Source organism: Cetorhinus maximus, chromosome 23 (genome assembly GCF_964194155.1).
Source record: "Cetorhinus maximus chromosome 23, sCetMax3.hap1.1, whole genome shotgun sequence".
In the NCBI taxonomy this organism is placed as follows: Eukaryota; Metazoa; Chordata; class Chondrichthyes; order Lamniformes; family Cetorhinidae; genus Cetorhinus; species Cetorhinus maximus.
The window spans coordinates 41,589,388-41,711,283 of record NC_135901.1 but is presented as its reverse complement, the minus strand read 5'-3'; the positions used below and the strand labels follow the sequence as shown (position 1 = coordinate 41,711,283).

The following is a 121,896-nucleotide window of genomic DNA, read 5'->3' as shown; positions in this document are numbered from 1 at the left end:
ACTTAAAACAGTATCTTCAGTCTTCTCAGTGTTTAATTGGAGTTAATTAATCATCAGGAAGAGAAGCAGGAACCAGAATGGGCCATGAGACTGATCCCAGGTTTAACTCAGTTAGAGAGGGAGAGAAGGAAGGAAGGAAACTCTGGGACATTGGGAGAAACCACCTTCATAATCGCTCATTAAATCTCCACACAGTAAGTTTTGGACACAAGGTTAACATCTGCTATTCTGTATGGTCAGTCAGGGGGTTTCAGATTAATGTTTTGTCACGAGTAATCACTGAAGTGAATGATCAGACATATTGTCAACTCCAATTATAGAAATTTGTTAAAAAGATACAGAAAGAGTTGTCCAAAACTCTTTGGATTTCAGCACAGGGAGGAGGGAGAGTGTGTGGGATGGGGATTTGCAGATTTGGGGGAACAAGAGAGGAAAAAATGTTCCATAGAAACTAGAATTGTCTGCTCTGAATTTATATCCTGTTCTTACAGTGATAACTTTTGTAAACTCCTTTTACAGATAATTAGAAGGGGAGGATTTTCAGGCAGGAAACCCAAACCAAACATCACATCAAGATCTGACAGTCACTCGATTCATCAGGACCTGAATATCATCACCTTTGAATGTGGGCTGAGAAATGTTTGTCTGTTCTGTCTGTAGGGAAAGATTTCAAACATCAGTGTGACTGGAAAAGCACCGAGACACACATACACCCGAGTGAGGGTGTCCCGCTGCACTGACTGGAAAGAGCTTTAACCAGTTACACAGCCTGAAATAACATCACACCATTCACAGCGGGGAGAAACTGTACACGTGTTCTCTGTGTGGACGAGGCTTCAACTGATCATCAAACTTAGAGAGACACAGGGACACCTGGACCATGGAGAAACCGTGGAAATGTAAGGACTGTGAGAAAGGATTCAATCGTCCATCCGAACTGGAAACCCATCGACGCAGTCACACTGGGGAGAGGCCGTTCACCTGCTCCGAGTGTGGGAAGGGATTCAAGCGGTTATCCCACCTGCTGACACACCAGCGAGTTCACACTGGGGAGAGACCGTTCACCTGCTCCCAGTGTGGGAAGGAATTCACTCAGTCATCAAACCTGCGCACACACCAGCGAATTCACACAGGGGAAAGACCATTCACCTGCTCCGTGTGTGGGAAGGGATTCACTCGGTCATCAAGCCTGCTGACACACCAGCGAGTTAACACTGGAGAGAGACCATTCAACTGCACGGTATGTGGGAAAGGATTCACTGGGTCCTCTAACCTGCTGAAGCACCAGCGAATTCACACTGAGCAGAGGCCATTCAGTTGTACTTCCTGTGGAAAGAGATTCAGGACTTCATCGAGCCTCAAAGTACACCAGCGAGTTCACACTGGAGAGAGGCCTTTCACCTGCTCCGAGTGTGGGAAGGGATTCACTCAGTCATCCCACCTATTGACACACCAGCGAGTTCACACTGGAGAGAGACCATTCACCTGCTCTGAGTGTGGGAAGAAATTCACTCACTCATCCCACCTGCTGAGACACCAGCGAGTTCACACTGGAGAGAGACCATTCACCTGCTCCCAGTGTGGGAAGGGATTCACTCGGTCACCATACCTGCTGACTCACCAGCTAGTTCACACTGGAGAGAGACCATTCACCTGCACGGTATGTGGGAAAGGATTCACTGAGTCCTCTCACCTACTGAAGCACCAGCGAATTCACACTGAGGAGAGGCCATTCAGTTGTACTTCCTGTGGAAAGAGATTCAGGACTTCATGGAACCTCAAAGTACACCAGCGAATTCACACTGGAGAAAGGCCTTTCACCTGCTCCGAGTATGGGAAGCGATTCACTCGGTCATCCCACCTGCTGACACACCAGCGAAGTCACACTGGAGATAGGCCATTCACCTGCTTTGAGTGTGGGAAGAAATTCACTCTGTTATCCCACCTGCTGACACACCAGCGAGTTCACACTGAGGAGAGGCCATTGAGTTGAACTTCCTGTGAAAAGAGATTCAGGACTTCATGGAACCTCAATGTACACCAGCGAATTCACACTGGAGAGAGGCCTTTCACCTGCTCCGAGTGTGGGAAGGGATTCACTCAGTCATCCCACCTGCTGACACACCAGCGAATTCACACTGCAGAGAGACCATTCACCTGCTCCCAGTGTGGGAAGGGATTCACTCAGTCATCCACCCTGCTGAAACACCAGCGAATTCACACAAGGAGAGGCCATTCCGCTGCACTTCCTGAGTAAAGAGATTCAGCCTTCATTCCACCTCGGTGTACGCCAGTGAATTCACATTGGAGAGAGAGCGTTCACCTGCTCCGAGTGTGGAAAGGGATTCACTCATTTATCCAACCTGTTGAGGCACTAGCGAGTTCACACTGGGGAGATGCTGTTCACCTTCTCCGAATGTGGGAAGGGATTCACTTGGTCATCCCACCTGCTCAGACAGCAGTGTGTTCACAAGTGTCTGCAGAGGTTGGATTCTGCTGTTATTGCTGCTGTTAATCACATCCAGAACTGAACTGTGTTCATTCTGATAGTTGTGGTTTGTTTCTATTGATGTTAATAATCCCTGTAACTGGGCTGAAGTTTAACATCTTGATATCTGTTCAATAAATCAGTTTTGTTTCAAACTCTCAGAATGTCAAGTCCTTGATTTCTCCAGGATAAGAGGAGACTGATTGATGTCCTGTTCCCAACTGCTCCATTTTTGGATATTTTCTCCTCTCTCAACTCTAGATTCTTTCAGTTCTCAGACCTTTGGTTACTCTCATGGATACGTCCCAGCTTCCCACACCTCCCAGAGAGCCATGGGATCCAGGGAAATATCAGTGTTAAAAACAGAAAATGCTGGAAATAACCAATACTTTTCCAAGTGCCAATTGATTTTGTCCTGGATTATTGTCTCCAGCCTTTCCCCACAACTGATATGAAGCTGATTGTCCTAGAATTGCTGTGTTTTTGAACAGGGGTGTAATATTTACAATCTATCAGTTCTTAGACACCACTACTATATAAGGATGATTGGAAGATTGTGACCAGAGCCTCCACAAGTTCCATGTGATGGATGCTGTCTCTGACAGTGCAGCAGTCCCTCAATGTCATCCTGGAGTGTCAGCCTAGATAATGCGCTCAGGTTTATTAATATTTCCTCTTGTTATTGATGTGGGTCATTAAGAAACAATGGACTCTTATGATGTCATCCAGTCCCAGTGCGATGATGTCATCCAGTCCCAGTGCGATGATGTCATGAAGACTATTAAATACCAGCGGAGCCTTAGTGGTGAAAACAGTTTTGTTCGAGATGGCAGCAAGTCCATTACTGATAGATCAGCAAATGGAATTAATGGGAAAGAAAGTGAGGCAGCTCATGAACATCAGGAATAATGTTGTAAATTATGAGGATGGAAACATGTACAGTATATGCCCCATCTTCCGACACTCTGCCACATCTCCCGACACTCTGCCCCCATCTCCCGACACTCTGCCCCATCTCCCGACACTCTGCCCCCGTCTCCCGACACTCTGCCCCAGCTCCCGACACTCTGCCCCCATCTTCCGAGCAGCCTGTCTCTACCTCTGCTGAACCCACACAGGATACACCATGTTGAAGCCAGAGGAAAGGACTGGGCGAGAAATTGTAATTCACCAAGGGTGTGCACATGGGGGTTTAACAAAATATTAAGTTTCCTGTTTTTAACAATGAAGCTTAAAACGCATTGATTGGAACCACTTCCAGCTCTTGTCCATTCTGACATCCCGTGGGCCAGCTCACCCTCTCACTGGGTTCATGCTGAATGTCAATCCAGGCTGGGAGCCATTGGGTGGATGTGCAATGGGTGGGTGAGTGGGTGAAGGAATGTTCAGTTCACAGGGAGGGGGATGGGGGAGGGGGGTTGGTGCTGGTGGTGGGAAGTGTTCATTCTGAAGGAGTCCCACCTGAAACAGTGACCACTAACTTATCACTTTCCAATGGTGATTGACCTGCTGTGTATATCCCCAGGTTTGTTCTGTTCAGTTTTTCAGTATTTATATATTTTTATTTTTGCTAAAACATGTTCTTGTTCTGACACTGAAATCCAGAGGATTTTATCTCTGTTAAAGTCAATCTCCATCGAGTACACAGGAGGACTCAACTGGTCCAAACTTCTTATGGTATCGATAAACCAAGATCCTACAAGATGTTTATTTGGGGAATTGTTTTTCTCTGAAACCCGGGATGGTTAAACTATGACCCAAAGTTCAGATTTGGGCTTTGAGCCTGGGCTATGGGGCCCACATACATGGAGCACCATTACCGGTTGTCCTTCATCCCCAGTTTTAATCACTACCATTGGTGGCCGGGCCTTCAACTGCCTGGGCCCTAAGCTGTGGAATTTCCACCCTAAACCTCTCCACCTTTCTAATTCACTTTCCCCCTTTCAGACACTCCTTATAACCGACCTCTTTGACCAAGCATTTGGTCATCTGACCTAATATGTCCTTATGCCTCTGTGAAACTTCTAGGGACAATGTATTACGTTAGAAAATCGATATAAATGTAAGTTGTTGCATTTGTTATTGTAATTCAGTCAGACCTGATCACTTATTGAGTCTGTATGAATGTAACTCAGATAGACACAGCTTGTGTCATAGTTCAGTGAGATCTGATCACTTACTGAGTGAGCGAGTCTGTATCAATGTAACTCAGTTAGACACAGCTTGTTGGAACAGACCTGGGGAGAAAGAGGCTCTGAATTAATCTCTGGACTTTCTGTTCTCCACAGTTGGGAAAATGTTGATTCTTTCCAAACATCCAAATGACGAATCAAGTCATTAAAGATGATTTGTTGTTTTGAGTTGAATTATTTGGTAGAATTAGAGTGAAGGAATGGGATTGACCCACAGCCTGAGCCACCACTTTAAGGACAGGAAGAGAGAGAATCTGGAGAGGAGAAAAGAATTAGTAGGAGACCAGGCACTGAATCTGGAACAATGAGCAGAGAGGGGGAGGAGTGTGTGGGACAGGGATTTATAGATTTGGGGGAATGAAAGGAGAAAGAATAACCCATAGAAACTAGAATAGTCTGTTCTGAATTTCTATCCTGTACTGACATTGATGGCTTTTGTCAACCCTGTTTACAGGGGATTAGAGGGAGAGGATTTTCAGATGGGAAACTCAAACCAAAAATCTTGCAAGATCTTATAGAATCACTGAATTCATAAATAATCAGCCTCTGATTATGGAAGGAAAAATGTTTGTCTGTTCTGTCTGTGGGGAAATATTTAAATCATCAGTGTGACTGGAAAATCAGCGGGACACACACACACACACGAGTTGGAATTGCATCTCGGGGTCAAACCTGACATCACGTGTGCAAAAAGTTTGGTTTCGATTCAGACGGTTGTGAGGAAGAGGAATGGAGTTGGTAGCTCGGGAATGAAAACAATGGCTTCAGTCTTCCCAATACTTAATTGGAGGAAATTTCTGCACATTCACCACTGGATATCAGACAAACAGTCTGATAATTTAATAAAAGTGGAGAAGTGGAGAGAGCTGGTGCTGAGGTAGAGCTGGGCACTGTCAGTGTATATGTGATAACTGACACTGTGTTTTCAGATAATGTCATTTTGGGGAACATGTTGATGAGAAATAAGAGGCCAAGGCTGGATCCTCTGGGGGACACCAGAGGTAACTGTGGGAGTGGGAAGGGAAGACATTCCAAGTAATTCTCTGGCTATGATTAGATAGAGAAGAATGGAACCAGGAGAGAGCAGCCCCACCCAGCTGGACGACAGTGGAGAGGTGTTGGAGCAGAATGGTGTGGTCAACATTGTCAAAGACTGCAGATAGGTTGAAGCTTGAGTAAATCAGTCTAAATTTGAGAGATCTACATATACAGTTTTAAAAAAAGCATTTTTTCAGGATTATGAAAAGTTTCATGAGCCATAAAATGTTTGTAGAGGAGAAAACACCTTTCTGGCTGTTTATCACATCAATAGATTCTGTTGTCGATAACTGAAACCCTATTGTAGTGACTAATAAATCTGCTTGAGTGTGTAATTAGCAGTCATTTATATGAAATATCCTGTACACGCAGAAATGGAATTTCAAGATTTTATTTAGTGAAGAATTATAGAGAGTTATAAAGAGAATTAAGAGTTAATTATACATGAGTCTAATTTACAATGTAGACTTTACATTATATTAAATTTCCATTGAGCTTAGAGCAAGTATTTAGCTGCTTGAAGTGCTGTCTGCACAATAATGATTGTCCAAACTGTCTGTCTGAAGCCTCCTTCCCCCCGCCCTGCTCAACATCTCCTGTAACCCCCAGATTTTCACTCTAAGGTCACACCAAGTCTGAGTCATTAAAATGAGGCCTCACTGGGAAAGGTTTGGGAAATGCTGTATTAATAGACTCAGCACTTTGTGTTTAACACAAAGCTGTTTTATTTGAATTTTATCCACAACATTAACCCTTATATCTATCTGGAGTTTATTAACATCAGCAGAAACATACAGTAATGAACATAGTTCAGTCCTGGATGTGATTAACAGCAAAATCCACTTACTGTCGTTACTCATGAATTCGCTGGTGCATCAGCAGGTTGGGTGCCTGAGTGAATTTCTTTCCACGCTCGAAGCAGGTGAACGGTCTCCCCCTCAGTGTGAACTCGCTGGTGTCTGTGCAGTGTGGATGACTGAATGAATCCCTTCCCACACTTGGAACAGGTGAATGGTCTCTCCCCAGTGTGAACTCGCTGGTGTCTGCGCAGTGTGGCTGACAGACTGAATTTGTTCCCACAGATGGAGCAGGTGAATGGTCTCTCCCCAGTGTGAACTTGCTGGTGTCTCTGTAGTGTGGATAACTGAGTGAATCTCTTCCCACACTCAGAGCAGGTGAATGGCCTCACCTTAGTGTGAACTCGCTGGTGTGTTAGCAGTGTGGTTGACTGAGTGAATCCCTTTCCACACTTGGAACAGGTGAATGGTCTCTCCAGTGTGAGTGCGCTTGTGTATAGTGAGTTGATAAGATTGCCTGAACCCAGCCCCACAGTGAGAGCACCTAAACGGTCTCTCATCAGTGTGAACACGTTGATCCGACATCAGTTCCTGGGAACTTTTATAGCACTCCCCACAGTCTGGGCATTTAAAAGATCTCTCGTCAGTGTGAACTCGCTGATGTGTCATTAGGTTCGCTGAATTAATGAATCCCTTCCCACACTTTGAGCAGGTGAATGGTCTCTCCGCAGTGTGAACTCGCTTGTGTGTCAACAGGGCAGATAACTGAGTGAATCCCTTCCTGCACATGGGGCAAGTGAATGGTCTCTCCCCAGAGTGAGTGCATCGATGAGTTTCCAGCTCTGATGGGGATTTGAATTGTTTCCCACAGTCCTCACATTTCCAAGGTTTCTCCCGGTTGTGACTGCGCTTGTGTCTCGACAGGCCAGATGATCGGCTGAAGCCTCGTCCACACACAGAACACGTGTATGGTTTCTCCCCACTGTGAACGGTGCTTTTTCCTTCCATGTTCAAAATCCGATGATATTCAGGTTACAATAAATTGGGCGACTCCGTCAGATCCTGATGTGATGTTTGGTTTGAGTTTCCTGACTGTAAATCCTTCCCTTCTAATACCCTGTGAAATTGATTTAAAACAGAAAAAAGGGAGTGAGAGAGAACCCACAAAAACACAAAGGCAGGTTGTGAAATTGAACTGAATGAATCTGGGAATTTGTGGGGCCAGCACTAGGAAAAAGTGACCATGAAAACTGCTGGATTGTCATAAAAACCCAACTGGTTCACTAATGTCCCTCAGGGAAGGAAACCTGCCACCCAGTTTGGGCCTATAGATGACTGTGCCCTCCACAGGAGGAGAGAGAGACAGACAGGGGTTGGCGTTGGGGGTGGGAGGGAGAGGAGAGAGAGACAGACAGGGGTTGGCGTTGGGGTGGGAGGGAGAGGAGAGAGAGACAGACAGGGGTTGGCGTTGGGGGTGGGAGGGAGAGGAGAGAGAGACAGACAGGGGTTGGCGTTGGGGGTGGGAGGGAGAGGAGAGAGAGACAGAGATGAGTGAGACAGCATGAAAAGGAGAGGGATAAAAACAAAAAGTGTTGGAAAATCTCTGCAGATCTGGCAGCATCTGTTGAGAGACAAACAGAGTTAACATTTCGAATCCGTATGACACTTTTTTGGATTTGGTGAAGTAGAGGGGATTTACATTTCTACAACTCGACCAGACCTTTCATAGAATGTCCCAAACCCTCAACCTCCACCACCTACAAGGACCAAACTTCATCACCTCCAAGTTGACTTGTCTGACATTCAGTACTGGATGAACAACATTTCCTACATTTAAACACTGGGAAGAGTGAAGCCGTTATCTTCCGTCCCCGCTACAAACTCCACTCTAGATCCACTGGCTCCCTGCAACTGTCTGAGGCTGAGCCAGTCTGTTGAAAAATCAGTGTCATATTTGACCCCGACATGAGCTTCCAACCACATATCCACTTTAGCACCAAGACTGCCTATTTCCACCTCAGTAACATCGCCCGACTCCACCCCAGTCTCAGCTCATCTGCTGCTGAAACTCTCATCCATTCCCTTGTTCCCTCTAGACTTAACTATCCTAACGCACTTGTGGCCGGCCTCCCACATTCAGCCTCCCTGTAATCTTGAGGCCATCCAAAACTCTGCTACCCGTGTGCTTACTCGCACCAAGTCTTGTTCACCCATCACCCCTGTGCTCACTGACCACCAAAGACTCAGGGTTAAGAAACACCAAAATGTTAAATTCCTCTTCCATATTTTCAAATCCCTATCTATGGAATCTCCTCCAGTCTCACACCCCTCCGAGATATCTGCGCTCTTCTAATTCCAGCCTCCTGGGCATTCCTGATTTTAATTGTCCCACCTTCAGTGCCCGCACCTTCAGCTGCCAAGGCCATAAGCTCTGGAATTTCCCCCTAAACCTCTCAATACCTTTTTCCTCGTTTAGGATACTCCTTAAAACCTTTTGATTAAACATTCGCTCACCTGCGCTCATGTCTTGTTATGTGGCTCAGTGTCGAATGTTTCTTTATAACATTCCTATCAATCATTTTGGAGCTTCCTATTACACAAAATGTGCAATGTAAATACAGAGTGTTGTTGTTGATTTGGACATATATCACTGCCCCTTCATCATCACTGGGTGAATAACCTGTAACTCCTTACCTAACAGCATTGTGGGAGCAGCTTCACCACACGGACTGCAGCGGTTCAAGGTCAAACATCATCTTCTCCACAGGCAACTGGGGATTGGCCATATTTGCTGGTCTTGCTAGTGAAAGGACAGGGGAGGGACTAACTGATTTGCTCTTGCAGAGAGCCAGCATGGGCACAATGGGCTGAATGGCTTCCATCTGTATTGTAATCATTCAGTGATTCAGTGACTGGTTGAGAAAGGACCTACACTGGAGGCCAGGGACCAACTTCTGTAACCAACAGCCACCCTGATACAAACCAGCTCTTAATCGGTCCGTCTGTGTTTCTAGACTCGGTTCTGTGAACAACACCTGCAATAAAATAATAGCAAAATACTGCAGCTGCTGGAAATCGGATATAAAAAGAGCAAATGCTGGAAATACTCAGCAGGTCAGGCAGTATCTGTGGAGTTAACATTTCAGGGTGTGCAGAATGAATTAGGGGGAATAAAAATGGTGCAGAATTTGATGGTCAAAATAAGCTCAGAAGTGGAAGTGAAATGGACTGTAGCACAGGAAAAACTATTCCTGACTGTGAAAGATACTGTGGGAAGATAAAGCTGGGAAGACAGCAGCACATGGTCTGGAGATGGGCAGCAGTGGAAACTTCATTTAGACACGGTCAGCAGGAGTAACAGTAAAATACTAAACATAATTAAAATACACCCAGTATTAGAGACAGAGGAACAGAGGACGTTAGACAATGGCAGAGAGGTGATCAGGGAGGGCAGAGGTGAAAAAAAAAGAGCAATGGATGGACATGGATTCAGATCCACAGTAAAGGAGCCACAGAGATGAGAATAGAACTAAAAGCTCTAAATTGTAGATGAATGGTGAAAAATACTCAACTCTGAAACTATCTCACTGTTTTCAATCTGAAAATCTCCCAAAATCACAGGGTGTCCAGGGGAGACTGAGGGGGTCCAGGGTGAGACCGAGGTGGTCCAGGGGGAGAAGGAAGGGGTGCGGGGGGAGACTGAGGGAGTCCAGGGGGAGATGTAGGAGGTCCAGGGGTAGTCTGATGGGGTCCAGGGAGAGACCAAGGGAGTCCGGGGGAGACTATGGGGGTCCAGGGGGAGACTGAGGGGGTCCGGGAGGGACTGAGGGAGTCCGAGGGGAGAATAAGGGGGACCAGGGTGAGACTGAAGGTGTTCGAGGGGGAGACTGAGGGTGTCCAGGGGGAGACTGAGGGTGTCCAGGGGGGAGACAGAGGGGGTCCAGGGGGAGACTGAGGGTGTTCGAGGGGGAGAATGAGGGTGTCCAGGGGGAGACTGAGGGGGTCCGGGGGGAGAATGAGGTGGTCCAGGGGAAGACTGACGGTGTTCAGGGAGAGACCGAGGGGGTCCAGGGGGAGACAGAGGGGGTCCAGGGGGAGACTGAGGGTGTCCAGGGCGAGACTGAGGGGGTCCAGGGGGAGACTGAGGGGGTCCAGGGGGAGACTGAGGTTGTCCAGGGGGAGACTGAGGGTGACCAGGGGGAGACTGAGGTTGTCCAGGGGGAGACTAAGGGTGTCCAGGGGGAGACGGAGGGTGACCAGGGGGAGACTGAGGGTGTCCAGGGGGAGACTCAGGGTGTCCAGGGGGAGACTGAGGTGGTCCAGGGGGAGAATGAGGGTGACCAGGGGGAGACTAAGGGTGTCCAGGGGGAGACTAAGGGTGTCCAGGGTAAGACTGAGGTGTCCGAGGGGGAGACCGAGGATGTCCGAGGGAGAGACCGAGGGGGTCCAGAGGGAGACCGAGGGTGTCTGAGGGGGAGACTGAGGGGGTCCGAGGAGAGACTGAGGGGGTCCAGGGGGAGACCAAGGGGGTCCAGGGGAGACCGAGGGTGTCCAGGGGGAGACTGAGGGTGACCAGGGGGAGACCGAGGGGGTCCAGGGGGAGACTGAGGGGTCCCAGGGGGAGACTGAGGGGGTCCAGGGGGAGACCGAGGGCGTCCCGGGGGAGACTGAGGGGGTCCCAGGGGATATTGAGGGTGTCCGGGGGGAGACCAAGGGTGTCCGGGGGGAGACCGAGGGGGTCTGGGGGGAGACCGAGGGGGTCCGGGGGGAGACCGAGGGGGTCCCGGGGTAGACTGGGGTTATCCAGGGGGAGACCGAGGGGGTCCAGGGGGAGACTGCGGGTGTCCGAGGGGAGACTGAGAGTGTCCAGGGAGAGATGGAGGGGGACGGGGGGAGACTGATGGGGTCCAGGGAGAGACCGAGGGGGTCCGGGGGTGAGACTGAGGGGGTCCGTGGGAGACGGAGGGAGTCCGAGAGTAGACTAAGGGGGACCAGGAGGAGACTGAGGGGTTCCAGGGGGTGACTGAGGGGGTCCAGGGGGAGACTGAGGGTGTCCGAGGGGAGACTGAGAGTGTCCAGGGGGAGACTGAGGTTGTTCGAGGGGGAGAATGAGGGGGTCCAGGGGGAGATGGAGGGGGATGGGAGGAGACTGATGGGGTAAAGGGAGAGAGTGAAGGGGTCCAGTGGGTACCGGAGGGGGTCCGGGCGGAGACTGAGGGGGTCCGTGGAGAGACTGAGGTTGTCCAGGGGGAGACTGAGGGTGTTCGAGGGGGAGAATGAGGTTGTCCGGGGGAGACTGAGGGTGTTCGAGGGGGAGAATGAGGGTTTCCGAGGGAGAGTCTGAGGGGGTCAGTGGGGAGACCGAGGGTGTTAGAGGGTGACCGTGAGCGACCAGGAGGAGAATGAAGGGGTCCAGGGGGAGTCCGAGGGTGTCCACGGGGAGAACCAGGGGATCCGGGGGGAGACCGAGAGGGTCCGGGGGGAGACCGAGGGGGTCCGGGGGGAGACGGAGGGGGTCCGGGGGGAGACGGAGGGAGTCCGAGGGGAGACCAAGGGGTTCCGTGGGGAGACCGAGGGGTTCCGTGGGGAGACCAAGGCGGTCCGAGTGGGAGACTTAGTGGATCCGAGGGGAGACTGAGGGGGACCAGCGGGAGACTGAGGGTGTTCGAGGGGGAGAATGAGGGGGTCCAGGGGGAGACTGAGGGTTTCCAAGGGGAGACTGAGAGGGTCCAGGTGGAGACTGAGGGGGTCTATGGGGAGTCTGAGGGTGTCCAGGCTGCGACTGAGGGGGTCCAGGGGGAGACTGAGGCTGTTCGAGGGGGAGAATGAGGGTGTCCAGGGGGAGACTGAGGGTGTCCATTTGGAGACTAAGGGTGTCCAGGGGGTGACTGAAGGTGTCCACGGGAGAACCAGGGGATCCGGGGGGAGACCGAGGGGGTCCGGGGGGAGACCGAGGGAGTCCGTTGGGTGACCGAGGGTGTCCGAGGGGAGTCCGAGGGGGTCCGTGGGGAAACCAAGGGGGTCCAGGGGGAGACCAAGGGTGTCCACGGGATACTGAGGGGGACCAGGGGGAGACGGAGGGGGGTACAGTGGGAAGACAGAGGGGATCCGGAGTGAGACGGAGGGGGTTCGGGGGGAGACTGAGGAAGTCCGGGGGGAGACTGAGTGAGTCTGGGAGGAGACCGAGGGGGTCAGTGGGGACACAGAGGGGGTCAGTGGGGAGACCGAAGGGGTCCGGTGGGAGACTCAGGGGATCCGAGGGGAGACTGAGGTGCTCCGGGGGGAGACTGAGGGTGTCCAGGGGAAGACAGAGGGGGTCCTGGGGTAGAGTGAGGGTGTTCGAGGTGGAGAATGATGGGGTCCAGGAGGAGACTCAGGGGGTCCGGGGGGAGACCGAGGGAGTCCGTGGGGAGACCGAGGGTGTCCGTGTGGAGACCGTGGTGGTCCGAGGGGGTCCAGGGGGAGACCGAGGTTGTCCAGGGGGAGACCGAGGGGGTCCAGGGGTAGACCGAAGGGGTCCGGGAGGATACTCAGGGGGTCCGAGGGGAGACTGAGGGGGTCCGGGTGGAGGCTGAAGGTGTCCAGGGGAAGACAGAGGGGATCCGGGGTGTGACGGAGGGGAGACTGAGGGTGTCCAGGAGGAGACTGAGGGGGTTCCAGGGAGAGACTGAAGGGGTCCAGTGGGAGTCTGAGGGTCTCCAGGGGGAGACCGAGGAGGGTCCAGGCGCAGACTGAGGTGATCCTGGTGGAGACTGAGGGGTACCAGCGGGAGACTGAGGGTGTTCGAGGGGGAGAGTGAGGGGGTCCAGGGGGAGACTGAAGGGGCCAGGGAGAGACCCAGGGGGTCCGGGGTGAGACCGAGGGGGTCCCGGGGGAGACCGAGGGAGTCTGTTGGGAGACCGAGGGTGTCCGAGGGGAGAGCAAGGGTGTCCGTGGGGAGACCAAGGGGGTCCAGGGAGAGCCAAGGGTGTCCACGGGATACTGAGGGGGACCAGGGGGAGACGGAGGGGGGTACAGTGGGAAGACAGAGGGGATCCGGAGTGAGACGGAGGGGGTTCGGGGGGAGACTGAGGAATTCCGGGGGGAGACTGAGTGAGTCTGGGAGGAGACCGAGGGGGTCAGTGGGGACACAGCGGGGGTCAGTGGGGAGACCGAAGGGGTCCGGTGGGAGACTCAGGGGATCCGAGGGGAGACTGAGGTGCTCCAGGGGAAGACTAAGGGTGTCCAGGGGAAGACAGAGGGGGTCCGGTGGGAGACTGAGGGTGTCCAGGAGAAGACTGAGGGGGTTCCAGGGAGAGACTGAGGGGGTCCAGTGGGAGACTGAGGGTCTCCAGGGGGAGACCGAGGGGGGTCCAGGCGCAGACTGAGGTGGTCCCGGGAGAGACTGAGGGTGTTCGAGGGGGAGAATGAGGGGGTCCAGGAGGAGACTGAGGGTGTCCGGGGGGAGACCGAGGGGGTTCGGGGGGAGACCGAGGTGTCTAAAAATAGGACATTTCAGGAACTGATATCGAGTTTGACAGATACGACAAACTAAATTTACCTTAAAAACCAGTAGGTGGCGCGTCTGCCCAATTCTGTTTTTTTCCTGCAAATGGAGGAAAGGACAAATAGTGAACGTCAGAAGAACAAATGAGGTATTGGTCCAAAGTGCAACCAAACATTTCTGTCTGTCTCAAACAAAAAAAAAACACAAAATGTAAAGTAGATTAAATGCGAAAGGAACTAAGAAATAAATATTAATCTAAACGAGTAGAGGACGAGAAATAATTCAGGATTCAGATGCTGAACGTGGGGAACAAGCTGCTGATTGCCTTAAAGAGCTAAATAATCCGAGGTTGCAAACAGGGATGCGGAATGTAGAACACAAAAAGACAAGGATAAAGCTGCACTTATCATTGCTGAGAACGCAGTTCAAACACTTGGGCCAGTTTTAGAACTCTTCTTTCGCTTGCTGTTAACCTGAAAATCAGAGTGTATGACTGACTGAGAAAGATAAAGCAAGGCGAGGGATGATAATACAAATACTTGAGCTACTGGCGATCTTTTCACCAAGAGAGGGAATATTAAGAACTGGTTTGACAGACTTATGTCCAAATCAGGAAGTTTTTAAAAGGTTAGAAAGAAATAGCGTTAATTCGGCTTTTCGCTCAGTGGGTAACTGGATGCCGTCATTTCAGGTTATCGAGGGGTCCGGGGGGAGACCCAGGGGTTCCGGGGGGAGACCGAGGGAGTCCGTGGGGAGACCGAGGGGGTCCGTGGGGAGACCGAGGCGGTCCGAGGGGGTCCAGGGTGAGACCGAGGGTGTCCAAGGGGGAGACCGGGGGGGTCCAGGGGTAGACTGAAGGGTTCCGGGAGGACACTCAGGGGGTCCGAGGGGAGACTGAGGGGGTCCAGGTGGAGGCTGAGGGTGTCCAGGGGAAGACAGAGGGGATTCGGGGTGTGACGGAGGGGAGACTGAGGGTGTCCAGGAGGAGACTGAGGGGGTTCCAGGTAGAGACTGAGGGGGTCCAGTGGGAGACTGAGTGTCTCCAGGGGGAGACGGAGGGGGGTCCAGGCGCAGACTGAGGTGACCCTGGGGGAGACTGAGGGGGACCAGCGGGAGACTGAGGGTGTTCGAGGGGGAGAGTGAGGGGGTCCAGGGGGAGACTGAAGGGGCCAGGGGGAGACCCAGGGGGTCCGGGGGGAGACCGAGGGAGTCCGAGGCGGTCCGAGGTGGTCCAGAGGGAGACCGAGGCTGTCCAGGGGGAAACAGAAGGGTTCCAGGGGGAGACCGAAGGGGTCCAGGAGGATACTCAGGGGGTCCGAGGGGAGACTGAGGGGGTCCGGGTGGAGGCTGAGGGTGTCCAGGGGAAGACAGAGGGGATCCGGTGTGTGACGGAGGGGAGACTGAGGGTGTCCAGGAGGAGACTCAGGGCCTTCCAGGGAGAGACTGAGGGGGTCCAGTGGGAGACTGAGGGTCTCCAGGGGGAGACTGAAGGGGCCAGGGGAGACTGAAGGGGTCCAGGGGGAGACTGAGGGTGTCCAGGCGGAGACTGAGGGTGTGCGAGTGGGAGAATGATGGGGTCCAGGGGTGACTGAGTAGATCCAGGGGGAGACTGAAGGGGTCCAGGTGGAGACTGAGGGTGTCCAGGGGGAGACTGAGTGGGTCCGAGGGGAGACTGAGGGTGTCCAGGGGGAGACTGAGGTGTTCCAGGGGGAGACTGAGGGGGGACCAGGGAGATATAGAGGGGGTCCAGGGGCAGACTGAGGGTGTCCAGGGGAATACACAGGGGGTCTGGGAGGAGACTGAGGGGGGTCCAGGGAGAGACTGAGGGTGTTCAGGGTAAGACTGAGGGTGTCCACGGGGAGACTGAGGGGGTCCGGGGGGAAACTGAGCGGGTGCGGGCGGCGACTGAGGGTGTCCAGGGGGAGACCGAGGTTGTCCGAGGGGATACTGAGGGCGTCCGTCGGGAGAACGAGGGGGTCCAGGGGTGGACTGAGTGGGTCTATGGGGAGATTGAGGGTGCCCATGGGGAGAACCAGGGGATCCGTGGGGAGACCGAGGGGGTCCGAGGGGAGACCAAGGGGGTCCAGGAGGAGACTGAGGGTGTCCGAGGGGAGACCAAGGGGGTCCAGGGGGAGACCGAGGGTGTACAAGGGGACACCGAGGGTGTCGGGGGGAGACTGAGGGTGTCCGGGGGGAGAACCAGGGGATCCGTGGGGAGACCGAGGGCGTCCAGGGGGAGACTGAGGGTGTCCAGGGGGAGATGGAGGGGGACGGGGGGAGACTGATGGGGTCCAGGGAGAGACCGAGGGGGTCCGGGGGTGAGACTGAGGTGGTCCGCGGGAGACGGAGGGAGTCCGAGGGTAGACTAAGGGGGACCAGGAGGAGACTGAGGGGTTCCTGGGGGTGACTGAGGGGGTCCAGGGGGAGACTGAGGGTGTCCGAGGGGAGACTGAGAGTGTCCAGGGGGAGACTGAGGTTGTTGGAGGGGGAGAATGAGGGGGTCCAGGGGGAGACTGAGGGGGCCAGGGGGAGACTGATGGGGTCCAGGGAGAGACCGAGGGGGTCCGGGGGTGAGACTGAGGGGGTCTGCGGGAGACGGAGGGAGTCCGAGGGTAGACTAAGGGGGACCAGGAGGAGACTGAGGGGTTCCAGGGGGTGACTGAGGGGGTCCAGGGGGAGACTGAGGGTGTCCGAGGGAGACTGAGAGTGTCCAGTGGGAGACTGAGGTTGTTCGAGGGGGAGAATGAGGGGGTCCAGGGGGAGATGGAGGGGGATGGGAGGAGACTGATGGGGTAAAGGGAGAGAGTGAAGGGGTCCAGGGGGTACCGGAGGGGGTCCGGGCGGAGACTGAGGGGGTCCGCGGAGAGACTGAGGGTGTCCAGGGGGAGACTGAGGGTGTTCGAGGGGGAGCATGAGGTTGTCCGGGGGAGACTGAGGGTGTTCGAGGGGGAGAATGAGGGTTTCCGAGGGAGAGTCCGAGGGGGCCAGTGGGGAGACCGAGGGTGTCCAGAGGGTGACCGTGAGCGACCAGGGGGCGAATGAGGGGGTCCAGGGGGAGTCCGAGGGTGTCCACGGGGAGAACCAGGAGATCCGGGGGGAGACCGAGGGAGTCCGGGGGGAGACCGAGGGGGTCCGGGGGGAGTCGGAGGGGGTCCGGGGGGAGACGGAGGAAGTCCGAGGGGAGACCGAGGTGGTCCAGAGGGTGACCGAGGGATGCCGTGGGGAGACCGAGGGTGTCCGTGGGGAGACGGAGGCGGTCCGAGCGGGAGACTTAGTGGATCCGAGGGGAGACTGAGGGGGACCAGCGGGAGACTGAGGGTGTTCGAGGGGGAGAATGAGGGGGTCTGAGGGGAGCCTGAGGGTTTCCAAGGGGAGACTGAGAGGGTCCAGGTGGAGACTGAGGGGGTCTATGGGGAGTCTGAGGGTGTCCAGGCTGCGACTGAGGGGGTCCAGGGGTAGAATGAAGGGTCCAGGTGGAGACAGAGGGGGTCCAGGGGGAGACTGAGGCTGTTCGAGGGGGAGAATGAGGGTGTCCAAGGGGAGATTGAGGGTGACCATTTGGAGACTAAGGCTGTCCAGGGGGTGACTGAAGGTGTCCAGGGGAGAACAAGGGGATCCGGGGGGAGACCGAGGGGGTCCGGGGGGAGACCGAGGGAGTCCGTTGGGTGACCGAGGGTGTCCGAGGGGAGACCGAGGGGGTCCGTGGGGAAACCAAGGGGGTCCAGGGGGAGACCAAGGGTGTCCACGGGATACTGAGGGGGACCAGGGGGAGACGGAGGGGTGTACAGTGGGAAGACAGAGGGGATCTGGAGTGAGACGGAGGGTGTTCGGGGGGAGAATGAGGAAGTCCGGGGGGAGACTGAGTGAGTCTGGGAGGAGACCGAGGGGGTCAGTGGGGACACAGAGGGGATCAGTGGGGAGACCGAAGGGGTCCGGTGGGAGACTCAGGGGATCCGAGGGGAGACTGAGTTGCTCCGGGGGGAAACTGAGGGTGTCCAGGGGAAGACAGAGGGGGTCCTGGGGGAGACTGAGGGTGTTCGAGGTGGAGAATGATGGGGTCCAGGAGGAGACTCAGGGTGTCCGGGGAGCGACCCAGGTGGTCCGGGGGGAGACCGAGGGAGTCCGTGGGGAGACCGAGGGTGTCCAGGGGGAGACCGGGGGTGTCCAGGGGTAGACCGAAGGGGTCCGGAAGGATACTCAGGGTGTCCGAGGGTAGACTGCGGGGGTCCGGGTGGAGGCTGAGGGGGTTCCAGGGAGAGACTTAGGGGGTCCAGTGGGAGACTGAGGGTCTCCAGGGGGAGACCGAGGGGGGTCCAGGCGCAGACTGAGGTGATCCTGGGGGAGACTGAGGGGGACCAGCGGGAGACTGAGGGTGTTCGAGGGGGAGAGTGAGGTGGTCCAGGGGGAGACTGAAGGGGCCAGGGAGAGACCCAGGGGGTCCGGGGGGAGACCGAGGGAGTCCGAAGTGGTCCGAGGTGGTCCAGGGGGAGACCAAGGGTGTCCACGGGATACTGAGGGGGACCAGGGGGAGACGGAGGGGGGTACAGTGGGAAGACAGAGGGGATCCGGAGTGAGATGGAGGTGGTTCGGGGGGAGACTGAGGAATTCCGGGGGGAGACTGAGTGAGTCTGGGAGGAGACCGAGGGGGTCAGTGGGGACACAGAGGGGGTCAGTGGGGAGACCGAAGGGGTCCGGTGGGAGACTCAGGGGATCCGAGGGGAGACTGAGGTGCTCCGGGGGGAGACTAAGGGTGTCCAGGGGAAGACAGAGGGGGTCCGGGGGGAGACTGAGGGTGTCCAGGAGAAGACTGAGGGGGTTCCAGGGAGAGACTGAGGGGGTCCAGTGGGAGACTGAGGGTCTCCAGGGAGAGACTGAGGGGGGTCCAGGCGCAGACTGAGGTGGTCCCGGGGGAGACTGAGGGTGTTCGAGGGGGAGAATGAGGGGGTCCAGGAGGAGACTGAGGGTGTCTGGGGGGAGACCGAGGGGGTTCGGGGGGAGACCAAGGGGGTCCGGGGGGAGACCCAGGGGTTCCGGGGGGAGACCGAGGGAGTCCGTGGGGAGACCGAAGGGGTCCGTGGGGAGACCGAGGCGGTCCGAGGGGGTCCAGGGGGAGACCGAGGGTGTCCAAGGGGGAGACTGAGGGGGTCCAGGGGTAGACCGAAGGGGTCCGGGAGGACACTCAGGGGGTCCGAGGGGAGACTGAGGGGGTCCGGGTGGAGGCTGAGGGTGTCCAGGGGAAGACAGAGGGGATCCAGGGTGTGACGGAGGAGAGACTGAGGGTGTCCAGGAGGAGACTGAGGGTCTCCAGGGGGAGACCGAGGGGGGTCCAGGCGCAGACTGAGGTGACCCTGGGGGAGAGTGAGGGGGACCAGCGGGAGACTGAGGGTGTTCGTGGGGGAGAGTGAGGGGGTCCAGGGGGAGACTGAAGGGGCCAGGGGGAGACCCAGGGGGTCCGGGGGCAGACCGAGGGAGTCCGAGGCGGTCCGAGGGGGTACAGGGGGAGACCGAGGCTGTCCAAGGGGGAGACTGAGGGGGTTCAGGGGTAGACCGAAGGGGTCCGGGAGGACACTCAGGGGGTCCGAGGGGAGACTGAGGGGGTCCGGGTGGAGGCTGAGGGTGTCCAGGGGAAGACAGAGGGGATCCAGGGTGTGACGGAGGAGAGACTGAGGGTGTCCAGGAGGAGACTGAGGGTCTCCAGGGGGAGACCGAGGGGGGTCCAGGCGCAGACTGAGGTGACCCTGGGGGAGACTGAGGGGGACCAGCGGGAGACTGAGGGTGTTCGTGGGGGAGAGTGAGGGGGTCCAGGGGGAGACTGAAGGGGCCAGGGGGAGACCCAGGGGGTCCGGGGGCAGACCGAGGGAGTCCGAGGCGGTCCGAGGGGGTACAGGGGGAGACCGAGGCTGTCCAGGGGGAGACAGAAGAGGTCCAGGGGGAGACCGAAGGGGTCCAGGAGGATACTCAGGGGGTCCGAGGGGAGACTGAGGGGGTCCGGGTGGAGGCTGAGGGTGTCCAGGGGAAGACAGAGGGGATCCGGTGTGTGACGGAGGGGAGACTGAGGGTGTCCAGGAGGAGACTCAGGGCCTTCCAGGGAGAGACTGAGGGGGTCCAGTGGGAGAGTGAGAGTCCCCAGGGGGAGACTGAAGGGGCCAGGGGGAGACCGTGGGTGTGGGGGGTGGAGACCGAGGGGGTCCGGGCTTAGACTCAGGGGGTCCAGAAGAAGACTGAGGGGGGTCCAGGGAGAGACTGAGGGGGTCCGGGGGAGACCGAAGGGGTCCGGGGTGAGACTCAGGGTGTCCAGGAGAAGACTGATGGGGGTCCAGGGAGAGACTGAGGGGGTCCGGTGGAGACTGAGGGTGTCCAGGGGAAGACTGAGGGTGGTCCATGGGGAGACTGAGTGGGTCCGAGGGGACACTGAGGGGTTCCAGGGGGAGACTGAGGGTGTCCAGGCGGAGACTGAGGGTGTGCGAGTGGGAGAATGATGGGGTCCAGGGGTGACTGAGTTGATCCAGGGGGAGACTGAAGGGATCCAGGTGGAGACTGAGGGTGTCCAGGGGGAGACTGAGTGGGTCCGGGGGGAGCCGGAGGGGGTCCGGGGGGAGACAGAGGGAGTCCGAGGGGAGACCGAGGTGGTCCAGAGGGTGACCGAGGGATGCCGTGGGGAGACCGAGGGTGTCCGTGGGGAGACGGAGGCGGTCCGAGCGGGAGACTTAGTGGATCCGAGGGGAGACTGAGGGGGACCAGCGGGAGACTGAGGGTGTTCGACGGGGAGAATGAGGGGGTCTGAGGGGAGCCTGAGGGTTTCCAAGGGGAGACTGAGAGGGTCCAGGTGGAGACTGAGGGGGTCTATGGGGAGTCTGAGGGTGTCCAGGCTGCGACTGAGGGGGTCCAGGGGTAGAATGAAGGGTCCAGGTGGAGACAGAGGGTGTCCAGGGGGAGACTGAGGCTGTTCGAGGGGGAGAATGAGGGTGTCCAGGGGGAGATTGAGGGTGACCATTTGGAGACTAAGGCTGTCCAGGGGGTGACTGAAGGTGTCCAGGGGAGAACAAGGGGATCCGGGGGGAGACCGAGGGGGTCCGGGGGGAGACCGAGGGAGTCCGTTGGGTGACCGAGGGTGTCCGAGGGGAGACCGAGGGGGTCCGTGGGGAAACCAAGGGGGTCCAGGGGGAGACCAAGGGTGTCCACGGGATACTGAGGGGGACCAGGGGGAGACGGAGGGGTGTACAGTGGGAAGACAGAGGGGATCTGGAGTGAGACGGAGGGTGTTCGGGGGGAGACTGAGGAAGTCCGGGGGGAGACTGAGTGAGTCTGGGAGGAGACCGAGGGGGTCAGTGGGGACACAGAGGGGATCAGTGGGGAGACCGAAGGGGTCCGGTGGGAGACTCAGGGGATCCGAGGGGAGACTGAGTTGCTCCGGGGGGAAACTGAGGGTGTCCAGGGGAAGACAGAGGGGGTCCTGGGGGAGACTGAGGGTGTTCGAGGTGGAGAATGATGGGGTCCAGGAGGAGACTCAGGGTGTCCGGGGAGCGACCCAGGTGGTCCGGGGGGAGACCGAGGGAGTCCGTGGGGAGACCGAGGGTGTCCGTGGGGAGACCGTGGTGGTCCGAGGGGGTCCAGGGGGAGACCGAGGGTGTCCAGGGGGAGACCGGGGGTGTCCAGGGGTAGACCGAAGGGGTCCGGGAGGATACTCAGGGGGTCCGAGGGTAGACTGAGGGGGTCCGGGTGGAGGCTGAGGGGGTTCCAGGGAGAGACTGAGGGGGTCCAGTGGGAGACTGAGGGTCTCCAGGGGGAGACCGAGGGGGGTCCAGGCGCAGACTGAGGTGATCCTGGGGGAGACTGAGGGGGACCAGCGGGAGACTGAGGGTGTTCGAGGGGGAGAGTGAGGTGGTCCAGGGGGAGACTGAAGGGGCCAGGGAGAGACCCAGGGGGTCCGGGGGGAGACCGAGGGAGTCCGAAGTGGTCCGAGGTGGTCCAGGGGGAGACCGAGGGTGTCCGAGTGGAGACCGAGGGGGTCCAGGGGGAGACCAAGGGTGTCTACGGGATACTGAGGGGGACCAGGGGGAGACGGAGGGGGGTACAGTGGGAAGACAGAGGGGATCCGGAGTGAGACGGAGGGGGTTCGGGGGGAGACTGAGGAATTCCGGGGGGAGACTGAGTGAGTCTGGGAGGAGACCGAGGGGGTCAGTGGGGACACAGCGGGGGTCAGTGGGGAGACCGAAGGGGTCCAGTGGGAGACTCAGGGGATCCGAGGGGAGACTGAGGTGCTCCGGGGGGAGACTAAGGGTGTCCAGGGGAAGACAGAGGGGGTCCGGGGGGAGACTGAGGGTGTCCAGGAGAAGACTGAGGGGGTTCCAGGGAGAGACTGAGGGGGTCCAGTGGGAGACTGAGGGTCTCCAGGGAGAGACTGAGGGGGGTCCAGGCGCAGACTGAGGTGGTCCCGGGGGAGACTGAGGGTGTTCGAGGGGGAGAATGAGGGGGTCCAGGAGGAGACTGAGGGTGTCTGGGGGGAGACCGAGGGGGTTCGGGGGGAGACCAAGGGGGTCCGGGGGGAGACCCAGGGGTTCCGGGGGGAGACCGAGGGAGTCCGTGGGGAGACCGAAGGGGTCCGTGGGGAGACCGAGGCGGTCCGAGGGGGTCCAGGGGGAGACCGAGGGTGTCCAAGGGGGAGACTGAGGGGGTCCAGGGGTAGACCGAAGGGGTCCGGGAGGACACTCAGGGGGTCCGAGGGGAGACTGAGGGGGTCCGGGTGGAGGCTGAGGGTGTCCAGGGGAAGACAGAGGGGATCCAGGGTGTGACGGAGGAGAGACTGAGGGTGTCCAGGAGGAGACTGAGGGTCTCCAGGGGGAGACCGAGGGGGGTCCAGGCGCAGACTGAGGTGACCCTGGGGGAGACTGAGGGGGACCAGCGGGAGACTGAGGGTGTTCGTGGGGGAGAGTGAGGGGGTCCAGGGGGAGACTGAAGGGGCCAGGGGGAGACCCAGGGGGTCCGGGGGCAGACCGAGGGAGTCCGAGGCGGTCCGAGGGGGTACAGGGGGAGACCGAGGCTGTCCAGGGGGAGACAGAAGAGGTCCAGGGGGAGACCGAAGGGGTCCAGGAGGATACTCAGGGGGTCCGAGGGGAGACTGAGGGGGTCCGGGTGGAGGCTGAGGGTGTCCAGGGGAAGACAGAGGGGATCCGGTGTGTGACGGAGGGGAGACTGAGGGTGTCCAGGAGGAGACTCAGGGCCTTCCAGGGAGAGACTGAGGGGCTCCAGTGGGAGACTGAGGGTCCCCAGGGGGAGACTGAAGGGGCCAGGGGGAGACCGTGGGTGTGGGGGGTGGAGACCGAGGGGGTCCGGGCTTAGACTCAGGGGGTCCAGAAGAAGACTGAGGGGGGTCCAGGGAGAGACTGAGGGGGTCCGGGGGAGACCGAAGGGGTCCGGGGTGAGACTCAGGGTGTCCAGGAGAAGACTGATGGGGGTCCAGGGAGAGACTGAGGGGGTCCGGTGGAGACTGAGGGTGTCCAGGGGAAGACTGAGGGTGGTCCATGGGGAGACTGAGTGGGTCCGAGGGGACACTGAGGGGTTCCAGGGGGAGACTGAGGGTGTCCAGGCGGAGACTGAGGGTGTGCGAGTGGGAGAATGATGGGGTCCAGGGGTGACTGAGTTGATCCAGGGGGAGACTGAAGGGATCCAGGTGGAGACTGAGGGTGTCCAGGGGGAGACTGAGTGGGTCCGAGGGGAGACTGAGGGTGTCCAGGGGGAGACTGAGGTGTTCCAGGCGGAGACTGAGGGGGTCCAGGGAGATATAGAGGGGGTCCAGGGGGAGACGGATGTTGTCCAGGGGAATACACAGGGGGCCTGGGAGGAGACTGAGGGGGTCCAGGGAGAGACTGAGGGTGTTCAGGGGAAGACTGACGGTGTCCACTTGGAGACTGAGGGGGTCCAGGGGGAAACTGAGCGGGTGCGGTGGGAGACTGAGGGGGGTCCAGGTGGAGACTGAGGGGGTGCGGGGGGAGAACGAGGGTGTCCAGGGGGAGACCAAGGGTGTCCGAGGGGAGACTGAGGGTGTCCGAGGGGAGACTGAGGGCATCCGTCGGGAGAACGAGGGTGTCCAGGGGTGGACTGAGTGGGTCTATGGGGAGTCTGAGGGTGTCCACGGGGAGAACCAGGGGATCCGTGGGGAGACCGAGGGGCTCCGAGGGGAGACCAAGGGGGTCCAGCGAGAGACTGAGGGTGTCCGAGGGGAGACCAAGGGGGTCCGGGGGAGACGGAGGGTGTACAAGGGGACACCGAGGGTGTCCAGGGGGAGACTGAGGGTGTCCGGTGGGAGAACCAGGGGATCTGTGGGGAGACAGAGGGCGTACGGGGGAGACTGAGGGTGTCCAGGGGGAGACCAAGGCGATCCAGGGGGAGACGGAGCGGTTTCGGGGGGTGACTCAGGGGGTCCGAGGGGAGAATGAGGGGGTCTGGGTGGATGCTGAGGGTGTCCATGGGAAGACAGAGGGGATCCGGGGGTAGATGGCGGGGGTTCGGGGGGAGACTGAGGGAGTCTGAGGGGAGACTGAGGGGGACCAGCGGGAGACTGAGGGTGTTCGAGGGGGAGAATGAGGGGGTCCAGGGGGAGACTAAGGGGGCCAGGGGGAGACTGAGGGTGTCCAGGGGGAGACTGAGGGGGTCTGAGGGGAGACTGAGGGTTTCCAAGGGGAGACTGAGGTGGTCCAGGGGTAGATTGAGGGTGTCCAGTGGGAGACTGAGGGAGACTAGTGGGAGACGGAGGGTGTTCGAGGGGGAGAATGAGGGGTCCAGGTGGAGACTGAGGGGATACGCGGGGAGACTGAGGGTGTCCGGGGGAGACTGAGGGGGACCAGGGGGAGACTGAGGGTGTCCAGGGGGAGACTGATGGGGTCCAGGTGGAGACTGAGGGGGTCAGAGGGGAGACTGTGGGTGTCCGAGGGGGACTGAGGGGGTCCGGGGGGAGAACGAGGGTCTCCAGGGAGAGACCGAGTGTGTCCAGGGGGATACAGAGAGGGTCCAGGGGGAGACTGAGTGGGTCCGTGGGGAGACTGAGTGTGTCCGAGGGGAGACTGATGGGGTCCAGTGTGATACTGAGGGGGTTCGGAGGGAGACTGAGGTGGTCCGAGGGCAGACGGAGGGGGTCCTGGGGGAGACTAAAGGGGTCCGTGGGGTGACTCAGGGGATCCGAAGGGGGACTGAGCGGGTCCGGGGTGAGACTGAGGGTGTCCAGGGGGAGACTGAGGGGGGTCCAGGGGGAGACCGAGTGGGGTCCAGGCGGAGACTGTGGATGTCCAGGGGGATACAGAGGGGGTCCAGGGGGAGACTGAGTGGGTCCGAGGGGAGACTGAGAGTGTCCGAGGGGAGACAGAGGGGGACCAGGTGGAAACTGAGGGGGTCCAGGGGGAGACTGAGGGGGGTCCAGGAGGAGACTAAATGCGTCCAGGGAGTCCCTGAGGGGTTCCGGGGGGACACTGAGTGGGTCTGGGGGAAGACTGATGGGGTCCAGGTGGAGACTGAGGGGGTCCACGGGGAGAACCAGGGGATCCCTGGGGAGACCGAGGGTGTCCAGGGGGAGACTGAGGGGGTCCAGGTGGAGATGAGGGGGTCTAGGGGGAGAATGAGGGTATCCAGGGGGAGACCGAGGGGGTCCAGGGGGAGACTGAGGGGGTCCGAGGTGAGACTGAGTGTGTCCGAGGGGAGACTGAGGGGGTCCGTGGGGAGAACGAGGGGGTCCAGGGGGCGACTGAGTAGGGGGTCCAGGGGGAGACCAAATGCTTCCAGGGGCAGACTGAGGGGGTCCGGGAAAAGACTGAGGGCGTCCAGGATGAGACCGAGCGGGTCTGGGGGGAGAGTGAGGGGGTCTGGGGGGAGACTGAGGCTGTTCGAGGAGGAGACGGAGGGTGTCCATGGGGAGAATGAGGTTGTCCAGGGGGAGACTGAGGGTGTCCAGGGGGAGACTGAGAGGGTCCGAGCGGAGTCTGAAGAGGTCGGAGGGGAGATTGAGGGTGTCCAGGGGGGGACTGAGGGTGTCCGAGGGGGAGACCGAGGGTGTCCAGTGGGAGACTGAGGGTGTCCAGGGGGAGATGGAGGAGCTCCGGGGGCAGACTGATGGGGACCATGGAGAGAATAAGGGGGAACAGGGGGAGACTGATGGGTTCCAGGGGGAGACTGAGGGGGTCCAGGGTGAGACTGAGGGTGTCCGAGGGGAGACTGAGAGGGTCCAGGGGGAGACTGAGGGGGTCCAGGGGGAGACTGAGGGGGTCCAGGGGGAGACTGTGGGTGTCCAGGGGGAGACTAAAGGTGTCCAGGGTTAGACTGAGGGTATCCAGGGGGAGACTGAGGGGGTCCAGGAGGAGACTGAGGGGGTTCCAGGGAGAGACTGAGGGGGTCCAGTGGGAGTCTGAGGGTCTCCAGGGGGAGACCGAGGGGGGTCCAGGTGCAGACTGAGGTGATCCTGGGGGAGACTGAGGGGGACCAGCGGGAGACTGAGAGTGTTCGAGGGGGAGAGTGAGGGGGTCCAGGGGGAGACTGAAGGGGCCAGGGAGAGACCCAGAGGGTCCGGGGGGAGACCGAGGGAGTCCGAGTTGGTCCGAGGTGGTCCAGGGGGAGACCGAGGCTGTCCAGGGGGAGACCGAAGGGGTCCGGGAGGATACTCAGTGGGTCCGAGGGGAGACCGAGGGGGACCCGGGGGAGACCGAGGGAGTCTGTTGGGAGACCGAGGGTGTCCGAGGGGAGACCGAGGGGGTCCGTGGGGAGACCAAGGGGGACTAGGGGGAGACCAAGGGTGTCCACGGGATACTGAGGGGGACCAGGGGGAGACGGAGTGGGGTACAGTGGGAAGACAGAGGGGATCCGGAGTGAGACGGAGGGGGTTCGGGGGGAGACTGAGGAATTCCGGGGGGAGACTGAGTGAGTCTGGGAGGAGACCGATGGGGTCAGTGGGGACACAGAGGTGGTCAGTGGGGAGACCGAAGGGGTCCGGTGGGAGACTCAGGGGATCCGAGGGGAGACTGAGGTGCTCCTGGGAGAGACTAAGGGTGTCCAGGGGAAGACAGAGGGTGTCCAGGAGAAGACTGAGGGGGTTCCAGGGAGAGACTGAGGGGGTCCAGTGGGAGACTGAGGGTCTCCAGGGGGAGACGGAGGGGGGTCCAGGCGCAGACTGAGGTGGTCCCGGGGGAGACTGAGGGTGTTCGAGGGGGAGAATGAGGGGGTCCAGGAGGAGACTGAGGGTGTCCGGGGGGAGACCGAGGGGGTTCGGGGGGAGACCAAGGGGGTCCGGGGGGAGACCCAGGGGTTCCGGGGGGAGACCGAGGGAGTCCGTGGGGAGACCGAGGGGGTCCGTGGGGAGACCGAGGCGGTCCGAGGGGGTCCGGGGGAGACCGAGGGTGTCCAAGGGGGTGACCGAGGGGGTCCAGGGGTAGACCAAAGGGGTCCGGGAGGACACTCAGGGGGTCCGAGGGGAGACTGAGGGGGTCCGGGTGGAGGCTGAGGGTGTCCAGGGGAAGACAGAGGGGATCCGGGGTGTGACGGAGGGGAGACTGAGGGTGTCCAGGAGGAGACTGAGGGGGTTCCAGGTAGAGACTGAGGGGGTCCAGTGGGAGACTGAGGGTCTCCAGGGGGAGACGGAGGGGGGTCCAGGCGCAGACTGAGGTGACCCTGGGGGAGACTGAGGGGGACCAGCGGGAGACTGAGGGTGTTCGAGGGGGAGAGTGAGGGGGTCCAGGGGGAGACTGAAGGGGCCAGGGGGAGACCCAGGGGGTCCGGGGGGAGACCGAGGGAGTCCGAGGCGGTCCGAGGTGGTCCAGGGGGAGACCGAGGCTGTCCAGGGGGAGACAGAAGGGTTCCAGGGGGAGACCGAAGGGGTCCAGGAGGATACTCAGGGGGTCCGAGGGGAGACTGAGGTGGTCCGGGTGGAGGCTGAGGGTGTCCAGGGGAAGACAGAGGGGATCCGGTGTGTGACGGAGGGGAGACTGAGGGTGTCCAGGAGGAGACTCAGGGCCTTCCAGGGAGAGACTGAGGGGGTCCAGTGGGAGACTGAGGGTCCCCAGGGGGAGACTGAAGGGGCCAGGGGGATACCGTGGGTGTGGGGGGTGGAGACCGAGGGGGTCCGGGCTTAGACTCAGGGGGTCCAGGAGAAGACTGAGGGGGGTCCAGGGAGAGACTGAGGGGGTCCGGGGGAGACCGATGGGGTCCGGGGTGAGACTCAGGGGGTCCAGGAGAAGACTGATGGGGGTCCAGGGAGAGACTGAGGGGGTCCGGTGGAGACTGAGGGTGTCCAGGGAAGACTGAGGGTGGTCCATGGGGAGACTGAGTGGGTCCGAGGGGACACTGAGGGGTTCCAGGGGGAGACTGAGGGTGTCCAGGCGGAGACTGAGGGTGTGCGAGTGGGAGAATGATGGGGTCCAGGGGTGACTGAGTAGATCCAGGGGGAGACTGAAGGGGTCCAGGTGGAGACTGAGGGTGTCCAGGGGGAGACTGAGTGGGTCCGAGGGGAGACTGAGGGTGTCCAGGGGGAGACTGAGGTGTTCCAGGCGGAGACTGAGGGGGTCCAGGGAGATATAGAGGGGGTCCAGGGGGAGACGGAGGTTGTCCAGGGGAATACACAGGGAGTCTGGGAGGAGACTGAGGGGGGTCCAGGGAGAGACTGAGGGTGTTCAGGGGAAGACTGACGGTGTCCACTTGGAGAGTGAGGGGGTCCGGGGCGAAACTGAGCGGGTGCGGGGGGAGACTGAGGGGGGTCCAGGTGGAGACTGAGGGGGTGCTGGGGGAGAACGAGGGTGTCCAGGGGGAGACCGAGGGTGTCTGAGGGGAGACTGAGGGTGTCCGAGGGGAGACTGAGGGCGTCCGTCGGGAGAACGAGGGGGTCCAGGGGGGGACTGAGTGGGTCTATGGGGAGTCTGAGGGTGTCCACGGGGAGAACCAGGGGATCCATGGGGAGACCGAGGGGGTCCGAGAGGAGACCAAGGGGGTCCAGGGGGAGACTAAGGGTGTCCGAGGGGAGACCAAGGGGGTCCAGGGGGAGACGGAGGGTGTACTAGGGGACACCGAGGGTGTCCAGGGGGAGACTGAGGGTGTCCGGGGGGAGAACCAGGGGATCCGTGGGGAGACCGAGGGCGTCCGGGGAGACTGAGGGTGTCCATGGGAAGACAGAGGGGATCCGGGGGTAGATGGAGGGGGTTTGGGGGGAGACTGAGGGAGTCTGTGGGGAGACCGTGGGTGTCCGTGGGGAGACCGAGGGGGTCAGTGGGGACACTGAGGGGGTCCGGGGGGACACTCATGTGATCCAAGGCGAGACTGAGGTGGTCCGGGGGGAGACTGAGGGGGACCAGCGGGAGACTGTGGGTGTTCGAGGGGGAGAATGAGGGGGTCCAGGGGGAGACTAAGGGGGCCAGGGGGAGACTGAGGGTGTCCAGGGGGAGACTGAGGGGGTCTGAGGGGAGACTGAGGGTTTCCAAGGGGAGACTGAGGTGGTCCAGGGGGAGATTGAGGGTGTCGAGGGGGAGACTGAGGGGGACTAGTGGGAGACGGAGGGTGTTCGAGGGGGAGAATGAGGGGGTCCAGGTGGAGACCGAGGGGATCCGCGGGGAGACTGAGGGTGTCCAGGGGGAGACTGAGGGGGACCAGGGGGAGACTGAGGGTGTCCAGGGGGAGACTGATGGGGTCCAGGTGGAGACTGAGGGGGTCAGAGGGGAGACTGTGGGTGTCCGAGGGGGACTGAGGGGGTCCGGGGGGAGAACGAGGGTGTCCAGGAGGAGACTGAGGGGGTCTATGGGGAGTCTGAGGGCGTCCAGGGGGAGAATGAGGGTGTCCAGGGTGAGACCGAGGGTGTCCAGGGAGAGACCGAGTGTGTCCAGTGGGATACAGAGAGGGTCCAGGGGGAGACTGAGTGGGTCCGTGGGGAGACTGAGGGTGTCCGAGGGGAGACTGATGGGGTCCAGTGTAATACTGAGGGGGTTCGAGGGGAGACTGAGGGGGTCCGAGGGCAGACGGAGGGGGTCCTGGGGGAGACCAAAGGGGTCCGTGGGGGTGACTCAGGGGATCCGAAGGGGGACTGAGCGGGACCAGGGTGAGACTGAGGGTGTCCAGGGGGAGACTGAGGGGTGTCCAGGGGGAGACCGAGTGGGGTCCAGGCGGAGACTGTGGATGTCCAGGGGGATACAGAGGGGGTGCAGGTGTAGACTGAATGGGTCCGAGGGGAGACTGAGAGTGTCCGAGGGGAGTCTGAGGGGGACCAGGTGGAAACTGAGGGGGTTCAGGGGGAGACTGAGGGGGGTCCAGGAGGAGATTGAGGGGGTCCGAAGGGAAACTGAGCGGGTGCAGGGGGAGACTGAGGGGGGTCCAGGCGGAGACTAAATGCGTCCAGGGGGTCACTGAGGGGTTCCGGGGGGACACTGAGCGGGTCCGGGGGAAGACTGATGGGGTCCAGGTGGAGACTGAGGGGGTCCACGGGGAGAACCAGGGGATCCCTGGGGAGACCGAGGGTGTCCAGGGGGAGACTGAGGGGGTCCAGGTGGAGACTGAGGGGGTCTAGGGGGAGAATGAGGGTGTCCAGGGGGAGACCGAGGGGGTCCAGTGGGAGACTGAGGGGGTCCAAGGTGAGACTGAGTGTGTCCGAGGGGAGACTGAGGGGGTCCGTGGGGAGAACGAGGGGGTCCAGGGGGCGACTGAGTGGGGGGTCCAGGGGGAGACCAAATGCGTCCAGGGGCAGACTGAGGGGGTCCGGGAAAAGACTGAGGGCGTCCAGGATGAGACCGAACGGGTCTGGGGGGAGAGTGAGGGGGTCCGGGGCGAGACTGAGGCTGTTCGAGGGGGAGACGGAGGGTGTCCATGGGGAGAATGAGGTTGTCCAGGGGGAGACTGAGGGTGTCCAGGGGGAGACTGAGGGTGACTAGGGGGAGACCAAGGGTGTCCGAGGGGGAGACCGAGGGGGTCCGGGGGAGACAGAGGGGGTCCGAGGAGAGACTGAGGGGGGTCCAGGGGGAGACCGAGGGGGTCCTGGGGAGACTGAGGGTGTCCGAGGAGAGACTGAGGGGGTCCAGGGGGAGACTGAGGGGGTCCAGGGGGAGACTGAGGGGGTCCGAGGAGAGACTGAGGGTGTCCAGGGGGAGACCGAGGGTGTTCGAGGTAGAGAATGAAGGGGTCCAGGGGGAGACTAAGGGTGTTCGAGGCGGAGAATGAGGGTGTCCAGGGGAGACTGAAGGGGTCCAGGAGGGGACCGAGGTGGGCCAGGGGGAGAAGGAAGAGGTCCGGGGGGGAGACTGAAGGGGTCCAGTGGGGAGATGGAGGGGCTCCGAGGGGAGACTGATGGGGTCCTCGGAGAGACCGAGGGGGTCCGGGGGAGACTGAGGTTGTCCACGGGGAGACTGAGAGGGTCCGAGCGGAGTCTGAAGAGGTCCGAGGGGAGATTGAGGGTGACCAGGGGGAGACTAAGGGTTTCCAGAGGGAGACTGATGGGGGTCCAGGGTGAGACTGAGGGGGTCCGAGGAGAGACTGAGGGTGTCCAGGTGGAGACCGAGGGGGTCCAGGGGGAGACTGAGAGGGTCCGAGCGGAGTCTGAAGAGGTCCGAGGGGAGATTGAGGGTGTCCAGGGGGGGACTGAGGGTGTCCGAGGGGGAGACCGAGGGTGTCCAGTGGGAGACTGAGGGTGTCCAGGGGGAGATGGAGGAGCTCCGGGGGCAGACTGATGGGGTCCAGGGGGAGACTGAGGGGGTCCAGGGTGAGACTGAGGGTGTCCGAGGAGAGACTGAGAGGGTCCAGGGGGAGACTGAGGGGGTCCAGGGGTAGACTGAGGGGGTCCAGGTACAGACCGAGGGGGTCCAGGGGGAGACTAAAGGTGTCCAGGGTTAGACTGAGGGTATCCAGGGGGAGACTGAGGGGGTCCAGGGGGAGACTGAGGGGGTCCAGGGGGAGATTGATTGTGTCCGGGGCGAGACTGAGGGGGTCCTGGTGGAGATTGAGGGGGTCCCAGTGGATACTGAGGGTGTCAAGTGGGAGACTGAGGGTGTCCGGGGGGAGACCGAGGGGGTGAAAGGGGATACTGAGGTGGTCCAGGGGGAGACTGAGTGTGTCTGGGGGGAGACTGTGGGGGTCCAGGGGGAGACTGAGGTGTTCCGGGGAGAAACTGAGGGTGTCTAGTGGGAGACTGAGGGTGTCCAGGGGAGACTGAGGGGGTCCGAGGAGAGACTGAGGGTGTCCAGGTGGAGACCGAGGGGGTCCAGGGGGATACTGAGGGTGTCCAGGCGGAGACTGAGGGTGTCCAGGGGGAGACTGAGGGTGTCCAGGGTGAGACTGAGGGTGTCCAGGGGGAGACTAAAGGTGTCCAGGGGGAGACTGAGGGTGTCCAGTGGGAGACTGAGGGGGTCCAGGGGGAGATTGAGTGTGTCCGGGGGGAGACTGAGGTGGTCCTGGTGGAGATTGAGGGGGTCCCAGTGGTAACTGAGGGCGTCCAGGGGGAGACTGAGGGTGTCAAGGGGGAGACTGAGGGTGTCCGAGGGGAGACCAAGGGGGTCAAAAGGGAGACTGAGGTGGTCCAGGGGGAGACTGAGTGTGTCTGGGGGGAGACTGAGGGGGTCCGGGGGGAGACTGTGGGGGTCCAGGGGGAGACTGAGGGGGTCCGAGGGGGAGACCGAGGGTGTCCGGGGGGAGACTGAGGGTGTCCAGGGGGAGACTGATGGGGTCCAGGTGGAGACTGAGGGGGTCAGAGGGGAGACTGTGGGTGTCCGAGGGGGACTGAGGGGGTCCGGGGGGAGAACGAGGGTGTCCAGGGGGAGACTGAGGGGGTCTATGGGGAGTCTGAGGGCGTCCAGGGAAGAATGAGGGTGTCCAGGGTGAGACCGAGGGTGTCCAGGGAGAGACCGAGTGTGTCCAGGGGGATACAGAGAGGGTCCAGGGGGAGACTGAGTGGGTCCGTGGGGAGACTGAGGGTGTCCGAGGGGAGACTGATGGGGTCCAGTGTAATACTGAGGGGGTTCGGGGGGAGACTGAGGGGGTGCGAGGAGAGACTGAGGGTGTCCAAGTGGAGACCGAGGGGGTCCAGGGGGAGACTGAGGTTGTCCAGGCGGAGACTGAGGGTGTACGAGGGGGAGAATGAGGGGGTCCATAGGGAGACTGAAGGGGCCCGCGGGGAGACTGAGGGTGTCCAGTGGGTGACTGAGGGTGCCCAGGGGAAGACTGAGGGTGTCCAGGGGTAGACGAAAGGTGTCCAGGGTGAGACTGAGGGTGTCCAGGGGGAGACTAAAGGTGTCCAGGGGGAGACTGAGGGTGTCCAGGGGGAGACTGAGGGGGTCCAGGGGGAGTCTGAGGGGGTCCTGGGGGAGATTGAGTGTGTCCGGGGGGAGACTGAGGGGGTCCTGGTGGAGATTGAGGGGTCCCAGTGGATACTGAGGGCGTCCAGGGGGAGACTGAGTGTGTCAAGGGGGAGACTGAGGGTGTCCGGGGGGAGACCGAGGTGGTCCAAGGGGAGACTGAGGTGGTCCAGGGGTAGACTGAGTGTGTCTGGGGGGAGACTGAGGGGGTCCAGTGGGAGACTGAGGGTGTCCAGGGCGATACTGAGGGTGTTCGAGTGGGAGAATGCGGGGTCCATAGGGAGACTGAAGGGGCCCGCGGGGAGACTGAGGGTGTCCAGGGGGAGACAGAGGGAGTCCAGGGGAAGACAGAGGGGGTCCAGGGGGAGACGGAGGGGGTGCGGGGTGAGACTGAGGAGGTCCAAGGGGAGACAGAGGGTCACCAGGGGGAGACTAATGGTGTCCAGGGGGAGACTGACGGTGTCCAGGGGAAGACTGAAAGTGTTCAAGGGGGAGAACGAGGGGGTCCATGGGGAGACTATGTGGTCCGTGGGGTGACTGAGGGGGTGCCGGGGCAGATGGATGGTGTCCGGGGGGATACAGAGGGGGTCCAGGGGGAGACTGAGTGGGTCCGAGGGGAGACTGAGAGTGTCCGAGGGGAACCTGAGGGGGTCCAGGTGGAAACTGAGGGGGTCCAGGGGGAGACTGAGGGGGTTCCAGGAGGAGATTGAGGGGGTCCGAAGGGAAATTGAGCGGGTGCAGGGGGAGACTGAGGGGGGTCCAGGCGGAGACTAAATGCGTCCAGGGGGTCACTGAGGGGTTCCAAGGGGACACTGAGTGGGTCCGGGGGAAGACTGGTGGAGTCCAGGTGGAGACTGAGGGGGTCCAGGAGGAGACTGAGAGGGTCCGAGGAGAGACTGAGTGGGTCCAGGGGGAGACCGAGGAGGTCCAGGGGGAGACTGAGGGGGTTCGAGGAGAGACTGAGGGTGTCCAGGGGGAGACCGAGGGTGTTCGAGGTGGAGAATGAGGGTGTCCAGGGGGAGACCAAGGGTGTTCGAAGGGGAGAATGGGATTGCCCGGGGGAGACTGAGGGTGTTCGAGGCGGAGAATGAGGGTGTCCAGGGGAGACTGAAGGGGTCCAGGAGGGGACCGAGGTGGGCCGGGGGAGAAGGAAGGGGTCCGGGGGGGAGACTGAAGGGGTCCAGGGGGAGATGGTGGGGCTCCGAGGGGAGACTGATGGGGTACTCGGAGAGACCGAGGGGGTCCGGGAGAGACTGAGGGAGTCCGAGGGGACACTAAGGGGGACCAGGGGGAGACTGAGGGGTTCCAGGGTGAGACTGAAGGGGTCCAGGGGGAAACTGAGGGGGTCCAGGGGAGACTGAGGTTGTCCAGTGCGGTGACCAAGGGGGTCCAGGGGGAGACTGAGGTTGTCCACGGGGAGACTGAGGGTGACCAGGGGGAGACTGAGGGTGTCCAGAGGGAGACTGAGGGTGTCCAGGGGGAGACTGAGAGGGTCCGAGCGGAGTCTGAGGAGGTCCGAGGGGAGATTGAGGGTGTCCGGGGGGGACTAAGGGTGTCTGAGGGGGAGACCGAGGGTGTCCAGTGGGAGACTGAGGGTGTCCAGTGGGAGATGGAGGGGCTCCGGGGGCAGACTGATGGGGACCATGGAGAGAATAAGGGGGAACAGGGGGAGACTGATGGGTTCCAGGGGGAGAGTGAGGGTGTCCAGGGGGAGACTGAAGGGGTCCAGGGGGAGACTGAGGGGGTCCAGGGGGAGATTGAGTGTGTCCGGGGGGAGACTGATGGGTTCCAGGGGGAGACTGAGGGGGTCCGAGGAGAGACTGAGGGTATCCAGGTGGCGACCGAGGGGGTCCAGGGGGAGACTGAGCGTGTCCAGGCGGAGACTGAGGGTGTTTGAGGGGGAGAATGAGGGGGACCATAGGGAGACTGAAGGGGCCCGCGGGGAGACTGAGGGTGTCCAGGGGGAGACCAAGGGTGTCCAGGGGGCGTCCTAGGGGGTTCAGGGGGAGACTGAGGGGCTCCAGGGGGAGACCGAGGGGGTCCAGGGGGAGACTGAGGGTGTCCAGGGGGAGACTGAGGGTGTCCAGGGTGAGACTGAGGGTGTCCAGGGGGAGACTGTGGTGTGTCCAGGGGGAGACTGAGGGTGTCCAGGGGGAGACTGAGTGTGTCCAGGGGAAGACTGACGGTGTCCAGGGGGAGACTGAGGGGGTCCGATCAGAGTCTGAGCAGGTCTGAGGGGAGACTGAGGGTGTCCAGGGGGGGACTTAGGGTGTCCGAGGGGGAGACCGAGGTTGCCCTGTGCGAGACTAAGGGTGTACACGGGGGGACTGAGGAGTTCCAGGGAGAGACTGAGGGTGACCAGCGGGAGATTGAGGGTGTCCAGGGGGAGGCTGAGTATGTCCAGGGGGAGACCGAGGGTGTTCGAGGGGGAGAATGAGGTTGTTCAGGGGAAGACTGAGCGTGTTCGAGGAGGAGAATGAGGGGGTGCAGGGGTAGACTGAAGACTTCCGGGGGGAGACCGAGGGGCTCCGGGGGGAGACTGAAGGGGTCCGAGGGGAGACTAAGGGGGACCAGGGGGAGACTGAGGCTGTTCGAGGGAGAGACTGAGGGTGTCCATGGGGAGACTGAGGGTGTTCGAGGGGGAGAATGAGGGTGTCCATGGGGAGACTGAGGGTGTCCAGGGGTAGAATAAGGGTGTCCAGGGGGGAGTCAGAGGGGGTCCATTGGGAGACTGAGGGTGTCCAGGGGGACACTGAGGGTGACCAGGGGGAGACTAATGGAGTCCGAGGGGAGATTAAGGGGGACCAGGGGGAGACTGTGGGTGATCGAGGGGGAGACAGAGGGTGTCCAGGGGGAGACTGAGGGTGTTCGAGGGGGAGAATAAGGGTGTCTATAGGGAGGCTGAGGGTGTCCAGGGTGAGACGGAGGGTCTCAGCAGGTCGGGCAGCATCGGTGGAGAAGAAAAGAGTTGACGTTTCAAGTCCACATGACCCTTCAACAGAACTGAGTGTAGTTAGGAGAGGGGTGAAATATAAGCTGGTTTAAGGTGGGGGTCGGGGGGAGAGAAGTTGAGGGTGGGGTGGTTGTAGGGACAAGCAAGCAGTGATAGGAGCAGATAATCAAAAGATGTCACAGACAAAAGGAGCAAAGAGGTGTTGAAGGTGGTGATATTATCTAAGAAAAGTGCTAATTAAGAATGGATGGCAGGACACTCAAGATACAGCGCTAGTCGGGGTAGGGTGGAAAGACTGACAAGGTATTAGCTGTAGATTTAAAAATAATGGAAATAGGTGGGAAAAGAAAAATGTATATAAATTATTGAAAAAAACAAAAGGGAGGGGGAAGAAACGGGGTTGGGATGGTGGGGGGGAGTTTAAGATCTAGAGTTGTTGAATTCAATATTCAGCCCGGAAGGCTGTAAAGTGCCTAGTCAGAAGATGAGGTGCTGTTCCTCCAGCTTGCGTTGGGCTTCACTGGAACAATGCAGCAAGCCAAGGACAGACATGTGGGCAAGAGAGCAGAGTGGAGTGTTAAAATGGCAAGCGACAGGGAGGTTTGGGTCTTTCTTACGGACAGACCGCAGGTGTTCTGCAAAGCGGTCGCCCGGTTTGCGTTTGGTCTCTCCAATGTAGAGGAGACCGCGTTGGGAGCAACGACTGCAGTAGACTAAGTTAGGGGAAATGCAAGTGAAATGCTGCTTCACTTGAAAGGAGTGTTTGGGCCCTTGGACAGTGAGGAGAGAGGAAGTGAAGGGGCAGGTGTTGCGTGGGCATGGGGAGGTGCCATAGGTGGGGGTTGAGGAGTAGGGGGTGATGGAGGAGTGGACCAGGGTGCCCCGGAGGGAACGATCCCTACGGAATGCCACCAGTGGGGTGAAGGGAAGATGTGTTTGGTGGTGGCATCATGCTGGAGTTGGTGGAAATTGCAGAGGATCATCCTTTGAATGCGGAGGCTGGTGGGGTGATAAGTGAGGACAAGGGGGACCCTATCATGTTTCTGGGAGGGAGGAGAAGGCATGAGGGCGGATGCGCGGGAGATGGGCCGGACTTGGTTGAGGGCCCTGTCAACGACCGTGGGTGGAAAACCTCGGTTAAGGAAGAAGGAGGACATGTCAGAGGAACCGGTTTTGAAGGTAGCATCATCAGAACAGATGCGACGGAGGTGAAGGAACTGAGAGAATGGGCTGGAGTCCTTACAGGAAGTGGGGTGTGAGGAGCTGTAGTCGAGGTAGCTGTGGGTGTCGGTAGGCTTGTAACGGATATTGGTGGACAGTCTATCATCAGAAATTGAGACAGAGAGGTCAAGGAAGGGAAGGGAAGTGTCAGAGATGGACCGTGTGAAAATGATGGAGGGGTGGAGATTGGAAGCAAAATTAATAAATTTTTCCAAGTTCAGACGAGAGCATGAAGCCGCACCGAAGTAATCATCGATGTACCGGAGAAAGAGTTGTGGGAGGGGGCTGGAGTAGGACTGGAACAAGGAATGTTCCACATACCCCATTAAGAGACAGGCATAGCTGGGGCCCATGCGGGCACCCATAGCCACACCTTTTATTTGGAGGAAGTGAGAGGAGTTAAAGGAGAAATTATTCAGTGTGAGAACAAGTTCAGCCAGACGGAGGAGAGTAGTGGTGGATGGGGATTGTTCGGGCCTTTGTTCAAGGAAGAAGCTAAGGGCCCTCAGACCATCCTGGTGGGGGATGGAGGTGTAGAGGGATTGGATGTCCATGGTGAAGAGGAAGCGGTTGGGGCCAGGGAACTGGAGATTATTGATGTGACGTAAGGAGTCAGAGGAATCACGGATGTAGGTGGGAAGGGACTGGACAAGGGGAGAGAGAAGGGAGTCAAGATAACGAGAACTGAGTTCCGTGGGGCAGGAACAGGCTGACACAATCGGTCTGCCGGGACAGTTCTGTTTATGGATTTTGGGTAGGAGGTAGAAGCGGGCCGTCCGAGGTTGGGCGACTATCAGGTTGGAAGCTGTGGGAGGAAGATCTCCAGAGGAGATGAGGTCAGTGACAGTCCTGGAAACAATGGCTTGATGTTCAGTGGTGGGGTCATGGTCCAGGGAGAGGTAGGAGGAAGTGTCTGCGAGTTGACGCTCAGCCTCCGTGAGATAGAGGTCAGTGCGCCAGACAACAACAGCACCACCCTCGTCAGCGGGTTTGATGACAATGTTGGGGTTGGACCTGAGAGAATGGAGTGCAGTATGTTCAGAGAGACACAGATTAGAATGGGTGAGAGAATGGGAGAGAATAAATAAAAGTTGGTCACCAGGAAATCCAATGTCTAATTCAGAAGCAACGTCTTTAACCAGAGATAAAAGCAGAAAATGATGGAAATACTCAGAAAATCTGGGAATTTCTGTAAATTGAGAACCAGAATTATATTTTCAGATCTGTGCACTGATTCAGTACAGTTCCGCTGACAAGTCATAGACCTGAAATGAAAACTATGGCTGTCCACAGACGCTACCAGACCTGTTTAGAATTCGAAAATGTTCTGTTTTTATTTCAGATTTACAGCATCGCTTTCCTTTTTTCTTCAGAAGAGAATGTAGAACCCATTGCCAGAAGCATTAGAGGTCCAAGTCTGTGCTGGACACGCCTAGGTAAAGTCACACTGTGAAAACATCATTCAGCAGCTAATTATGGAAAAAGGTTTACTCGATCATCTGATTAGTTGACACAGCAGCAGTCACATCTGATGGTGCAAATTCAGAGATTTCATGCGTGTGAAGGCATTTACTCAGTTTGGCCACCAGTGAACAATCCAGCTATAAAAGTTCAAAGGATTTGCTCCGCAATAGGCGCATTCTTACTGACAAGACGGAGTTTAAATGTTTGGTGTATGGAAGGAGAAATCACTTCTTCACCTCACCCGCGAAGAATCCAGTGAATTCACATTTAACTGTAGGGGTTTGTTCTGTTGTTAATTACACCCAGGACAGAAGTATGATAGAGGCCGATGCAATTTATTGTATCAATTAATTGTATAATTTAAATCTTGACCATAAATATGCAATTACCATCGGATCATAAAAATATATTGGATAATTAATTATATCCTCCCACCCAGCATTCAATGCGGTACAGAATATGCCCTATCCGGAGCGCCATGGTCTTACGCATGCGCACTGAGGAGTCTGATTCGCACCTGCGCATTGCGGGCTCTTGGCTGAGCGTGCGCAGTGCTGTCCTGTGACTGGAGCCGCAGAAAGTGGGTGAGGAAATGGCGACTGGAGCAGAATAACAGAGTTAGTGGGAGGGCGGGAGGAATGGAGCCTGCGGAGTGGGCAGGGAGGTTTTATAAACACTTGGTGCAGGCAGCAGAGCCTTAATAAGAAACTACAGGCCCCGCGTTTCCAGCGAACAGACCGGAAATGGCAGGGCCTCTCCCTCTGCTGGGCCCGGGGGCGCGGCTGTGCAGCAGGGCGCATGCGCGGTCATCCTGGTCCAGGTAGCAGGAGGAGACAATGTTGTGAATATCCTGGACTGACAGGGATGGATTTTGGAAACTCCTTTTACAGGGGGTTAGAAGGGGAGGATTTACACACAGCAAACTCAAACCAAGAGAAATATTTCTCAATTTCTGTCCTGGACTGACAGTGATTGATTGTTTTGTAATCTTTTCATAGGATATCACTTGGGAATGATTTGCAGACGGGAAACTCAAACCAAACATAAGATCAAGATCTGACAGACTCACTCGATTCATCAACCTTTGAGAGTAAGTAATGAGTTTCAGGTCATTATCACTCATTGTGTAAAATTTTTGCTCACACCCCTCCTGTAAATCTTGCTTCATAACTTAAATCTGTGTCCCATAACCCTTTTATGATCAGATAATGTGAACAGCTTTTCTTTAACTACCTCATGTAAACCAATCATAAACTTGTATACCTCTATCAAATTTCCCCTCAATCTACTTTGCTCCAAGGAGAACAACACCAGTTTTTCCAATCTAAAATCCTTCACCCGTTGAACCACTCTGGTAAGTCTCCTCTTAAGGACCCTCACATCCTTCATAATGTGTGGTGATCAGTGGTTTACACAAACCCAGATGTTCTGTGTCCCTGTCTGTGATGTCATCACACATCGACAATTACACTGTGACATCAGCACACATCGATAATTACACTGTGACATCAGCACACACCGACAATTGCGCGGTGACATCACCCCGCTCCCAGGGTATTTCCTCAACTGGGAGATTTTTCTCTGACTTCAGTGCTTCTGATATCTTTCCAGCTCCAGTCTCCGGCAGGAGTTTCCAAAGCTGAAAAGAGTTAAATTGTTTCACAGGTGAGTAGTTTTGACAATTCATCTACAATTTGGAGCTTTTAGTCCTCAGTTATCTGTGTGAGGTCCGACAGCTCTGCGGCTGGTGTGACTCCTTTACTGTGGATCTGATTCTGTGTCCATCCATTGCTCTGTTTCACCTCTGCCCTCCCTGATCACCTCTCTGCTGTTTTCTAACTTTGTCTCAAATAGTGGGTGTATTTTAGCTCTGTTTAGGATTTTATGGTTACTTCTGCCAACTGCTGCCCTGACCATGTGCTGCTGGCTTACCAGCTATAGCTTCCCACCATGTCTTTCATAGTCAGGAGTTGTTTTTCCTGTGTTATAGTCCATCTCACTTCTACCCCTGAGATTATATTGATGATCAGATTCTGCATCATGTTTATTCCCTGTAGTTCATTCCGCACCCCTGAAATGTTAACTCTGTTTCTCTCTCCACAGATACTTCCTGACTTGCTGAGTATTTCCAGCATTTTCTCTTTTTATTTCAGATTTCCAGCAGCTGCAGTATTTTGCTATTATTTTATTGGCAGGCAAAGTTACTGAGGTGGAAATAGGCGGCCTTAGTGATATGTAGTCAGAAGCTCAGCTTAGGGTGAAATATGACACTAAGGTTGTGAACAGTCTGGCTCAGCCTCAAAGTTGTCAGAGAGATGGATGGCATTGATGGTTAGGGAGTGGAGTTTGTAGCGGGGACTGAAGACAATGGCTTCAATCTTCCCAATATTTAAATGGAGGAAATTTCTGTTCATCCAACACTGGATGTTAAACAAGTCAGGATGGTGTGTGACTTGGAGGGGAACTTGGAGGTGATGGTGTTCACATACATCTACCCTGGTCCTTCTAGGGGATGGAGGGTGAGGGTTTGGGAGATGTTGGTAGAATTGCAGATGCATAAAATCCCTTTCCTTCACCCCCTGCCTCTCCCATCTCCCTCTCTATTTCCCCCAGTAGATGCTGGTGTTTTGTATAGTCCCTGACCAGTTGGCAGGTTCCCTTCCCTGAAGGACATTAGTTGGGTTTTTATAACAATCCAGCAGTTTTCACGGTCACTTTTTCCTTGTGCCGGCCCCACAAATTCCCAGATTCATTCAACTCAATTTCACAACCTGTTTTTGTGTTATTGTGGTTTCTCTCACATTCACTTTTGTCTATTTAAACTATTTCCCCAGGATTTTCAATCGGGAAACCCAACATTTCATCAGAATCTGACGGTGACGCACAATTAGTGGTAACCTGAATTTCATCGGATTTTGAACATGGAAGGAAAAAGCACCGTTCACCGTGGGGAGAAACCGTACACGTGTTCTGTGTGTGGACGAGGCTTCAGCCGATTATCTGACCTGTCAAAACATAAATGCAGTTACAGTGCGGAGAAACCATGGAAATGTGGAGACTGTGGGAAACGATTCAATTATCCATCCAGGCTGGATACTCACCAGCGCACACACACTGGGGAGAGGCCTTTCACTTGTTCTGTATGTGAGAAGGGATTTGTTAATTCATCCACTCTCCTGAGACACCAGCTCATTCACACTGAAGAGAGGCCATTCACCTGCTCCGAGTGTGGAAAGGGATTCACTCGGGCATCCAGCCTGCTGAGGCACCAGCGAATTCACTCTGGGGGGATGCCATTTACCTGCTCCGAGTGTGGGAAGGATTTCATTCAGTTATCCTACCTGCAGACACACCGGCGAGCTCACACTGGTGAGAGGCCCTTTACCTGCTCCGAGTGTGGGAAGGGATTCAGACATTCATCCCACCTGCTGACACACCAGAGAGTTCACACTGGTGAGAGGCCATTTACCTGCTCCAAGTGTGGGAAGGGATTCACTCAGTCATCCCACCTGCTGACACACCAGAGAGTTCACTCTGGGGAGAGACCGTTCACCTGCTCTGAGTGTGGGAAGAGATTCACTCGGTTATCAAACCTGCTGATACACCAGAGAGTTCACTCTGGGGAGAGGCCGTTCACCTGCTCTGAGTGTGGGAAGCGATTCACTCAGTTATCCAACCTGCTGACACACCTGTGAGTTCACACTGGGGAGAGACCATTTATCTGCTCTGAGTGTGAGAAGGGATTCGTTAATTTATCCGATCTGTTGAGACACCAGCGAATTCACACTGGGGAGAGACAGTTCACCTGCTCCGACTGTGGGAAGGGCTTCACACAGTCATCCCACTTGCTGAGACATCAGCGAATTCATACTGGAGAGAGGCCATTCATCTGCCCTGTATGTGGGAAGGGATTCACTGTATCCTCTGACCTGCTGAAGCACCAGAGAATTCACACCGAGGAGAGGCCGTTCAGCTGCTCCGAGTGTGGGAAGGGATTCACCTGGTCATCCCAACTGATGAGACACCAGCGAGTTCACAAATAACGAACAGGACATTACTGTTAATCACATCCAGGACTGAACCTTGTTTATTGTAGTCTGTTTCTGCTGATGTTAATAAACTCTAGCCCAGTTATTGGGGCTAATATTCTGGATAAGGACAAATAAAATATATTTGTGTTAAATATAGCATATTGAGTCTTGTTAATATCTCTAACACAAGTTAGTTTCTCTGGAAGGGCTCTCCCTCTCTCCTCCATCCTCACCTCTAACAACAAGTGTGAGGAGCTCATGGGGCTTCTTTGTCACTAAGATTGAGACAATCCGATCAGCTGCCTCTGCTGCTTCCCTCCCTTCCACTAGCCCACCAGGACAAACTGTCTCTTTAATGTTCCACCTTGTCCAAGCCGTGAACCCACATCTTTCATTAGCTTCTCTCCTATCTCCCTTCCTGCCCTCTCAGTGGTCACCTTGTCCATGAGACCCACCTCCTGCTCCATCGACCCTATTCCCACTAAACTGCTGATTACCCAACTTCCCCATGTTCACTGATATTGTTCACAGTTCTCTCTCTTCTGGTACTATCCCTCTCTCCTTCAAATCATCACCCTTTCCTCAAAAAACAATTCCTTAACTCTCCTGTCAGTGCAAAGTATTGACCCATCTTCAAACCCCAGTTCCTCTCTGAACTCCTGAAAAGTGTTCACACCTCCCAAATCCGTCTCCATCCTTCCCAGAACTCCCTGCTTGAATCCATCCAATCAGGTTTCTGCCCCTGCCACTGTACTGAAACAGCTCTGATCAAAGCCACTAATGACATCCTATGTGACTGTGACAAAGGGAAACTATCCCTTCTCGATCTGTCTGCAGCCCTTGAGAGGATTGACCACACCATTCTGCACCAACACCTCTCCACTGTCGTCCAGCTGGGTGGGGCTTCTCTCTCCTGGTTCCATTCTTCTCTATCTAATCATAGTCAGAGAATCACTTGGAATGTCTTCCCTTCCCACTCCCACAGTTACCTCTGGTGTCCCCACAGGATCCAGCCTTGGCCTCCATTTATTTCTCAGCAATATTCTCCCCACAGCGACATCATCTGAAAACACAGTGTCAGTTATCACATGGACACTGACAGTGCCCAGCTCTACCTCACCAACACCTCTCTCGACTTCTCCACTTTTGTTAAATTATCAGACTGTTTGTGGATGTGCAGAAATTTTCTCCAATTAAATTTTGGGAAGATTGAAACCATTGTTTTCATTCCTGAGCTACCAACTCCATTCTTTATCCTATTTCTATCAGGTCATCTCTCAGCCTTCTCTTTTCTCGAGAAAAGAGCTTCAGGCTGTTTAGCCTTTCCTGGCGATTATAATGTATCTGTTTTTGGAACATTTGTGAATGAACTTTTATGTCGCTGGCCCTTGCGACGCCTGACAGCAGTTTCCAGTCTGTATGACCCTTCTTCAGAGGGCGTCTTTATTGGACAGAGTGGTTTCTGGGCCGCAGAGAATTGTGGGATTTTGAAAATGGGAGAAGAAAGCACCATTCACAGTGTTCTGCATGTGGATGAGGTTTCAGCCGATCATCTGGCCTGGTCAAAACATAAATGCAGTCACAACTGAAAGCAGTTGTGCAAATGTTGACACTGGGAAGGGATTCATTTACCCATCGAAATTGGAAACTCATCGGAGCGTTCACACTTGGGAGAGGCCATTGACCTGCTTAAAGTATCAGAAGCGATTCACTCCGTTATCCCTCCTGCAGACACACCAGCGAGTTCTCACTGGGGAGAGGCCATTCATCTGTGCTGTGTGGAAAGAGATTCATTAATTTATCCAACCTGATTGCACATCAAAGAGAGCTTTTAAATTTCAAGACTGTGGGAAGTGCTTTACAAGTTCTCAGGAACTGATACACCAGCAATGTATTCATACTGATGAGAGACCGTTCAGATGCCTTCTTTATGGGACTGGGTTCAGGCAATCATCCCACCTCTCTCTACACAAGCGCTCTCACACTGGGGAGAGGCTGTACACCTGCACCGAGTGTGGGAAGATACGCATTCATTCATCCCACCTGCCGAGACATCAACGAGTTCACAGTGAACTACAGTGATTGGATTTTGCTGTTAATAATGTACAAGAATGAACTATACCCATTGGGGTGTTTCAGCTGATGTTAATAAACTCCAGCCCAGTTATAAGTTTAATATTTTGGATAAAGGTCAAATAAATCAACATTCTGTCAAACACAGAGGATGTTGAATTTTTAAAAACATCTCTAACACAAGTTAGTCCTTGTTTCGGACTCTCCCTCTCCCCTGTCTCCTGCATCCACACCTCCAACAAGTGTGAGGAGCTCATGGAGCTTCTTTGTCACTAAGATTGAGACAATCTTGAGAATCTTGAGACAATTGAGATCAGCTGCCTCTCCTGCTTCTCTCCCTCCCATGAGTACATCCTTGATGCCGACATCCTTGCAATTCGCATCCAATCTCTGACCACTCTTCCGTCTCCAAATTCATGCTTACCTCCCAAATCCACGCACAATGGTCCTGGAACTTAGGGGTAAAATGATATCGTGAAAGGATTGTTCACCGGCTGAATTGTGATGTTCTTACTGACAAGACGGAGTTTAAATGTTCTGTGTATGGGAAGAAAAAATAATTTTTCACACCGCCGACTGAGTCTCCAGTGAGTTCACATCTAAATGTAGGCGGTTTTACTGCAGTTATTTACACCCGGGACAGTATTATGGCAGAGAACCCATGCACTTTGTTTGTCATACCAATTGACTGAATAATTTTATAACAAAAACAGAATTACCTGGAAAAACTCAGCAGGTCTGGCAGCATCGGTGGAGAAGAAAAAAGTTGACGTTTCGAGTCCACATGACCCTTCAACAGAACTGAGTGTAGTTAGGAGAGGGGTGAAATATAAGCTGGTTTAAGGTGGGGGGTCGGGGGGAGAGAAGTTGAGGGTGGGGTGGTTGTAGGGACAAGCAAGCAGTGATAGGAGCAGATAATCAAAAGATGTCACAGACAAAAGGATCAAAGAGGTGTTGAAGGTGGTGATATTGTCTAAGAAAAGTGCTAATTAAGAATGGATGGTAGGACACTCAAGGTACAGCTCTAGTGGTGGTGGGGTGGAAAGACTGACCAGGTATTAGTTGTAGATTTAAAAATAATGGAAATAGGTGGGAAAAGAAAAATCTATATAAATTATTGAAAAAAACAAAAGGGAGGGGGAAGAAACGGGGTGGGGATGGAGGGAGGGGGAGTTTAACATCTAAAGTTGTTGAATTCAATATTCAGCCCGGAAGGCTGTAAAGTGCCTAGTTGGAAGATGAGCTGCTGTTCCTCCAGTTTGCGTTGGGCTTCAATGGAACAATGCAGCAAGCCAAGGACAGACATGTGGGCAAGAGAGCAGGGTGGAGTATTAAAATGGCAAGAGACAGGGAGGTTTGGGTCTTTCTTGCGGACAGACCGCAGGTGTTCTGCAAAGTGGTCGCCCAGTTTGCGTTTGGTCTCCCCATTGTAGAGGAGACCGCATTGGAGCAAAGAATGCAGTAGACTAAGTTAGGGGAAATGCAAATGAAATGCTGCTTCACTTGAAAGGAGTGTTTGGGCCCTTGGACGGTGAGGAGAGAGGAAGTGAAGGGGCAGGTGTTGCATCTTCTGCGTGGGCATGGGGAGGTGCCATAGGTGGGGGTTGAGGAGTAGGGGGTGATGGAGGAGTGGACCAGGGTGTCCCGGAGGGAATGATCCCTAAGGAATGCCGCCAGGGGGGGTGAAGGGAAGATGTGTTTGGTGGTGACATCAGTTGGCGGAAATGGCGGAGGATGACGTCAACTCTTTTCTTCTCCACCGATGCTGCCAGACCTGCTGAGTTTTTCAAGGAAATTCTGTTTTTGTTTTGGATTTCCAGCATCTGCAGTAGTTTTTTGTTTTTATATTTGTTTTTATCTCTGTGAATAATTTTATATATTGGTCTTGGGCTTCGTTCGTCATCGGATCACAAAACATAATTTTCTATTCAAAAAAACGACCGCTCAATGGCAGCCTGGTTACCCAGCCTTCAACAGGGGCCAGAATGTGCCCTATCCTCACAACAGGAGCTCCCTATACATGCGTATTAGGGTGTGTGCTTGGAGCATGCGCAGTGCGGCCTGTTTAATGAGCATGCGCAGTACTGGTCTGTGACGGAAGCTGCCCAGAGCGGGCTGGAGAATATCGAGTGGAGCAAACTAACAGAGTTAGTGGGTGTGTGAGGAGGAATGGAGCCAGCGGAGTGGGCAGGGAGGCTTCATAAAGACACAGTGCAGGCCACAGAACCCAAATAATAAGGTACCGGTCTTGTGTTTACAGAAAAAGTCTGGATTTCTCCCTTCGCCAGACCCGGGGTAACAGCCGCCATCTTTATAGGGGGCAATATGCAGCAGGGCGCATGCGCGGTCATCCTGGTCCAGGTAACAGGAGGAAAGAATGTTGTGCATTTCTATCCTGGACTGTCAGGGATGAATTTTGGAAACTCCTTTTACAGGGGGTTAGAAGGGGAACATTTACAGACGGTTGAGATGTGACAGAGTCACTCAATTCATCAGGACCTGGATCCTCCTTTTTTAAAGCTCTGTACGAACCGTTTCCCAAACCTGCCACACTCAGTCCAGGATAGAAATTCAGGACCTGGATTCTATCGGCCTCTGAGTGTAAGCATTGAGTTCCAGGTCATTACCACTCACTGTGCAAACATTTCTTTCTCACATACCTCCTGTATATCTTACCCAAAATCTTAAATCTGTGACCCATAATCCTTTCACGATCTGCTACTGTTAACAGCTTTTCTTTAACTACTTTATGTAAACCTTTCATAATTTTGTGCACCTTTTGTTAAAACTTCCCTCAATCTACTTTGCTCCAAGGAGAACAATCCCAGTTTCTCCAACCTAACCTTGCAACTAAAATCCCTCATCCCTCGACCCATTCTGGTAAATCTCCTCTGCCGCCTCTCAAGGACCCTCCCATCCTTCATAATGTATGGTGATTACTGGTTTGCACAGACCCAGATGTTCCGTGTTCGTGTGTGTGACATCATCACACATCGACAATTACATGGTGACATCACCCCGATCTCCGGGTATTTCCTCAACTGGGAGATTTTTCTCTGACTCCAGTGCTTCTGATATCTTTCCAGCTGCAGGCTCCAGCAGGAGATTTTAAAGTTGAAAACTGAAATTGTTTCAGTGTTGAGTATTTTTGACCATTCATCTACAATTTGGAGCTTTTAGTTCTCTGCTCTGTTATCTTTTAGAGGTTCCATCGCTCTGGGGCTAGTGTGGCTCCTTTCCTGTGGATCTGAATCCATGTCCATCTTTTGCTCTGTTTCACCTCTGCCCTCCCTGATTACCTCTCTGCCCTTGTCTACCATCCTCTGTCTCTAATACTGGGTGTATTTTAGCTGTGTTTGGCATTTAACTGTTAGTTCTGCTGACTGTGTCCAAATAAGGTTTCCTCCATTGCCCATCCTCTGACCGTGTGCTGCTGGTTCCCAGCTTTATCTTCCCACAGTATCTTTCACAGTCAGGAATTGTTTTTCCTGTGCTATAATCCCCTTCTGAGTTTATATTGACCATCAAATTCTGCACCATTTTTATTCCCTGTAATCCATTCTGCACACCCTGAAATGTTAACTCTGTTTCTCTCTCCACAGATACTGCCTGATCTGCTGAGTATTTCCAGCATTTACTCTTTTTATTTCAGATTTCCAGCAGCTGCAGTATTTTGCTATTATCTTATTGCAGGCGTTGCTCACAGAACCGAGTCTAGAAACACAGACGGACCAATTAAGAGCCAATTTGTATCAGGGTGGGTGTCAGTTACAGAAGTTGGTACCTGGCCTCCAGTGTAGGTCCTTTCTCATCAAGTCATAGAATCATTGAATTATTACAATACAGACGGAGGCCATTCAGCTCATTGTGCCCATGCTGACTCTCTGCAAGAGCATATCAGCCAGTCCCACTCCCCAGCCCTTTCACTAACACGACGAGCAAATATCGTCAATCCCCAGTTGCCTGTGGAGAAGATGATGTTTGACCTTCTTGAACCACTGCAGTCCGTGTGGTGAAGGTGCTCCCACAATGCTGTTAGGTAAGGAGTTACAGGTTATTCACCCAGCGATAATGAAGGAACAGTGATATCTGTCCAAATCAACAACAGCAATTTGTGTTTATATAGCACCTTTAACGTAATAAAACTTTCCAAGGCATTTCACAGAACAGTATGCGTTTATAAAAAGCATTAGAGATTAGGAATGTACAATCAAAGCTCTCTGCTGTTGACTGAGTTCTGAATTGGCTGATTGATGGACACTGTAACCAGGTCAGTCTGAGTTTCCTCATGGTGAGTCTGTAGTGGTGACCTGAGTCTGAGGAGGATGAGAGATTAACCCTATGAAGACAGAGTAAAACAGAACAACTGCGCTTGCACAACGGCAGCAAACACAGCCTTTAAAACAAGGATGAGAATTTTATAATTTAGCTTCTCCTTAACCCGGAGCCATAAGGCATAGGAGCAGAAATTAGGCATTCAGCCCATCGAGTCTGCTCTGCCATTCAATCATGACTGATAAGTTTTTCAACCCCATTCTCCTGCCTTCTCCCCGTAACCTTTGATCCCCTTACCAATCAAGAACCTATCTATCTCAGTCTTAAATACACTCAATGACCTGGCCTCCACAGCCTTCTGTGGCAATGAATTCCATAGATTCATCACTCTCTGGCTAAAGAAGTTTCTCCTCATCTCTGTTCTAAAAGGTCTTCCCTTTACTCTGAGGCTGTGCCGTCGGGTGCTAGTCTCTCCTACTAATGGAAACATCTTCCCTATGCCCACTCTATCCAGGCCTTTCAGTTTTCTGTAAGTTTCAATCAGATCCTCCCTCATCCTTCTAAACTCCATTGAGTATAGACCCAGAGTCCTCAAACGTTCCTCATATGTTAAGCCTTTCATTCCTGGGATCATTCTCGTGAACCTCCTCTGGACCCTCTCCAGGGCCAGCACATCCTTCCTGAGACACGGGGCCCAAAATTGCTCACAATATTCTAAATGCGGTCTGACCAGAGCCTTATAAAGCCTCAGCAGCACATCCCTGCTTTTATATTCTAGTACTGTCAAAATAAATGCCAACATTGCATTTGCCTTCCTAACTACCGACTCAACCTGCAAGTTAATCTTAAGAGAATCCAGGACTAGGACTACAAATTTCTGAATTCTCTCCCCATTTAGAAAATAGTCTATGCCTCAATTCTTCCTACCAAAGTGCATGACCTCAGACTTCCCCACGTTGTATTCCATCTGCCACTTCTTTGCCCATTCTCCTAACCTGTCCAAATCCTTCTGCAGCCTCCCCGCTTCCTCAATACTACGTGTCCCTCCACCTATCTTTGTATCATCTGCAACCTTAGCCAGGATGCCCTCAGTTCCTTCATCTAGATCATTAATGTATAAAGTGAAAAGTTGTGGTCCCAACACTGACTCCTGCGGAACTCCAATAGTCACCGGCCACCATCCTGAGAAGGACCCCCTTATCCCCACTCTCTTTCTCCTGCCAGATAGCCAATCTTCTATCCATGCTAGTACCTTGCCTCTAACACCATGGGCTCTTATCTTACTGAGCAGCCTCCTGTGCGGCACCTTGTCAAAGGCCTTCTGCAAGTCCAAGTAGATAACATCCATTGGTTCTCCTTTGTCTAACCTACTCGTTACCTCCTCAAAGAATTCTAACAGATTTTTCTGAGCCTGTGTAGGTCAGTGAACACAGGAGTGATGGGTGAACAAGACTTGGTGCGAGTAAGCACACGGGCAGCAGAGTTTTGGATGACCTCAAGATTACAGGGAGGTTGAATGTGGGAGACCGGCCGGGAGTGCGTTAGGATAGTTAAGTCTAGAGGTAACAAAGAAATGGATAAGAGTATCAGCAGCAGATGAGCTGAGAGTGGGCTGGAGTCGGGCAATGTTGCCGAGGTGGAAATAGGCGGTCTTGGTGATGATGTGGATATGTGGTTGGAAGCTCATCTTGGGGTGAAATATTTCACTATGGTTGTGAACAGTCTGGTTCAGTCTCAGACAGTTGTCAGCGAGAGGTGCTGAGTCAGTGTCTGGGGAGTGCAGTTTGTAGTGGGGACTGAAGACAATGGCTTCAATCTTCCCATTATTTAAATGGAGTAATTTTCTGCTCATCCAGTACTGGATGTCAGACAAGTCAGGACGGTGTGTGACTTGGAGGGGAACTTGGAGGAGATGGTGTTACATACACCTGCTATCCTGGTCCTTCTAGGGGTTGGAGGTTGAGGGTTGTGGAGATTCTGTCAGGGTTCTCCTGCATCTCTCACTTCTCTCTCACTCTTTCTCCCTCCTCCCCAAGAACCCCGAATCTTGTGTAGGCCCAGACCGGGTGGCAGGTTCCCTTCCCTGAAGGACATTAGTGAACCAGTTGGATTTTTATGACAATCCATCAGTTTTCATGGTCACTTTTTCCTCGTGCTGGCCCCACAAATTCCCAGATTCATTCAGCTCAATTTCACAACCTGCCTTTGTGTTTTTGTGGGTTCTCTCTCACTCCCTTTTTTCTGTTTTAAATCAATTTCACAGGGTATTTGAAGGGGAGGATTTGCTGTCGGGAAACTCACACCAAGACCTGAGAGAGTCACTTGATTCATCAGGACCTGAATATTATCGGCCTTTGAACATGGAAGCAGAAAGCGCTGCTCACGCTGGGGAGAAACCGTGTAAGTGCGGGAACTGTGGGAAGGGATTTAATTACCCGTCTGACCTGGAAACTCATCGACGCACTCACACTGGGGAGAAGCCATTCACCTGCCCTGAGTGTGGGAAGGGATTTACTCAGTCATCCACTCTGCTGACACACCAGCGAGTTCACACTGGGGAGAGACCGTTCACCTGCTCCGAGTGTGGGAAGGGATTTGTTAGTTCAACCAACCTGCTGACACACCAGAGAGTTCACACCGGGGAGAGACCGTGCACCTGCTCTGAGCGTGGGAAGGGATTCACTAGGTCATCCCACCTACTGAGACATCAGCTGGTTCACTCAGACCAGAGACAGTTTACATGCTCAGTCTGCTGGAAGTGCTATAAAAGTTACCAGGACCTGATCTTACATCAACGTGTTCACACTGACGAGAGACCACTCAGGTGCCCTCACTGCAGGACTGGGTTCAGGCAATCATCTGACCTCATTGTACATCAGTGCAGTCACACTGGGGAGAGGCCGTTCACCTGTTCCATGTGTGGGAAGGGATTTACTCAGTCATCCAACCTGCTGAGACACCAGCGAATTCATACTGGAGAAGGGGCTGCTCACTTGCCCTGACTGTAGGAAGGGATTCATTCATTGAACCTACCCACTGAAACACCACCGAGTTCACACTGGGGAGAGACCAGTCAGCTGGTCTGTGTGTGGAAAGCGATTCACTCAGTCATTTGTGCTGCTGAGACACCAGCAAGTTGACAAGTAACAGCAAAATCCAATTACTGTAGTTAATCACATCCTGGATGGAACCATGTTCATTGGGGTCTGTTTCTGCTGATGTTAATAAACTCCAGCCCTGTTATAGAGGCTAATATTGTTGATACAAATCAATTAAGTCAACTTGGTGTGAAATACAAGGTGTGTCAAATCTTTGTAATATCTCCAATACTCTGCTTCTCCCCTGTCGCCTCCAGCAACAAGTGTGAGGAGCCCATGGAGCTTCTTTGTTACTAAGATTGAGACAATCCGATCAGCTGCCTCTGCTGCTTCCCTCCCTCCCACTAGCCCACTGGGACAAACTGTCTGTAAGGTTCCTTCTTGTCTGAGCTCTGAACTCGCATCTTTCTCCAGTTTCTCTCCCATCTCCCCTCATGTCCTCTCAGTGCTCCTCTTGTCCATGAGGCCCTCCTTCTGCTCCCTTGATCTTATTCTCACCAAACTGCTGATTATCCGACTTCCCCATGTTAGCTGATATTGTTAATGTTTCTCTCTCTCCTGGTAATGTCCCTCTCATCATCAAATCTATCGTCATCACCCATCCTAAAAATAAACTCTTGACCTGACCATCTTTTCAAACTACCACCCCATCTCCAATCTCACTTTCCTCTCCAAAATCCTTGTACTTGGTGTCCCCCAAGGATCTATCCTTGGCCCCTCCTATTTCTCATCTACATGCTGCCACTCGGTGACATCATCCAAAAGCACCGTGTTAGTTTTCACATGTACACTGACAACACCCAGCTCTACCTCACCACCATCCCTCTCCATTCCTCCACTGGTACTAAATTATCAAACTGCTTATCCCACATCCAGTACTGGATGAGCAGAAATTTCCTCCAATCAAAAATTGGGAAGACCAAAGCCATTGTCTTCGGTCATCAGTACAAATTCCGTTCCCTAACTACCGAGTCCATCCCTCTCCCTGGGAACTGTCTGAGGCTGAACCACACTGTTCACAATCTTGGTCTTTTATTTGACCCCAAGGTGAGTTTCTGACCACATATCCACACCATCATTAACACCAGATATTTTAATCTCTAAAACGTCGCCTGTCTCCACCTGACCCCAGCTCATCTGCTGCTCAAACCCTCATCCATGTCCGTGTTACCTTTTGACTTGACAATCCCAATACATTCCTAGCCGGCCCCTCACATTCAACCCGGCCCCACACAGAAACATGAGATCATCCAAAACTCTGCTGTCCGTGAGCTTTATCAGGCCAAGTCCTGTTCACCCTTCACCCCTGTAATCATTGACCTAAATTGGCCCCTGTTCAAGCAATGCCTCAATTTTAAAATTCGTAACCTTGTTAACAAATCCCTTCATGGCCACGTCCCTCCCTATCTCAGTAACTTCCAGTCGCACAACCCTCTGAGATATCTGTGCTATCTCATCCCGTACTCTTTAGCATCCCTGATTTTAATTACTCCACCATCGGTGGCCGTGCCTCGGTGCAAAGTTCCGGAATTTCCTCCCGAAACCTCTCCAGCTCTCTCTCCTGATTAAAGAGGCTTGTTAATATCTGCCTCTCCAATCAAGGTTCTGTCTATTTACCCTAATATCGACCCATGTGACTCGATGTCAAATGTTTCTTTATGAAAGTCCTGTGAAGAACCTTGGCACATTTTGTTCCTTTAAAGGTATTATATGAATACAAGTTGTTGCTGTTTCACGACAACCAGTTTGTGCACAGTAAGATTCCACAAACAGCAATCAGACTTAACAGATTAATCCAGGCTTTTTTTGGTGGTGTTAGTTAAAGCATGAGTGTTGGTCCCACTGCACCAGGAGATCTCCCCTGTGGACAGGATGTGGAGTTGTTGAGCTCTCCTGAGCTGAGAGTGGAGCTGATTGAGCTGTCGGGCCTGCAGTGTACCTTGAAGAACCGCTGTCTGGGATCTTTCCTCTTAATTCACTGACTCCCAGCTGAAGTTGTTGCTGCAGTTAAATAGCTAACTTTGAATATCAATCCCAATTTAACCTTTGGAGCAAAATCTGCAGCTTTAAATCAGCTGTAAAAGAGAAAGAAAATTCATGCTAATGCATTTGGGGAGGGCAAACAAAGCTGGAGAATACGCAATAAACAGGTGAATATTGGGAGGGGTAGAAAAAGTGAGAGACCTCGGAGTCCATGTCCACAGGTCCCTGAAGGTGGCGGGACAGGTGGATCAGGTGGTAAAGAAAGCATATATTTATCAGAACTCACCATACACCAGCACATTCACACTAGGGAGAGGCCATTCACCTGTACGGAGTGTGGGAAGGGATTCACTCAGTTATCCAGCCTGCTGAGACATGAACAAACTCACACTGAGGGGAGGCCATTCAGCTGCTCCGAGTGTGGGAAAAGATTCGCCCATTCAAACAACCTTGTGAGACACCAGCAGGTTCACACTGGAGAGAAGTTGTTCAGCTGCTCCGAGTGTGGCAAGAGATTTACTCAGTCATCCCACCTACAGACACATCAACAAATTCACACTGCCGAGTGGTCTTTTAAATGCCCAGACTGCAAGAAGTGCTTTAAAATTCCAGTGAACTGGTGTCCCATCAACGTGTTCACACTGACGAGAGACCGTTCAGGTGCTCTCACTGCGGGACTGGGTTCAGGTGGTCATCTCAACTCGCTGTACACCAGCGAGTTCACACTGGAGAGAGGCCGTTCACCAGCTCCAAGTGTGGGAAGGGATTCACTCAGTCGCTAACCTGCTGAGACACCAGCGAGTTCACAATTAACAAGTGATTGGATTTTGCTGTGAATCACATCCAGGTCTGAACCATGTTCATTGGGGTCTGTTTCTGTGGATGTTAATAAACTCCAGCCCAGTTATAGGGGTTTATATTCTGTATAACAATCAGGTTTGTGTTAAACACATGGTGTATTAAGTCTTTTTTAATATTTCAAACACAAATTAGTTCCTTTTGAACATAGGAACATGTCTCAGGACATTGGGGCAGCAATGAACAAACTCAGGGGAATATTGGATACTGAGTCAAAACAACATTATATTCTTTCACCATGCGACCTATCTCAGAATTCTCTCATCAAACAGACCATCAACATGAGAGGAATTGACATTTTAAGTCATTCCAAGAGGAAATCAGAGGCTGTAATTATCCAGGGATGTTGTTCTGAAATTTACACTACCTCCCACTGTCACCAAAGCTGGCAATAGACAGCTCATTGTTCTAATTGTGTTGTAGCCTCTGTCCCAGATGTTGTTCAATATAGATTTAATGTTCAGAGAAAGGGGTGAGACTGGATGGTCAAAACCGCTCACAGGCTATGGAGGGTGATGTTGACTTGAATGTGCCAAAAACAATGTTCTTCATAGGCACCAATACTTTATCCCCAGTATTAGTCACTTTGGTCGGTGTTGTCCACCTGATAGGACAGGATGTGTCCTCATGTGTCTGGTTGTATGGGTGCGGGTGTATCCCTGAGTGTGGAAGTGTGTGTAAATGTGTGGGTGTGGAGAGGTTGTCTGAGTGTGTGTGAGACAGACAGAGAATGTGTGTGTGGTTGTCTGTGCTGCTTCTCATTAGCTATAACACAAACCTTCCTCTCCAAGCAGACAACATGGCTCCTGAGAATCCCATCCAGTGATGTGAATGGTACGATTCGGAGATTCTTCATCCAGGGTGAAACCACAGGCTGACCGTGTGCTGTGTAAAACCTGACATCTATACAACCAGGCCCCACTTCTCCAGGAACAATGTGAAGTGTCTGCTGCTTTCCAGATCCATTCCTTTCCCCTCACTATTATCCTCAGATAGTTCACAAATTCCTTGTGTACAACATCCTCCAACATGCCTATGGTTTCCACTTTAAATATTTCCATTGGTCTTTTTCACAGAGAGCAATGGGTTTGCTGCTTTCACAGGAATCAGTTCTGAAATACTGTCCCTCTGATCATTAGGCTCCCTGGAGTAATATACTGATCCAGATCTTCCCACCTAACACAAATCCATATCCCCATCTAAGTTCCAGATTTTAATGTGATTGTCTAATATAGAAAACATATATCATTTAACCCATTTAAACCTGATTCAGCACACCCCCTCCACACATACTACAAGAGGTTGTCTTTGAGATCAGTTGTTCCTTTGTAATCTGGGTTGTTCTGAATGATGACAATATGAACCTTCTTCCTAACCTGTCATAACCCTTGAAAGGGGGGAATGCGTCATTAACAAATATATGCTTCAAGTTAGTAATTCTGCTTAGTCTGACAGACATAATTAATTTAGGACTAACAGAAGGATTAGGGTATGGTCAAATGGACAGATGTCCAACGGGGACATAAGGGGACTTCTTGCTAATGTCGGGATTACAAGGTTAGACATTATTTTTACATTCATTTTTTTAACAATTTGCTGATTTTTGATGGAAAGAGAGACAGTGAGAAGGAGCTAGAAAGCCAAGGAGGTCAGAGGAAGTGCACTTGTGGTGTGGGGTGGGAGGGGAATAACAGAGGAACCAGGTATGGGTGCAGACCATTTTTACAGAGGCATGAATGTAAAGGAGCGAAATTATAAACAAGGGCACATGGTTCATTCTGTAATCATGATCAATGCTGTAATGTCTACAAAATACTCCAAACGTACGGGAGAAACTTGTATCGATGAGGTGTCTTTGGGGCTCTCCTGTATCCCCATATTTGTCGTTAGTGTTGCTTTTCCATCACACAGCTGACTCATGCCGAGTGTCTAAGATACTCCACAACACCCGTCTGTTGGTTCATTCACTGAAACCACGGACTCTCCTTGTTGTAACGGTGACATTCCCTGTCTGCCCGGTTATTTCTTGAAGTCAGTCAGCCCTTGAATTGTTTGTACATTGTTTCATCATGTCCCACCCAGCTGGCCACCAGTGCAGAGGCATTGGAGGAGGACGGTTTGGACAATGTTGTTAGAGGCTGCAGACAGGCCGAGAAGGACAATGAGGGAGTTTTCCTTTGTCACATTCACATCGGGTGTCATTGGTGACTTTGGGAAGAGCTATTTCGATAACGTGACAGGGACAGAGATCTTATTGGAGGGATTTAAACATGGAGTTCTGGGAAATGTGGACATGGATTTGGGAGGTGATCAGGACTTTGGAGAGTGAAAGGAGGTTGGAGCTGGAGCGGGAGTTTAATAGGATAGTGGGGTCAAGTGTTGGTTTTATTGAGGACAAGTGATGATGGCAGATTTGAAGGAGAGATGGGCAGTACCAGGAGAGAGAGAACCGTTAATATCAGTGAACATGGGGAAATTGGGTGATCAGCAGTTTAGCGAGAATAGGGTTGATGGAAAAGGAGGTGGGTCTCATGGACAAAGTGAGCTCTGAGAGGGCAGGAAGGGGAGATGGGAGAGAAACTGGAGAAAGATGTGGGTTCAGAATTCGGACATGGGGGGTCTTTAGAGACAGTTTGTCCTGGTGGGCTAGTGGAAGGGAGGGAAGCAGCAGAGGCAGCTGATCGGATTGTCTCAATCTTAGTGACAAAGAAGCTCCATGAGCTCCTCACACTTGTTGCTGGAGGTGAGGATGGAGGAGACAGGGGAGAGGGAGAGCCCTTCGAAAGGAACTAATGTCTTAGGGATAGTAAAAAGATTCAACATCATCTATTTAATAGAAAGCTTAATGATTTTATTTTCATCCAGAATATTAACACCTATAACTGGGCTGGAGTTTACTAACATCAGCAGAAACAGACCCCAGTGAAACATGGTTCAGTTGCAAAACTCAATCACTGTAGTTACTCGTGAACCTCCTGGTGTCTCAGCAGGTTGCATGACTGAGTGAATCCTTTCCCACACTCGGAGCAGGTGAAAGGTCTCTCCCCAGTGTGAACTCGCTGGTGTTTCAGGAGGTTGGATGAATGAGTAAATCCCATCCCACACACGGAGCAGGTGAAAGGCCTCTCCCCAGTGTGAACTCGCTGGTGTGAAATAAGATTAGCTGATCGCCTGAACCCAGTCCCACAGTGAGAGCATCTGAACGGTCTCTCCTCAGTGTGAACACGTTGATGGGACACCAGGTCCCGGAACTTTTATAGCACTTCCTGCAGTCTGGACATTGAAAAGGTCTCTCCTCACTGTGAACTCGCAGGTGCGTCAACAGATGGGATGAATCAGTGAATCCCTTCCCACATTCTGAACAGGTGAAATGCCTCTCTCCAGTGTGACCATGCTGGTGTCTCAGCAGGTTGGATGACTGAGTGAATCGCTTCCCACACTTGGAACAGATAAATGGCTTCTCCCCAGTGTGAATTCGTTGGTGCACAGTGAGATGAGATGATCGCCTGAACCCAGTCCCACAGTGAGAGCAGCTGAACAGTCTCTCGTCAGTGTGAACACATTGATGGGACATCAGTTCCCAGGAAATTTTGTAGCACTTCCAACAGTCCAAGCATTTAAAAGGTCTCTCGTCAGTGTGAACTCGCTGGTGTTTCAGTAGGTAGGATGAACGAGTGAATCCCTTCCCACACTCGGAGCAGATGAACGGTCTCTCTGCTGTTTGACTGCACCGATGTCTTTCCATGTAATTGAATCCCTTCCCACAGTCCCCACATTTCCACGGTTTCTCCCTGTTGGGACTACATTTATGTCCTGCCAGGTTAGATGATTGGCTGAAGCCTTGTCAACACACACAACACGTGTACGGTTTCTCCCCACTGTGAACGGTGCTTTTTCCTTCCATGTTCAAAATCCGATGATATTCAGGCTACGATAAACTGTGCAACTCCATCAGATCCTGATGTGATGTTTGGTTTCAGTTTTCTGACTGCAAATCCTCCCCTTCTAATATCCTGTGGAATTGATTTAAAACAGAAAGAGGGAGTGACAGAGAACCCACAAAAACACAAAGGCAGGTTGTGAAACTGAGCTGAATGAATCTGGGAATTTGTGGGGCCGGCACGAGGAAAAAGTGACCACGAAAGATGCTGGATTGTCACAAAAACTCAACTGGTTCACTAAGGTCCACCAGAGAAAAGACCTTCTACACAGTCTGTGCCCATAAATTCCAAACTTGTGCCTGAACACTAAGGTCTAGGTCATAGGAGCAGGAGTCCTAACACTGACTCCTGGGGAAATCCACTTTCAACCTTCCTCCATTCTGAAAAATCATTACTCTCTGTTTCCAGTCACGCAGTTAATTTTGTACCCATGTTGCTGCTGCCCATTTTGTTCTGTGAGCTATAACTTTGCTCACAAGTCTGTTATGTGGCACTTTACCTAATGCCATTTGGAAGACCATGTACACCACATTAACAGCATTACCCTCATCAACCACACTGTTAACTCTTGAAAAACCTTAAGCAAGTTAGTTTAACATGATTTTTCCTTAACAAACTTGTGCTGGCTTTCCTGAATTAGCCCACATTTGCTTAAGTGACTATTAAATTTTGCCCAGAATTATCACTCGCAAGGCTAAACTGACTGGTCTGGTAGTTGCTGGGCTTATCATTACACCCTTTTTGAACAAAGGTGTATGATTTGCAATTCTCCTGTCCTCTGTCACCACTCATGGGTCTGAAGAAGATTGGAATAATATGGTCAGTGCCTCCACAATTTCCACTCTGAATTCCCTCAGTATCCTTGGATACATCTCATCCAATCCTGGTGCCTTGTCAACTTTATCAGACAGCCTATATACCTTCTCCTTATCAATATTAAACACCACAAGTATTTGAACTACCTCCTCTTTAACCATGACCTGTGCAGCATCATCTTCTTTGGTAAAGACAGATGCCAAATATTCATCTATACCTCATCCATGCCCCCTGTCCCAATGGGTAAATCACCTTTTTCTAAATCCCTAATCAGTCCCTTTTTCCTTTTACCACCCTGTTACTAGGTATAAGCCAGAGAAAGCATTTTGATTTCCTTCCATGTTATCTGCCAGTCTCTCCTCATACTCTCTCTTTGCTTCTCTTACTTTCTTTTTCCAATTTCTCTCTGAATATTCTTTCTTTATCCTGTCTCTCGGTTGTATTAGCCACCTGATATCTCTGTTAGCAGACTTATTCATCTTCATCTTAATCTCTTCTCTTATTTAGTGAGCTGTGGATATGTTAGCCATACCTTCCTCATTTGTAAGAATATGTCATTACTATGTCTGATCTATTTCCTCTTTAAGGCAGCCCATTCCTCAATTACAGTTTCTCCTGCCAACCTTTGATTCCACTTTACTGGGTCAGATCCATTCTCACTCTATTGAAGTTGGCTTTCCCCAGTTAATTATTCTTTCTCCTACAAGTAACCTTTGCCCACAGACAGACAGGCCAACTGTTTACCTTCCAGATTTAAAGGCCGATGATATTCAGGTCTTCACGAATCGAGTGACTCTGCCAGATCTGAATTGATGTCTGATTTGAGTTTCCCATCTGTCAACCCTCCACTTCTAAGATCCAGTATCAGAAATTTACAAAAACACTAACCGTCAGTCCAAGATAGAAATTGAGAAGAGACAAACATTTCTCTTGGTTTGAGTTTGCTGCGTGTAAATCCTCACATTCTAACCCCCTGGAAAAGGAGTTTCCAAAATCCATCCCTGTCAGTCCAGGATAGAAATTCACAATATCCTCTCCTCCTGCTACCTGGACCAGGGTGGCCGCGCATGCGCCCTGCTGCACATTGCCCCTGTGAAGATGGCGGTTGTTAACTCGGGCCTGTCTCCGAGAGGAGACGCGGGTCAGAATTGTCCCCTCTCCATTCGGTGTAACCGCAGGATCGGTAGCTTCTTATTCAAGATTTCAGACCTTCACAGGGTCTTCATGAAGCCTCCCCGCCCACTCCGCCGCTTCCATCCCTCCCCACTCACCGGCTCCTTTTACTCGCCTGTGTTCGCCATTTCTCAGCGTCTTCGACCAGCTCCAGGTACAGATGGTACTGCGCATGCTCCAATCAGAGATCGCAATGCGCATGTACCAGTCACTGTCAGCTACTGCGCCTGCGCGAGGATCGCCTGACGTGAGCATACAGCACATTCTGCCCCCCTCTGAATCCTGGGTAAACATACCGCCATTGAAAGGCCTTTTCTGATAAGATAATTATGTTTTATGATCCGATGATGATTGGCGCCATAGGGCCAATATATAAAATTATTAATATTGATATGGCAACCATAGTGCACGGCCCATCCACCATAGTTCTGTCCTGGGTGTGATTAACAACAGATCAAACCCTGACAGTTAGATCTGAACTCACTGGAGTCTCAGCAGTGGCGCAGACAAGTGACTTTTCTCCCCATATTCTGACGACTGAAACTCTGTCTTGTCAGTTGGAATGTAGCAATTGTGGATCTAATCCTTTGACCTTCTAAAACTGGAGTGTTAGTTGGTGGGCAGTGAGCAAAGGGTTGCACACATGAGGTATCTGAATGGTCTCCCACAGGTATGACTGTGCTGCTGTGTCAGAAAATGGAATAACGAGGTGAATCCATTTCCACATTCAGCTGGTGTGATTTCATGGTGTGATTTTGCAACATAAGTGTTCAGCTCACACTGGGATCTCAAACCCTTCTGAGAATGAGCCGTATATTCTCAACCACAGTTAGAGCAAGGTGGTGCTGTAAATCTGCAATAAAAAAAAACAAAATATTGGAATTTTCAGCAGATCTGGCAGTGTCTGTGGAGAGTGAAAGATGTATTTAAATTTCAGGGCTGTGACTTTCCATCAGAACTGCATTGCATCAGTGAGCAGACTTGAAAACTTAGCTCTATTTCTCAATTCACAGATTCTTCTGGATGTGCTGAGTATTTCCATGATTTTCTGCTTTTATCTCTGATTGAAGAAGTTGCATATGAATTGTGCATTAGATTTATTGATGACTAATGTATATTTATTCTCAACCATCTACAAGTGGAAAACTCTTCCACTTGTCTACCTTGTCAACCCCTTTCATTATCTTAAAGGCCTTAGTCAAGTCATCCCTCACTTTCTTTTCCAGAGAAAAACTTTTCAATCTGTTAAATCTTTGTGAATTTGACACATTTTCCAATTCTGGCATCATTCCAGTAAATCTTTTTTGCACCATCCCCAGTGATTCACTCCTTCCTATAATATGGAGACAGAGCTAATCTGAGCATCAAAGTCACATTGTCCCAAATTCCTGTATGTTGTAAGGATCATTATGGCAGTGGGAGAGCGGACTGTGGTTTTAAGCTGTTATTCACCATCCCCTGTTTCAGCCATTCTCCCATTAGCATAAAATAAGATTAGATGAAATGAGCAGATCTAATGAGCTGGTCTGTGACATTATGAATCAATTACAAAGTTGTCTCTCAGCCTTACAGTGAAGCGGAGGGTATTTTTCATTCTAAATTTGCTAATTATACCATTAAGAATACCTGTCAGAGAATGACTAGATTCCATCATGGGGCCAGTGTAAAGCTCATTTAACATGATTACCAAGCAGTGAAGAGGTGAATTTGTAATTCACATGCACCTTGTTTGTGCATTTCCCAGATTAATAGTTGCACTGAGTCTGTTGTTCTCCATCTTGATATGTTCAAGATGGAAATCCATAAATATTTGGGCACTAAGGGATATGGTGATAGGATGGGAAAGTGGAGTTGAGCTGGAAGAACATTTAATGGTGGAGCAGGCTCAAGGGGCCTTTTGGTCCAACCCTGCTCCTATTTCTTCTGTTCTTATGAACATCACTGTGAATCATTTCCATTCAAGCACAGCAGATGCAGCAGCACCCATCCACCTCCTCCCTTCCCACATTCCAGGGCCCCAAACACTTTCCAAGGGGCACAGTGATTTACTGGTACTTCTTGCTATTCAGTATTGTCTATTCACTGACCACAGCGCGGTTTTCTCTACATTGAGGAGATTAAATCCCAATTGGGTAACTGCTTTGTGGAACATCACCTTTCAGTCTGCAAGTGTGTTCCTGAGGTTCTGGTCATTTACCAGTTTATTCTCCACCCACTCCCACTCTGACCTCGGCCTCCTGCACTGTTCCAATGAAGCTCAATGGAAGCTCGAGGAACAGCAGCCCATCTTTCATTGGACACTTTACATCCTTCTGGACTCAACATTCATTTTGACAATTTCAGATCATAACCACTGCTCCCATTTTTTCTGACAGTAGGTGCTGCTAATGGTTCTTCTTTTACCATTTATCCCTCCTCTGGGCCTGTCTGTTGTTTCTCCACTTGTCCCATTAGTTTATTTCCTTGTCTCATTATAACCCAATGCTGCCTTGCACCATCATCCCCTTTGTCATTTAATCATGAGTTCAGGCTCGGACAAGGGGGATCTTTAGAGATAGTTTATCCCGGTGGGCTAGGGAAAGGGAGGGAAGCAGCAGAGGCAGCTGATCAGATTGTCTCAATCTTAGTGACAAAGAAGCTCCGTGAGCTCCTCACACTTGTTGCTGGAGGTGAGGATGGAGGAGACAGGGGAGAGGGAGAGCCCTTCAAAAGGAACTAACTGGTGCTAGAAATATCAAAACGACTCAACTGTTCATCACAAAGCTGATTTATTCCAATTTTATACAGAATTTGTAACTGGGCTGGAGTTTACTAACATCAAAAAGGTACTAACTTGTTAAAAATAGTAAAAAGGTTCAACGCATTGTGTTTAACACAATGCTGATTTATTTGACTTTTATCGAAGTGGGCTGGAGTTTATTAGTGTCTACAGAAACACACTATAATGAACATACTTCAGTCCTGAATGTTATTAAGAGCAAAGTCCCATCACGACAGTTACTTGTGAACTTGCTGGTGTCTCAGCCGGTGGGATGACCGACTGAATCCCTTCCCACATTCGGAGCAGGTAAATGGCCTCTCTCCGGTGTGAACTCTCTGGTGTCTCAGCAGGCTGGATGACTGACTGAATCCCTTCCCACATTCGGAGCAGGTAAATGGCCTCTCTCCAGTGTGAATTCTCTGGTGTCTTAGCCGGTTGGATGACCAACTGAATCCCTTCCCACATTCAGAGCAGGTAAATGGCCTCTCTCCAGTGTGAACTCTCTGGTGCAGCAGCAGGTCGGATGACTGACTGAATCCCTTCGCACATTCGGAGCAGGTAAATGGCCTCTCTCCAGTGTGAACTCTCTGGTGTCTCAGCAGGCCGGATGACTGACTGAATCCCTTCCCACATTCGGAGCAGGTAAATGGCCTCTCTCCAGTGTGAACTCTCTGGTGCAGCAGCAGGTTGGATGACTGAATGAATCCCTTCCCACATTCGGAACAGGTGAATGGCCTCTCTCCAGTGTGAACTCTCTGGTGCAGCAGCAGCCTGGATGACTGAGTGAATCCCTTCCCACACCTGGAACAGGTGAACGGTCTCTCTCCAGTGTGGACTCGCTGGTGTGCGATGAGTTCAGATGATCGTCTAAACGCAGTCCCACAGTGAGAGCACCTGAACGGTCTCTCATCAGTGTGAACACGTTGATGGGACTTTAGTTCCACAGAACTTTTGAAGCATGTCTCACACTGTGGGCATTTAAAAGGTCTCTCATCTGTGTTAACTCGCTGTTGTCCCATGAGGTTGGCTAATTGAGTGAATCCCTTCCCACGCTCAGAGCAAGTGAATGGTTTCTCCCCAGTGTGAGTGCACCAATGAGTTCCCAGTTCCAATGGGGATTTGAATCTCTTCCCACAGTCCCCACATTTCCATGGTTTCTCTCCATTGTGACTGCATTTATGCTCCGTCAGGTCAGATGATCGGCTGAAGCCTCGTCCACACACAGAACACGTGTACGGTGTCTCCCCACTGTGAACGGTGCTTTTTCCTTCCATGTTCAAAATCTGAAGATACTCAGTTTAAGATGAATTAGGCGACTCCATCAGATCCTGATGTGATGTTTAGTTTCAGTTTCCCAACTGCAAATCCTCCCCTTCTAATCCCCTGTGAAATTGATTTAAAACAGAAAAAGGGAGTGAGAGAGAACCCACAAAAACACAAAGGCAGGTTGTGAAATTGAGCTGAATGAATCTGGGAATTTGTGGGGCCGGCACTGGGAAAAAAGTGACCATGAAAACTGCTGGATCGTGATAAAAACCCAACTGGTTCACTAATGTCCATCAGGGGAGGGAACCTGCCACCCGGTCTGGTCCTACACAAGACTCTGGCCTCCATAAGTACATACGAAATAGGAACAAGAGAAGTCCTAACACCCCATCGAGCCTGCTCCACCATTCAATACAATCGTGGCTGAATTTGGGTTTCAACTCCACTTTCCCACCCACTTCCCATATCCCGCGACTCCCTGAGAGATCGAAAATCTCTCCATCTCAGCCGGAAATATATTCAATGATGGAGCATCCAGAACTCGCTGGGCTGGAGAACTCAATGTGACAGAGAGAGTAAGAGAGAGAGGAGTGGGAGAGACAGAGAGAGAAGGTTACTAAACAAAGCACAGGATGTCAATAAACAGAATTCAAGTGCATGGGATTGGTGTAATATCCTGTTATAGATTGAGAATTGGTGAACAGACAGAAAACAGAGAGTCGGAATAAATGTCTCATTCTCAGGATGACAGGCAGTTATTTGTGGGATACTGCAAGGAATAGTGCTTGGCCAACAGCCATTCACAAACTATACAAATGATTTTAAGGCACTCATTTAAGCAGCACCTAAATTTTCACATTCTCATCCTTGTTTTCCTCCAGGGTTGTGATCATTCTTATCTCTGTAACCTCCTCCAGCCTCACAATCCCCCCGAGATATCTGCTCTTCTCAAAATCGAGAATTACTGATTTTAATAATTCCATCACTGGTTGCCATTCTGTCAGTTTCCAAGACTCTGGAATTCCCTCCCTAAACCTCTCCGCCTCTCTACCTCATTTGCATCCTTTAAGATATTCCTTCAGACCGAGCTCTTTGACCAAATTATTGGCCACCTGCCCGAGTATCTCCTTGGTTTCTAACATTTCTGTGAAATGTCTTGGTAAACTATATAACAATAAGTGTGTGATATAAACACAAATTGTTGTTGATTTGGAGATATATCAATGTCCCTTCCTCATCGCTGGGTGAATAACCTGTAGCTCCTTACCTACCAGCATTGTGCAAGCATCTTCACCACATGGACTTAATTAGTAATGGGTTGAAAGGTTATGGGGTGAGGGAGGGAAATTGGAGTTGAGGCCAAAATGAGATCAGCCATGATTGTAATGAATGGCGGGGCAGGCTCGAGGGGCTGAATTGCCCACTCCTGCTCCTAGTTCTTATGTTCAAGGATCCATGGACATGCACACCAAGGGTCTGTACTTCCCGGGTCCTACCATTCATCATGTACTCCTTGCCTAGTTAGTCCTCCCAAAATGCATCACCTCACATGTTTTGGGATTAAATTCCATTTTCCAGTGTTCTGCCCATCTGACCAGCCCGTCTATATTGTCCTGTAGTCTAAGGGTTTCCTCCTCGCTAGTTACCACACTAGTGATTTTTTTGTGTTACCGGTGAACTTACTGATCATACCTCCTACATTCATGTCTACATCATTAATGTCCACTTAAAACAACAAGGGACCCAGCACCCAACCCTGCAGTACGCCACTGGACACAGGCTTCCAGTCACAAAAACAACCTTTGGCCATCACCCTCTGCCTCCTGACACTGAGCTAATTCTGGATCCAATTTGCCAAATTTCCCTGGATCACATGGGCTCTTACCTTCTGGACCTGTTTCCCATGCCAGACCTTGTCAAAAGCCTTAGAGAATTCCATGTGGACTACATCAATTGAACTACCCTCATCTACACACCTCGTCACCTCCTCGAAAAATTCAATCAAATTTGTTCGACATGATCTCTGACTGACAAAGCCATGCTGACTATCCTTGATTAATTCTTGCCTCTCCACGTGGGGATTAATTCTGTCCCTCAGAACGTTTCCAAAAGTTTCCCTACCACTGATGTTGGACTCACTGGCCTATTAGCTCCCTGGTTTATCCCTACCATTCTTCTTTAATAATGGCACCACATTAGCTGTCCTCCAGTCCTCTGGTACTTCTCCTGTGACCAGAGAGAATTTCAAAATTAATGTCAGGGCCCCTGCAATCTCCTCCCTTGCCTCCCACAACACCTGGGATACATCTCATCTGGGCCTGTGGATAAATACACTTTTAAGGCCCAATAAAACCGCTAATACCTCCTCCCTCTCAATACTCATTTGTTCAAGTATATCACAGTCCCCCTCCCTGATTTCTATATCCACATCATCCTTCTGTATAGTTAATACAGATGGAAAGTACTCATTTAAAACCTCACCTACATCTTCCAGCTCCTCACACAGATTGCCATTTTGGTCCCTGATGGGCCCTAATCTTTCCCTGGTTATCCTCTTGCCCTGAATATACTTATAAAATGCCTTTGGATTTTAACTTATATAAGTTCTACCTATACGGCCTGATTTAAGGAACCTTCCAAGATACCATCCCTCCTTACTGCAGTAATTGACTCCTTGATCAATATTGTGACACCACCATCTCTTTTACAACCTCCGCCCCCTTCCTGTCTCACCTGAAGATTTTATACCTTGGAATATTCAGCTGCCAGTCCTGCCCCTCCCTCAGCCATGTCGCCGTGATAGCAATGATATCATATCCCCATGTGTTAATCAGCATCTGCAACTCATCTGCCTTACTCACAGCACTCCTTACATTAAAATAAATGTCATCCAGCCTTGCCTTGTGCCTTAACTTGACTATGTACACCCTGCCTTCCAGACTGACTTGTTTTTTCTTATATCCTTGTATGTACATCACCCCCTACTATACCTCTACTCAGTATCCCACCCCCATGCCAGATTAGTTTAAGAGCCCACCGACAGCACTAGAAAATTTCCCCACACCTTTTAAAGGACTTCTCACACTTAAATTAAAAGGTCTCTTGTCAGTGAGAATGCGCTGGTGTCCCAGCAGTTCGGATGATGTCCTGGACCTCTTACCACACTGTGAGCAACTGAACAGCCTCTAGACAGTGTGAATTCAATGTGTTTCAGCAGGTCAGTCCAAAGAGACAAATATTTCTCTTGGTTTGAGTTTGCTGTGTGTAAATCCTCCCCTTCTAACCCCCTGTAAAAGGAGTTTCCAAACACTCAGTATAAACTGGGCTCCGGGAGTTTGTAATCCGGGTTTGGAGTCCTACACCGGGTGTTTGTGAATCCTCCCAGTCCACCCTCCGGCTCCATTCCTCTCCTGCACTCGGCCCTTTCTCACCCGCTGGACTTTAAATTCCACCGCAACAAAAACAAAAATGTCTGGAAAAACTCAGCAGGTCTGACAGCGTCTGCTGAGAGGAACACAGTTAACATCTCGAGTCCATATGACTCTTCAACAGAACCAAGTAAAAATAGAAGAGAGGTGAAATATAAGCTGGTTTAAGGGGGGAGTGGGACAAGTAGAGCTGGATAGAGGGCCAGTGATAGGTGGAGAAAACCAAAAGAATTCACAGACAAGAGGAAAAAGAGGTGTTGAAGGTGGTGATATTATCTAAGGAATGTGCTAATTAAGGGTAGAAAGCAGGAGGAGCAAGGTACAGAGAGCCCTAGTGGGGGTGGGGGGAAGGAATTGAAAAAGGCTAAAAGGTAGAGATAAAACAATGGATGGAAATACATTTAAAAATAATGGAAATAGGTGGGAAAAGAAAAATCTATATCAATTATTGGGGGAAAAAAAATCCACCGTCTTCATCCCGGTCCCGCGCCCACATTGCGCATGCTCCACTCCCGGCAGGCTCCGCCCCTCTCACTCCAATTGGCTGGAGGACCAGCTGCTCCCGCTCGGTCATCCAATCCCGCCCCTTCTTCCTATTGGTCCGGAGCTGCCGCCAGTCATTTGGAGTCGGAACATGCGCAGTCCGTGGAGACAGGCGGTAAGTGAACTCGAGCGAGCGGATTTAAAATGCGGGTTTAACAAGGACGGAGTGCGGATGTAGAACCGAAAATAAACCCGTGAACAGAGATAGGGCTGACGGGTGAATTTGGAAGCTTCATAAACTCACGGTGTCGGCTCCAAACCCTCAATAAGGAGCCACCGGTCCCGGGTTTGCTCGGAGCTGCGGAAAAAAGGCCCGAGTTATCGACCGCCATCTTTATAGGGGGAATGTGGAGAATAGCGCATGCGCGGCCGCCATCTTGATTGGACAATATGCTACAGGGCGCATGCGCGGCCGCCATCCTCACGGGGACAATGAGCAACAGCCCGAGGGAGACGTTCATAAAATGTGTGTTCACCAGGAGTTTTAGATCAGCAACAATAGAATTATAAACCCACAGTCACTCAGCAGTACAGAATTTAAACATTGCTGAAAAAGGGAGACATATTTGCTGATATTTCATGTTGCACTCCTCTGGACAGATGCAAAAAAAACAAATTTCTCAGCGAATAACAATTTATGCTGCACGAGGAATGGGTGTTGACTGGTTTGGCCAGTCAGCTCTGATTGGTCAAGGCATTACCATGGAGAATGCACCAAAGAGCTATCATCCTCCATGCTTTTGTTTAATTCAACAAACAGCCCCATCCCTGGACATGCACCTTCTGTCTGCAGTGGACAGTTCCCTGTGTATGAATACATGCAGCTTATAGCAAGCATAAGTGAGCCTCATTATGAGCCCGACTGATAATCTTTTAAATTTGATGTTCTTGCGCCAGTCCTGATGAGTACAAGAGAAAAGGTTTCAATAGAATGTCTCTTTTTTTTTAGCAATACTCAAGTGTCTTAAAGGGGGAAAATGTGGTAGACAGAGGGAGATGTGTAGGGAGAGAATTTCAGAATTTGGGAACGAGGGAACATAAGGAAAGGTCATTAATGCTGGAGTGATTAAAATGGAGAATGTACAAGCTATCAGAATTCGAGCAGTGCAGATATCTCGGAGAGTTGTGGGGCTGGAGGAGATTACAGAGAAAGGGAGGGGCGAGGCCATGGAGGGATTTGAAAACAAGGATGAGAATTTTAAAATCAAGCTGTTGCTTGACCGGGATCCAAGGCAGGTCAGGAAGCAGAGGGTGACAGAGGAACAGGACTTGCTACGAGTGAAGACATGGACAGCGGACTTTTGGATGGCTTCACATTTAAGGAGAGCAGAGTGTGGGAGACCAGCCAGGAGTGTGTTGGGATAGTCGTTCAAGTCTGGAGGTAACAACGGCAGTGATGAGGGTTTCAGCAGCAGATGCGCTGAGACAGGGTGAGGGCGGGTAATGTTACAGAGGTGGAAATAGGCGATTTTAGTGATGGCACAGATATGAGGTCAGAATCTGATCTCGAGATCAAATGTAACACCGAGTTTATAAACAGACTGGTTTAATCTCAGACTGTTCCCAGGGAGAAGGATGGAGATGGTATCTAGGGAATGGAGATTGGAGCAGGGACTGAAAACAGTGTCTTCAGTCTTCTCAGTATTTAATTGGAGTTAATTAGTCATCAGGAAGAGAAGCAGTAACCAGAATAGACCATGAGACTGATCCCAGGTTTAACTTAGTTAGAGAGGGAGAGAAGGAAGGAAGGAAATCCTGGGAGGTTTGGAGAAACCACCTGCACAATCACTCATTAAATCTCCACATAGTAAGTTTTGGACACAAGGTGAACGTCTGCTGTTCTGTGTGGTCGGTCAGGGAGTTTCAGATTAATGTTTTGTCATGAGTAATGACTGAAGTAAATGATGAAACATATTGTTATCTTCAGTTGGACAAATTTGTTTAAAAGATACAGGAAGAATTATCCAAAACTCTGTTTGGCTTCAGCACAGAGAGGAGGGAGAATGTGTGGGACAGGGATTTGCAGCTTTGGGAGAAGAAGATAGGAAATAATGTTCCATAGAAATGAGAATTGTCTGCTCTGAATTTCTATCCTGTTCTTACAGTGATCACATTTGTAAACCCCTTTTACAGGGTATCGGAAGGGGAGGATTTACAGAGGGGCAACTCAAACCAAACATCACATCAAGATCTGACCGAGTCACTCGATTCATCATGAATATTATCGTCTTTGAATGTGGAAAGAGAAATGTTTGTTCTTTCTGTGGGAAAAGATTTCCAACATCAGTGTGAGTGGAAAAGCACTGAGACACACACACCCGAGTGAGAGTGTTCCAGTGAACTGACTGTGGAAAGAGCTTTAACCAGTTACACAGCCTGAAATAACATCAAACCATTCACAGCAGGGGGAAATTGTACACGTGTTCTATGTGTGGACAAGGATTCAACTGATCATCAAACCTGGAGAGACACAGGGCACTTGAACCATGGAGAAACTGTGGAAATGTGAGGACTGTGGGAAAGGATTCAATTACCCATCCCAGCTGGAAATCCATCGACACAGTCACACTGGGGAGAGGCCGTTCACCTGCTCCGAGTGTGGGAAGGGATTCACTCTGTCAGCCAACCTGCGAACACACCAGCAAATTCACACTGAGGAGAGACCATTCACTTGCTCTGAATGTGGGAATGGTTTCACTCAATCATCCCACCTGTGAACACACCAGCGAATTCACAATGAGGAGAGACCGTTTGTCTGCTCTGAGTGTTGGAAGAGATTCACTCAGTCATCTGACCTGCTGATACACCAGTGGGTTCACACTGGGGAGAGACCATTCACCTGCTCTGAGTGTGGGAAGGGATTCAAGCAGTCATCTGACCTGCTGATACACCGGTGAGTTCACAGTGGGGAGAGACCATTCACCTGCTCCGAGTGTGGGAAGGGATTCACTCAGTCATCCAGGCTCCGAACACACCAGCAAATTCACACTGGAGAGAGACCATTCACCTGCTCCGTGTGTGGGAAGGGATTCACTCAGCCAGCTGGCCTGCTGAGACACCAACGGTTTCATACTGGGGAAAGACCATTCACCTGCTCCATGTGTGGGAAGGGATTCACTCAGTCATCCCACTTACAAATACACCAGCGAATTCACACTGGAGAGACACCATAAGAACATTTGGAATAGGAACGGGAGCAGAACATTTGGCCTCTCAAGCTTGCTGTGCCATTCAATAAGATCATGGCTGATCTTCTTGTGTTTGAATTTCCACATTCCCATCTAACCTCGATAACCTTTGATTCCCTTGCCTAACAATAATCTATCTACCTGTGTCTTAAAAATATTCAATGATCGCGCCTCCACCGCCTTCTAAGGCAGAGAGTTCCCATTCGCACATCACTCTGAGAGAAAAAAATTATCCTCATCTCTGTCCTAAAAGGGCAACCCCCTAATTTTGAAACAGTGCCCCCTAGTTCTGGACTCACCCACAAGAGGAAACATCCTTTCCATGTCCACCTTGTCAAGGCCATTCAGGATCTTGTATACTTCAATCAAATCACTCCTCCCTCCTCTAAACTCCAGTGGAAACAAGCCCAGTCTGTCCAACCTTTCCTCATAAGACAGCGCACTCATTCCAGGTATCAATCTAGTGAACATCCTTTGAACCGCCTCCAATGCATTTATATCCTTCCTTAAATAAGGAGACCAAAACTGCACACAGAATTCAAGGTGCAGTCCTGTACAACTGAAGCATAACATCCTTATTTTTATGTTCAACCCCTCTCCTAACAAAGGATAGCATTCCATTAGCCTTATTAATTACTTGCTGTACCTGCATACAAACTTTTTGTGACTCATTTACTAGAACACCTAGGTCCCTCTGCACCTCAGAATTAAGCAGCCATTCTCCATTTAAGCAATACTCTGCTTTTTTGTTCTTCCTGCCAAAGTGACCAACTTCACATTTTCCCACATGTCACTCCATTTGCCAGATCTTTGGCCACTCATTCAACCTATCTACATCCATCTGCAACCTCCTCATGTCCTCTTCACAACATACTTTCCTACCTATCTTTGTGCCATCTGCCAATTTAGCGACCATGTCTTCACTCCCCTCATCTAAGTCATTGATGTAAATCATAAAAAGTTGAGGCCCCAATACAGATCCCTGTGGGACTCCACTCGTCACATCCTGCCAATCACAAAAAGACCCATTTACACATACTCTCTGCTTTCTGCCAGCCAGCCAATCTCCTATCCATGCTAATAAGTTACCCCCTACACCATGCGCTTTTATTTTCCATAATAATCTTTGATGTGGCACCTTCTCAAATGCCTTCTGGAAATCCAAGTCCAGTATGTCTACAGGCTCCCCTTTATCCATTGCGCATGTTACTCCTTCAAAAAAACTCCAATCAATTGGTTAAACAGGATTTTCCTTTCACAAAACCATGCTGACTCTTCCCGATTGCCTTGAGCTCTTCTAAGTGCCCAGCTATAACCTCCTTAATGATTGATTCTGATAACATCCCCCCGACAGACGTCAAGCTAACTGGCCTATAGTTTCCTGTTTTCTGCCTCCCTCCCTTCTTGAATAGAGGGGTTATATTTGCTGCTTTCCAATCTGACGGAACCTTTCCAGAATCGAGTGAATTTTGGAAAATTAACACCAGCGCACCGACTACTGCATTAGCCGCCTCTTTTAAGACCCTAGGATGTAGTTCATTGGGTCCCAGAGACTTGACATCGGCAGCTTCTTCAATTTGCTCACTACCATTTCCCCAGTGATTTCAATTTCACCAAGTTCCTTTCTCCTGTCACCTTCTGATTTGCAGCTATTACTGGATTGTTTTCTGTATCCTCTATATTGAACACAGAAGCAAAATATTATTCATTTCTTCCACCATTTCCTCATCTACTATTAACTCCCCACTGTCACCCTCTAGAGGACCAACACTCACTTTGCTCACTCTTTTCCTTTTTAAGCACCTGTAGAAACACTTGCTATCCATTTTTACATTTCTAGCAAACTTCCTCTCACACTCTAATTTCTTTCTCCTGATTAACCTTTTAGCCATTTTCGACTGTTCTTTATATTCTGTCCAATCATCTGTCCTGCTGCTCATCTTTGTGGAGTTGTCTGCTTTTTCCTTAAGCTGATGCTTTCTTTAACTTCTTCAGTTAACCACAGACGGTGGGTCCTCCCCTTATGATTTTTCTTTATGGTCGGGATGTACTCATTCTGAATACTCAGAAATATCCCCTTAAATGTCTGCCACTGCTTCTCTATTCATCTATCCTCTAGGCTAGTTTCCCAGTTCACTTCAGCTAGCTCAGCTTTCATCCCCACATAATTGCCCTTATTTAAGTTTAAGATACTAGTCTTTGACCCACTCTTCTCCCTTTCAAACTGGATGTAAAATTCAACCATAATGTGCTCGCTGCTACCTAGTAGTGCCCTTACTCTGAGGTCATTAATTAATCCTGTCACATTACACAATACCAAGTTAAATATAACCTGCTCTCTGATTGGCTCCTGAACATGCTGCTCTAAGAAACTATCTCAAAAGCATTCTAAGAACTCCTCATCCAGGCTATTCCTGCCAATCTGATTTTTCCAGTTAATGTGTAGATTAAAATCACCCATGATTATTGCCGTCCCTTTATCACAAGCACACAATATTTTCTCTTGAATACTTTGCCCGACACTATGGCTGCTGTTAGGGGCCCATCAACCACTCCCACTAATGACTATTTTCTCCCTACTATTCCTCATCTGCACCCAAACCGATTCTACATCCTGATCCAAGGTCATCTCTAACTATTGCACCAATGCCCTCTTTGATTAACAATGCAGCCCCTCCACCTTTACCTAGCTTCCTATTCTCCTTGAATGCCATGTACCCATCAATATTAAGGACCCAATCTTAGTTGTCCTGCAGCCACGTCTCCGTAATTACTATCAGATCATATTTATTTACTTCTGTGTGGGTCATCAATTCACTTACTTTGTTTTGAATGCTATGTACATTCAGACAGAGAGCCTTCAGTCTTGTCTTTTTGTTACCGTTGTAACATCTAGTCTTGACTGTTAATTTATTCTTAGGTTTTTTTCTCTCAGTCCTTTCCTGCCATTCTCTGACCTCATTTCTGATATTACTATTTTGCTCTCCTGTCTTGACACTGCACCTTGAATTGCTACCTCTACCCAAGCTTGATCCCTCACTGCTCTTGTTCAGTTTAAAGCCCTCTCTACTTCCCGAGCTATGCGATTTGCGAGGACACTCATCCCAGCACGGTTCAGGTGTAAACCGTCCCAACGGTACAGCCCCCACTGTCCCCAGCACTGATACCAGTGCCCCACAAACCGGAACCCAGTTCTCCCATACCAATCTTTGAGCCACGTATTGGTCTCGCTAATCTTATTTGCCCAATGCCAATTTGCACGTGGCTCAGGTAATAATCCAGAGATTATTACCTTTGAGTTTTTGCTACATAATTTGGTACCTAGCTTCTTATACTGACTTTACAGAACCTCTTTCCTAGTTCTAGCTATGTCATTGGTACGTACATGGACCACGACAACTGGATTCTCCCCCTCCCATTGCAAGTCCCTCTCCAGCCCTGAGCAGATGTCCTGAACCCTGGCACTGGGCAAGCAACACAGCCGTCTGGACCCTCACTTTTTGCTGCAGAAAACAGTGTCAATGCCCTCACTATACTATCCCTTCCTACCACTACATTCCTTTTTGCTCCCCCTGCATGAATGGCTTCCTGTACCACAGTGTCATGGCCAGCCAGCTCATCCACCTTGCACATTTCACTTTCATCCACACAGGTTGTGAGCACCTCAAACCTGTTTGACACTTGCAAAGTCTGAGACTCCTCCACTCCTGCCTGCTCAGTCCCATTACCTGCCTCACTGACAGTCACATCCTCCTGTCCCTCACTGCTGATCAAACAGATGACCCTCTTCTAAGAGGTGTGACTGTCTTCCGGAACAAAGTATCCAGGTATTTCTCCACGTCCCTTATGTTGCACAGTGTCTGCATTTCGGTTTCTAGATCAATAATCCTGATCCGGAATTCCTCAGGCTGCTTACACTTCCTGCAAACGTGTTTGTCATGGATCACCTTGGCATCCAAAAGCTCCCACATCTCACAGCTGCAACATAACCCCTGTCCTACCATTCTAACTTATGTTATTTAGTTAATTTACTTTAATTACTTTCTTCCTATGTATGCTACAATTTACTGTGTTTACTGAATGCTAGTACCACTGACAACTAAGGATTATATGCTTCTTAACCACACGGGATGTGTATTAGATGTTTATTTAAGTAACTCTATTTTGTTGCTTGTTTAAAATCTTTGTTGTTTTATTTGAATTTTAAAGTTTTCAAATTTTGGTTTATTATTGTAAAGTTATTTTTATTTATAGATCTACCCGAACTCGCCTGTCCTAAGCTGGTTTCTCACACACTGACCCTTAGACTGAACACTTTCCGACCAACCAACGTACCAGCTTCCTGTGACATCACAGTTGCCTCTTTCCCCCCACTCCTGCTGCCTCACAGCAGCTGCAACAGTTAAACAGCCCATTCCTCACTCAAACCCCCCGTCTGTGTTTATAGACGTTCCTCACTCAAATTCCCAGTCTGTATTTATACACATTCCTCACTCAAATACCCCGTCTGTATTTATAAACACTCCTCACTCAAATACCCCGTCTGTATTTATAGGCGTTCCTCACTCAAATCCCCCGTCTGTATTTATAAACACTCCTCACTCAAATACCACGGTCTGTATTTATAGGCGTTTCTCACTCAAATCCCCCATCTGTATTTATAGGCGTTCCTCACTCAAATCCCCCGTCTGTGTTTATAGACGTTCCTCACTCAAATCCCCCGTCTGTATTTATAGACGTTCCTCACTCAAATACCCCATCTGTATTTATAGGCATTCCTCACTCAAATCCTCCCTCTGTATTTATAGACGCTCCTCACTCAAATCCCCCGTCTGTATTTATAGACGCTCCTCACTCAAATCCCCCGTCTGTATTTATAGACACTCCTCACTCAAATCCCACGTCTGTATTTATAGACGTTCCTCACTCAAATCCTCACTCTGTATTTATATGCGCTCCTCTCTCAAATCCTCAGTCTGTATTTATAGGCATTCCTCACTCAAATCCCCGGTCTGTATTTATAGACACTCCTAACTCAAATCCCCCGTCTGTATTTATAGACGTTCCTCACTCAAATCCCCCGTCTGTATTTATAGACGCTCCTCTCTCAAATCCCCAATCTGTATTTATAGACACTCCTCACTCAAATCCTCGGTCTGTATTTATAGACACTCCTCACTCAAATCCCCGGTCTGTATTTATAGATGCTCCTCTCTCAAATCCCCGCTCTGTATTTATAGACATTCCTCACTCAAATCCCCCGTCTGTATTTATAGACGTTCCTCACTCAAATCCCCGGTCTGTATTTATAGGCGTTCCTCACTCAAATCCCCGGTCTGTATTTATAGATGCTCCTCATTCAAATCCCCCAGTCTGTATTTATAGACGTTACTCACTCAAATCCCCCGTCTGTATTTATCGGCGCTCCTCACTCAAAACCCCCGTCTGTATTTATAGACGTTACTCACTCAAATCCCCGGTCTGTATTTATAGACACTCCTCACTCAAATACCCGGTCTGTATTTACAGACACTCCTCACTCAAATACCCGGTGTGTATTTATAGACGCTCCTCACTCAAATCCCCCGTCTGTATTTATACACGCTCCTCACTCAAATCCCCCATCTGTATTTATAGACACTCCTCACTCAAATCACCAGCCTGTATTTATAGACGCTCCTCGCTCAAATCCCCAGTCTGTATTTATAGACGTTCCTCACTCAAATCCCCGGTCTGTATTTATAGGCATTCCTCACTCATACCCCCAGCCTGTATTTATAGACGTTCCTCACTCAAATCTCCGGTCTGTATTTATAGACACTCCTCACTCAAATACCCCGTCTAAATTTATAGACACTCCTCTCTCAAATCCCCAGTCTGTATTTATAGATGCTCCTCACGAAAATCCCCGGTCTGTATTTATAGACACTCCTCACTCAAATCCCCGGTCTGTATTTATAGACACTCCTCACTCAAATCCCCAGCCTGTATTTATAGATGCTCCTCACTCAAAACCCCGGTCTGTATTTATAGACGCTCCTCACTCAAATCCCCCGTCTGTATTTATAGCCACTCCTCACTCAAATCCCCAGCCTGTATTTATAGATGCTCCTCACTCAAAACCCCGGTCTGTATTTATTAGGCGTTCCTAACTCAAATCCCCGGTCTGTATTTACAGGTGTGACCCACTCAAATCCTCAGCCTGTATTTATAGGCATTCCTCACTCAAATCCCCCGTCTGTATTTCTCGACGCTCCTCATTCAAACCCCCAGCCTGTATTTATAGACGTTCCTCACTCAAATTCCCAGTCTGTATTTATAGACACTCCTCACTCAAATACCCCGTCTATATTTATAGACTTTCCTCACTCAAATCCCCGGTCTGTATTTATAGACGCTCCTCACTCAAATCCTCACTCTGTATTTATATGTGTTCCGCACTCAACGCCCCAGTCTGTATTTATAGGCGTTCCTCACTCAAACCCCCAGTCTGTATTTATAGGCGTTCCTCACTCAAACTCCCAGTCTGTCTTTTTAGACACTCCTCACTCAAATCCCCGGTTGGTAATTATAGACGCTCCTCACTCAAATCCCTGGTCTGTATTTATAGACACTCCTTACTCAAATCCCCGGTCTGTATTTTCCACGTTCCTCATTCAAATCCCTGGTCTGTATTCATAGACGCTCCTTGCTCAAATCCCCAGTCTGTATTTATAGACGTTCCTCACTCAAATCCCCGGTCTGTATTTATAGGCGCTTCTCACTCAAATCCCCCGTCCGTATTTATAGACACTCCTCACTCAAATCCCCGGTCTGTATTTATAGGTGTTCCTCACTCAAATCTTCAGTCTGTATTTATTGACACTCCTCACTCAAATCCCCGGTCTGTATTTATAGGCGTCCCTCACTCAAATCTTCAGTCTGTATTTATATGCGTTCCTCACTCAAATCCCCGGTCTGTATTTATAGGCGCTCCTCACTCAAACTCCCAGTCTGTATTTATAGACGTTCCTCACTCAAATCCCCGGTCTGTATTTATAGACATTCCTCACTCAAATTCCCGGTCTGTATTTATGGACATTCCTCACTCAAATCCCCGGTCTGTATTTATAGGCACTCCTCACTCAAATCCCCGGTCTGTATTTATAGACGCTCCTCATTCAAATCCCCGGTCTGTATTTATAGGCACTCCTCACTCAAATCCCCGATCTGTATTTATAGACACTCCTCACTCAAATCCCCAGCCTGTATTTCTAGATGCTCTTCACTCAAAACCCCGGTCTGTATTTATAGACGTTCCTCACTCAAATCCCCGTTCTGTATTTACAGGTGCGACCCACTCAAATCCCCAGCCTGTATTTATAGGCATTCCTCACTCAAATCCCCCGTCTGTATTTATAGACGCTCCTCACTCAAATCCCCACTCTGTATTTATAGGCACTCCTCACTCAAACCCCCAGCCTGTATTTATAGACGTTCCTCACTCAAATCTCTGGTCCGTATTTATAGACACTCCTCACTCAAATCCCCCGTCTGTATTTATAGACGTTCCTCACTCAAATCCTCACTCTGTATTTATATGTGTTCCTCACTCAAATCCCCGGTCTGTATTTATAGACTTTCCTCACTCCAATCCCCCGTCTGTATTTATAGGCATTCCTCACTCAAATCCCCGGTCTGTATTTATAGACGCTCCTCACTCAAATCCCTGATCTGTATTTATAGACGTTCCTCACTCAAATCCCCAGCCTGTATTTATAGGCATTCCTCACTCAAATCCCCCGTCTGTATTTATAGACACTTCTCACTGAAATCCCCAGTCTGTATTTTTAGGCACTCCTCACTCAAACCCCCAGCCTGTATTTATAGACGTTCCTCACTCAAATCTCTGGTCCATATTTATAGACACTCCTCACTCAAATCCTCACTCTGTATTTATATGTTTTCCTCAGTCAAATCCCCGGTCTTTATTTATAGACGTTCCTCACTCAAATCCCCAGTCTGTATTTATAGACTTTCCTCACTCCAATCCCCCATCTGTATTTATAGGCATTCCTCACTCAAATCTCCGGTCTGTATTTATAGACGCTCCTCACTCAAATCCCTGGTCTGTATTTATAGACACTCCTCACTCAAATCCCCAGTCTGTATTAATAGAAGCTCCTTGCTCAAATCCCCAGTCTGTATTTATAGACGCTCCTCGCTCAAATCTCCAGTCTGTATTTATAGACGTTCCTCACTCAAATCCCCGGTCTGTATTTATAGGCGCTTCTCACTCAAATCCCCATTCTGTATTTATAGACGTTCCTCGCTCAAAGCCCCCGTCTGTATTTATAGACACTCCTCACTCAAATCCCCGGTCTGTATTTATAGACGTTCCTCACTCAAATTCCCGGTCTGTATTTATAAGCGTCCCTCACTCAAATCCCCAGTCTGTATTTATAAACGTTCCTCTCTCAAATCCCCCTCTGTATTTATAGGCATTCCTCACTCAAATCCCCGGTCTGTATTTATAGACGTTCCTCACTCAAATTCCAGGTCTGTATTTATAGACACTCCTCACTCAAAACCCCGGTCTGTATTTATAGACGCCCCTCATTCAAATCCGCGGTCTGTATTTATAGGTGCTCCTCACTCAAACCCCCAGCCTGTATTTATAGATGTTCCTCACTCAAATCTCCGGTCTGTATTTATAGACACTCCTCACTCAAATCCCCCGTCTGTATTTATAGACACTCCTCACTCAAATCCTCAGTCTGTATTTATAGGTGCTCCTCTCTCAAATCCCCGGTCTGTATTTATAGACGCTCCTCACTCAAGTCCCCAGTCTGTGTTTATAGACACTCCTCACTCAAATCCCCAGTCTGTATTTATAGACACTCCTCACTCAAGTCCCCAGTCTGTATTTATAGATGCTCCTCACTCAAACCCCCGGTCTGTATTTATAGACACTCCACACTCAAATCCCCAGTCTGTATGTATAGACACTCCTCACTCAAATCCCCGGTCTGTATTTACAGACGTTCCTCACTCAAATCCTCGGTCTGTCTTTATAGGTGCTCCTCTTTCAAATCCCCGGTCTGTATTTATTGGCGCTTCTCATCTCCCGAGTATCTCCCACAGGTCCGTTCTGATCTGACTCCCAGCAAGGTAGAGGGATGGAGCCAGTGACTATGGAGTGGAGTTTGTAGCGAGGACTGAAGACAATGGCTTTCGTCTTCTCAATATTTAAATGGAGGAAATTTCTGTTAATCCAGTTCTGGATGTCAGACAAGTCAGGACGGTGTGTGACTTGGAGGGGAACTTGGATGTGATGGTGTCACCTGTTACCCTGGTCCTTCTAGGGATGGAGATTTAGAGTTTATCCCTCTGTTTTATCCAATGCTTCTCCAACCTCTCTCTCTATTTGCTCCGATGGAGCCAAGAGTCTTGTGTAGGCCCAGACCGGGTGGCAGGTTCCCTTCCCTGAAGAACATTAGTGAACCAGTTGGGTTTTTATGACAATCCTGCAGTTTTCATGGTCACTTTTTCCTAGTGCCAGCCCCACAAATTCCCAGATTCATTCAGCTCAATTTCACAACCTACCTTTGTGTTTTTGTGGGTTCTCTCTCACTCCCTTTTTCTGTTTTAAATAAATTTCATGAGGTATTAGAAGGGGAGGATTTTAATTTGGGAAAGTGAAATAAAACATCACATCAGGGTCTGACAGACTCACCAAATTTGTGGTAACCTGAATATCATTGGATTTTGAACATGGAAGGAAAAAGCACCGTTCACGGTGGGGAGAAACCGTACACGTGTTCTCTGTGTGGACGAGGCTTCAGCCAATCATCTGGCCTGTCAGAACATAAATGCAGAACATAAATGGGGAGAAGCTGTGGAAACATGCAGATTGTAGGAAGTAATTCACTTATACAGTTCAGCTGGAAACTCATCGGGACAGTCACACCAGGAAGAGGCTGTTCACCTGCCCAGAGTGTGGGAAGGGATTGATTAATTCATCCAACCTGCTGAGGCACCAGAGAGTTCACACGAGTGAGAGACCGTTCACTTGCTCCATCTGTGGGAAAGGATTCACTCAGTAATCCAGCCTGGTGATACACCAGTGGGTTCACACTGGGGAAAAGCCATTCTCCTGCTCCGAGTGTGAGAAAGGATTCACTGATTGATCCAACCTGCTGGCACACCAGCATGTTCACACTGACGAGAGACCGTTCAAGTGCTCTCACTGTGGGATTGGTTTCAGGCGTTTATCTGAACTCACCATACACCAGCATACTCACACTGGGGAGAGGCCATTCACCTGTAGGTGGGAAAGGTTTCACTCAGTTATCCACCCTGCTGAGGCACAAGCGAATTAACACTGGGGAGAGACTATTCACCTGTACGGAGTGTGGGAAGGGATTCACTCAGTTATCCAGCCTGCTGAGACTTGAACAAACTCACACTGAGGGGAGGTCATTCAGCTGCTGTGAGTGTGGGAAAAGATTCTCCCATTCAAACAACCTTGTGAGACACCAGCGAGTTCACATTGGGGAGAAGTTGTTCAGCTGCTCCGAGTGCGGGAAGAGATTTACTCAATCATCCCACCTAAAGACACATCAATAAATTCACACTGATGAGAGACCTTTTAAATGTACAGACTGCAAGAAGTGCTTTAAAAGTTCTGGGGAACTGGTGTCCCATCAACTGGTTCACACTGATGAGTGACCACTTAGGTGCTTTCACTGTGGGACTGGGTTTAGGTGATCCTTTCAACTCGCTGTACACCAGTGAGTTCACACTGGGGAGTGGCCGTTCAGATGCTCCAAGTGTGGGAAGGGATTCACTGAGTCATCCTACCTGCTGACGCACCAGCGAGTTCACACTGGGGAGGGACTGTTCACCTGCTCTGAGTGAATCCCTTCCAACACTCGGTCAGCTAACCGGGTGAAACACCAGTGATTTCATGAGTAACTCTTTTCGAGTCAAAAACTGCAGTGATTGGATTTTGCTGTTAATCACATCCAGGACATGTTCATTGGGGTCTGTTTCTGTCAGAATGAACCAATAATTTCTACCACATTATAGATTTGGTATGGGGCTGAAGGAGGCCATTTGGCCCATCGTGTCTGCACTGGCTCTCTGAATGAGCAACTCAACCAGTCCTATTCTTCTGCCTTTTCCCCATAAACCTGTATATTCTTCCTTTTCAGATAACAGCCTAATTCCTGCCTGAATGCTTCAATTGGACCTGCCTCCACCACACTCCCACACAAAGCATTCCAGACCCTAACCAGATTCTGCATGAAAGGATTTTTCTCATATCATTGTTGATTATTTTACTGATCACTTTAAAACTATGCCCTCCTGTTCTCAATCCTTTGATGAGTGGGAACAGCTTTTCCTTATCTACTCTGTGCAGCCCCCACTTGATTTTGAATAACTCTGCCAAATATCCTCTCAGCCTCCTTTTCTCTAATGAAAACTGTCCTAATTTTTCCAATTTATCTTCTGATGTGCTGTCCTTCCTCCCTGGAATCAAGCTTGTGAATCTTTTCTGCACCCTCTCCAATGCCTTCACATCCTTCCTGAAGTGTGGTGCCCAGAAATGGATGCAATAAACCACCTGAGGCCAAGCGAGTGACTTATACATGACCTCCTTCTCTTCTACTCTATGCCCCTATTAATAAAACCCAGGATACTGTATATTTTATTAATCACTCTCTCAACCACTCTCCTGCCACATTGAATGGCTTATGGACATATACACCCAGGTCCCTTTCTCCTTCAACCACTTTTGTATCTTCTGCAAACTTTGAAATTTTTCCCTTTACATCAAGATTTAGGTCATTAATATATATCAGGAAAAGCCCAAGTCCCAACACTGACCCCTTGGGAACGCCATTACAAACCTTCCACCAGCCTAAAAAACATCCATTAACTACTTTCTGTTTCCTTCCACTGAGCCAATTCCGTATCCATGTGGCTACTGTCCCATTTATTCCACGAGCTATAACTTTGCTTAAAAGTCTGTTGTGCAGCCCTGTACCAAATGCATTTTGAAAGTCCATGTACACCACATCAAGAGCATTGCCCTCATCAACCCTCTCTGTTACCTCTTCAAAAAACTCCAGGAAGTTAAACATGATTTTCTCTTAAGAAGTCCATGTTGTTTTTCCTTTATTAACCTGCATTTGTCCATGTGACTGCTAACTTCGTCCAAATTATAGTTTCTAGAAGTTTCTCACCACTGAAGTTAAAGTAATTGGCCTGCAGTTGCTGGGCTTATCCTTACACCTATTCTGGAACAAGGTTGTAACTTTTGCAATTTTCGAGCCCTTTGGCACCTGAGTCTAAGGCACAATTAAATATTATGGCCACCGCCTCTGTAAATTTCACTCTTGCTTCTCCCAGGATCCTTGGGTGCATCTCTTTTGGCTCAGGTGATTTCACAACTTTAAAGTAAAAGCAAAATACTGCAGATGCTGGAATTCTGAAACAAAAGCAGAAAATGCTGGAAAAGCTCAGTAGGTCTAACAGCATCTGCGGAGGGAGAACAAAACAGTAAGTCATACGGACTCGAAACATTAATTGTTTATTTTTTCATTCCAAATATGCTGTAAGACCGGCTGAGTTTTTCCAGAATGCTCTGTTTTTGTTTCACAACTTTAAGTATTGATAACCTATCTAATATCTCCTCGAATTCAATTTTAAACCTTTCTGAATCTGAATCACCTCCTCTTTCACCATGTTCTGGGTAGCATTTTCTTCCATTGTAAAGGAAGTTGCAAAGTATTCATTTTGACTCTCGGCTATGCCATTTGCCCCCATGTGTAAATCCTCCTTTTCGTCCCTTATCATCTCTAGCCCGAATGGCAGGAGTTGGAACTTGATCTTTCTTATTTTCTATCCCTATGTGAAGAGAACCTTCCCCTTGATTTCCCAGTTTCAGGCAAAGTTAAACTGAGACGCGGTCTCTAATGGCAGTCTGATTACCCACAATTCCCTGCGCCTCAGAAACCGCTCTATCTGCCGCGGGATGTCCGAGTGGATGGCGCATGCTCGGAGTCTCCTGCTCTCTTTGCTTGAGGTTGGTGCCGGAGAGAAGCCGGAAGCGGCGGATTGTGAGAGTGGAGAGTGTTCATTGGTTCCCATCAACATGTTCACACTGACGAGGGACCATTCAACTGCTCCAACTGTGGAAAGGGATTCACTCAGTTGTCCCATCTGCAGACACACTAGTGAGTTCACACTGATGAGGCCTTTTAAAAGCCCGGACTGCGGGAAGTGCTAGAAATGTTCCAGGCAACTGATGCCTTATTAACATGTTCAGACTGACGAAAGACCGTTGAGGTGCTCTCATAATGGGCCTGGCTTCAGGCAATCCTCTGACCTCACTGTACACCAGTGAATTTATACTGGGGAGAGGCTGTTCTCACGCTCCGAGTGTGGCAAGTCATTTGGTTGTTCACCCACACTGCAGAGACCAGTTCACAAGTATAAAGACAAAATACTGCAGATGCTGGAAATCTGAAATAAAACAAAGTGTAGAAAGACTCGGCAGGTCTGGCAGCATCTGTGAACAGAAAAACAAAGTTTACGTTTTGAGTCCACATAGACTCTTCTTCAGGAGAGTCACATGGACTCGAAACATTAACTCAAGTTGACAAGTAACTACAGTGATTGGATTTTGCTGTTAATCACATTTGGGACTGAACCATGTTCTATGGGGTCTGTTTCTGCTGATGTTAATAAACTCCAACCCAGTTATAGGGGTTAAAATTCTGGATAAAAGTCAAATAAACTAGCTTTGTGTCAAACACACAGTGTGTCGAGTCTTTTTCATTTCTCTACAGAAGTTAGTTCCTTTTGAAGTTGTCTCTCTCTCCCCTGCCTGTTCTGGTCTCACGTACAACAGCAAGTGTGAGAAGTTCATGGAGCTTCTTTGTCACTAAGATTGAGTCAATCCGATCAGTTGCCACTGCTGCTTCCCTCCCTCCCACTAGTTCACCGGGTCAACTGTCTCTGAAGATCCCCCATGTCCGAGCTCTGAACTCAGATCTTTCTCCAGTTTCCTATTTCCCTTCAGAGCCTCTCAGTGCTCACCTTGTCCATGAGACTCGCCTTCTGCTCCAGTGACCCTATACTCACTGAACTGCTGATCATTCAACTTCTCCATGTTGGCTCATACTGTTCATGTTTTTTTCTCTCTCTCTTCTGGTACTGTCCCTCTCACATTTAAATCCACCGTCATCATCCATCCTAAAAAAGATCTATCCTTGGCCCCTCCTATTTATCATCTACATGCTACCACTAGGTGACATCATCCAAAAGCACCATGTTAGTTTTCACATGTACACTGACAACGCCCAGCTCTACCTCACCACCATCCCTCTCCATTCCTCCACTGTTACTAAATTATCAAACTGCTTATCCAACATTCCGTACAGGATGAGCAGAAATTTGCTCCTTTTAAGAATTGGGAAGATCAAAGCCATTGTCTTCAGTCACCACTACAAAATCTGTTCCCTAACTCCCGAGTCTATCCCTATGAGGTAACACTGGGATATGTTGTCCTATATTTGTCAAGCCAGGAATCTTTGTTCCTAAGCGAGAGAGAGAGGCGGAGGGAGAGCCATTCGTACAATATTCAATACAATTCTGAAGATTTTATAAGGTTATTTGACAGTGATTTCTTACAGATCTCCCCACCTTGAGAAGGGAATATCCGTATTGATTTCTCACAACTGATTTCTGACTAACCTCACTATTTCTAAGCTACGAGCTTGTTTTCCTAATTTCTTTGTGACAAACCGTGGATAACATGCTAAAGCTACTAGAATGATCAGAATCAGCAACACAAACCATTGAGCTGCCACCAAGAGTAAATGTGAAAACTTTATCCACTAAATGTGATAACTATCGACTGAGATTCATCCTCCCCACCTGCAGATCATCTCACACAATTTTAAATTATTGACAATGGTAAATACATCTGGTTCAAACAGAAGTTCATGCACAGACTTTAAAGATTCTCTAGGTCACTATTCACCTTCATCCACCTTGTGGATATTTTCTGAATCTAGATTTTCTTTCCCTCTTCACTTTAATTTTACTCCCTCTGATAGGTACTGGTGTGTTTAATTCTATCCTGATAGTTTGAAAGCCAGTTTCTCTATGGAGTGTGTGTCAATATCTTGATGATTTAAAATGTTGTCTCATTCAATTTTCCACAATAGTCACTTTATGTTGTTCTGTTGTCAAGTAGCTGAGTATGTCTGGGACCTGATCATCAGTGCAGGGTCACCATGCATTTCCACATGGCGACCTGGGAGGGATGGATCCGGCGGCTGGGTTAGATAGAGAATGTGGGGATGGCAGATTCAGCAGCGGAATTCAAAAGGGAATTGGACCAAATACTGCAACATGTCCAGGGAAAAGGTAGGGGAGAGGGGCCAGTTGAGTTAATTCCAGAAGAGTAAGAGGCCTCCCTTTTCAGACGCAGATGAAGAGTCTTTTTTGGTTTTTTTCAGAGGGTCGTTTGTCTGCGGAATTTTCCCCAGAAAGCAGTGGAGGCTGGGTCATTGAATTTATTCAAGGCTGATTTGGACAGATGTTTGGTAGAGAAGGGACTCAAGGGTTATGGGGGGCGGTGAGGGTGGGGGTGGGTACGGACAGACAGACAGGAAAGTGGAGTTGAGACCACAACCAGATCAGCCTTGACCTTATTGAATGGTTAAGCAGGGTCAAATGGCTGAATGGCCTCTGTTCCTCTGACCCGGCTGAATGGTCTCTCTATGTTGTTTTTGGGTCTGATTTTATGGTACTGTGAGGGGCTGGAAGGACAAAATGGTCTATTCCTGTTGCTATTTGTTGCGTTCTAATTCAGTACCGTTACCAATCAAGGCGATGGTTACCATCATATTGCCAGCAGTAGCGTATGCGAGTGGTCTCAGGCACTGGATTTAAACACCAGTTCCTATTAAGTCATGGATTTTAATCCCACCATTGCCAAAGTTTCAGTTGGTTTGTCTTTCAGACGTTTCATCAAATCCCTTAGAATAGGCTCGGGGTATTTGACATATGACGTGGTTCATCTTGGTAGGTAGAACAAGGGAGGCTGTAGGAATTGCAGGGTGACTGGGAATAGGTGGGGCTGAATGCCCTCATTCTCTGCTGTAACCATTCCAGGATTTTACAGGAACAACAATGACGCTAGTATAAGGCCTGCAGCCGTGACTGAGTGGTTAAAGGGATGGATTTAAAATCCATTGGGGCCTCCCCACGTGGGTTAGAGTCTTGCTGACTGTACTTCTCGCTGTTCCTTCGTTTTGTTGCCTCCAAAATGAACTATTGGTTAAATGGAATCAGCACCTTCCAAACACTCCCGTGTGTTTTTCCTGCTTCACTTCCGTGTTGCTTCATTTCTGTTGATCCATAAGCATTGACGTAATTTGCAGCCAGAAATGATACAAAACTGAACTAATTTGTGCCATACTTGCGTTCTGAGAGTTTTTTTCTCTCCTTAGAGATAAAACCTTGCCCACTATTACTCACGCTGCAAGTGTCTGTGTGTCTCAATGTGGTTCAGTTCCCCGAGGGGTGAACACATTTTTTACCATCGCAAACCTTATTCACTTCCGTTATATATCTTCATGGTAAATGGTAGAGAATAACAACAGGTTGAAAAGTTGCAAGAGGAGATTGACCCTTTGTGTTTATTTGAGTGGAGACTGCTTATTGACTCAGTGCCTGTATGTTACACAGCGGAGGATGATGGAAATTTTCACCGAGCAACATTTTAACAGACAATGGATTCATTCGTTGTGATGGTGTGTTCCAGTTCTATATATGCAGTTTGACAGTCAATTTCTATTCGTTGCTTTGAACCCAATCTTTCTAATAGGTTGGATGTTATGCACATGTTTCTTTCAGTTTCTCGCGTTATTTGAAATGAATATTCATAATTCTATTTAGTCATAGAGGTCTACAGCACAGAAAGAGGCCCTTCAGCCCATCGAATCTGCGCCGTCAAACAAGTACCTAACTGTCCTAATCCCATTTTCCAGCACAAGGCCCTTGGACTTCTATGCCATGGCATTGCAAGTGCACATTCAAATACTTTTTGAATGTTATGAGGGTTTCTGCCTCTACCACCCTTTCAGGCAGTGAGTTCCAGATTTCCACTAATCTCTGGGTGAAATAATTCTTCCTCACATCCCCTCTAAACCTCCTTCCCCTTATCTTAAATCTATGCTCCCTGGTTATTGATCCCTCCACCAAGGGGAAATGTTCCTTCCTGTCTACTCTATCTATGCCCCTCATTATTTTATGCACCTCATTCATGTCCCCACTCAATCTCCTCTGCTCCAAGGAAAATAACCCCAGCCTATCTAATCTCTCCTCATAACTAAAACTCTCAAGCCCAGGCAATATCTTGGTAAATCTCCTCTGCACTCTCTCCAGTGCAATCACACCCTTCCTATGATGCGGATTCCAGAACTGCACGCAATATTTGGAGACATGCAATACTTTTGTGAGAACTTACCGAATAACAGCAGGGCTGGCAAAGTTTGGACAACATTTCCTTGTAGCCAAAGGACACAAAGCAGAATTATGTCGGTAATATGAGTAGAGGCAGGAAGAGAGGGAGTCTATTTGACCCTAGGTTTTCTTAAACCATTCAACCTTTAGTTGGAAGCTAAAACTCTAGTGGTTCAGTCTCGGTGCTTTCACCGCCTGGGTTCAATTCTGTCTTGATGTTGTGCAAAATGTCATAACTAGCAGCCAATTTATGGTTTGAAAAAGTGTCAAATTAGACTCGAAACCTTCACTCTGTTTCTCCCTTCACATTTGTTGTCAGACCTGCTGAGAACTTCCAATACTTTCTGTTTTTATTATAACATGAATTACTGTCTTTATTATACATATGATCACAAGAAATAGAAGCAGGAGTAGATCACACGGCCCAACGGGCTTGTCCCATCATTCAATTCGATCATGGCTGATCTTGGGCTTCAACTCCATTATCCTGCCCGTTCCCCATATCCCTTAGTCCCCCGAGAGACCAAACATCTGTCCATCCCGACCTTAAATGTATTCAATGATGGAACATCCACAACCCCCTGGGTAGAGAATTCAGAGATTCACAACCCTTTGGATGAAGTAATTTCTCCTCATCTCAGCCCGAAATTATCGACCCTTTATCCTGAGACAGTGCCCCAGTGTTTTAGACTCCCTGACCAGCGGAAACAATCCCTGTGTCCACCCTCTCAAGCCCTCTCAAAATTTTACAGGTTTCAATCAGATTGCCTTTCATTCTTCTGAACTCCAGAAAATAGAAGCCCAATTTATTCAGCCTTACATTGGAGGACAACCAGCTTATTCCAGAGACCAATTTTGTGAATGGTCTGCACCGTCTCCATGCAAGTCTATTCTTTTATAAATGTGGAGATGAAAACAGCACACGGGATTCTAGATGCCGTCTCACCAAAACCCTATAGCAAGACTTCTTTATTCCTGCTCCTTGTAATAAAGGCCAACATGCCATTGGCCTTCCTAATTGCTTGCTGATCTTGCATGCTAACTTTCTATTTTGCTTGTACAAGCACACCCAAGTTTCTTTGAACATCAGCACTTACAAATTTCTCACATTTTAAAAGCATTCTGTTGTTTCTCATTTTTATAACCAATTGGACACAATCGCACCTGCCGACATTATATTCCATCTGCCATCTTGTTGCCCAATGACATGACCTTCCGATATCTTTATAAAACCACAGGTTCTGTTGAAGAGCCATACGGACTCGAAACGTTAACTGTTTCCTCTCCGCAGATGCTGTCGGACCTGCTGAGTTTTTCCAGGTATTTTTATTTTTGTTTTGGATTTCCAGCTTTAATCACTTGACAGTGCTCTCTTGAAAGGTTACCTTGCTACCAAATTTCATAAAAATGAATCGCAGGCCCCAGTGAGAATTGAACTCACGACCCCTGGTTTACAAGACCAGTGCTCTAAACCACTGAGCTATGGAGCCACTTACTTTATTATTCTCATATTAAGTCTCCTAGTGGAACGAGGAACAGGACAACGTTCCGCATGGATAATATTTGATAGACCTGGAAATGCCTGAAAGGGAAAACAGGAAGTTAAAGATGGAACATGAAAGCCGCAGAATTTGACGTGTTCAGTTGCTTTCAGTGATGAAAGTCTGCCGTGGTAATGTGAGAGATTTTACTGCCGACTGTTTACACTGACACAAATATCACTCCTGACCAATCAATCACAACTGCTCTTCGAAAGCAGCGCGCCAGGCCGAATGGCCTCTTTCTTTGCTGGAACTGTCTACAATTTTATGTTTCCCAGCATAATTTCCCAGTCATTCCGACATTTTATTACACGCTTGGGGGAATGTACTTTCTTACATTCTCGCTTTTGAAGTCAAGACACTGAGCAAACTCACAGTTTTGCTTAAATTCCTGAGCAGGATTTGGAACCAGACCTGTTGAACGACACGATATTGGTATCAATCCTTCACTGCAGCTACCCCTTAAAAACACCTCTGGTGAAAGTGTCTGAAAAATGGCAAATGTGGCCCAGATAAAGCACGTTGCAAGAGCTATAGACAGCTTTCCTCGTGATTTAGAGGTGAGGATTCGGCCCTTTCACCGCCGTGGCCCGGACTCGATTCCCGGCCAGGCAATGTAGGTTTATTGATCTGGTACAAACTGTTAAAACAGGCCTCATTTACTTATTGATTGAAAACCGAAACGCACAACAGCTCCGCCCGAATCAGTGGAGTGAGAGTTGAAGTTTCACATCAGAGCTGCAAATGTCACACGTGGAACAGCTTCGAGAAGAAATACAGTTCCTAATGTCCGAAAGGTTTCAGTTTGGACTGTTTGTATTTACAAATTCATTCTCTCGATGTGTCCGTTGCCTTAACCACTCGACCACAAGGACTCGGTGTCTGTTTAAATGTTGCTCAGTGAAAATTTCAATCGCCCTCCGCTTTGTAACATACGGACACTTAGTAACTGAACAGTCTCCACTCAGAAATACAGAAAGAAAATTCCTCTTGAACCTTTTAAACCGGTTTTTATTTTCTCTGTACGATTTTAACATGATGCCACACAAGTAAGGTGAATAAAGTGGAGATTGCTAAAAATGAGGAACTGAACCACATTGACACACACAGCGGGACACTCACAGTCAAATACATCGACAGTGACAGAGGGCTAAGGAGAGACAAACACCCAGAAAGAAAGGATGTCACCAAACTCGCCCAGTTTTGCTCCATTTCCGTCTGCAGATTTCGCAAATCCTTGCAGATGAATGGAAATAAGAAAGCGCGGAAGTTTTTGTTTGATTCTATTTACCCGATAACTAATTCTGTTGGTCAAAATCGGGAATAATGAGAACCGCAGTCAGCAAACCAACATTGGGAAAACCCGAATGATGACAGATACCATCGCCCTAAACACTCGCCCGCGACTAACAGCACTTGCTGAGCGAAAACATGTTCATATCAAATCAGAGCATTCAGGAGATGGCGTATTGGCATTGTCACTGGGCTAGAAACCCAGAGATAAAAGCAAAATACTGTGGATGCGGGAAATTTGAGTGAAAACAGAAAATGCTGGAAAAATTGAGCATGTCTGGCAATATTTCTGGTAGAGAAATAGAGTTAATGTTTAAATTCCGTGTGACTCTTCTTTGGAGTTCCTTGAAAGCAGCATGCAGGGCCGAATAGTCTTTCTTTGCTGTAACTTTCTATAATTTTATATTTCCCAACACCACTTCTTTCACACTCATTCTGCCATTTTACAATCCACATTGCGAGTGGGTTCAAAGCTCAACTACGTGCACAAGACTGGAAGGAGTCTGCGACTGTGGATAATCGGCACTGTGCACATTCCTGTCATCAGTGTCTGGGAGAATCAGGAAGATGAGATCCCAGATTATCTTTACCATGTCATCTACAAACCCCTTCTTTCTAAAATCCTTGGGTCCCACATTCTCTGTCCCTGCTTTCCAGGGAAAGCTTGGGTTCATGAACTGACTGTGTCTGCATCGAGCAGCTAATTGACCTGGTAGCTAGACGGGCAGAGGGAGCTGGAGGCGAGGCAGGGACAGAAGCAGAAACAGATGCGACATGAAAGTGTTTAGAAGTGTTTCGAAGTGTGTCAGTTACTTTCAGTGATGAATGTCTGCCATGTGTTCCCTTGTCAGTTTCACAACAGCCGCAGTGATGAGGTTGGTGGGTTTAGGAAATTGACAGTTACACATGAGCAGCTTGTGGGGATATTTCACCTCACTGTCAATTTCATGTTCCAGCTCACAGAAACCGTTGTTGTCATTGACTGAAGAACTCATTCCATTTAAAATGGAAACATGGATAAAAGCAGCGACAATAAACCAAACTGAAACGAGTTGGCTAGTTTCCCTGGTGATCTAGTGGTCAGGATTTGACGCTTTCACCGCCGCGGCCCGGGGTTCGATTCCCGGCCAAGGAATGCAGTTTTATTGATCTTGTGGAATTGTCAAAATGAGTATTAATTGCTTATTGATTGAAAACATTTAGCAGCTCCACCAGAATCAGTTGAAGGTTCGCCTCAGAGCTGGAAATATCACATTTAGAACAGGCCGGGAACAAAGACAGAAGCGGAGTGAAAGAAGGACAAGAGAAGGGCTGGTTGCAAAGCACTGGCCATAGGAATGATGGTGGCAGGCAAAATATGGGTGGGAGAAGGGCAAATTCTGGTGCCTCCTGTTTGCATTGACAAAAATATCACTCCTGATGGATCAACCAATCACAAGACTAATTGAACGACACATTAATGGTGCCAAACCTTCACTGGAGCTCACCGCGACCAAAGAGCACTGTTACCATCAGCCTGTTATGTAACTTCTTGCAGTCTATCTGCTGAACAATATAAGCTTATCATAGCTCTGTTTTCTTCGCAATGAAATCCAGTGCGAAAATACGAGAAATTTCAAAGCTGAACAACGTAGACAAGACTGGAAGGAGAGTGTGACTGTGGATAATCGGCACTATGCACATTCCTGTAATCAGTACCTGGGAGAATCAGGAAGATCCTGGTGTCTCTTTAGCCTGTTATCTGTAAACCGATCACGTTGTGTATTACGTTCGCACTAACTGACTGTCTGTGGTCAAACAGCTCCTGGAAAGGCGGAGAGAGCTGGAGGTGAGACAGAAAGAGATGTGACATGGAAGTGCTTTGAATCAGTGGTGAAAATCCGTCGTGTGCCAGTTTCAAAGGAAAATAGGTTGGTGGTTATTTGTTTGAAGGAAGCTGCACTCAACGTGCGCCAAGCCCACGACACTGAGATTAAGAGCCTTTGATCTACCAGTTGAACTAGGCGGGCACACATGGCATATGTATCCCATATCCCAACATACATGGTGACAACTGTTGCTTTCCACCTGCAGCCTCAGCTTGTTCTGAATTTCAAAGTGTAGAAGGTATCGAACTACATAAGCCCCAAGGTTGCAATTCTCTCAGTCATCAGTAACATCATTCACACCTTCCACTTCTTAGCGTCACCTCCTTCCAAACATCGCAAACTCCTCTTGCACCTTTCATCCTGATATTTTTCTCTGTAACATTTTCATCTGAAGCTGCACAACTAATGTGAATAAAGTTTGTGATGGTAAAAATGTGTTCACCTCCTCGGGAAACTGAATCACTTTGACACACACAAAGGGACACACACAGGGATATACACCGAGAGTTACAGAGGGCAAGGGTTTGTCTCTCAGGAGAGACAAACGCCCAGAAAGCAAACATGACACCAAGTTTTGCTTCGTTTCCACTGCAGGTTTTGTGAATGAACAGAAAGAGGAAAATGCCCGCTTGTTTTGATGGGTTTTATTCAATGTAACCGATAATTAACTCTGTAGACACAGAGTTAAAACCAGGAATAATGAGAAGCAGGAAACCCCAATGGATTTGGACTCCATCGTCTAAACCACTCGACTACGATGACTGCCCCTATGCACAGGGTAATTTTGTTGGTATAAAATTATAGGCGGCCACAGCAGAGAAGGAGGACATTCGGCCCATTGTGTCCGTGCCAGCTCATGGAAAAGGAATTCAGGTAATTCAACAATCCCGCCTTTTCTCCACAGCCATTTATATTTTTATTGTCTCTCCTCAGTGTTACTGTTTAAGTGAAACACGGCATACACCTGCTTTAACTGTGAGCTGGCACCTTTTCGACTAACAGGGCAATTTTAGCAGCAGTGGAATTTGAAATCACGCCTCAATTAAGAATGAGACCTTAAACCATAGACAACAACTACAGCTGCGCTACCAAGCTCATGATGCTATTCCACATCGCCTTGACTGGATCTGGACACAATCGCCTGAACCACTCGGCCACGATGACCGGTCCTATGGATAGGTTAGTGTTGTTGGTATAAAATTATGGATGGCTACAGCAAAGGAGGAGGAAATTCGGGCCAGTCTGTCCATGCCAGCTTATGGAAGAGGAATTCAGCTCATTCGACAACCCCACATTTTCCCCACAGCCATTTATATTTTTATTGTGTTTCCTCGTTCTTCCCATTAAAGTGAAACACCGCACACACCTGCTCTTGCTGTGAGCTGGCATCCTTTCGACCATTAGGACAATTTAGCAGCAGTGGGATTAGAAACCACGCCTCAATAAAGAGTGAAATCTTAAACCAGCACCTACAACAACTCAGCTGAATTACCGAGCTCAGGATGCTACTGCCCATTGCTACTGAAACAGAACAGCAACAATACGTCATAAGGCCCCACAAGCCTCCTCCGTCACTTAATAAGATCATGGCGGATCCCCAACCTCAACACCAATTTCCCACCCGATACCGATCGCCCTTCGTTCCTTAGAGTTCAAAAATCAGGAGAATTTTTGGATGTTTTTTCTTCCATTGATCCGAGAATTCTGTGGACACCTGATTGAAATCAACAATAATAAGAAGTACAGTCGGTAAGATTGGAACTTTCCTGGGGAAACCCCAGTGGATTTTAAAAGTATCGTTTTCACCACTCAGCCACAATGATTGACCAAGGCCCCAATGCTTTCCACTCAATCCTCAATCATCAGTAACATAATTCACAGCTTCCGCTTCTCAGCTGCACCTCCTTCCAAACATTGTGATCCATTTTCCTCAGGAACTGTTTCTATATTCAATATTTACCTGCTTTGTGTCCTCATTTTGAAAACAGCTCAGCTTCAATATCCAACACAAATTGAATTGCAAATCTGAAGGACAATCAGTGGAAAACAAGTCACTCAGTAACACAAATCCCATGGTGCTCATTTTCAGATTCACAACAGTCAGCTTTTCAATAAAATGAAGGAATTTGACAGTGAAACGATTTAGAAAGTTTGTGTGACTTTAATTTGTGACTCACTCACTCGGGTATTCTGTAAATGCTGTTCCGAGGTTTTGGGACCGGGATATAATGTACCTGCGTTTTCCTGAGCCTGTGCTCGGTGTATTGGGAGGTTTGGCCCGGGTTGGAGTATCTTGTGTCCCAGGGATGGGCAGTAACCCGCTGATTGAAGCTGCAGTCGCCGCTTTCTGCTGGCAGCGGGTGATTGGAGAGTGCGGGGCCGGAATATTGCTGCTTTTCTGCTTTTCCCTGTCTCACTCACTGTGGAGCTGAGGAAGAGGGAAGAATTGATGGGTTTGTTTGAATCCAATAACTTCATAAATTTCCAGTGTGTTGGATATCAGTGCATGGTAGGTCTAAATGTTTTCTCATTATATTTGAAATGAATATTCGAAAAAAAGCCGCTTACCTGGGAGCTCACTGGATAACAGTAGTGCCGCAACATTTCCGGGGTCTTGACATTCAGCTCAATTAGCCAATGACAACCGGGAACTGAGTGACAGTTAATGCTGAAAAAAAAGGGGAAGCTTCGTCCCTGGGTGGTCCCGAACCACCAACCTTTCGGTTAACAGCCAAACGCGCTGACCAATTGCGCCACAGAGACCGATGCAGCCTCTAGCAATGGTGTCATCGAGTTAAAGTTTCAAATTGCTGCTACAGGAATGACAATTGTTCTCTATCAGTTTTACTCTTCCAAAATAAAGGGCGGGACATTTATTGTGGATACATGGAAACAGTCTGATCCCACCCACTGCAGACACATCCGTGTCACCGGGAACCAGCTCTTCTACAACCGGAGACGACTCCCTTCGAGCCTTTCGGTGCCTTGACTGTTACCAAGTATTCTGATTGTCCCGAAGCTGATATTAGGTTTGAAGTCCTGATGTGCAGTAACGCGAATCCTTTCAATGCCTCTGATCAGTTAATTTCACGGAGAACATCAGAGTCAATGTTCCAGCATCTTAAAGAAGGGAAAGGTGCCTTGACTGTCTCTGGTCAGTCGGACAGTTCACCCTTCATTCTACTCTGATTCCGGTTCCCAAAGAGTTCCTAAAGATTCACAAAGCTGGAGACTGGGTTTTCTGTTTTGGTTCCTTCTCCATTTTCCCACCAGCTAACTGACAATATTTTCCAAAATCTCATCTCAATCCCTCAATGCAAGGCGCATCGTGTCCAGGGATGAGGAAATTCAGTTTTGTGGAGAGATTATAGAGACCGGGATTGTTCTCTTTAGAGCAAAGGCGTTTAAGTGGAGATTTCATGGAGCTGTTCGAAATAATGTGGGTGGTGCAGATAGGGAGAGACTGTTTCCACTGACGGGGGTCAATAACCAAAGGACTGGGATTTAAAGATAGTTAAGGAAAGACAGACTTGCATTTATACAGCGCTTTTCCTGACCAGCGGATGTCTGAAACCACTTTCAAGCCAATTAAGCACTTATTGAAATTAAAACAGAAAATACTGGAGAAACTCAGCAGGTTTTGCTTTCCACAGATACTGTCAGACCTGCTGAGTTCTACTTGCCTTTAATGTTTTTATTTCAGATTTCTAATATTTTGCTTTTATTGAAGTACTTTCTGAAGGAGAGTCATTGTTTTTATGCAGGAGCACGGCCGCCAATCGCTGCTCACAAACAAACAAAGCCAGGGACTTGACAATGCGCAGATCTTATAATCTTGGTTGAAGGATAAGCAGTGACCAGGACACATGACCACATCCTGCTGTCTTTAACATACTTCAATCTGCAAGTTTTGATGATGGTTGTGGCCAGTTTCGAACGAGGCAACTCTTCACACACGAGGTAAACATGATAACCACTGCCCTGCAGAAACAGGGGACAGGAGAAAAGCTCAATGGGCTTCACTAAAATGTTAAGCGGTGACGTCATGCAGCAACACTTTGAGTCTTTATTTTGAAGAAATGGAATTCAGCTGTTCTCTTTAGGAATGCTGGACTGATCCAATAATGTCATCATCAAAAGGCACAACTCCACAAAAGGCCCATAGTATCGATGTCAGTTTTCCACAAAGAGCTTTCGAGTTAATCTCAATTTCTTTGTCTCTTTCCATAACCCTGAATTTTTTCTCCCTTTCAAATCATTGTCCAATTCCCTTTTGAAAACTCTGAGTTAAGAGAAACAATATTGAAAGAGGTGCAGGAGCTGCTGCCGTGTCCATGCTCAGTGTGTGAAAATTAACAAAGGTTCCCTGACTCATTGAGATGAAGGGTTGGACTCTGAATTCTTTTACAATTATTCAAATTTTAAAAATAGTTGATTTCAAATCGAATTTTCAAAAAACAAATGTCTATTCTGCTCAATCATCTCCTCATTTTCCTCAGTCGATACCTTTTACCAACATTTCATTGAGCAAACACGCACAGTCACCACAGGGAAAAAAACACATCATTTGAAACATTGAAATAGTGAAACATTGAAATAATGAAGTTAATAGTGGAGATGATTTCTGTATGTTACAAAGTGCAGGATGATCTGATTAACTGGCGGAGTTGGTTCGATTTTCCCAATGACCTGTTCCTGCTCCTTTGCTTCTGTTCAATTTCCATGATAATACCAGTGAAGGGAATTAGGAACAGCCAATAGTAACCTGGTGGTGTGGCCAAGCGGTCTAATCCGCTGGATTAAGGCTTCAGTTTCTATAGAGGCGAGGGTTCGAATCCCACCACTGCCAAGCGGTGGTCTACCTTTTGGGATCTGCAGCAGCCCCTTTCAAACCGACAGATACCAGCTCACACTAGCGGAGTGTGCGGTGTTTTGTTTTGATAGGAAGAACGAGGAGAGGCAATATAAATATCAGTTGCTGTGGGGAAAATGCGGGGTGTGGAATTACAGTAGTTGAGTTGCTCTTCCAGAGGGTCAGCATGTGAACGACATGCTGAATGACCGTCTGATGTAGCCGTCTATGATTTTATACAAACATCATTAATGCAAATCCGGGGGTTGGATTTGTGACTGAGTGGTTAAGATGACGGGTTTTGAATGCATTGGGATCTCCACAGGTAGGCTGGAATCCTGCCAATTACGCTCCTTATCATTCCTGAATTTTAAAGTGTACCTGCACAATTAATTGTCCGAATAAGTTGCATAAAAACCATCTAAAACCTCCAGCATTCTCTAATTTCTATTCGTCTGTAAGCATTCACAAAAGTTGCAGCGAGCAATGAAACAAAAACGGAACCAGGTTGGTGTCAGGCTTGATTTCTGGGTGTTTGTCTCTCCTTCGAGACCATCCCATGCCTTTTGTCACTCTCGGTGTATATGTCTGTGTTTCTTCCTCTGTGCGTGTCAATTTGGTTCAGTTCCCCAAGGGCATGAACATATTTTTACCATCACAAACTTTATTCACATTAGTTTCAAATTTCACAGAGAAAAATATCAGGATGGAAGATTCGGGAGGAGTTTGCAATGTTTGGAATGAGGTGCAGCTAAAAAGTGGAAGATTCAGGGAGAAGCTTTCTTCTCAACACGAGGTATAGAACCAGATCTGGGAGGTATTTGTGTCAGTGTAAACAGTAAAGCCTCCCTTATTTCCCCTATATTTTGCCTTGCACAAACATCTCTCAGGTTCAGGCTTTGCCACCTATCACAGCCCTTCTCTCATTCCCTATCTTCACCTCTATATTTGTTCTCGACCTGTTGCACGGGTGACATTTCCAGCTCTGAGGCAGAACTCCAGCTGTCACTCCACTGATTCTGGCAGAGATGAGCGTCTTCTGTTTTTCATCAAGTAACAACTCAGACTCATTTTAACAGTTTTCACGAGGTCAGTAAATCTGCATTCCCTGACCGGGAATTAAACCTGAACCACAGCAGTGAAAGCGCTGAATCCTGACCACTAGACCACCAAGAAAGCTACTCATAAGCCTCACAACGTGGCTTATCTATGCTACCTGTGCCTTTTATTTTTGTGTCAGACCTCTTTCACCAGAGACACATTTCATAAGAACATAGGAACATTAGAAATAGGAGCAGGAGGTCGGCCATTCGGCCCCTCAAGCCTGCCCCGCTATTCAATAAGATCATGGCTACTCTGCCCCAGGCCTCAACTCCTCTTTCCTGCCAGCTCCTCATAGCCCTCAATCCCCGATATTTCAAAAATCTATCTACGTCCTCTTTAAATACTCTCAGTGAGCTACCCTCCACAACTCTCTTGGCTACAGACTTCCAAACATTCACTACCCTCTGGGAGAAGAAATTCCTTCGCATCTCAGTTTTAAATGAGTGCCCCCTGATTCTTTAACTATGTCCCCTAGTTGGAGGTTCCCCCATTAGTGGAAACATCTTCTCAACATCTATCCTGTCAACCTCCTCAGAATCTTGCACGTTTCAATAAGATCACCCCTCAGTATTCTAAACTCTAATGAATAAAGTCTTCACCTGCTTCACAGTTCTTGATAAGTCAACCCCTTCATCCCAGTAATCAGCCTAATGAATCTCTTTTGAACAGGCTGCAATGTCAATATATGCTTCCTTAAATATGGGGACCAAAACTGTACACAGGACTCCAGGTGCGGCCTCCCCAACACCCTGTACAGCTTCCCGATTTTTAAACTCCAACCACGAGCAAAACAGGCCAAAATTCCATTTGCCTTCTTCATTACTTAAGATTGGCGGGAGAATGGGGTTGAGAAACTAATCAGCCATGATTGAATGGCGGAGCAGATTCGATTGGCCGAATGGCCTAATTTCTGCTCCTATGCCTTATGCTTATGCTTATACTTGCTGCACCTTCATGCTAACATTTTGTGTTTCATGCATAGGAACACCCAGATCCCTCTGTACTGCACTTTTTTGGAGTCTCCCTCCAGTTAAATAATATTCTGCCTTTCACTTCTTCCTAGCAATGTGCATGATCTCAAACTTTCCTACATTAAACTCCATCTGCCAACTTTTGCCCACTGACAACTTATCTATACCCCCTTGAAGATTCTTCAAGTCCTCTACACAACCTGACCTCCCACCTATTTTTGTATCGTCAGAAAATTTGGATACATTTCACTCTGCTCCCTCCTCCATGTCGTTAATATAGATAGTAAATAATTGAGTCCCTGAGACTGATCCTTTTGGCACTCCACTAGTTACGTCTTTCTAATCTGAAAATTCCCGGCCCTCTGCCTTCTGTGTGTTAAATTGGGCTCTTTATATTGCAGGGTTTGTGTAGGGTAATAGGGATCACGGTCTCTCACACACGGAAAGTTTCCCCGCTACATTGCAGGGTTTGTGTAGGGTAATAGGGATCACGGTCTCTCACACACGGAAAGTTTCCCCGCTCGAAATGGGGTAGAAGCATTAACAGAATTCAGTGTGAGGAAAGGTTGCATCGTTCCCGTTTGTTGTTAAATAGTAACTGGATGCAACATTTCAAAACCATGTGACATTTATACTTCTCCAGGTTTTGAGTAATATTCTGAAAAATGCATGGCTCTGAAAAAAGAGAGAAAGATGGCGACGGATTTGCTTCAAGGTTGTTCGTACATGTGTGAGGTGTTGAATGAGCTGCTGATGTGCTGTGTCATCTGATGATTCTAATGTTAGATCAATTTCTCTGCCGCAGGGCTAAGGTTTTCAGCCGAATTGTACTTCCATAAAAAAAGGTTCGGAACTGCAATAAGACAGCAAAGTTTAATATTCTAGGTCGTTCTGCAAGGAGCTGCGTGTAGTTTTTGTAGTCCGGTGATTATCACATTTGCTTTACATGGGGAAGATTCTCTGGTTCAAAACTCACTGCAGAGCAGTAGAACTGGCAACAGTTGTGGAAAAATTTCTTGACGCCGTTGACAACCCAGATCTGTGTGACAATGAATGTTGATGGGAGGAAAAAACATTGGAAGCTTCGTCCCTGAGAAGCACCAAACTGTCAGTTCGTCGAACACGCTGATCTATTGTGCTGTAGGGACTAATGTAACTTTCCACGTTCTTTGCACAAGTGCAGCCGAGTCTCTTTGAACATCAGCACATCTTTCTCACCTTTTCAAACGTGTTCTGCTTTGTTGCTTTTGAAAAATTACTACGACTAACTGAGTTACTTCAGTCTTTACTACATTTTTCTCCGTCTTACATCTTGTTGTCCAGTCACTTCTGATATATTATAAAAACAGAAATTCCTGGAAAAACTCAACAGTTTTGAGTTTTCTCACAGACTTAGCGGTGAGGGAAACACTGTACACGTTTCAAGTCCGTATGACTCTTCTTCAGAGATGAAGGGAAGTAGAAATTGTTTGAATTCTCCTGTTTAAGCGGGGCGGAGAGGGGGCGGGGCGGGGCGGGGAGGGGGCGGGGCTGGACGGGGAGTGGGCGGGGCTGGGCGGGGAGGGGGCGGGGAGGGGGCGGGGCGGGACGGGTTGAGCAGGTAATTCTGGATAGAAGGTCAGCGATACGTGGGGGCTAAGGAGAGACTGACGAAGATGCCCCGGGCACAAGACAAAGGGGATGTTAATGGTAATGGTGAGGGCTGAAGAAGGTGCTGATAGCGGTATAAAGGTAAGAAAGCAGAATGTCTGAATAGCAGAACAAGGGTCAGCGCTCTGTGAAGAAACAACATGGAACGAGTAACAGATGGCCCTTTTGGGGGTGGGATGTGGGAGGGGGAGATAATTGGGGAAAAAAGATAGAAAAGGGGATAATAAAAAGGGGTGGGGTGAAATAATGAATAAATGAATGAATAATATGTTAATAAAATACTTTTTTATAAAGAGATTTTGAAAAGGGTGAAAATGGAGGAGAGAGTTCATGATCTGAAGCTGCTGAACTCAGTGTTAAATCCGGAAGGCTGGAAAGTGCCTAATCGGAAGATGAGGTTTTGTTCCTCCAGTTTGTGTTGAGCTTCACTGGGACATTGCAGCAAGCCAAGGGCAGACATGTGGGCATGAGAGCAGGGTGGAGTATTAAAATGGCAAGTGACAGGGAGGTCCGGGTCATGCTTGCAGACAGGCTGAAGGTGTTCTGCAAAGCGGTCGCCCAGTCTGCTTTTGGTCTCTCCAATGTAGGGGAGACCACATTGGGAGCAGCAAATGCAATGGACCAAATTGGAGGTGCAAATGAAGCGCTGCTTCACCTGAAAGGAGTGTTTGGGCCCTTGGAAGGTGAAGAGAGAGGCCCCTAAATGGCCAACTGTCATTGCTTATGTTGTTCTTTCACAGAGTGCTGATCATTGTTCTGCTATTCACACATTCTGCTTTCTTACCTTTATGCAACTATCAGCACCATTTTTAGCCCTCACCGCTATCATTAACACTCCCTTTGTCTTGTGCCCATAATATCTTTGTCAATTCCTCCTGACCTCCCCACCTGCTCCACCCCACCCCCTCGTAAACAGTATAAAAAGTGAACATTTCTGCTTCTCTTCAGCTCTGAAGAAGATCACACGGACTCGAGACGTTGACTCTGTTTCTCTCTCCACAGATGCGGTCAGATGCTGAGTTTTTCCAGCATTTTTAGTTTTTATTTCAGATTTCCAGCATCCGTAGTTCTTTAACTTAAAAGCAAAATGCTTCAAAAAGCAAACTTTTTCTTATATATTGTTCTGCGGTTTTTCAGCTTTCCACATAACTCGGTATTTTCAGCTAAGGACCAATCGTGGGCTCTAGTGAAGGTTGAACTCGCAACCCCTGGTTTATAAAACCAGCGGACCAAACACTGAGCTATGGAGCCACCGTCTAAATAGAGCACACGGGAAAGTCGACCATATTTAATAGACCGAGGTAGATGCTAAGTCCCAGGTGGGTGACATTTGATAGACCTGGAAATGTCTGAGAGGGAGAACAGTAAGTTAAAAGATGTGACATGAAAGCAGCAGAATTTGATGTGTGTCAGTTACTTTCAGTGATGAATTTCTGCCGTGTGTCGCCTTGTCAGTTTCACAGGAGCCGCAGGGATGAGATTGGCGGCACGTGGTTAAAATGAGGAATAATGTGAACTGTAGTCAGCAGGATTCAAACCTACAGGGGGAGACCCCAATGGATTTCCAATCCAGCACCGTAAACACTGAATTATGACCAACAGCTGCTCGCGAGCTCAAATGTGTTCTTATCAAATCAGGAATGGCTGCAAAATAAGTCAATCGGCCCATCGTGTCTGTGCTGGCTCTCTGGAAGAGCAGCTCAACCAATTCCACACACCCGCCTTTACTCCAACAACATTACATTTTTATTGCCTCTCCGTGTTTTTCCAAACAAAATAAAGGACCGCAACCCGCCCTATATTAAACTAGAATCTCCTCTTGTTCTCCGAAAGGGAATTCCTAAAGTGCCCGAAAGTGGGAATGTGACTTAAACTACGGCAGCGCTGGGATTCAGATCCACTCCTCCAGGGACTGGAAGAAACCCAAATCCAAATCTTCATGTCACTGGATCAGGGAAACTGTGCATGGATTCTGCAGAAACTCCTTCTTCAAAAGTGAATTAGACAGTTACTTGAAACAGAGAAATTGAGGCTTATGGAAAGAGAGAAGAATATCGAGACTAATTGATAGCTCTTTAAAAAAGACGCTGCGATGATCTAATAACTCCCCAACATGCTGTGCCATTTGATGATGACATTGTTGATCAGTCTGTCTCCAGCATTCCTGATGAGAGCAGCCGAATTCAATTCCTTCAAAACAAAGGCCTAAAGTGCTGCTGTGGAACTGCATTATAGTCAGGTGTACTCGGCTCCTTGTGTGTCGAGTTTCTGTAGTGTAGTGGTTATCACGTTCGCCTTACACGCGAAAGGTCCCCGGTTCAAAACCGAGCAGAAACATTATTGAAACTTGTTCAATTAGGTGAGAGGAAAAGTTGCTTTGCTCCTGCTTGTTCTTGAATATTAGCTGAATGCAGAATCTAACAGCCGGATTGCACTTGCTCTTCGCCCTTTCACAAAGTGGACAGTCAGCAAAATGAGGATATCCTTCAGCTGGCAGCGTGTGAGAGGAGAATATTCAAAATGAATATTCAATAAAAAACATATCTTTTGGAACTCGCCGGGTAACAGAAGAGTTGGCGATTTCTGCCCTTTATTGTCACTTAAGGACCCAATGACAACCCGGGACTGTGTGACAATGAATGCTGCTCCAACTAACAGCAATCGCTGTTGTCATTGGCTGAAGAAGTCGTTTGTGTTCTACATAAACGTGTCATTTTGTGGGAGAGAAGTGTCTCTGGTGAAACCGATGTGAAATGAAAATAAAATGCACAGATAGCATGGATAAGTCGGGCTGTGAAGTAGCAAGCCTGGGGGTCTAGTAGTTAGGATTCGGCGCTTATAAATGTCATGCGAATTATTAAAATAAATGTGCATTACTTCCTGATTGAAAACTGAAAACGCATATCAGCTCCGCCTGAATCAGTGGAGTGAGAGCTGGAGTTTTCCATCAGAGCCGGAAACGTTACCCATGCAACAGGCCACGAACAAATACAGAGGTGAAGATAGGAAATGAGAGAAGGGCTGTGATAGGCTGCAAATCAATAACTGTAGAGATGATGGTGCAAGGAAAAATGTGGGGGTAATAGGGGAGATTTCACTGTTTACACCGACACAAATATCCCCTAGATCTGGTTCTGAATCTCGTGCCAAATGGCAAAAAAATTCTCCCTGAATTTGCTCAGCCCCATGACGTCAAAGGAGCTGAACTCAAGGGAAGAAGGTGGATTTTGCTGGAATGGGTTGTAATGACTGTGAAGGCAGCAGCAGTGGGGATGGAAATGAAACAATTATAGAAAGGTACAGCACAGAAACAGGCCATTCGGCCCATCGTGCTGCTTTGAAAGAGCAGTTGTGATTGGTTGATCAGGAGTGATATTTGTCCCAGTTTGAGCAACAGGAAGAAAAATCAGTCCCATTCCCACCCACATTTTGCACCCTCATCCCTTTAGTACGTTTCTCTCTCAGGCCTTGTAACCTATCACATTCCTTCCCTTTTGTCCTTTCACTCACCTTCCTCCGCCTCTGGACTTGTTTTCCACCTGTTACATCTCTGACTTTTCCAGCTCTGATGAAAGATCATCCAGCTGGAAGATTAACTCTCTTTCTCACTCCACAGACGCTGCCAGACCTGGTTTCATTTAATCAGGGATTTCTGTTCATTGTGACAGTTCACACAGCCATAAGGAAACGGTTTTGTCCGGGAATTGAACTTAGACTGAGGCAGTAAACGCGCCACATCCTCAGCTCGAAACACTCTGGCTTCCAGTGACGTTTTCACACATAAACCAGCAACTCTGGTTTTCACAAAGTGGGATGGTGAAAGTCTCAGTTTGAGTGGTGACACTGCCGAAGCAATGGAGAGCTGGGAATCACCTATGGAAGCTGCAAAGTTTTCAGGAATAATGGCGCCCAGCGTGGGGCTCGAACACACGGCCCGGAAATTAAGAGTTTCATCCTCTAGCGATGGAGCTCGCCGGGCATGCAAGTACAATCTTTCATATTCCAAAATACAGGGATAGAAATCCTGATTTCCACTTCGTGTCTCAGCTTGTTCTGAGTTTAACTCATGTGAATAAATCTTGTGATGATAATAAGGTGCCAATCGCCTTGGGGAACTGAACCACATTGACACACACAGGAACACACACAGACATAGACACCGAGAGTGACAGAGGCCTCAGGAGAGACAAACACCCGGAAAGCAAGGATGTCACCGACTTGGCCAATTACTGTTCCTTTTCAGGTTGCAAGTTTAGTGAATGTTTATACATGAACAGAAATGAATAAACACGGAAGTGAAGCAGGCAAAGCACAGGGGAGTGTTTGGAAGGCTTTTATTCAATCTACCCAGCAATTAATTCTGGAGGCAACTAAAGAAAGATTTATATTCACTCAGACTCGAACTTGTGTCAGAAGACACCAACAGATTATGAAATCATCACCTTAACCACTTGGCCCCGACTACAGACCTTAAAACAATTCTAATGTTAGTCATATTACCTCCCAGAACGGTTATAGCAGAGAAAGAGTGCATTCGGCTCCACATGTTCCCCAGAAATTTACACTGACTCTCCTTGTCTTCCTACCAAAGTGAAGATCTTATTACGTCACTTTTTTCGAGCCCATTCTGAGATGACGTGGCTGAAAGGGCAACACATACGGAAGACTGGAGTCTTAACCCAACCCCCTTAGACCACCCGGCCCTGTCGGCTCTCTGGAAGAGCAATTTAATTAATTTCATAATCCCACAATTTTCCCCACAGCAATTTATGTCGATTTTGTCCCTCCTCGTCCTTCCTGTTAAAATTAAACACCTCACAAAAACCCCTACGATACAACTTGAGCTGGCACTTGTTCGACCTGTTGTTCAAACTGCTCATGTACAACTTTCAATTTCCAAAACCCACCAATATCATCACTACGGCTCTTGTGAAACTGGCAAGGGAACACACGGCAGACATTTATCACTGAAAGAAACTGACACACATCAAATTCTAAACACTTATATGCTGCAGCTGTTTCTGCTTCTGTCTCTGCCTCGCCTCCAGCTCCCTCTGCCCGTCAAGTTCCCAGGTCAATTAATTGCTTGATGCAGTCACAGTCAGTTCACGAACTCAATATTTCCCTGGAAAAGCAGGGACAGGGAATGTAAGACACGAGGCTTTGAGAAGGGATGGATTTACAGGATCTCATTTTCCTGATTGTCCCAGATACTGATTACAGGAATGTGCACAGTATCAATTATGCACAGTCACACTTTCTTTCCAGTCTTGTGCACCCTGTTAAGCCTGTTCATATTTTCACACTGGTTTTCAATGTGAAGAAAGCGGAGCTGGGATGAGCTTATGTTGTTCAGTAGATTTACTGCAAGAAGGTACACAACAGAATCATGATAAAAGTGCCTATTTTGAAAGGGATGCTCCATCTGCATATCATTATGTTCATCCAGAAACCCTGTAAAAAGTGCAAGAAAGATTTACTGGAGTGATTCCAGAACTGAAAAGTTATAACATTCAAGAACGATTGAACAGGTTAAACAGATTTTCTCTAGAAAACAGGGTGAGTGATGACTTGATCGAAGCTGTTAATATTAGAAAAGGGTTTTGAAGATGTTTCTACTTGCAGATAGACAAGAATCAACATAACTTAGACACCAATAAATCCAATGTCCATTTCAGAAGCAACGCCTTTGACCAGAGATAAAGGCTGAATATGATAGAAACGCTCAGCATATTTGGGAATTTCTGTGGATTGAGAGTCAGAGTTATGTTTTCAGGTCTGTGCACTGACTCAGTACAATCCTGCTGAAAAGTCACAGGCCTGAAATGAAAAAATATATCTCTCTCCACTGACGCTACCAGACCTGTTTCAAATTCCAAAATGTTCTATTTCTACTTCAGATTTACAGCACCGCTTTTCTCTTTTCCTTGGATGAGAATGTAGAACACATTTCCAGAAGGATTTGAGATCCAATTCTGAGCTGCACACTCCTGGGTAAAGTCACACTGTGAAAACATTATTCACCAGCTGAAACAAAAATAAAAATAGCTGGAAAACTCAGCAGGTCTGACAGCATCTGCGGAGAGGAATACAGTTAACTTATGACCCTTCATCAGAACTAAATGTGGAAATGATTCACTGGATCATCTGATTAGTTGACACAGCAGTGGTCACATCTGATGGAGAAAATTCAAGTAGTTCATGTGTGCAAAGTTTGGCCACCAGTTAACTGTCCGGCTTTAAAAGTTCAAAAGATTTAATCCACATTCTTACAGGCAAGACGGAGATTAAATGTTCAGTGTATGGAAAGAAAAATCACTCTTCACCTCACCTGCGAAGAATCCAGTGTATTGACATCTAACTGTAGGGGTTTGTTCTGCTGTTAATAACACCCAGGACAGAAGTATGGTAGAGGCGTGTGCACTTTGTTGCCTCAACTGATTTAATAATTTTATATTTTGATCCGAAATCTCCAGTCATCATCGGATCATAAAAAATTATTTTTACATGTAACTATATCGGCTTCTAATGGCGGGCCTGTCACCCGGCATTCACAGCGGGAAAACATGTGCCCTATCCAGAGTCTCAGGGATATGCGCATGCGCATTGCGGCGTGCGTTTGGCACCTGCGCATTGCGGTCTCCTACCTGGGCATGCGCAATGCTGTCCTGTGACCAGAGCTGCAGCGAGTGGGTGAGAAAATGGCGACTGCAGCAGAATAATAGTTAGTGGGTGGGCGGGAGGAATGGAGCCTGCGGAGTGAGCAGGGAGGCTTCATAAACACTTGTTGCAGGCCGCAGACCCTTAATAAGAAACTAACGCTCCCGCGTTTGCAGCGAACCTAGTTCCAGGGAGCAGAGTCGGAGGGCGGAATCCCAGGGAGGGGAGTATAAAAACCTGACCTCGGGTCTTAAAAAATAACAGTGGCGTCACGGCAAATCTGCGCCCTGATTGGCTGGTAGAGAATCTACACTGAATTTGAAACTAAAACATTGTTAAACTAATTAAACCAAATAAATTAATCACTTAATTAATAAGCAGAGGGTATCTAGACCAGAATCAGGGGATTACTGTTCTTAGAATTGAGCATTTATAGTAGAAACCTAGCCCTAGGGAACATATAGTTAATAAGCAGTCAATAGGCAGTTATTAGATTTAAATTAATTTATTAAATGGTTCTAGAAATGGCAGTTGCTGGGGTGAAGTGATTCACCTATGGGATGTGGGAAATCTGTGATGCTTCAAGTGTCCCAGACAACGACATCTGCAGGAAGTGTACCCAATTGCAGCTCCTCACAGACCGTATGGATCGGTTGGAGCAGCAGTTGGATGCACTTAAGAGCATTCAGGTGGTGGAAAGCGTCATTGACAGGAGTTTGGAGGTGTGGTCACACCCGAGGTACAGACAGATAGATGGGCGACTGCTAGAAGGGGCAGGCAGTCAGTGCAGAAATCCCGTGTGGCTGTCCCCTTCTCTAACAGGTATACCATTTTGGATACTGTTGGGGGGGGGGAATGGCCTATCAGGGGAAAACAACAGCAGTAGCCAGAGCAGTGGCACCACGGCTGTCTCTGTTGTTCAGCGGGGGGGTGGGGGGTCAAAGCACAGAAGAGCAATTGTCATAGGGGACTCTATAGTCAGGGGCTCAGATAGGCGCTTCTGTGGTCATGAAAGAGACACCAGGATGGTATGTTGCCTCCCTGGTGCCAGGGTCCAGGACACCTCTGATCGGGTATGGGACATTTTGAAGGGGGAGGGAGAACAACCAGAGGTCGTGGTACACATTGGTACTAATGACATAGGCAGGAAGAGTGACGAGGTCCTGCAGCGGGATTTCAGTGAGTTAGGCAGAAAGTTAAAAACCAGGACCTCTAGGGTTATAATCTCAGGATTACTCCCTGTGCCACATGCCAGTGAGGCTAGAAATAGGAAGATAGTGCAGCTAAACACGTGGCTGAACAGATGGTGTAGGAGGGAGGGTTTCCGATATCTGGATCATTGGGATCTCTTCTGGGGCAGTTGGGACATGTACAAGAAGGACGGGTTGCATCTAAACTGGAGGGGCACCAGTATCCTGGCTGCGAGGTTTGCTAGTGTCACTCGGGAGGGTTTAAACTAGTATGGCAGGGAGGTGGGAACCAGAGCAATAGGTCAGCAGGAGAAATAAATGACTGGGAACCAGTGAATATGGCCAGTAGGACTAAGAGGAAGAGCAGGCAGGGAGAAATTACTGAATACAGTGGGACTGAGGGTCTGAAATGCATTTGTTTCAATGCGAGAAGTATAACAGGCAAGGCAGATGAGCTTAGAGCTTGGATTAGTACTTGGGACTATGATGTTATTGCTATTACAGAGACTTGGTTGAAGGATGGACAGAATTGGCAGATAAACTTTCCAGGATTTAGATGTTTCAGGCAGGATAGAGAGGGATGTAGAAGAGGTGGGGGAGTTGCACTGCTGGTTAAGGGGAATATCACAGCTGCACGACAGGAAGACACCTCGGTGGGCTCATGCAGCGAGGCAATATAGGTAGAGCTCCGGAATAGGAAGGGTTCAGTCACAATGTTGGGGGTTTACTTTAGGCCTCCCAATTGCCGGCGGGAGATTCAGGAACAGTTATGTAGGCAGATTTTGGAAATATGTAAAAGCAATAGGGTTGTTGTGGTGGGTGATTTTAACTTTCCCTATATTGACTGGGAATCACTTAGTGCTAGGGGTTTGGATGGTGCAGAATTTGTAAGGTGCATCCAGGAGGGCTTCCTGAGACAATATGTAGATAGTCCAACGAGGGAAGGGGCTATACTGGACCCGGTATTAGGAAATGAACTCGGCCAGGTGGTCGAAGTTTCAGTAGGGGAGCATTTCGGGAAAATTGACCATAATTCAGTAAGTTTCAAGGTACTGGTGGATAAGGATAACAGGAGTCCTTGGGTTAGGGTGCTTAATTGGGGGAAGGCTAATTATAACAATATTAGGCAGGAACTGAGGAATCTAGACTGGAGGCGGATGTTTGCGGGCAACTCAGCAACTGACATGTGGGGGGGCTTTCAAACGTCAGTTGATAAGAATTCAGGACCTGCATGTTCCTGCTAGGATGAAGGATAAGCATGGCAAGTTTCAGGAACCTTGGATAACGAAGGATATTGTGAGATTAGTCAAAAGGAAAAGGGAAACATTTGTAAGGGCTAGAAGCCTGGGAACAGATGAAGCCCATGGAGAATATAAAGAAAGTAGGAAGAAACTTAAGCAAGGAGACAGGAGGGCTAAAAGGCGCCATGAAAAGTCACTGGCAACCAGGATTAAGGAAAATCCCAAGGCCTTTTATACATATGTAAAAAGCAAGAGGGTAGCCAGGGAAAGGGTAGGGCCACTCAGGGACAGAGGTGGGAGTCTGTGTGTGGAGCCAGAAGAAATGGGAGAGATACGAAATGAATACTTCTCATCAGTATTCACCAAAGAGAAGGGCTTAGCGGTCGATTTGTCTAGGGAGGGGTGTGTAGATAGCCTGGATCATGTTGAGATCAAAAAAGAGGAGGTGTTAGGCGTCTTGAAGAATATTAAGTCGGATAAGTCCCCAGGGCCAGATGGGATCTACCCCAGAGTACTGAGGGAGGCAAGGGAGGAGATTGCTGGGGCCTTGACAGAAATCTTTGTATCCTCACGGGCTACGGGTGAGGTCCCAGAGGACTGGAGAATGGCCAATGTTGTTCCATTGTTTAAGAAGGGTAGCAGGGATAATTTAGGAAATTACAGGCTGGTGAACCTTACGTCAGTGGTAGGGAAATTATTGGAGAAGATTCTTCGTGACAGGATTTACTACCATTTGGAAGCAAATGGGCGTATTAGTGAGAGGCAGCATGGTTTTGTGAAGGGGAGGTTGTGTTTGATCGAGTTTTTCGAGGAAGTGACAAAGATGATCAACGATGGAAGGGCAGTGGGTGTTATATACATGGATTTCAGTAAGGCCTTTGAAAAGGTCCCTCATGGCAGACTGGTACAGAAGGTAAAGTTGCACGGGATCCGAGGTGAGCTGGCAAGATGGATACAGAGTTGGCTTGGTCATAGAAGACAGAGGGTAGCAGTGGAATGGTGCTCTTCTGAATGGAGAGCTGTGACTAGTAGAGTTCCGCAGGGATCAGTGCTGGGACCTTTGCTGTTTGTAGTATACATAAATGATTTGGAGGAAAATGTAACTGGGCTAATTAGTAAGTTTGCAGACGACAGTAAGGTTGGAGGAGTTGCAGATAGTGAAGAGGATTGTCAAAGGATAAAACGGGATATAGATCGGTTGGAGACTTGGGCAGAGAAATGGCAGATGGAGTTTAATCCAGACAAATGCGAGGTAATGCATTTTGGAAGGTCTAATACAGGCAGGAATTATATAGTAAATGGCAGAACCCTTAAGTGCATTGACGGGCAGAATGATCTGGGTGTACAGGTCTACAGGTCACTGAAAGTGGCCACACAGGTGGATAAGGTAGTCAGGAAGGCATATGGCATGCTTGCCTTCATTGGCAGGAGTATTGAGTATAAAAGCTGGGAAGTCATGCTGCAGCTGTATAGAACCTTGGTTAGGCCACACTTGGAATATTGCATGCAATTCTGGTCACCACATTACCAGAAGGATATGGAGGCGTTGGAGAGGGTGCAGAGGAGGTTTACCAGGATGCTGCCTGGTCTGGAGGTTATTAGCTATGAGGAGAGGTTGGAGAAACTCGGATTGTTCTCACTAGAGCGATGGAGATTGAGGGACGACTTGATAGAAGTTTACAAAATTATGAGTGGCATGGACAGAGTAGATAGTCAGAAGCTTTTTCCCAGGGTGGAAGAGTCAATTACTAGGGGACATCAATTTAAGGTGAGAGGAGAAAACTATAGAGGAGATGTGCGGGGCAAGTTTTTTACGCAGAGGGTAGTGAGTGTCTGGAATTCGCTGCCAGAGGAGGTGGTGGAAGCAGGTACGATAGCGGTGTTTAAGAGACAGATTGACAAATACATGAATAGGATGGGAATAGAGGGATACGGACCCTGGAAGTGCAAAATGCTTTAGTTTGACGGGCCATATGATCGGCGCAGGCTTGGAGGGCCGAAGTGCCTGTTCCTGTTCTGTACTTTTCTTTAAGATAAAAGCAAAAAACTGTGGATGCCAGAAATCCAAAACAAAAACAAAAATACCTGGAAAAATTCAGCAGGTCTGGCAGCATCTGCAGAGAGGAGCACAGTTAACGTTACGAGTCTGCGAAGAGTCATGCGGACTCGAAATGTTAACTGTATTCTCCTCCGCAGATGCTGCCAGACCTGCTGAGTCTTTCCAGGTATTTTTGTTTTTGTTGTGAATTTCTATCCTGGACAGACAGGGATGGATTTTGGAAACTCCTTTTCCAGGGGGTTAGAAGGGGAGGATTTGCAAACAGCAAACTCAAACCAAGAGAAATGTTTGTCTCACCTCAATTTCTATCCTGGACTGACAGGGATGGACTTTTTTAATAATCTTTTTAGAGAATGTAGAATGTGAAGGATTTGCAGATGGGAAACTGAAACCAAACATCACATCAAGATCTGACAGTGTCACTCGATTCATCAGGACCTGAATATTATCGGCCTCTGTCTGTAAGCATTGAGTTCGAGCTCACTCCATCATTCACTATGTTTTTTTTTAGGATTTTACTGTTCCTTCTGCCTACTGTGTCTAAATGAGGTTTCCACTGCTGCCCATCCCCTGACCATGTGCTGCTGGCTCACCAGCTTTATCTTCCCACAGTGTCTTTCAGAAGTTGTTTTTCCTGAGCTATAGTCCATTTCGCTTCCGCTTTAGTGCCTATGTTGACCATCAAATTCTGCCCACCCTGAAATGGTAATTAATTAATTCTATTGTGTAATGGAACGTACCAAGGTGTTTCACAGGAGTGTTAGAAAGCAACATTTGACACTGAGCCACATGAAGAGATATCAGGGCAGATGGACAAGTTTACTGAAAGAGGTAGGTTTTATGGATTACCTTGTGGCCTTGGCAGCTGCTGGGGGAGACACCAAAGGTGGAGCAGTTAAAATCAGGAATGCTGAGCAGGTCGGAATTAGAGAAGTGTAGGTATCTCGGAGGGCTGTGAGGCTGGAAGAGATTACAGAGGTAGGGAGCGAGAGACCATGGAGGGATTTGAAAACTAGGATGAGAAATTTAAAATTGAGGTCCTCCTTAACCCAGAGGCTTTGTAAGTCAGTGAATACAGGGGTGATGGGTGAACAAGACTCGCTATGAGTAAGCAGAGTTTTGGATTACAGGGAGGTTGGATGTGGGAGGCCGGCCAGGAGTGTGTCAGGATAGTTACGTCTAGAGGGAACAAAGGAATGGATGACAGGTTGAGCAATTACATACAGGGTTATGTGGATAGTGTGGGAAAAAGACTTTGATCGGATTGAATGGCAGAGCAGAATTGATGGGCTGAAGGGCCTACTCCTGCTCCTATGTCCCTATGAATGTCTGGTTCAGCCTCACACAGTTGTCAGGGAGAGCGATGGAGCCGGTGGTCAGGGAGTGGAGTTTGTTGCGGGGACTGAAGACAATGGCTTCAGTCTCCCCAATATTGAAATGGAGGAAATTTCTGTTGATCCAGACAAGTCAGGATGATGTGTGACTTGGAAGGGATCTTGGAGGTGATGGTGTTCACTTACACCTGCTATCCTGGTCCTTTAGGTGGTGGAGGTTGAGGTTTCTGGAGACTTTGTCAAAGTTCTTGTTGTGTTGTAGGTATCCCTTCACCCCCTGCCTCTCCCACCTCTGACTCCCTCTCCTCCCTTGTAGGCCTGAGTCTTGTGTTGGCCCAGACCGGGTGGCAGGTTCCCTTCCCTGAAGGACATTAGTGAACCAGTTGGGTTTTTATGACAATCCAGCGGTTTTCATGGTCACTTTTTCCTCGTGCCGGCCCCACAAATTCCCAGATTCATTCAGCTCAATTTCACAACCTGCCTTTGTGTTTTTGTGGGTTCTCTCTCACTCCCTTTGTTCTGTTTTAAATCAATTTCACAGGGTATTAGAAGGGGAGGATTTGCAGTCAGGAAACTGAAACCAAACATCACGTCAGGATCTCACAGAGTCACCCAATTTATTGAAACCTAAATATCATCGGATTTTGAACATGGAAGGAAAAGGCACTGTTCACAATAGGGAGATACCATGGAAATGTGGGGATTGTGGGAAGGGATTCAGATACCCGTCTAAGCTGGAAACTCATCGCCGCACTCACACTGGGGAGAGGCCATTCATCTGCTCCCAGTGTGGGAAGGGATTCACTAAGTCATCCCATCTGCTGAGACACCAGCGAGTTCACACGGGGGAGAGACCGTTCACCTGTTCCAGGTGTGGGAAAGGATTCACTCGCTTATACCATTTACAGAGACACCAGCGAGTTCACAAGTAACTACACTGATTAGATATTGTTGTGAAATCACATCCAGGACTGAACCATGTTCATTGGGGTCTCTTTCTGCTAATGTTAATAAACTCCAGGTCAGTTGTAGGGAGTAATATCCTGGATAAAAGTCAAATAAATCAGCTTTGTGTTAAACTCACCGTGTATCAAGTGTTTTTAATCTCTCAGACACAAGTTAGTTCCTTTTGAAGGGCTCTCCCACACCCCCGTCTCCTCCATCCTCACCTCCAACAACAAGTGTGAGGAGCTCATGGGGCAGAAAATTACGCTCGGTGGGCGAGTGTCCCGACATCATCGCGCAGTCCTGCAATATTTCACCAACAATTAAGCCTGTAAGGCCACTAAGAAGTTAATTAAATTCAAATTTATGCTGCCCATCGAACCTAATGGTTGGCAGGTGGGCGAAAAGACCAAGCGGCCTTTACCTTTATCAGGAAACCTCATCCACGGGCGGGACGAGGTCACCTGAAGCAAATCAAATTTTACACTTGAATTAAAAACATGAAACAAAAAGAGAAAATGCTGGAAAAACTTAGCAGGTCTGACAGCATCTCTGTAGAGACAGGGTTTTGTTTTTTTGCAAAAGTATTTTGCAGTATTTCGCTTTTATCTTATTTAGTTAACTTCTCTTCCAGGAATGCCTGTCTTGAAGAAGTAGGGCCCTGCAGTATTTTGCTTTTATCTTATTAACTAAAAACATCTCCCTGATCATGTGACAGAGTGATATGAGGGGACATGTTTCATAACCTGTATAAAATCTTTAATTTCTTTTTCAAATCAATCCATCTCCCGGAGACAGCTCTCTGCCTCAGGGAGATTATGTAGCTCGCTCTCGCATGCATGCACAAAGGTCACACTCGCCCAGCTCGCACTCCTCCCCCCGCCCGCACAGGCAGCGCTGAGCACTGCTGCTCACGTTTCACGCAGCGCAGGCCTTAATTGGCCCCCAGCATGAAATTGCCTTCCGGGCCTGATTGCAGGCAGCGGGCGGCTTCCCGACTGCCCCACTCGCCCCCGCCGAGCCTGCACGCCAAGGGCAAAATTCTGCCCATGGAGCTTCTTTGTCACTAAGATTGAGAAAATCCAATCAGCTGCCTCTGCTGCTTCCCTCCCTTCCACTAGCCCACCAGGACAAATTGAACCCTGAACTCACATTTTCTCCAGTTTCTCTCCCATCTCCCCTCATGTCCTCTCAGTGCTCATCTTGTCCACGAGACTCACTTTCTGCTGTACTGACCCCACTCTCACCGATCTACTGATCACCCAACTTCTCCATGTTAGCTGATATTATTCACAGTTTTGTCTCACTCTCTTCTGGTACTGTCCCTCTCACCTTTTAATCCACCATCCTGACCCATCCTAAAAACAGGATGTCTCTTTGCCCCCTCCTATTTCCCATCTCCATGCTACCACTAGGTGACGTCATCCAAAAGCACCGTGTTACTTTACACATGTACACTGACAACGCCCAGCTCTACCTCACCACCATCCCTCTCCATTCCTCCACTGTTACTAAATTATCAAACTGCTTATCCCACATCCAGTACTGGATGAGCAGAAATTTCCTCCAATTAAAAATTGAAGACAAAAGCCATTGTCTTCAATCACCACTACAAATTCCATCCCATAACTACTGAGACCATCCCGATGAGTTATCATAAGGGTACGTTGTCCTATGTTTATCAACCCAGGAATCTTTCTTCCTAAACAAGGAAGAGAGAGAGAGAGAACTATTTCTGTAATGTTCATTAAATTTCTGAAGATTTTATAAGGTTAATTAAACAGTTATTTCTCACAGATCTCTCCACCTTGAGAAGGGAATATCCTTTCTGACTTCTCACAATTGATTTCTGACTAACCTCACTATTTCTAAGCTACGAGCTTGTTTTCCTAATTTGTTAATGACAAACTGTAGATAACATACTAAAGCTACTAGAATGATCAGAATCAGCAACACAAACACTTGAGCTGCCACCAAGAATAAATGTCAAAACTTTTCCGCTAAAATGTGATAACTATCGACTTAGATTCATCCTCCCCATCTGCTGATCATCCCACACAATTCTAAATTATTGACATGTTGTAATTACATCTGGTTCAAACAAAAGTTCATGCACAGACTTTAAAGATTCTTCAGCGCTCTGTTAACCTGCATCCACTTTGTGGATATTTTCTAAATCCAGATTCTATTTCCTTCTTCAAATTAATTTGACTCACTTTGATATGTTCAATGTGTTTAATTCTTTCCTGAATGTTTGAGAGACAATTTTTATCTGGAATAGGTCTTACTGTATTGATAATTTAAAGCGTTGTTTCATTCTACTGGCCACAATAATCACTCATGCCCTGTTTTTTCTTCTTCATTCATGGGATATGGGCTTCGCTGGCTGGGCCAGCATTTATTACCCACCGCTAGTTCCACTTGAGAAGGTGGTGATGAGCTGCCTTCTTGAACCACTGCAGTCCACGTGGTGTGGCTACACCCACAATGCTGTTAGGAAGGGACTTCTAGGATTTTGAACCAACGACAGTGAAGGAATGGCAATATATTTCCATTTCAGGATGATGAGTGACCTGGAGGGGAATTTCCAGGTGGTTGTGTTCCCATCTATCTGCTGCCCTGATCCTTCTAGATGGTAGTGATCATGGGTTTGGATGGTGCTGTCGAAGGAGCCTTGGTGAATTCCTGCAGTGGTCATCATCAAAGCCCATCTACTCTCATCCATTTTCCACCACTTGGCCCGTAGCTCTGTAAGCTGTGGTGTTTCAAGTGTTCATCTAAATACTTCAAAACTGTTGTGAGGGTTCCTGCCTCTACCACTCCCTCAGGCACTGAGTCCCACATTTCACCTGGGCCTGGGGATTTATCCACTTTTAAGGCCGCCATCAGAGACTGAGTCTCAGTTAATCATTGTCTGAATCTGGGGATGGGAGGGGCAGATTCTGTTAGCAAACGGATTGAAAAATAAAAAAGACCAAGTTCCAGCTCATACCATTCGCACCTTATGATAACATAGTTATGGGTAATCTTGAGGATGGATAGAGTTGTATTAGAAGCATTTCAAGGAAGGTTCACTCAGTTGATTTCTGGGATGAAAGCGTTGTCTTTCTTTTAAAATTCATTCATGGGATGTAGGCTTCACCGGCAGGTTCCAGATAGCCCCCACCCTCTGGGTGAAAAGAAAATCCTCAAATCCCCTCTAAACCTTCTGCCCCTTACCTTAAATCTATGCCCCCGTGAGTATTGACCCCTCCACTAAAGAGAAAAATGTCTTCCTATCCGCGCTATCTATGCCCCTCATAATTTTGTACACCTCAACAGGTACACCCTCAGCCTTCTCTGCTCCAAGGAAAAGAACCCCAGCCTATCTAGTCTCTCTTCATAGCTGAAATGCTCCAGCCCAGGCAACATCCTGAGTGAATCTCCTCTGCTCCCTCTCCATTGCAATCACATCCTTCCTATAGTGTGGCAAACAGATCTGCACAGAGTACATCAAATGTGGCCTAACTAATGCTTTATACTGCTCCATCATAACGTCCCTGCTCTTGCATTCAATGCCTCGACTAATATGTCAACAATGTTTGACACAAAGCTGATTGATTTAACCTTTATCCAGGATATTAAACTCCAGCCCAGTTACAGGGATTATTAACATCAGCAGAAACAAACCGCAACTGTCGGAAAGAGCATGGTTCAGTCCTGGATGTGATTTGCAGCTACAATAACAGCAGAATCCAACAGCGGGAGTCACTTGTGAATACATTGGTCTGTCTGCAGGGTGGATTAATGACTGAATCCCTTCCCACACACGGAGCAGGTGAATGGCCTTTCTCCAGTGTGAACTCGCTGGTGTGTCAGCAGACCCATTTTGCTTTTATAGCTTTTCACACAGTCGGCATGTTTAAAAGATCTCTTTTCAGAGTGAACACGTTGATGTGATGTGAACTGGGTTAGTTGAGTGAATTTCTTCCCACACTTGGAGCAGTTGAATGGTTTCTGACCATTGTGAACTTGCTGGTGTGTCAGCAGAATCTTTCTGCTTTTGAAGCATTTTTCAAAGTCAGAACATTTAAAAGGTCTCTTGTCAGAGTGAACAAGTTGATGTGAAGTGAGGGTACTTATCTGAGTGAATCCCTTCCCACAGTCAGTGCAGGTGAACGGCCTCTCCCCAGTGTGAGTGCGCTGATGAGTTTCCAGCACAGATGTGGATCTGAATCCTAACCCACAGTCCCCACATTTCCACGGTCTCTCCATGGTGTCAGTGTCCCTGTGTCTCTCCATGTTGGATGATCAGTTGAATCCTTGTCCACACACAGAACACTTGCACAGTTTCTCCCCGCTGTGAATGGTGAGATTTTTTTTCAGATAGTGTAACAGGTTAAAGCTCTTTCCACAGTCAGTTCACTGGAGCACTCTCACTGGGGCCTGTCTGTCTCGGTGCTTTGCCAGTCACACTGACATTTGAAATCTTTTCCCACAGACAGAAAAGACAAATATTTCTCCTTCCACAGTCAAAAATCAATGATATTCAGGTCCAACGTCTAGAATTGTAGACCAGTCAGCCTGACGTCAGTTGTGCGGAAAATTCTAGAGTCCATTATAAAAGATGTAATAGCTGAGCACTTGGAAAAATAAAGTGGCAGAATGGGACAGGGTCAGCGTGGATTTATGAAAGGGAAATCATGCTTGACAAATCTACTGGAATGTTTCGAGGATGAAACTACTGGAGTTGATGAGGGGGAACCAGTGGATGTGGTTTACTTGGACTTTCAGAAGGCTTTCGAAAAAGTCCCACATAAGAGATCAGCGTGTAAAATTAGAGCACATAGGATTGGAGGTATTGTATTGAGAGGTACAGAAAACTGGTTGGCAGACAGGAAACAAAGAGTGGGAATAAATGGGTCTTTTTCCAAATGGCAGGCAGGCAGTGACTAGTGGGCTAGCGCAGGGATAGGTACTGGGACCCCAGTTTTTCACAATATATATCAATGATTTAGATGAGGGAATTAAATGTAATATCTCCAAATTTGCAGATGACACAAAGCTGGGTGGGAGGGTGAGCGGTGAGGAGGATGCAGAGATGCTTCAGTGTGATTTGGACAAGCTGAGTGAATAGGCAAATGCATGGCAGATGCAGTATAATTTGGAAAAATGTGAGGTTATCCACTTTGGTAGCAAAAACAAGAAGGAATATTATTATCTGAATGGCTATAAATTGAGAGAGGGAAATGTGCAACGAGACCTGGGTGTCCTCGTACACCAGTTGCTGAAGGTAAGCATACAGGTGCAGCAGG

At 49.4% G+C, this 121,896-nt stretch overlaps 1 protein-coding gene, 3 non-coding genes and 1 pseudogene across 4 annotated transcripts; 2 read left to right on the top strand and 3 right to left on the bottom strand.

Moving 5' to 3' along the window:
* Positions 1-880: 880 nt before the first annotated feature.
* On the top strand, positions 881-51,978 carry LOC144698248 (uncharacterized; annotated as a pseudogene).
* A 6,234-nt stretch (positions 51,979-58,212) lies between these two features.
* Positions 58,213-64,962, bottom strand: LOC144697999 (uncharacterized). The gene is made up of 3 exons (XM_078569945.1): positions 64,192-64,962; positions 58,627-58,742; positions 58,213-58,459 (listed from the first exon to the last, which is right to left on the bottom strand). The coding sequence occupies exons 1-3, from the start codon at positions 64,960-64,962 to the stop codon at positions 58,213-58,215; spliced, it is 1,134 nt and encodes a 377-aa protein (XP_078426071.1).
* Positions 64,963-91,310: 26,348 nt separating this feature from the next.
* On the bottom strand, positions 91,311-91,384 carry trnat-ugu (transfer RNA threonine (anticodon UGU)). The gene has a single exon. It is a non-coding gene; the product is annotated as a tRNA-Thr (tRNA).
* A 5,901-nt stretch (positions 91,385-97,285) lies between these two features.
* trnan-guu (transfer RNA asparagine (anticodon GUU)) lies at positions 97,286-97,359 on the bottom strand. Its single transcript has one exon. It is a non-coding gene; the product is annotated as a tRNA-Asn (tRNA).
* An 8,078-nt stretch (positions 97,360-105,437) lies between these two features.
* Positions 105,438-105,510, top strand: trnav-uac (transfer RNA valine (anticodon UAC)). The gene has a single exon. It is a non-coding gene; the product is annotated as a tRNA-Val (tRNA).
* The last annotated feature ends 16,386 nt before the right edge of the window (positions 105,511-121,896 follow it).

What these genes read in the sequence shown, in the direction of transcription:
- LOC144697999 (XM_078569945.1), bottom strand. Translation starts at nt 64,962, where the DNA reads ATGGGACAACAGCGAGTTAACACAGATGAGAGACCTTTTAAATGCCCA. An exon ending in ACCGGCTGAGACACCAGCAA is followed by an intron (nt 58,743 to 64,191) that starts GTTCACAAGTAA and finishes TCATCTCATCTC; the next exon opens with ACTGTGCACCAACGAATTCA. An exon ending in CATGGTCACACTGGAGAGAG is followed by an intron (nt 58,460 to 58,626) that starts GCATTTCACCTG and finishes CACTGAGGAGAG; the next exon opens with ACCGTTCAGATGCTCTCACT.